Source organism: Acipenser ruthenus, chromosome 38 (genome assembly GCF_902713425.1).
Source record: "Acipenser ruthenus chromosome 38, fAciRut3.2 maternal haplotype, whole genome shotgun sequence".
Classification (NCBI taxonomy): Eukaryota; Metazoa; Chordata; class Actinopteri; order Acipenseriformes; family Acipenseridae; genus Acipenser; species Acipenser ruthenus.
Genome location: NC_081226.1, coordinates 2,841,861 through 2,986,039, shown reverse-complemented (window position 1 = coordinate 2,986,039; position 144,179 = coordinate 2,841,861). Strand labels below are relative to the sequence as shown.

Below are 144,179 nucleotides of genomic sequence, written 5' to 3'. Positions count from 1 at the left end.
TTGGTGAAACCATGTCAACTAGCCTAATGTTTAAGCCAATGCCTTTATCTGTCCTGTTGAGATTAAACTGTAAGAAAAAGTACAACTGGACTGATGTTTCAACAAATGCCTTCATCTGTGTTAGGTAGGTAAAACTATATGGTAGGGGTGTGCTGATACCTTTACATTGTCATCAGGTATTTAATAAATCAAAATACATCTATTTATTAATGTCTTGATTTCAAAATAAGAAAAGCTGCCCTCTCCTCACCTTTACAATTGAGTGCCAATCAATGTCAATTAACCTCTGTGAAAGTGAAAAATGATTACCTATCAAAGGGATGAAAGACAAATACTTGCTTATAAAAAGATGTGATTTTAAGTTAGTTTGATCACGACAGGTTGTATATTAAATAACACTGTCACATCATTATTGATTGATACTCAATAATTGTATAAACAAGGAAAACTAAGGGACCGCATTGTTCTGTGTTGAGCAATTAACACGTCTAATTGCATTTAGTTAATACCTAACCACTTGACATTTTTTTAATTACTCTGAAAATATTCAGCACAAATATAGCAGTCTTTTATTTAAAACAAATAAACACATACGATGCTGGCAGGTTATTTTAAAAAAATAAAAATAAAATGTACTTGATTATTTTTTTATCAGGCAGTTTACATATCTTTGGTAGAATCTAGCACTATGTACATTTTCAACTGGAAAAAAAAAAGTATTTCAGGGTGATAAGAAACTGATACGGCAGATCGGCTTGATAAGCGATGGAACAGAAGGCAGGCTTGTGAAAGATGTAAATGTGTTGCATGTGTGTTGATCCTCTTTAGTGCTTGTGACATTTGCAGGTGAGAAGTGTATATCTAAAGCAGGATAGAGGGGATCCCCCGATACGAAACACGAGAGTGCCCCAAAAATCCCAAAAGAAAAAGAAATGTTCTCAGAACTTCTCATATAACACTGGAAATAGTATATGTGTTTCAATGACATATGATGGGACATACGTAAAATCATGATATCATTATGTAACTGTTAATGAAAAATTTGAAACACCTATTATTATTTGTTGTACTAAAACTTTCTGTTACAATTAAGGGCTCAACAGAACTAAATGATCGACTTTAATGACCGACGTTTCAGCTTCATTATCGACCCTGAGAAAGACTTCTTCTGGTCAAAACATTTCAATATTTACAGGAAAATTAAGAACAGCTATGGCCAAAAGTTTTGTACCACCTAGAATTTTAGAACACGACATAATAATAAAAAGAACATTATTTAGATATTTTATTTAACATCATGTAATCGATGAAACTACAAAATTATATCGCAAAAGTCTACCGGGAGTACAGTATTTCAAGTTAAATTTCGAAATGCCACATTTTTCATTTTTTGTCAGTTTGTCGTTAAGTATATGGAAAACTACAAAGCAGTATGTAATTCAATATGATAAGGTAACATTGTTCAGCAGGTTTCATTGGACTTTATGAAGCAATATCCTTTGGGCTGCTCCCGTTTCATCCAGCCTCAGAAGACTTAAGAACTATCTTCGGTCATCAATGGGACAGAGAGGCTGAATGATGCTGTCCATAATGTTCACCAATACCTTACCAGAGATCTATATGTAAATAACATTGCGGGTATTGTCATTCCTTTATAATATGATTATATATTTGAAATATCTGTTTTTTAGGAGGTTTTAAAACAGACTTGTCTGTGTCTAACGCTATTGCTAGAAACTTGGATTGTAGTAAATCTATTTCACTTTCCCTTTAGGGGAATATCTATGGGGGTTTCAGTGAGCAGCCTCAGGCCTTAGCCAGGTAAACCCCCCTCCTACAAACAAGGATGGGTACAGAATGCAATGAACAAGTGACCACCAAGAGATACGATCCCACACAGCGAGCGGATTCTACCACAGTACAAACTGTTCAGACTGACTTTCACTTACTCCTCCAAAGCTTGCCAGCGCCCCCCTGATCACAAGTGCCCGCTGCTTATGTACTGTAGAATCCTGTTTAAAGTCTTAATGGAGATGCAGCTGGAAGTCAGGTGGACAATCGTTTAGGCGAATGCCTTCAATGTGTTATTCATTGAGGTGTGATCAGCAGCCAGTTTGAATAGCAAGACAGGGAAGAATTGACTGATTGCGCCATTTTGTTCTGTGATGCACTATTTAGCCACTAGAGGGCTGTTTCATAAGGTGAACATATAATGGAATTGAAACCAGGGAAGACGCGTAATAAGTGCACAGTGAGTGAAACATTACAGTCAAATGCAACTTCTATAGGTGGCTGGGAGTGTATAGTAAATACATGTTTAATGAGGATTGGATGCAAAACCAAGGCAGTTATTGTGGTCACCATGTCTATGGCCAAAAGTTTTGCATCATCCTGTAGAATGAACTAATTTTGCTTCATAAAGTCAAATGAAACCTGCTGAATAAGGATACGTTAACATATTGAATTACATACCACTTTGTAGTTTTCCATATGCTTAACGAAAAACTGCCAAAAATGGAAAAATGTGCCATTTTTAAATCTAACATGATATACTTTTCCGATATCATTTTGTAGTTTCTTTGATTACATGATGTTAAATAAAATATCTAAATTATGTTCACATAGATTGTTTTTTAATTATGTCTCAATCCTAAAATTCTAGGTGATGCTAAACTTTGGGCCAGAGCTGTCGAGTGTGATAAACAGACAGACATATGGGTCAGTTAAATAGTTCAATTAAATGTCTAACTTAAATTACAGTAACATTTAACATAAGTCATACTAGATGCTGTACATTAGAGAGCACTGATTCTATCTATGAAACATTTTAAATGCAAAATGTTGCACAAATTATGGATCACCCTCTATATTATATAATATTCTGAGAAAAGGGGTATAAGCTGATCAAATCGACCCTAAAAGGAAGCACACCTGTCTTCATCTGAGTTATCAAAGTAAATGTATGAGAAACAAGGTCAAGTTATTGTATTAAAAAAAAAAGTCGAGTTTCAACACTCATCAAGGCATGTTGTCTTATTTGTGGTGCGCAAATTGAGAACCCATTTTAGAATTCTTAAAATGAAAATCTTGCGATTCTTAAAAGCAGATTTAAAAAAAAACAGACGGGTATTTTTGATAACAAGCAGTAGCAAACACAGTGTTATGAAATATGGATCTAAGGGGTGGTTTCATATTTTCATCATTTTCAAGGAGGTACAAACAAATATTGCTCGAACCCTTAATCTTTAACCCTATCTTATATCCATTTGTTGTGGCACTGAAACATTGAAAGATATGGGCTTCTATTTTTCAATGTAATATATATATATATATATATATATATATATATATATCTATCTATCTATCTATCTATCTAGATAGATAGATAGATAGATAGATAGATAGATAGATAGATAGATAGATAGATAGATAGTCTATTATGCAGTGTTTATTTGTTTTGGTCCAGTAGACATGGCTTTGTGATTAGCATGAGATTCCAAGGTGAAATCCCATGTTAATTTGGGAACAGAATCATCAGAATCAACACAACACAAAAATGCCCCTGCAAAAGTACCATCCGAGCTGAAATAACATGACTGTGATTCTAGACAGCATTGGACAATATAACTGTATGGCTAGTAAATTGGTATGTATACCAGGGGTCCTGGAGAGCCCCAATCCTCAGGTTTTGTAGGTGTCTTTACATCATCAGTGGCTAAAGATCTGGAACACCTGTTAATCTTGACTAATTAAGCCAATCATTGGTTCAATTAAGTAACTGAGAGCTCGGCTGAAATGAAAACCAGAAGACCCTGTAGCTCTCCAGGACCAGGGTTGAAGACCCCTTAATACTTCCTCTTTATTTCCATTTGACTTACATATAATAAATAAATAAATCAATAAATACAAACATTAAATACTGAAAACATTGAATAAGTGAAGGGCCCTGATAGAATCTAATACAGGAGCTTTACATTTACTGTCAAGATGGCCTAACGTGAGTTAACTACTGAAATAGTGAGTTATCGGATGGTAAAATATTGGGGGGGCAACCCTTGAGCAACGTACTTTACTTAGATTGCTCCCCTAAAAACCCAACTGTATAAATGGGTAATTGTATTAACTTGGTATTAACATTATTAAGCATAGGAGTAGTGGTTAGGGCTCTGGACTGTTGACCGGAGGGTTGTGGGTTCAATCCCCAGTGGGGGACACTGCTGTTGTACCCTTGAGCAAGGTACTTTACCTAGATTGCTCCAGTAATAACCCAACTGTATAAATGGGTAATTGTATGTAAAAATAATGTGATATCTGTAAAAATGTGAAATAATGTATAATGTGATATGTTGTAACAATTGTAAGTCACCCTGGATAAGGGCGTCTGCTAAGAAATAAATAATAATAATAATAATAATAATAATAATAATAATAATAAATTACTGAGATTATTAGATTCTGCAGATATATGGGAAACACTGATGCCAGTCATCAGCAACTGGCAGCTGTTTTATCCCAGGACAGTGATGGTTTGAGGAAACCTTTAGCATGCCAGTTGAGGGTTTGCGACCAACAGAGAGAAATATGAAGCGCTGAAGCTGGAGTACTTGGCTTAAAAAATGAAGGTGATATCTATTGGGGAATATTTTCACAGTCTTCACAGATAAAAGTCCGCTTAGCCACTTGAAGATCGCCCGGTTGGGAGCAGTGGGCGTCTAGCATTGTTCCATTCTGATACTAGCCACCATCCAGCAAAGAAGAATGGGAACAAAGCACCCATTGAACTTACAAGACCTCAAATGAACAACCCAGGCATTGAATTCCACGGAACGTAGATATTCTTAACATGTTTATTTCTAATGCTTAACAACAGGGTTTTTTTCTCTCTTTCAGAGTAAACAGCTTAGTGAATCCCCCCCCCCCAGGACATTTAGGTGAAATTCATAGAAAATGCATTATTATCTGAAAATGTCACATGCTGTCATCTGGCTTGCAGGCCTGTTTTATATTTAGGTTCCTGTTTCTATCGTGGAATATTGTGATCTTCGATACTAGCTGCTACTTTACTTTCAACTGCCTCGCTGAGAATCTACAGTCCGGGTCTTCAAGTCTACAGATACTGGCTCTTGATTGTACTGGGATCTCCCCTTATTTTCCTGTACGTTTCTAGGGGTGTTTACCCCTTAATCCCATCCCTCAGCAGTGGGGTGTCATTAAGTAATTTGAATCATTTGCTTCTATTAAGATGTAACTCTCCCTTACAACTGTCAAGCCCCTCTTTCCATTCCTTGTTAACTTAATTTCAAATCAGTGGAACACATCCAATTTAAATTAGGGATTATCAGTCTGTAGATTTTAAGGGTCCCCTAGGCTTGATTAACATGCAGTTTGGAAACTCCTGATGCTCTCTCCATTGTCTTGAGAATACGACATAGCACACATATACCACGCACAATCCTCACGCTATAGGAAATACGCAGCCAATGCATGGTAAATCACCTTCTCATGCTAGGAAGCTACGCAAATTGCACTAAAATGTTTTGCTTGGGAACAAGTCTGAAAGCCTTACCGTAGACTTTAGCAGTGGGGATCCTGTTTGTATCTAAAAGGTCATACCAAGCAAATCTTTATTAACAACTGAGATCTGTGAAAGTAGCCACGGTGAGCTTCTTTGACCAAATGAGAATAAAGAAGCATATTTGACCAATCAGAATAAATAAGGCCCGCTCAGATTGTGAATTTAGGTATTTATTAGGGGTGTGCCCATACTTTTATTTTCTGAATAAGATTTAAGATTTAAGTCTCCAGTTTGGACAGTGGTGGCTCCCAAGGTCTAAGGAAAGGCTTCAAGATTTTTTTTCCTTGTCAGTTTACATCCTTGATACAGCAGCACAGAAGTCAAAATGGCAGTGAAAATGAGCTTCCAATCAGCTTTTAATGTAAGCAAAGTGGAAGTTAATTGCCATTGACTGCCACTCAGTTGTAAACATGAAGGAAGGGCAGATTTTCATGCTACGAAATTAATTAATTTGATTTTATTTAATACCTGCCGACAAAAAATGTATTAAAGGGAATATGAGTATGCACACCCCTTGAAATTATTATTATTATTATTATTATTATTATTATTATTATTATTATTATTATTATTATTATTATTATAACATGTTTTTATCATTGCATGTAATCCAAGCCATATAGCACGTGCTGGAATTATTTAATTAGCTCTGTGTATTATAAAGGTACTTGATTGATTCCCTAAAACCACATCTTCTTAACACTGAAGCCCAGGGGGAAATTCTGGTCAAAGTTTTTTTTTAAATAAAACTATAAATTTCCCTCTCGCCTCTCACTGGCTAACCACATTCACAGTTTTGCACTAGCCACTGAATCAATATTCAGGCAAAAGGCCAAAAAAAGAAAAAAAAACAAAAAACCACACACATCCTACACACGACATGATAGATACATGATATCTACTGCAGCAGGGGAAACCCTCTTTGAATAAGGGGGCTGCTATGACAGTATGATAAGCCAGAGATAGTTAATGAAGAGTTTGTGAGTGAGTGTGCAATTGTGTATTTATGAGTGTTTCTCTCACTCTCAGTCTCTCAGTTTCCCTTTCGGAGTGGATGGTGTCTTAGGTCCTTGGTGTGACGGGTGTCTGATTAATTTACTGGGAGGCTTTTACAGGACAGGCAGGAATGCAGGCCTCACCTACATCCAAAGTGTCATGCTTGCTGTTGCTATGGTGTGCTGCCTTGACTGTAGCTTTCCTGGGAATGGCTTGCTTTGTTTTAACAGGGCAACACAGAGATAGAAACAGAGAGGTAAGTCTTTCTGTCCATCTACAGAGAAGCTTGCAAAGTTATTTTAAATGTTATAAACTATAAGTCGATTAGACTGCCATGGCTTTCATCCTGTGAGTCGCATTGATCGATTTAGCTGCTTACAGATCCATGTATCAACTGTGCAGTGAAAAAATATATCTGACGTTTTCACCTGTTAGGAGTCTGTAGGGTCATGAGTGCTGATTAAGGGAATATCAACAAATTATAATCAGAAAATGAAAACGGACGTTTCCTTTAAATAGGTAGGCAGATAAGAGAAAGTCAAAGGTAAATGTTAGGGGGTGATGGGGGAGAAGTCTCTCTGTGAAAAGTGGCTCGGAAGTAGAAATGCTTTGCAATATTAGCCATTTAAGGATTTAGATTTATATTTTTGTGATATGAGAGTATGTTCCTGGAAGTTATTGTCTAATTCATTGCAAAATCACTGAACATGGGCGAATGCATTTTAAGGGAAGTATTTTCTTAATGAATGGTTCAACATTTTTTACCTGATAAAGTTATCATACCAGAACAAACAACAATTTAATTTTAGGGCTTGTAAACAGGTTGCTTAAAAAAAAAACGTGCTCATTTGGAGTAAATAGAGAATCTAGCCCTATACTTTTTTTTATGTGCTATATTTGAATAAAAAGTGGATGGACTATCCGAATCAAGACTTTTTATGGTTTTACAAGGGATATATATAAGTTACAGGCAATAAAAACGGAAAACAAACACATACATACAATATATACAAAATAAATATAAAAAGGTTGTACAGCTTTGATAAAAAGCTTGGACTGTAGATCACCAAAACAGACAGGAAACAAACATCCCTTCCTCGGTTATTTTGTTACGTATTTATCAGTATCCTGCAAACAAAGATCCATTCCATGTGTCAAATCTATAAATATTCCTTTATGGGTGTATATGACTCTTTGAGATCAATTAAGAGGCTTTTACAGTATATCATGATTTATATATGTGGGAATACATGTAAAAAAAATAGAAAAACATTCTCAGAATTACTCACGCAAGTTTTTTGATGTAGGACAAACTTCACTGCTTTGTTAATCTTGAAAACCGCAAAGATAATTCAGTTGGTTGCTGGTTTGTCATGTGTTTTAATTGTTCACATCAGATAACATTATAAGTATTTCATAAGATGGTAAGAGACAGAATGAATAACCGCCTAGAGGGTGAAAGTTCTCTGGAGAGGTTGAGAAGGTTAATTTATTATCTGTATGCTTGAAACACACAATGTACAGCAATGGCTGCAGGTTTTGCATCTCCATATAGAATTAACTAATTCTGCTTCATAAAGTCGAATGAAACGTTAACACACTGAATGTCACATTAACATATTTTCCATATATTTAACTGACACAAAATGAAAAATAGAAAGTTTCAAAATCTAACATGATATAATTTAACAATATCATTTTGTAGTTTCTTTGATTATATGATGTTAAATAAAAGATTGGAAATATATATATATATATATATATATATATATATATATATATATATATATATATATGTATAATGTCTCAATCCTAAAATTATAGGTGATGCAAAACTTTTGGTCATAGCTGTGCACCGGAGGGTTAATGATTCGAGCTGAGAAGGGACTGGGAGGGAAGAAGGGAGGCTGGCACTACTGCTTTGAGCTGAGGAGGGAGGCTGACTCTAGTGGTTAGAGCAGAGGAATAAGGGAGGGAGGCTAGCCATAGTGGTTAGAGCTGAGGAGGGACTGGAGAGGAGAGAAACTGGGACTGGGGACTGGAGGAAGACTAGCTTTTGTGGTATGAAATGAGGGACTGGGAGGATTAAAAAATTCTTCAGTTAAACCCACAACTATGAGGAACTAAAGAGTGTTTCAAACAAAAGGAAGTTTCGTGTTTCACAGAAGACAGGAACTTTTCAATTCCATTTAAAAATATGTAACTCATTTATTTCAGTGTGCCTCACTGCTCAGAGTTTCAATAATATATGTGTTAGCATAGTTTCATGGGATATCGAAAGTGGTCTGGTTTAGTTTCACATCTCCTGAAGTTTTTCTTTTTTTCTGTTTTCAGTAGTGTAGTTCAAATCCCAGGGGCTTTCACATGGGAAGTTTTCTCTTTAAAAATCACTATTCTGTAATGGTATCTGCAAAGATGCTACATAAAACCGACCAAAAAACATGAGAATGTCCTCAATAGCCCACACGGGGCTAAATTCTCAAAACTATTTACTCCAAATCGTCCAAAAAGATGTAAAACAATTGAACAACAAAAAAACAATCTGGGACTACTAAAAAGGCCCTAGTTGAATATCTGATTTGTATATTTCTGGTTGGTAACCATAATAGGTGTGTTTAGTAAATGGAAACCGTGTTACAGTTACAGAGGAGACGGGAGATTACAACAGCACACCCTGGTGGTCGTTTTTCAAATCACCTCCCTTCAAAATTGGTTGAAAACGTCAGTTAGTAAACCTGACAGACAGTGATGGAAGACGAAAACACACAGAAGATACTCCCAGAGAGCACACATAATATCATATTAAACAGGTTAAAGATTCAAGACAATGTAGATGGTACCGAGAATTCCTTTCACTAACTCTCCACAAACAAAATAGGGGGGTAGAATGAACACCTGCCATAACACTGTCAATGAGGTGCCTCTATGGGTCGTCAGGACAGCACTGACAATGAGTCTGCAACTTTTTCAATTGTTCTGAAGGGATACAGCATGTGACCAATCCTCATTGATTAACAACAGCCTGGAGTAGTGGTTAGGGCTCTGGACTCTGGACTCTGGACCGGAGGGTTGTGGGTTCAATCCCCAGTGGGGGACACTGCTGTTGTACCCTTGAGCAAGGTACTTTACCTAGATTGCTCAAGTAAAAACCCCTGTATAAATGGGTAATTGTATGTAAAATAATGTGATATCTGTATAATGTGAAATAATGTATAATGTGATATCTTGTAACAATTGTAAGTCGCCCTGGATAAGGGCGTCTGCTAAGAAATAAATAATAAAAATAATAATAATAATTCAGGATTGTATTGTATTGTACTGGAGTGGGAATCTGCAGGCAATAGCATAAGCAGTTCAGTCGAATCACTTTTCTTTTGGAGTTGTGTGGAAAATTGCGTACACTAATTGTAGATTCAATTTGTTTCCCATTCCAATTCAGGTAGACAACGATGCTAATCCAACTAAAGGTAACTATTATTATTATTATTATTATTATTATTATTATTATTATTATTATTATTATTATTATTATTATTATTATTATTAAGGATTGGTGCTCAGATATCCAAATTAGAAAATGTAATTAATTAAAATGTACAATTTGGGACAATAGAACAATAGCACAGAACATTAGGACAGATTTAGGACAGAGGGTAGGAGACGCGACTTCACACAGTGAGTGTTGATGCTGAATCACTGGGATCCTTTAAGAGCTCAATCAGCAGCCTGTATAAAACTCATTAACAAAATGTATATTTAATCATAGAAACATAGTTGTCTTTTGTTTTTCAGTTAAAGCAAGTGGACAGATGGGGCAACAATACAGTAAGTAAAACTCTGTTGTGTGTGTGTCTGGCTGTCTGTCTGCCTGCCTGACTGCCAGCCTTGGATGACCCTGTGTCACTCTTCCCTGTAGACAGCACTTCTACTACAGCGGCTCCCACAGTCACCAGTAAGATCTTAATCCCCAGTATCGGTGAGTTTGGAGTTTATATTACTTTAGACACCAGATCGTAACAATCTTTACTATAACAGTTTCACTTTATTATTATTATTAATATTATTATTATTATTATTATTATTATTATTATTATTATTATTATTATTATTTATTTCTTAACAGACGCCCTTATCCAGGACGACTTACAATTGTTACAAGATATCACATTATTTTTACATACAATTACCCATATATACAGTTGGGTTTTTACTGGAGCAATCTAGGTAAAGTACCTTGCTCAAGGGAACAGCAGCAGCGTCCCCCACCGGGGATTGAACCCACGACCCTCTGGTCAAGAGTCCAGAGCCCTAACCTCTACTCCACACTGCTGCCCAAGCCATTTACTCGATGGCTTGGTCGTCACAATCCCAGTTTACTAGTCTGATTCTCTCTATAGATTATGCTAAATAAAGTCTCATGACAATCAGATGAGTAGTTCTCCAGATATATGGAAAAATATTAAGTCTGATGTTTGTACGACAGCCTCCACTATATATCTGATCTCCAGCAAAGATAGTAATCTGTATAATTAATGCATTTTAAAGTACATAGAGATAATAAGATCATTCCAGGAAATCTTACTAAATTTGCATTACCGTCATTTTGTAAGTCCTATGTAAAAGACAACCTCATTTTGGTAAACTTGTATTTGATATTCTTGTATAATGTTGTATAATGACATGGTGAGACCACACTTGGTCTCCACACTAGCTTACAAATTAATGTCATTTTTTTTTTTATCACAAGGGCTGCTTCTGAAGTAAGGTGCTTCGAAAAATATGTACAACTGTAATCCCTGCCTCCTCTTCATCTGTGGCAGTTATAGAGGTGCAATTCAGCTTTAAGATGTATTTTCAGAAACCGCAGTGGTTGAAAAATGACATTAGTTAGTAAGCCTGGTAAATAATAACCTAAGCAGAGGCATCAATATTATACACAACTAAGGATTTTAAACAGGTACATTTGTTTAATGTCTTTAAACAGGTGATCGCCACAGACAAACGCCACTCATTCACTTGACCAGTAAGTATCTGAGATAATGGCTTCAAAAATCGAATTGAGATCCTGAGCAAGTGCAACCATTAACAAACCACAGCATTACAGCAATGCCAACTTCAAAATGGAGCGCTTCCGGTTGCTTAAACTCTGTGAAATGATTTCTATTCAAATTCATATGTAAAAATCACAAAGATTGTATTCAGGAATTACTATTAAATATGCATTATTTAACTTAAGAAATATGCTGTTGTATGAACAGGATGACACAAGATAAAATTAATTTTGACAATGGTGATCGAATTCTCATCCGTTATTTGCAACATCTAAACAGGAACAAAAGAAGGCTGGAAAAACTCCCAGAGCACAAGAAGGATCTCTCTGAAATCCAACGCCATCGTGATAGAAGAAGCCGGATATTACTATGTCTATTCACAAGCCACTTTCCTCGTGAAAAAAAAAGATGTACAGCTAGGCATGACCCTCTTCAAAAACAGCCCGAGCTACCAGAAGAACAGAACCGTCTGTGAGACCATGGACTCTCCTCACTGGAAGGAGCGGACCGTACCCCGGACACTGTCCCAGGGCACAGTGGTGAAGCTGGAGGAAGACGATGAGCTCCAAATCGCTGTCCAGCCAGAAGAGATCCTCGATCTTGACTCCATGTTCTTCGGAGCCTTCAAGATTTCAGAATGACCGCTGAAGTGCAATCGCTTCTATACAAGTCAAGCAATCAAAATGTCCAGTTCTACTTGGCTGGCTACTCTATTAGAACCTGCACCTAATATGGGGGTTGCAGTTTGCCTTGATCATAGCCTTGACATGGCATAGACCACAAGGTGTTGGAAGGTGCCTCGAAGGATCCATTCAGTCCTGAGTATTTTACACAGTTGGCGAGACAGGCAGAGGATCGTGATATTGAATTGTCTTGAACCTGTTGCTGCTTAGCTGCTTAGTGCATCGGCTTTCTGAGATCTGAGCAGATCACAGCCCGAGTACTGACCAGGCCTGGTTTTTGTTGAGAAGTTTTCTTTAGATGTTCAACAATGTAGTACGGAATTGTACCATCAATTAAAAAAAAAATTACATGTACAGCTCTGGCCAAAGGTTTTGCGTCACCCTATAGAATTAACTAATTTTGCTTCATTAACATATTGAATTACACACCACTTTGTAGCTCTCCAAAAATTGACAGAAATTATCTTGAAATTGACTTTTGCGATATCATTGTGTGTGTGTGTGTGTGTGTGTGTGTGTGTATATATATATATATATATATATATATATATATATATATTTTTTAATCATGTCTCAATCCTAAAATTCTAGGTGATGCAAAACGTTTGACCATAACTGTAGTGTACATTTTGTAGGACACATCTTATAATCTTATTTTTAATCTTAAATATTTAACACAAATAAAATGTCAATTGTAGTCATATTTGCTTTATGTTAGACTATGCCGTTGTTACTGTATTTATTTAAAATAAAGTATTTAATTTTTTAATAAAGAAATAATTCACAAATCACTGATCTATCTGCATGAACAAATATCCTCTTAGTGACTTTTTACCTCACTTTCTTCCAGTGTAAATAGGTGAGTCTTGCCTGGTGTTGAAGGCCACTGTAGCACTGTCTATTGCTTGTTACAATACATTGCATGTTTGCAAGCCTGACCCAGCACAACCCAGCTTGCTAACTTTCCGGTGGTGGTTTTTCTATAAATGCTGCCATTCCAGGAACACCAAGGAGACAGTCTTGAATGAAACTGCAGTTGATTAATGCACCTTTGTGAAGCATTGAGATCCATTCTACTTTCACGTGATTGTTTCTGAATAGTTGCACACAACTTTCACACAGCGCTTATACAGTTCTAGTAGTGGATCAAATGACACATCATGAAACCACATGCATTTTGTGGCGAATCTATCTATCTGTACTCTCCCCTACAACAATTATTCATAATTAATTCAGATTACTGGTGATAAGCCATTTGTTTCTCTTTTTACGTTTCCACTGCTAAACACCGTTAGCCACAAGCTTCTGATTGCCTTTCCTCCCTCTGCAAGCAGGTTCTGTCAGGTCTCAGTGTGAAGAACGGATAGTAAAGCATTCTCAGGGCAGGTTGAGTAACACGCAGCATGGTTCAAACAAACATATTAACTTTCGACCCCTCTGCATCACACGAGTAACAGGGTGAACTGCTAATCCATGGTTTTAGATCTTTACACCTCTTTACACAAAATCTGTAATGGTAGTGTATGACACAACACTGTTACACATGCATCTTCCAAGTCACAGTTTCTAATAAATGAGCCAGTTTGAGTTACTGTCGGTGGGAATCAGAAATAGACTCAAAAGCACGGTACTGCCAGTGCTGCTGTTTTCAGCTGCATCTTAGCATGCTCCTGAAAACAGCAGCACTGGCAGTGAAAACAAAACAAAATGTAGAACTGATAAACACTAGCCAAGACTTGTTGCAGCACAGAAACCAGGACTAGAGGACACAGTTGCAAATCAGGGGAAGACAGAGGTTAAGAGACACACAGAGTGGTGATGGGCCGAATGGTGAATGTTCTTAAGTTCTTCTCTATGATTGCTGTCTGCCATTAGCCATGTTTTAGCTGAGGGAAAAATAAAAATCTGTGAAAAATAGAAATTAAATAATATTTGTTTCTTTAAAATTGTATATGTATTTTACAAGAAAAACAACTGGGGGACACGCTGGCAACATCCTACCAGCAGATGGCAGCGTAGAGACAGTTTTTTGAAGAAAAAAAAAATGTAATTCATAGAAATGACTTCACATGATTATAACAAGCACTCACAACTTGGTTGCAATATATTTTCCTCCGAGATATTATTTCATGTGAAAATTTACAAAACTGTTTTGTAAATACTATGCTTAAAAATTAAATACAATCTATAGATTTTGCTATAGATGTTTTTGTGATCCCACACACTACATGGACAGTATATAGCTCAGTCCGAGAATCCTAGGTTTTATTTGTCAGCAGAAAGACAGGATTATTTTGTCAACTAGCACCCCAGATTAGAAAGAGGGTCAGTGCTATGTAACCCAGTGCCTTAAATATTGTGTTGGCAACTCTCTGCCACTAGATGGCAGTAAAGGTATAGGAAAGAACTAATACATTCTTCATTTTCCTGGTGAATAAGGTCAAGGTGTGAGGTAACCCTCCAGTTTTGACTGATGTCTTCATGAGTGTCACTGAAAGGAAACTATAAGAAACCGAGTAAGCAGAGAAACGTTTCTGCTAATGCCTTCATCAGTTTTACTGATGGAAATAAAGATGGGGCTTATTTGATTTTTTTCTTTAGTAATCCTGGGATAACCACAGATGGATGTTGCAATCCAGGTTGATTCCCCAGTCCTGTAAAATCTTCCTAAAAATTCCAGTTGTGGTTATCCCACCAGGGTGCAACTTGATTAAGTCATCCTCTTAAAACAAACAACTTTTTTCTATCTATCTATCTATCTATCTATCTATCTATCTATCTATCTATCTATCTATCTATCTATCTATCTATATATATATATATATAGGGTATTGTCATTGCAAAACTTATTGCTTGCACTTGCTGTCTTCACAAGTATGAAAGGACATGTCTATCACAGTTGTTGGATCCTTTTATGGGTTAATTGATGGCTGCAAAGGGAGTACCCCACGTGGCCTATTGAAAACCACAATACAATATATAGAAAGCTGAACTGAGAAAGTTTTTTCAGAAGCAGCCCCTGTGGTTGAAAACTAACATTAGTTAGTAAGCCTGTCAAAAAAGACCCAAGCACAAACAGCAATAGAGAATTATACAAAGCATACATAATGGGATATTTAAGTCAAATGTTGATGGTATATTGCATCCCTCTAAGCATGACAAAATAACCATGAAACATGCCCTGCATTCTGGAGGTAAGCACCTTTTCGAAGAGAGTATATGAATATGTAATGTTTGAATATATATTTATCATGTATTCCTAGTAAAGGTTAAGAAAATAAAGCATCTGGAGCAAGTCTGACTCATTCTTTTTGAAGCGGTGCACAACCCTGCGCTTTCAATATGCTCAGTTTGAAGAAAATGTGAATAAAAAGAAAAGTGAATCCTATTTGAATTTTGCTATGGAACCTCCCCCCCTATTGGAATGCACTGTTTTGTATGGTGCCCTAAAAACAGAAGGAGCATAGTGGCACCCCACTTTAATTGTATTATATTATTAGTCTTGTCAGTATGGCTAGTTTGCTGAAATGTTAACGTTAAATTTGGACTTCCCTGACTTTTAGTTGTTTTTCAGCTTATTTCTGTTTTTATTTTGAACGTTAGAACTACTGTAGAACAAAAGGATTGCCTTTAACACTACACCTGAGAGCTCACCTGTGTCAGGGTAATGCAGTCATTTGTTTTGTTCCCTAGACTGTGACATAAGAATATCTAATACTTTTGCGATAAACAAACATTAAAAACTTGCGGTCATGGAGCGCTACAGAACTACGTTACTCATTTAGATTGGCACTGGTCCCCGTAATTCCACCTGATCTGACTAGAATCAGTCGATTCAATGGGACGTTATCAAGGAAAATCATCCCATAGGAATGGGCCAGTAAGTACCAAGTAGCCTCCCAACAGGTAGATTAGGTCCGGATTAAGCACTTTAATGGACGTCGGATGTAGTAGACGCTAGAGGGCGCTAAACAAGCAGTGTTGAAATAATAGTAGCAGTTAGTTTACTAGTAACACAGTTAGGGTTAGGGTTAGAGATTAGGTTTAGGGGTAGAGATTATGTTAGTGGGAGACATTAGGTTTAGGGGTAGAGGGTATACTTAGGGGTTTGGAGGCTACTAGGTACCTACTAGCCCATTCGTATGGGATGATTTTCCTTGATAACGTCCCATTTAATCCACTGATTCTAATCAGATCGGGTGGCAATTCAGATGTTCGTTTCATTAACTGAGGAAGGGCCGAGTGCCCTCAGCCACTACTTTCACATGTTAATGGGAAATTGAAAATATTGAACAATGTAGGGATTTACTGTGCAGACAACTTTAAAGCCTGATAAATTCATCACTGTTGTCTGCACAGTAAATCCTTACATTGTTCACATTTTCAATTTCCCACTAACAGATGAAAGCAGTAGTAACGTTAAAAAAAAAATCCCCTAACACACCTGTCGCGAGTACCTGAGAATCAATCCCTTTGTGGCGGCTGCGTGGTTTGCACTGCGGAGGACGTATCGGTTTCATTTGACAGTCCCGATTCGGAGGTGAATTGAAAGTACGTAGGTATTGTTCCACCAGTGAGACAAACCTCGCTTGTTCAACAGGTAATTCCCCCGACTACAGTCTACTGCAAAAATGAGATAATTAGATAAGGTTTTAAGGTTCAAAGAGTGTGCTTCTTTACCTCAAAACCATTCCAACAGCAAGAGTAAACCATTCAATCAAAATATTTTTCACAAGCCTTAAAGGGACAGTTATCTCCACAGTCAGATTTACATTGATTTGTAGGAAGACAAGACTCCAGACTAGACACGTTCCAGACTGCAGGGGTGTCCAATCCCAGTCCTGGAGGGCTATTCCACTCCAGGTTTAACAGGTCAAAATAAATAAGGAACTACTTCACGGTCTGGATGCAGTTCAGTTAAACCATTTAGAACAGGGTTGAAACAAAGACCAGGAGTGGAGGGACCAACTTTGGCCACCCTGTTGTAGAGGCTATCATAACATTAATTTTAATAGGGATTTGACCAAGGAATGGTGTTGAATTATACAGAATGCCGGTATGGGGCAGGATTAGACAGGTGTTTACTGTATTATGAAAATGTACACACATTTGGATGGAAGGCATATCCGACATACTTTTACATAATCTTGGATTTATTTTGTGATAGCCATGACCATGTGACGTCACCAGTGGTGGAAAATAAAGGCTGAGTTTGGATTTAAAAAAAACGAACTGCTTCGCTTTTCTCTGCTCCACTCATATCCTCAGATTATATATGTCTGTCGTGCATGTCATCCCAGACTCTCACATAATATGCTTCTGCTGTCCACATCCTCTCGAAATAGTCACAATATATATATATATACATTTTATATTTTTATATTTATATATAGAGAGAACCTTATATGTTGTATTTTGCATTCCAATAGAGGTAAAATCAATGACTTCAGTATAAATATCTAAAGACTGCATTAATATGTGTATTCACAGAACTGTAGAATTACTATGGTATAAACAACAAGGCCAACTTCTATATTATAGCAAATGAGAACATAGTAAAACTTCATAGCTTAGGGTATAATCACATGTCACGTACATTCCCACTGTTGCGTGACACACAATGTTTGCTTGTGTACAAATATGAGACCCTCACAAAAACAGACGTCAGATCACATGGTCATGTCCACTCAGAATGGGACTGAGAGCAATCGGGAGGTTGCACAACCCAGCACACAGCACCAGATGGGATTGCATTGTTCAGCTCTAGGGCACTCTCTCAGTACAAGCAGAAGCTGACAATTGTGCCAATACTGGATTTTTTTAACTAGACTAGCAAAGATTAGGCAAACATGTCCCAATTGGTAAACCCTTGGCATGGAAGAGACATGAATCTAAAAAGGTAACAAAAAGGTAACAGTACATTCCCAGTATTTCAAATTATTATTATTATTATTATTATTATTATTATTATTATTATTATTATTATTATTATTATTATTATTATTATTATAAAAATACAGATTTGTATTTTTGAAAGTGTTTTAGATTGATAACTCTTTAAACAATATCTAATCTTCAGCCTTTTTAAAATACTTGTATTGGTATTTTCTGTCAATCTAATGCTTCTGCTTGGATTACTGTTTGCCATGCTTACTAACTTTTCCATTAATACTTCTGCTAAGATTCCCCCATGATGATTTGGTGAAGTGAAGTGGGGAAGCATATTAGTGTTGCACAGGATTCCGTGCACATCTGGGGCTGCAGTGCACAGAGCAACACTAATATGCTTCCCCACATCACTTCACAAAACCAGAGGAAATACTGTACTGACAGAAACTAAAAATTTGCTGATGGAAATAAGACTCCTATTGCATAGCACTTTAACCCATTCCAGGTTTTAATGCATGCTTGTTTTAAGGTGAGTCTTATTAAACTCATAGTAAAACCAGGAATGGATCAAACTGCTATGCACTGGGAGTTTTATTTCCATCCCTATGTTGTGTCTTATTATTATTATTATTATTATTATTATTATTATTATTATTATTATTAATTAGTCATTTAACAGACGATTTTACCCAAAGCGACTTACAGAAACAAGGGGGTGCACGATGTATCAACAACTGCTGCTGCAGAGTCACACTGTGTGAATTGATTTCTCGCTGCTCAAAAAGTGCAAAATGATTTCTATTATAATAAGAAACACCCTACAAAGGACATACGTAATAAACTGCAAAAATGTTTCCTGATTAATGCGAAAGTCACATAACCGTTTTATGTTCAGCGCATGAGAAAGAGAAAATACAGATCCGGCACCATTAACTTGAATGCAAGAGGCATCTGTAAACCCCCTATCCCACCCAGGGGATCCCCGGTCAACAAGGCGTTGCTTTTCTTCAGTACCCGACCTCTCAGTTCTTATGAAGTTCAAATGCATGGTACAGGAGAGGCTGTCACTATCTATTGCAGTACGTCTATGACAGAGGAAGTACTGCTATGACTTAGAGACTGTGCTGCGCGGAATTTGAAAGCCTTTTCCAGGTAAACTCGCCACCTACTCACTCGCCAGTAGCGGTTTCCTGTAAAGAGATAGTATACTGTAAAACAACAGAGCATTGCAAGGATGCAACATCATTGAGGTAACATTATATCAGCTCTGTGCACAAAGCAAACCATCTAGATGGGGACTAAATAGCAAGGGTGGGGTAACGATATTAGTCACAGAGATGAAACTGAAATATGGTAGGTAGGGTTGCTATATGCTGCTTAGTTTAGCTTTCTGAGATCTGGTGAGGCTATACCAGGAAAAAATCTGCTGCTGCTGAACTGCTTGGCTGACATAATTTATAAGAACTCCCATGGGATCTGACCAGACCTACTGCTTAGGCAGTTCATGTACGGCTCTGGCCCAAAGTTTTGCATCACCCTCTGGAATTAACAAATGTTAATAAAGTCGAGTGAAACCTGCTGAATAATGTTAATTTAACATATTGAATTACATATTGTTTTGTAGTTTTCCATATACTTAATGAAAAATTGAAAAAAAAAATGTAAAATGCGACATTTCAAAATACTGTACTACTATTATGGCTTCCAGTAGACTTTTGTGATACCATGTTGTAATTTATTTGATTACATGATGTTAAATAAAATATTTAAATTATGTTCATATTGTTCTTTTTTTATATTATGTCTCAATACTAAGATTATAGGTGATGCAGAGCTGTGTATTTGTAAGATCTGTGCACTGATAATCCAAGAAGAACACATTTCCTTTGCTTATCTTTCTGAGATGTGAGCAGATCACAACCCAAGAAGTTCTGACCATTCCTGACCCAGCTGCTGTAGTTTAGATTATTTCTGAGATGTGAGCCGACCACAGCCCAAGATGAAGAATGTATACTGACCAGGCCCGACTGCTTTTCAGTTTCATCTCCTTTGGATTAATTTATTTCAGTAGAGAACAGATTAAAACAGCCACCTTCGTTTGACTTTCATGCTGTCTGTGTTTTTTTCTTCATAATCAAGAAACCAGTATTTACCATTTCCTGTTAAAATCAAGTTTAATTGAAATCACCAGAAGTGATTAAGTAATCATTTGTGCGATAAGGTGTTGAATTTGATATACAGCTATGGCCAAAAGTTTTGTATCACCTAGAATTTTAGGATTGAGATATAATTTTAAAGAAAACTATTGGAACATAATTTAGATATTTTATTTAACATCATGTAATCAAAGAAATTACAAAATGATATTTGGAAAAGTCTGCCATAATATTAGTAAAGCATTTCATGTTAGATTTCCAAGTATCACATTTTTAAAACTACAAAGCGTTATGTAATTCAATATGTTAACGTAACATTATTCAGCAGGTTTAATTGGACTTTAAGAAGCAAAACCAGTTAATTCTATAGGGTGATGTTTGGCCATAGCTGTAGACTGCAGATGGGACTGACTGCAGCCTGGGTTTGATATTGGAAGATTGGAACAAGATGGGATTTTTACAGACTGGTTTCATAGGGCAGATGGAAATGTGGCTTCAGTTTATCTCTCTGAGATATGAATCTGAAGTACTATATTGAGCAGGCCTCATCTTGATGTTATATCATTTCTGAGCAGATAAGAGGCAAAGGAGATCATACCGATATTGCAAGGAGAATGGTTTGGAAACATGCAATAACACTGATATGAAAGAGATTGGTGTCATTTCCCGAGCTTATCTTAGCGCCGTATGTTAAAATGTGCCATCGGAAATCACACTGGAACCTCACGGGACTCCTGGGTCCCAGTCTGAGGTAGTGTATAAATACATGTACAAAAAAAAGGTGTCCTGTGCTCTTGCCTATTGAACAAAGGAGTTTATTCTTCTGTTCGACAACAATGATTCAGGACTGAAACTGTTAAAACAACGTGGCCGTGAAACGGTAACATTTTACATGTTTTCATTAAAAAAATGATATCTACTGACATGCTAGTTTAATGAAACTCTGCCTGCCTAATAGCCTGGTTATGTTTCCACTGCAGTGCAGCTGATGTCACACGCAATGCGTCGCGTAGCATGTAGACGATGCGGTATTCAGAGCTGCTGTATTTGAATTGAGAATGGCAGATCCAGAGGTTATGGTTTGTGTTTTACTTTGTTTCCATTCTTCATATATTGCTAAATACAATGGAAATGCAATGACAGGCTGATTAGGCAAGGAGGGGAAGAATGCTTAATGACGAGAATCATTAACCACACTTGGCCGTGGCACTGCTCGGCTCTGAGCCAGATTCAGAGGTGTTGTGAGGCCAGAGTATCACGGTTTGGTTCAGGCTCAGCCTGGCGCCCTCGCGGCTCGGGTGTGCCAGTGGAATAGGGGTATCCGTTTAATGCATTTCATCCATACCTACAGAACACTCAGTGGTGGTATATCTACAGCTCTGGCCAAAAAGCTTTGCACCCCCCTGCAGAATGAATTAATTTTGCTTCATAAAGTCGAATGAAACCTGCTGAATATTGTCACATACCGCTTTGTAGTTTTCCATACACTTCACGTGACATTTTGAAATCTAACATGAAATACTGTACTACTACAACTACTATAGACTTTTGCGATATCATGTTGTAGTTTATTTGATTACATGATGTTAAATAAAATATCTATATATGATTTTTTTTAAATGATGTCTCAATCCTAATATTCTTACTGATGCAAAACTTTTGGCCATAGCTGTAGTAGTACTCAAAGAAACATCAACAAAGGTTCGGACTGGAGGTCTTTCGCAATGCATTCAGGTGTTACTACTAGGGTTAATGTCATCTGTTGCTGTTTCCTGTAGTGCATTTGGGGTCAGAGGCGCCAGAGCATAGCAGCTACGAGGGGAAGCAGCTGGCTGGTTAAAGACAGGAAGGAAGGCGCTGAAGAGGTGAAGTGAATTTCACTCTCCACGACTTTAGAAAGCAACTACCAGAAGACATGCAGATTGAGCGCTTCCTTCAACCTTGTATGGTAAAAGATATCATTTTTTAAAAAGGAAATGCATACATGCTACACCCAAAAATGGAAATGCATATAAGCTATAATGTCAAAACTGTGCAGTATGTTTCACCAATTTGCTTTAAGAAGCATTGAAACTGATTGCTAATAACAAAGAGGGGTCAAGGAAGGACAAATTATATCAAATGCAATAATATTTTTAACTCGATACAAAGTAATACAGGGGGTTCACTTATTTACTTCTTTGGAATACAATAAAATGTTACTTTGGAAATCACCTTTGCTTGTTTTCAAATATCTGCCTCTCACTTCTTCCTGTCGATGCTATCTCCCCTCACTTCCTGTCCCACATTAGTGTCAAACCCCCAACCACTTCCTGGATGGTGTCTGTCAACAAAGGAAAAGACAAAGAAAATAAAACTGTTTTTATTTCAACATGCATTTGAACAATATAAACAAGCGCATTGCGGATCATTTTGGAGAGCTCGGAATACAATAAAACCTAAAACAATTTCTGCCACTTTTGCACAGACTGATTTTCTCTTATTGACAGCAGTGTAAAATCATCTTCAATGTTAACATCTTCAGTATCACCCTTCTAAAAGTTTCCCATAGTAAAAGCACAGCAAAGTGTAATATCGCACAGTGAATGCATGGTAAAGCATAGATAAGCGTCGTGAAGCACAGAGAGGTATGGTAAAGATTATTTAAAAAAAAACATTCATAGTATATCACCATGCGAAAAGCATGGGACAACAACAAAATGACTTTTATAGGAGTAAGGCTACCATCTGCAATCCCAAAAATATTAACCCTCTCTCACATTACCTCTCAAATAAGACAAGAGCCCCTATCTGAATGTATGCTTCTTGCTTGTTTTGCTTATGGGAGTTATTTAAAGGGTCCCCATAGTAAGTTCATGCTTTTTCAGTATTTACTGCTAAGTGACTTTGAGAGGATCGTTTGTATTTAATACTATAGACATTGCTTTGACTGATTTACCTGAATGGTATTGTTGTGCGATTACATGTTTAAATAAACTGCATTGTTTTGAATAGATTCCTAGTAAATAATTCACTCTAGGTAACAAATACAGTAATTCGATCTCTAAAATACTCCATTTATGGAGCAATACCAGCTACATCTATGTGTATTTACTGGGCTTCAACAAATACGCAGTAGGTAAATGTAACAAGAAGAAAATGACAAGATAGCAGAATTATTCTTTTCAAATAAATAAATGTTGGAGCAGGAAACGACCCCAGTAAGTCTTAAGAAACATACTCAACAGACATATGGAATACAAGCACACAATTGAGGAAGAAAAAAAAAAAAAACTAATGTTGGGCACATTATGTATAGCAGGGGTTCCCAAACTGGTCTGCGGCCCAAAGGTGGACCGCGACACAGTCCCCGGGTGGGCCGCGGGAGCAATGAGAGTCTATGTATTTTTTTGTTCTATTAATAGCGAAAAACTCACGCTGGCGGCAGCTGTAACTGTAGAAAAATAAAGTGCAGCACGGCAGAATTTGCAGACTGTCAATCAAAGCAGAAATTCACAAATCAGAGCTCACATATTGCCTACCTGTGAGCAGGATGTAGAGCGAGAGCTGTGACAATAGGGCAGTGTTAAGGTCATGTGATCGCTCTGCTGGCAGATGTAAAAAGTGTGCTTGTTATTAATAAAATTACGATATGTCGAATCCGCTTCTGAAGAATACATTTTGCAAAGTAAAGAATAAAAAAAGGCAGCTACCGGAGTTTCAGCTTTGGGTTGTTTATTTTGTGGAAACGTTTTCATACTAACTTTTGTACGTATAACATACATTTAAAAAATCAATTGATGCTATGATATGATGAATACGTTTGTGACTAATTAGCTATTAACATTTCAAATATTGAGTACGTTGTATGTTTCAATATTTACTAAATCAAGTTATTAATCAAACTGATAGACCTAAATCTTGTTACATACCGGTAATTGGTTTATTAAAATGTTTGTATATACAGTAGAGCTACTTTATTGATTACTGGCTCGTTCACAGCCGTCTTAAAATAACGTTTTGTTGGAAAATAATAATATATAAAAAGTTTTGACCGATTAAAATTTCGTTGCAGATAGATTTTCATGTTTTCTTTTGGTTAATTGATGAAGCTGCGCTCCGCGATTTATGTATTTATTTAATTTAATTTAATTTAATTTAATTTTTGGGGGGGTTGGGGGGATGTTGCAACCCAACTGAATGTGATTTTGTAAGTTGTATCTGGTTGTACAGAGTAGTGGTGAGAATAGTAACTTATGCAAGACTCTGGTTTCCTTCTGTATTGCGCGCATTCGTATATTTTGAGTCAATAGACCACATACCTGCATGACAGTTCAGTGTGAGAGGTAACGGCTGGACGTTTTATTTACACAGTGTTCAGATATTAGGATTTGAGAGTTATGTTTTTGTGCACGTTGTACTGGTTTTACTCAAAAGTGATTCCTGTTCAGGTATTTATGAATGGAAATAATAAGAGACATGCACTTCTTTCTTGTTTGATGACCAAGAAAAATAACTGCATTTCTAAAATGTTCAATTATACAAAGAGAATGAATGAGTTTCTCTGCACTGGGGAAAATATGGGCATACAGGCGCGCGGGGAATAGTAGTTTATCTGGAACACGCTGAAATCAGCAGAAATATAGAGGAAAACTAAATATTATTTTACAATGCTTATATTTTCTTGATAATTAATTTGTTTGCGATCCTATTATGTGTGTTCTCTGTATAATTCTGCATTGTTTTTTTTGATTATTTTTTTCTGAAGGTGAATTTAGGTGATTATAAAGATCACTGTTTGGTATAAACATTTCCTTTTACTATCTCACAATTACAGAGGGCAGAAATTACAGTTACAACCCCCTAGCGGTCATTTTTAAAACCATCACACTTCAGAAATGTAGCTTTTCAAAGGCAGGCCCATTGGTTGACATTTTTGCTGGAAAATTGGTAAGCCTGGCAAATAATGTTCATACATGGAGAAAAAGAAAAGATATTAAAAGAATGTAGACTGGCAAAAAGCCCCTTTAATTCAGGTTGAAAATGTTAATGCCTTCTGATTGTAACTGTGCATGAACTAAAAGATTTCCTTTAGAAGTGGATTTAGTGGCAAACCCCAGAATTAAAATGATACCGCTTCTGCTACTTACATGTTCGCTGGTTTTCCCCTAACTGGGTCAGTCATTTCCCCTTCCACGCTTTCTCTGTCTGTCTGTCTCTATCTCACCTGGGGTTGCTGTGACAATCTTAACCCCAGTTTTGGACTGAGAAAAACCTATCACAGTAAGTTGACTTTATCAGGGGTTCACCAGTGTTGACACAATTAATAAACACGGTTTGCTGTGGAACTTAATAGTACAGTACTAGGTATTGCATTGATTGTATTTTTAATCAGTATATATTGTATATGCATAGCATATTGTAACAAATAAAACAGAAAAAAAACTGTAAATATACACACTGCATTCTTCTGTATGCTACTGTACAGTGTGCTGTTTTATATGACATTTCAATACTGTGCACCCTTCTAAACCAGATTATGCAAATGTTTTAACTAAACTCAAAGTACAGCAACTGCAACTTTACATTTCTGTTTTATTTTTATTGTTGTTGAGGAACATTAGTGACAGTTTATGACTAACAAGAATTATAGTGTTTTTTATATTTTTTTAGCCAAGCTTTGAGGCCATTGACATGTCATTTGCTATTAAAGGAGTGCTAACCAAGGTTTTTAATTTCATTTTCATACCTCTTAATTACTATGAAATTCTTACAGAACATGTAACTTTACCTTTTCTTTGTTCCATGTTTTTCTTTTTTTTAAAAAAAAAAAAAAAAACATACTGCTGACTTTAGCCATTTGTAATCACATATCATGAGTCATAAATCAAGTGGCTGATACATGTGTCAGCATTTACTTGGGTGTGTTTGCTGGATGAAATATCCTTTCTAAGGATCGCAGTGTAATAAGATCACGCTCTCTCCTGCAACACAAAGCTGGTTTTCTGTCCCCTCATTTCATTCAGGGTGCCAGCATTGTTACAGGGGGGAGCATGATCTTGTTACACTGTGATCCTTAGAAGGGACTTGTTTTTTTTTCCTGGGTGAACACTTCTCAGTCAATGAGAAACGTATTGCCCAGTTGACTTAGGACCCATGATGTGTGATTTGAAAATGTAAAAAGAGTCGACAATAAGTGTAAAAACCATAACACTTTTATACACTGGACAAAAAAAATGGTAACGTACAGTAATGGTCCCAATAGAGTTCTGTTGAAGTTCTTTGCTTGTATTTTAGACTTCAATTTGAAATACACGGATACTTCAAAGACAACGTTATACCGTCGAAGTAGAAATTGCTACTGCTTCCTGTTCCGAAATCACTTCCTGTGTTGTAGCTCAGTTTTATTATTATTATTTATTTCTTAGTAGACGCCCTTATCCTGGGTGACTTACAATTGTTACAAGATATCACATTATGTTTACATACAATTACTCATTTATACAGTTGGGTTTTTACTGGAGCAATCTAGGTAAAGTACCTTGCTCAAGGGTATAGCATCAGTGTCCCCCACCTGGGATTGAACCCACGACCCTTCGGTCAAGAGTCCAGAGCCCTAACCGCTACTCCACACTTGCTGGCCCATTCCACTGCTTGAGCTGCAATAAGGTCATGTGACCAGCTGCAATGCATCTCCTAATAATACTGACATCAGCATGAGACACACCTGTCGACTACAGAGCTTGTTCTTTATTTGATTAGTAAGGCATTTGTCTTTGAATGGTATGGTTTGCGGTTCACATGCAGCCCTTGCCTTTCCATTCAGTTCAATGGGGTGAGATGTAAGTAATTAGATACCAGGAAAATAACATATTTATTTTATTTTATCTTGAATAATATATAAATCCCAATTAAAGTATAAAACAAATGTACAACAACATATTTTCAATACAAGAAAAAGGGGCACAGCATCTCTACGTGAACAAATTGCTTGTCTACAGAAACATCTCTATAGCAGTGCTGCTGATCAGTTTTAGCTTTTTACATTTTTATCTTTAGATGACAGTCAGAAACACGATTCTTGGAAAAAATCATCAAGACTAAACAAACTATCAATAATATCATGACGATCCATTCATGTTCCAACCATATTCCAGTCTCTCTTCTATCTCTTACATTATCTCTCTCCCGCCTCTCTAACTTCATCACCAGTTCACTATGACTGGTGAATGACTGTAGAGTGGAAAACTGATGCAGATATGCTGTTTCATAAGGTGGAAAGAACCAAACCACACTAACCAATACACACGGTCAACCCTGAATTCCTCAAGCGTGGGGGAGTATTTAGTGGAATCCACACAAATCGACATGGCAGTATTCTCTTCTGTCTTTGGGTTAACACATCCATGCATGAGTAACCATCTAATGAACCAGTACATGTCGGAAACCGTAGAAAGACATGACATTTGACCTTATTCACAAGACTTTTTTCAGGTTCTGGGATGACTAACTGTGTAATTACATTGAAATACCTTGTGACAAGCAACGATTATATGAACACAGAGGTGCATTTCAAACAAAATACAAAGAAAAATAAAACTGCCCAACTACTGTCACAATTACAATCTTGCTTTTCTTTAAAAACAAAAGACAATTTATGGTCTTTTGCACTTTTATGCAATTGGTTGATTATAGGGATGCTGTCTAAAAATGTTTCCTAATTCTTAGTTTTGGAAAACAGGGCTCTTTAGTTATGTAACTCATCTGAGATATTCTACCCATCACTGTGATCTGATTTACAAGGTGCAGTGGCTTTGCTAGGCTACACTGGGTAGATGTGTTATTGTCCCTGCTATGACATAGTAACTACTGTTTAATTACATGGGAATGGCATTGTGAACAACATCATGTTACCTGGTTTTATTAATGTGGTAACATCATGGCCATTTCAATGTAATCCCACATTTATTTCACTAGTAGTTACTATGTAATAGCAGATGTATTACATATGTTATTACATAGTTATTTGTGTCCTGTAATCTAAACTTCTAAAAATCTAAACTATCTAAAATATATATATATATCTCTTAAAAGCCATAAAACCTGGGAAAGCAACAAAACCGGGCTCATTAATATAAAATGTCAGTTATCGTGCACCATATGTATGTACTGTAAGGAAAGACATTTCTGTTTGCTAGATTTGAATAATCTCGACAACTTGAACTCAAAAAAAATGTCCTGACCAAATACCGTCTCAATGGGACAATCTCATACATGTAAAACTCATACATAAGTACATAAGTACATACGTCCGCACTCCATACCCCGTCACCAGGGGGGATAATTCAAATCAAAATAGAAAAATAGGTCAGCTTTATAAAGCGGAGGAATGGAACAGAAAGCCGCGTCTGTGCGACTGCTGGATTCTGTGACCTTGTCGTGCACAAACCACGAGGCAGGAAAAGACGTGGAGGTATCTATGCATGTAAAGTTTCCTGCGCTGAGACAGTCAGGTCTGTATTCACAAAGCCTAGTCTAAGAGAAGCAAACTAGGCCTTAGATGTGCTATCTCAGTCATGGCATACACAATGAGTCATACCTACAAACATTCCCAGTCATAATGTTACACTGAATACACCAGCAGGGCAAGAAGGGTTTAGCTTATGAAATGAGTTTGTAAATCTTATCCGCAATTCAATTCACTATGTAGAGCTCACAGTTTGAAATATATATATATATATATATATATATATATATATATATATATATATATATATATATAGTGTCTTACTAGGTTAATGACTGCTGCAGTGTGTTTGCACAACAAATGATCTCAAATCAGTGGAGAAGAAATACACTTGGGTTAACTATTTCCTATGATAACACTGCAAATTTCTTTTTGCTGCACATCATGTATAAACATGTGCACATGATTTATTCTCTCAACTCTTTTGTTAATGTAGCTAATGAAGGAAAGGTGAGTCATTAGACCACATACCTAAATAGGTAGTGTAGCTTGCTCCAGATCAACACAGTTCTATGGAACATAACCAGTGCACAATGTACAATTTCAGAAATAAAATATAGTATTCTCAATGCATTTTTCTTATGCACTGGAACATGATCCTAGACATGAATGATAACATCTTAAGGATATGTTTTTTTTTTAATAGATTCATTTTCCTACTGTGGTTTCAATCTATTTAAAATTAGGGGTGTGCAACAACTTGTACTCTTATTTGGAAATGGCTTCAAGAAGTATTTATCAGCAGGTATTCCTATTCATTATTGTGTTGATTTCAAAACAAGAAAAGCTGTCCTTCCCTCATGTATACAATTGAGTACCAATCAATGGCAATTCATTTCCGCATTACATTCTTTAAAAGCCGACTGGAAGGATGTTTTCCTGCTGTATTGGCATGCCAAGGACTGATAATGCGAAGTCAGACTACAGCCTTGGTACGCCATTCATTGGTTGCAGATAAATACGTCTTAAAGGCAAATCCGAGGTTGAGTACTTGTCTGAAGTCATGGTTTGGTTTAGACAATGTTAGAGATTTGTTGTGAATACCACTTTGAGACTTAACTTTCTTTTGTGAACAGAACACAATTAGGCTTTTTTAGACTCCTGTTGAAACACATACACAGATAGATACACCTCACTTACCACCCCTACCCACGCCCCCTCTCCCCCCGACCCCTTGCTCTCTCTCCCTGCCAGATGTTTCCGAATACAGTGTCATGATTCTGCCAATCACATCTCAATGAGTCAAGTAGGCCTCCTTCACCTCATCCAAAAATAGCATTAGTTCACCACTAATCGTTCTTTTAGGGGGTGAGGGAGGAAACAACTCAGCCCCCCTGGCCCAAGCCTTCCTTACACTGCAGAGACAATCCTTTCTGCTATAGGGGTGATGGAGTGGGGGGGGGGGGGGAGCAGTTCAGTCTCCATTCCTCAAGCCTGCCTTAAACTTGAAGGACCTCCCTTTCTCTTAGGGGGTGCTGGAGAGAGCAGTTCTCCATGCCTTAAGTCTTCCCTAGACTTTAAGGACCACTATTTCAAGCCCACCCTGGCCTGGAAGACAACCCTTGTTCTTTAAACATAGTTACAAATTGAGCTAATCCCATTGATAAAATGTTTAAAATTAAAATTAGAGCTAAGTTTATTTAATTGAACTGTTCATGTAGTCTAACCAACTCCTGTCAACTGCCCTACTTTTCAATAGTCACATCACAGGAAAATATATGTTGCTGACATAATTGCATCACATAATTTGCAGGAAGTCTTTCTTTCTCTCTCTCTGAATATATGCTTCTAAGTGAAGCGGATGTGCCCTAATATGGTGGCATGACTGCGAGTCAAGTAGACCTCCAGAGTTTCACCACAGTCAAATATAGACCTGGTATTGACAGCAATCAGTTCTGAACCAATCTTTCCTTTGAGGGGTGAATGAGGGAGCAGTTAAGTCACAATTTTTCCTGCAGTGATTTAGAGGACAGCTCTCACGGCTCTGCCAATCACATCTCAATGAGTCAAGTAGGCCTCCTTCACCTCATCAAACCCTAGTGCACTAGAGTGGCCATTTTGAAAAGAGCTTTGATACAGATTTTAAAGTTATAAGTGTAAAAAGTTGTGAAGATATTAACAATGAAAAGAGAAATGACAGGTACATTATTTAAACAGTTGTAGCAACGCGTGGGGACGCATAACGCTATATTTTTTTAGAATCCCACTACTTGCTCCTTAAGGACAATTATTTCAAGCCAGTACCAGCCTGAAGGACAACCCTTATTCTTTAAACATAGTTTACAAACTGAGCTAATCCCTTTGATAAACTGTTTCAAATGAAAATATACCTAGCGCTACGTTTCTCTCATTGAACTGTTCATGGTGTCTGACCATTTCCTGTCAGCTGCCCTACTATAATAATGGAATCACTGGAAAACAATTTAGAAAATGTTGCTGAGATACTTGCATCACACCATTTGAAAACAAAGTCTCTCTTTCTAAATATATATTTTCTAAATGCAGCAACATAACCACAAGCTTCCATTTCCTCTATTTACCCAGAGATGCGGACCAATGAAGGGGAAATATGCTTTTCCCTTTTACAACTTGGTATATTCCTCTGGCTATTGCAGGGGAATAGAGTTGGAGGGTACCACCTATCATTTTAAAAAAGGACAGGGAGAAGAGAAGTATGGGCACAGCCACAGACTTCAGTCTCCAGCCCTGCTGTTGAACCCCATTCTAATCCCAATGTACTACCCTGAAGAAACCCTCGTAAGGAGAATCACTAGGACATCGCAACATTACCAACAATGGCAACTTCACAATGGTCTCATCCAATTACCCTATACTTGTGCTACCATTTTAGGATAATAGAAAAACATTGCCACTGTTGTCTGTCTGCATTTTCATTAAAGTTCATTTGGTAAGGTAAGGACGGACAGATGGCGAGGGATACTGATTCCGTTGCGTTGCCCTACACATCCAAATGCCCTATATTACATTGCTGAGGTAACTGGAAAATACAGACAGTTGCGTCAATCTCTCTCTCTCTCTCTCTCTCTCTCTCTCTCTCTCTCTCTCTCTCCCCCTCTCTGTGTTTATATATATATATATATATATATATATATATATATATATATATATATATATATATATTTGTGTCAAAACCACGGTTCCCTTCTCTGTGTTTTCTGTCCCCTCCCCCTCCTAGCAACACTTCTTAAGAGATGCCAAACCACAATTTTGAAAAAGGGCTGTTCTCCTTCTCCCCTCCCCCTCACACGCTTGGTATGTTCCTTTGGTAACCCAATGGGGACTGGAGTGTACCACCTACCATTCTAGTGGAAATAAAGGGGGGGGGGGTTCCCTATTATACACTGCCCTTGCAGAGTAACCCAAAAGTATGTAGGCCCTGTGATGTCAGAGAGTCAAACTATCATTAGCTGTTTACATGCACTGGTAAAGTCGCTCTATTCATTTCAGTGGGAGATGTAACTTCACAGGCTGGAAGATCTTATTACTGCTGAATGAACTGAAGGGTGTCATGGAAAAACTTGATAACTCACATTTTTTACCTTTAGATAATCTATTAAGGTACACGATATTGTATATATTTTTTCTGAAAACTGAATTAATTTGTGAGTTATCAAGTTTTTCCACCACATCTTTTTTTTTCCAGAAAGTAGTTTTTGATGGTTCTGCACACACACACACACACACACACACACTCACACACACACACACACACACATACACACACACACACACACACACACACACACACCCACACACACACACACATACACACACACACACACACACACACACACACACACACATACACACACACACACACACACACACACACACACACACACACACATATTCAAGACACAGTTATTTATTACTTATTTATTAAATATGTCAAAGTATAGTGACTATTTTGTACTGGTGGAAGGATACATTCAATCAAGATTTCTGTCATAATTGCAAGTCGCTCCAGACTGTGGGCTGGTATGTAAACAGTCACAATTATTAGGCAACAGTGCACCATTTTCTTGTCTTATTAATTAAAACCACAACCACAAATATGATAAATATCCTATGATGTGTTTTCTATTTCAGTTTCTGCTCAGATAATTAGAGCTGTTTTTAACCACGTCCTAAAAGATAAATGTGTTCTGTAAAGCAAAACCTGATAACCCCTGTCATTTTCTATTACCAACCAGATTGCCAAGTCAGATAGAATCTGAGAATTACGTTTGTCAACAAAACAAAATAAAAATAATTATCTTCATTAGAAATTTGGGATTACTTTCTTTGAATTTATTAATTTCTGGATGGCTGGTTATTGCCTGTACAGGATTTTTGTCCAGAAAGCAATTTAAAGGCTTAGTTTATCTTTCTGAGATCTGAACAGACCACAATGAACGAAGAAACCAATGCCTAGCAACCTGAGCTTGTATGAGTAACTTTACATTAATGTTACTGCAGCTAACAAATAGTTCCATTAATCTTACCCATTTTACACTTCCATTAGACACATGGGTCTCAATTGTGCGGTTATTAAATAAACTCAGACATGTGTTTCCTTTTTAAAACATGGTCCCTGGTACTACAGCTATGGCCAAGAGTTTTGCATCAGCCTACAGAATGAACTAGTTTTGCTTCATAAAGTCAAATAAAACCTGCTGAATAATGTCATGTTAACATATTGAATTACCTACAGCTCTGTAGTTTTCCATATACTTAATGGAAAACTGACAAAAAAAATGAAATATGTGACATTTTGAAATCTTACATGAAATCCTGTACTGCCAATATGGCTTCTGCTAGACTTGCAGTATACTTTTGTAGCTTCTTTGATTGCATAATGTTAAATAAAATATCTAAATTATGTTCATATTATTATTATTATTATTATTATTATTATTATTATTATTATTATTATTATTATTATTATTTAATGATGTCTGAATCTTAAAATTCTGATGCAAAACTTTTGGCCATAGCTGAACACTAGGTTAAAGAAATGTTTGTAAGCCATGTCTCTCAGGATGTCCTTTCCTGTCTTACCTCCTTGGTCATTTCACTCCAGCAGTGTCTTCTGGGTCAAAACATGTAGCTGTCAGTCAATAGGGGAAGCAGATGATTGGTTATTTCTAGGAAATAAGCCAGTGAAGGGGTGGGGACAATGTCTCCGTCTTGGGGAAATGATCCAGGAAGTGCAAGCCAGTCTAAAAGTATGCTCTGCAAACAGAGATGTCTTTAACCCAGTGTAGAACCAGATTTCATGTGTTAAAAATGAAAAGATATATTCTTCTAAAATATGTGGTTCTTTTTAAACTGCATGTTTGAGACCCAAATATGAAATGCATTGTGTTATTTTGTTAGCTGCAATTTCAATACGAAAGACAGTAATAAGATATTAACATATACAAGATGCAAATAAAAACATTTCAACCTATAAATGCATTTGAAATTGGGGGAACCGGCTTTGCTTCTGTGGTACTTTTAACTAGAATGGAAACTTTAAATGTGTTTTAGGTTTTCTCAGCTAATATGCACCACACCCATATAGAATGGTTTACTCAGAGATGTGCATAATGCATCCTCTCCTGTGCTGTACCCTGCTTCCCTGTGATGAACCTTTTATATACTCCCCTGTGCTATACCATGCTCGTCTGAGCTGTTCCATGCTTCCCTTTATTACCCTCAGCTGTGTTTAACCTTGCTCTCCAGTGCTTTAACATAATCCCCAGTGCTTTCCCATGCTTCCCTGTGCACTCACTACTGTATGTTTCTCTCTTTGAATGACACATAGGATGTTTCTCAGAGATTCTATTTCTGTTCAGAGGTGATGAAAGACAGAATGACTCAGGAGTCTTCTCTTGAATCACAATGGAAAACTCCGAAGCGATCTCAAGCAAACTACTGTATGACACCTTCTAATTATAGGGCAATGCTTTGACCGCTTCCTTTTTTACATGCATTAAATCCCTTGATTGCTACCCAGAATATTATATTTATTTAAAAGTGAATTGATTTTGTGGGTTGGTTTTGGAAGGACTGAGAGGAGTAGCGTGTGCTCTCTGTCCCTGCAGTGAGATAGCTGTTGCTTGGGTGCTGGTTTATTTAGGATGTTTGGTTTAAATATTTTATTTCTTTGTTTGTAAAGCATGAAAGTGTGTGAAAAGCGCTTGAACAGCAATCTTCCGTCTCCTGCCGCTAGCCTCGACCGCAGCGCTACCCTTCCACACACTCAACAGCATTTAAACCTCTTCATTAAGCAATTTAAAAGCCATTTGGGAACAAATTTTCATTTCACCCGGAGGGCGCTGACGAACACACACAAACACCTGTTACAAAACTAGCAAATGCCACAGATTCAGCATGTAAACTTTTCTTTATTTGATGCTACTGCGTGAATTTCAAATTTGAAGTGCTTGACACAATGGCCCATATCGCCTTTAGTTAATTAAATTCCCCCTTCTGAAGCTGTCGTACCAGCGGATATCAACCAGATTGTGTAAAGATAAAAAAAAAGAAACCTTCTTAGAAACTGTTTCACACGATCTGCCTTCTCAACGGTTCAACTGTTTTTTGTATCTCATTTTGGAATCTTGCATTCCAAAGACAGAATATTCTTTCATTATATTGTTACTATTTAGCAAAACAAATAAAATACTTGAGAAGACTCTTTAATGCTGTTTTCTGAAGTGAGCTGGGGAAGTCTTTCGGTGTTGCACAGGCTTCAGTGCCCAATGCTTCACCTATTGCCTCACTTCATAAAATAAGCTTTGAGGAGGCTTTTCATGTGTTTTTTGCTTTTTTGACCTACCAAAAAAACATCCCCTGGATAAGGGTATCTGCTAAAAAATAAATAATAATAATCTTTTGCATGGTGGCTTAACCTTCAGACTACCGTGCACAGATTTTACCTATAAATCGAAAGACATATTGTGGAGATCAACGGGACATATATGGTTCAAGGGTCTAACACAAATCTAACAACAGTTAAAAAAAACAGACGAAAATAGCTTGGACCCTAAATTAAGTATTCAGAACGAATCAATACGAGATACAAGCCAGGGAGGAGAGACATTTCCAAACTGCACTATTTTATTTGTATTTTGTTTTTTACGGGGAAAGGGGTCTAGTCAACGTGAATTCGGTAGCCATTTCCAGTGTGTTTCCTGTGTTTATTGGATATACACCGATTTCATACACACACACACACACACACAAAAATAAAATAAAATCAAATACCACTAAAAATTCTGTGTCATGGGGGGTTTGTCCTGAACTAAAGAACATTAAATGATCGAATTAAAGAGTTAAAGACATTTCAGTCTAACGAACATCCTCTTATCCTGCTTAGGGACGTCTGTAGTCAGGACATTGACATACATTCCAGTTAACGCACGTACTCCCTCCACCCCCAAATCTAAAAATGGCACAGGGTCCACAGTGCGCAAATACAATTTTCTACACTCATACGAACAACCAAAAAGGGTGTCAAGTTTCCAGTGTGAGGTCTGTGGGTTTTTAATTAACCTCTTTAGATGTCTGTAAATTAAAACCACAATACCTTAACCAGTAAGTAGGGCTAAGAAGGTCATCGTGTGTTACACCAAACTACCCTGGGAATTTTTGCATCATCTAGTAGTGTGAATATTCTGTCTTTGGAATGTATGAGTGCAGCAGTGTGGAGTAGTGGTTAGGACTCTTGACCGGAGGGTCGTGGGTTCAATCCCAGGTGGGGGACACTGCTGCTGTACCCTTGAGCAAGATGCTTTACCTAGATTGCTCCAGTAAAAACCCAACTGTATAAATGGGTAATTGTATGTAAAAAAAAAAATGTAATTGTACTGTAAAATAATATCTTGTAACAATTGTAAGTCGCCCTGGATAAGGGGGTCTGCTAAAAATAAATAATAATCCTTTGCATGGTGGCTTAACCTTCAGACTACCGTGCACATTTGTACAGTGCTATATCAAAATTACACTGTAAGAAAGAGGATTTCCGATGTGTCTTTTCTACATTTAAAATGTTTTTTTTTTCCTCAAGGTATTAAACAGATCTCTGGAAAATATTCCGCAGTTAAGCCATTTTGTTACCTTTTTTGGAGGGATATTTCATTTCCTACCTGTTAAATGCCCAACTATGTGTGATTCTCTTTATCTTATCTTGAAATATATGACAAACTAGGTGTAAGTATTTCACTGATAATATTGTAAAACAAAAACAAAAAAAATCCAAAACGATATCTGCAACCTAAAAGTGTGTCTGCACTATATTTATCGCATTTTTTATTTACAAATAAGTGCTGGGAGGTTTGTGGACGTCAGATAGACAAACGTTTATTTTAGCTCCTTCTTCAGTTAATTACAATCAACTATGTTTTTAAATAAATTATTATTATTATTAATATTATTATTATATGGAAGAAAGAGCAACGAAACGGCTGAAAAACATTCTGAAAGCTGTATACATTACCTCAGCTATTTTTAGTGAATGATAGACGGTTCAGAAGTTATGAAATTTGGTAAAATGTGTGGGTCTTCCGTAGTTTTTTCTGCAGTGTTTCACTTTACATGTGCATGTTTAAGTGTCACCATTCTTAGTTTCACCCTCTATCCTCGACTGTCCCAAAACTTTCCCCTGCAGTGAAAACAAATTATCCAATATATTTACATAAAAGGAACTGCACATTTCCATAATTTCGAAGTTTGCTTTGATCTAAATGTGTTTCTCTCTGTGTGTATGAGTTTCCGTTATTCTGCTGCTCCGTCCTACACTGCTGACATCATCACACGGGTTTTCCCAAGAGGTACTTTTAAAAAGACGAGCTGAAAAATGAGAGAAGCACTTCACTCTTGAAACCCACTACTATCACACACATAACTCGAAGTAAGCTAGTCCCCGACGCCATGGACTCTCAGAAAACGACTCTCGACGTGGAGAATGGAAGCAAAGTGCTCTTAAGAGACACTCAACACAGAACCCGTGTAAATATGATGTGCGCTGTCTCGCTGCTTGGTCTCGCACTGGTCGGTACGCTGCTGTTCGCCGGACTTCACAATAGGGGGAGCTCTACCGGTGCCGACTCTCAGGTAACTTGTGGGCACTTGTACACTTTATATTAGTTTTTTGTTCTTTGTATATATATAATAATTATTATTAAATACCCCTTCACAAAACAACTTATTGTTAGCCAGTGATGTTTTTTTTGTTTGTTTTTTTCTGTTTTCAACTATTTTTTGTTAATATCATTTTATTAGTTGAACTTGCAGTTGTTATAACTAAAAATAGAGTTGTATGCAGGATATAACACCCATGATAACTATGCACCACCCTGTTACTTGTTATATAATTATAATTATAATTTATTTCTTAGCAGACGCCCTTATCCAGGGCGACTTACAAGATATCACATTATTTTTTTACATACAATTACCCATTTATACAGTTGGGTTTTTTTTACTGGAGCAATCTAGGTAAAGTACCTTGCTCAAGGGTACAGCAGCAGTGTCCCCACCGGGGATTGAACCCATGACCCTCCGGTCAAGAGTCCAGAGCCCTAACCACTACTCCACACTGCTGTTACATCATGCGGTACTTAGCCTAGTATTGTAATAATCTATTACTTTATCAGAAGTCTACTTCCTTTGCAAACAGTGGAGTGAAAGGAGAAACACGTGTTTATAATAATAATAATAATAATAATAATAATAATAATAATAATAATAATAATAATAATAATAATAATAATAATAATAATGCATTTTTTACAGTTATTAGTATACTTCAAATACCCACAGAAAACGTATCCCAGATTTACCAATGTAAATGTATCTTTGGTTTCTTATAGAATGATGAACTTTTGCGAGTCAAGGATGAATTGGAAGAGAATGGTAAGTGCATACGACTAAATTACTATTTTAAAAAAACACTAGCTAAGGTTTCTCGAAAAGTTGCTTTAATTTATTTACCCACGAGGGGGCGCTGGTTTACAAGCTGGGAATCAGAGAGACTACCAAATGTACTGAAATAAAATAATGTTGTGTATTTGCATTTATTTTATGGTCTCTTTTTTTCTCTTTCTCTTTCAGCTTTTAAGGTTCGAACACTAAAACAACTGGCGAGCAAGCCCAGCAAAGCAGCCGCACATTTAATAGGTAAGGTGGATTTTTATTTGTCTGCGTTATCAAAAAAAAAAACCCCACAAAAAGGCCCACCAATGTAGGAAATAAGAAATAGCTCCCTCACCCAGGACTGGTCTTGAACTGTCCCCCCACTTACCTGTAATAAAGGCCCCTCCAGTCCAGGGCAGACTTGACTCATCAAAACAACTGGCACAGCCTTTCATTTACAACATTTTTACAGATAAATAAATAATTGAGAAAAGTTTGCTAGTCAGTCAGAAACTTGACATTGTAATTCATTGTTTGTTGTTACCCTTTTTGTAGCTGATGTTACAGACGACAAAAAAGCAGTGACGTGGCTGAATGACGTCGACCAAGCGTTTGCAAACGGGATTGAGAATACCGAAGACAAGATTGTGGTGCCCAGGAGCGGTCTCTACTTCGTGTACTCGCAGGTGTCGTTCAAGGGACAGTGTAAGAATGGGCAGCCCGTATATCTGTCACACAACATCGAGCGACTTGCCATGTCCTACACTGAAAAACGAAATCTCCTGAGCGCCTCAAAGACCGCGTGCGTAGAGACGCACGGGTCCTCGAAGGACATCTGGTATAAATCCATCTACCAAGGAGCCGTCTTTAAACTGGAAAAGGGCGACACGCTGTCCACCAAAACTGGAGGGGTTGACAAACTTGTAGTCGATGGGGGAAACTCTTTCTTTGGAGTTTTTGAGCTCTAAAAGAAATGTCTTGATATTATGATTACAAACGGTACATGAAGGTGTCAGGGACTATATATAATATACCTCTTGACAAAAAGGGCTCAGGCAAGCGGTGTAATAATATCGGCTGTAATATTATACACACTGTATATAAGTTATAGTTGTATACATGTGGTATTTATATTATTTATTTATTTAAATTAATTTATTTGTGTTATTTATTAATGTCAGGTCTTTTTTTAGGTTTGTATATACATGTATATTTGTTCTGTACGTGTGCAAGTCATTGAAGAATACTGTTACTGTACATCAGCATGGATATGAAGCTGTGTATTTAATAATTTATAATACAACATGCAAACGCAACCCCATTCAATCGGGTTACAGTATGCATGCTTGTATATTTATTTAATATTTATTTGCTAAGTGTTGGCTTAATTGTGCTATGGAATGCTAACAGAGGGTTAAAATCAATTTTCTATGCACATGAGCACTGGCCCCTATTATATAGTGCTGAATGTATATATAGAATAAATGTGTGGGCTCCTAGCTCCTTCCTGTGCTGTAGGTCAGATTTACTCCCATGGTCTGACCATATGCCCAACGTGTTGCTAGTGCTGTTAATTAACCAGAATGTGTTTCTGGTTAGCACTTCTTCAAGAACAAACACTAAAATGCTCGTCTGCATCTTGTGTTAAAAAAACAAATGTAAGAGAAACATGTGTTACACTGTTTATAATGAAGTTGTACTTTTGTAAGCTATATAAGAACATAGAAAACACTGTTCTTTCCTAATACATGCTGGATGTGTATTACGTAGCTTATTTATTTATTTTCTAATGCCTATTGGTTTGAGATGTATGTATGTTGACTGCAAATGAATCAATAAAAAAATATTTTTGAAACAAAAAGCCTTTTTTATCTTGTGATCTGGATATTCATAGACACCTACAAATATTGGTGTACTCCCTTCAGCCTACTCACTAAACATCTTGCAACCTTGAAATTTAATATTATTTTTTTCTTAGCAGATGCCCTTATCCAGGGCAACTTACAATTGGTGCAAGATACCACATTATTTTTAAATACAATTTCCCATTTATACAGTTGGGTTTTTACTGGAGCAATCTAGGTAAAGTACCTTGCTCAAGGGTACAGCAGCAGTGTCCCCCACCTGGGATTGAACCCACGACCCTCCGGTCAAGAGTCCAGAGCCCTAACCACTACTCCACACTGCTGCCCTACTCATGAGTATTTTTTCCCCTTTTATCCCACAGACCCCCTATTTACTAAATACTTTGTATACCTCTACATTTAATTTTCCAATTGTCTTTTTTTTAAATATACTTTTTAATGCTCAAGTAATACCCCAAAATGATATTTATTATTAGGAATATAGAACGACTAGGTGGTGCATGCAGCTGTTCCCAAAGAGGCTCACTAAATATCTTGGTAGCTCTGAATCGATAATCATCTCCTCTTAACGAATAATCCATCCCACAAGTGCAGGGGTACACCCGATATTATCTATTTACTACCAACTGAGACACTTGCTTTCCATTTTACACCCAGAACATTTATTACTGCAATGGTGAGTGCCCATAATGATAACGTATTGGATTTTGTACTGGTCTTTGCCTAAGTTCAGGAGCTGCTCTTCAGTTTGCGTTGTCTGCCATTGACATAATATGTAACATAGACTAGATCAACAAGAGCGGGTTTGCATTTATCAGCACCAGCGCCCTCTAGTGCACAGCTAAATATTGCCAGGAGTACAAAAGGAAACTTTATTAAAAGTAGCTGATCACTAGATGGCTCTAACTTCACTACGTTGTGACTAATATAGCCTGTGTTACATGTGTTTTTGACAGGCATCTACAACTGAAGAGCAGCTTCTGAACTTAGGTAAAAGCGCCTTAACACCTAGACTCTTATATAATTTAATATGTTGGTAGCCCGAAACTGTGTTAGTCTGGCGAAGATTTTGGGAAGACATCAACACCATCATCAAAGCTGTAACAGACTTCAATGAAAGTGCATCAAAGCTTTACCTTTGTTATAATGATATGGTATGCTTAACAAAATAGACATGGAACAGCATTATATTTTATAGATTCATTCAGCTCTTATTATCATAATTAACCCTGTAATGCCCATTTCTGTATCACGTATGACACAATGCATAGCCACCCCTCTATATTATTATTTTTCAAATTCAGCCTCACAAGCCAAAATATTTCATATGCAGTATATTACTGTGTTGCCGGACAGGAAAAAAAAAAAAGTTTATACAAGAAAAGTAATTTTGCAGCAGTGTGGAGTAGTGGTTAGGACTCTGGCCTATTGACCGGAGGGTTGTGGGTTCAATCCCCAGTGGGGGACACTGCTGTTGTACCCTTGAGCAAGGTACTTTACCTAGATTGTTCCAGTAAAAACCCAACTGTATAAATGGGTAATTGTATGTAAAAATAATGTGATATCTGTATAATGTGAAATAATGTATAATGTGATATCTTGTAACAATTGTAAGTCGCCCTGGATAAGGGCGTCTGCTAAGAAATGAATAATAATAATAATAATAATAATAATAATAATAATAATAATAATAATAATAATAATAATAATAATAATCTAGTTACATAAATGAAGTAGATTTTCTCATTAAAAAAAATGCTTGGGCATTACAGGGTTAAGCTAATCAGTTGAACCATAATACAATTGATTTAGCCTCTCCTTTAATATGCAGTGTATGAAATATCATTTTATGATAATTCCAGCTGATTTAGGCAGCGCTGATAACACAATGTAATGTATCAAAGAAAAAAAGGTTACATAGATTACAATTGGCTATTTGATAGTTACGGATGATCCACTGCAGAGTAACTTTTCAGTTCTTAGTTTTCAGTCCCCTTACTTTCCCATTAATTGTAAATGCTTATTATTGCATTGCTCACATGTATGTGTGTGTGCTTTTGTAGAAGTCTGTGATAATGTGCTTACATGATGAGTTCAGGAGCTGATTGTATGTAACACAGACTAGATCAGCCAAGGTGTCTTTATATTAGTAAGCGCCAGCGCCATCTAGAGCACAGCTAGTGCATTGCTAGCTACCCTAAAGAAAACATTATCCAAAGTGGTCACTAGAGGGTGCTAGCGCACACGTCTACAAACACACTCTGTCTTATCTAGTCTAGCTTATATATATATATATATATATATATATATATATATATATATATATATATATATATATATATATATATATATATATCTAAAAGGGGATCCTGAACAAAAAATCAATATTTGAGTAACTGCAATAATGACTGATACCTTATAAAAAGGTGGGGGGATTTTAAAAAAAAAGCCATATTGAAGCTACTTCCTCTTTAATATTAGCTGATCACAGTGTTTAAGATTTGAATGGCGTTTTGTACACTAGCTCTACACAGTGCTGACACTAATGTTTTTAACAGCAGTCACAGGCTTCTCGTTCTAGCAGGTGAAAGCATAAAAACACACAGTACAGTCGAACCTCAGGGTTACAAACACCAAACTTACAAACTGACCGGTCAACCGAACACCCCACTTTCAACCGGAAGTATACAATCACACAACCCTGCGTGCCATGCAACCAGACAGACACTCCTATAATCGGTGTGATGGCCATGAAGAAGGTAAAATTACTGGACCAACAAATGTGTCCCGACAAAGGCGAGGTAGATTTCAACGGACAGTCTTACTTGGAACATTTTAGTTTGTTCAAGCCAAAGGAGGCTGAATGACTGAGCAACAGAATTGTTTAAGATAAAATAAAATCAAGCAGTGCGTTATCCCATATTTTCCTGGCCGTTGTGTTTTTACTGGAGTTACAAATGTAATGTTAAAGTCTGGAGAACCATACCAATAAGAGTATTGCATGACTGTGCTGTTTCCTTGTGTTATTCACCAGATTGAGGGTGTAGACAGCAGACATGTTTATTAGAGTTATGGACATTTCAGACTTACGAACAACCTCCATTCCAAAAGGGTTTATAACTCTGAGGTTCTGCTGTATTCGAGTAAATGCAATGAAACCCACTCAGAAAGCTGCTTGTTCATTAAGCTGATCTTTGCCCCTATTGATTACTATATCAGAACAAAGCTCTCTGTTGCTGTAAAGACCTGGTCTGTGTGAAAAGTGGAAATGTTTGATTTATGGAAGTTAGTCAATGTGCAGGTTCAATTCCTGTTTCTATGAGGTTCCTTTTTTATTGAATGTCTGGATTTTTTTTCTAACCATCACATGGTTAGATGGGGGATTTATTAAGTTTCATAGGCATTCTAAGATTCGGTTTCTGTAGAAAAATACAGTGCTCTTTTGCTTGTTATCACTAGATTGTCTGGCCAAAATACAATGGTCAATCAATGGGGACACACTCCTGATACTGTTGGACCACTCCAAGTTACATTCTCTCACTGAATAGCTAGTTTTGCACTGAATAGTTAGCTTTGAAAGTTTACATGCAAGTAAAGTACTCTGAAATGTGCAAATATACAGTTTGTATTACAATCTGTTGTACATGAACAGTATAGTAGACTATGTATTGAATAAAAAAACAGTAATGAATGCAATTGTAATCCATGCAATAACTAGTACTATATTTGAGTTTCACAGCTAAACAGGTATATATTTTTTTGTAAAAGTACCTCTGTGTTTTCAACTGGTTATTGGTGAATTCCTAATAAATTCAACTGCATTTATTGTCTCCATTTTTACTCTTCTATTTGAAATAACTTTTAGATATAGTTTGTATTAAGGATGTAAATCTATGTTTAACCGAGTGAACATTTTAAAACTTGTTTACTGTTTAAACGGTCATATTCAATGAAGAAGTCAACTTGATGTACAGTATTGTGTAAATGCATCAGAACACCTCATTTCTTCTGTGGTTTGTTGTGCAGATGAAATCAGACCACAGAACTAAATATTTTGGAAAATTGTCAAAATAGGCAAATTAGAGATTGCCTAATTTACCGTAAAAATCAATGTATAAGTTGCACCGGTGTAGAAGTTGCCCCCCCCCCCCTTTTTGAGACAACAATTTCAGGAAAAAGCCTATAGGTCACACCGGTATATAAGTCGCTCCCCCTTTTTAGGACCCCCTAAAAATACCTAGAAAATAGACTTATACAAAGGTTTTTACAGTATTTGATGACTTTAATAGGCCACACATGCAGTTGATTTAAAATAGTAAGAGAAAAGGAACACAGAGCCACAAATGGTAAAGTGTATGATACTTTTTAGAAGTTGTTTAAGATGCCTAATTAAAGCACAAAGTGGTCTAACATTTTCACACACGAGTGCCTATTGCTTCTATATCACTGATTACTGACCGGAAATTGAAATTCTCACACCCAGAGGTTTTCTTGCGGGTAGGTCTATAGAGTATATCAATGACAAATCTTGAGGTGTTCTAATAAATATGTTTACTACTGTAGTATTCATTGTCATATTTATATTTTGCTTCTGTATTTATTGACATTGATTTTCACTTGATGTACAGTATTCAATTACAGTGGTTTAAAAATGATACTAGAAATGAGGGAACAAATGTGAACTCAAGAATCTAATGAAACAGGACATTTCAGGGTAAACATACTATGCCGTTTAGGATTGTTATAATTGTGTTAATGCTCAATGGTTGCTTTCAGTTGCGTTCAAAAGCTGCTCTTCAGTTTTACAATTACAATGCATTTACCAGCAAGGACTGAAGAATAGCAGGGAACCCTCTTTACCCAAAAAGCCATGCATTGAGGCGCCAGACAGGGAAAGTGGAAAGGGAACAGCTGCCACTAGCAAACAAGGAACTCTAGTTAATCACTGATACAAAACAACATTCACTGCTAATAAGAAGAATATTTTCATCTGTACAGACCAAATATCTGCTGTACAAGAAAAAAAAATCTTATTTATTTTCTGCATAAAAAGAACCAAATTACTTCCATGACTCCATGACCATGAATTTATATATTATATATACCCGTTATAATTTTTTTTAATATGCTTGACCATACTTCTTAGTGCTTTACAGTGCTTTACCATAAACCTGTCTTGTTTATTTATTTATTTATTTATTTATTTATTTTACCAGAATTATTAACTATTCCCGCACATGCCTCCTTTTCCAACCCCGTCTTCTGAAAAGACTCCTTAAAACTGAATTTCTAAAGTGAGTTGGGTCAGAACATAAATACTGGGCATGTGCAGCAGTAATTCCAGTCCCTCTGAAACTCTGATTTCCTACTGAGAGTTCCCCATTAGCCAGCTGACAGCTGCCATGGTTGCAGAGTGGAAATTGCAGTATCAGCACATCCATAGTGTTTTTTGTCTAAAACCACCTAGAGAGACCCAGTGGTTGAAAAGGGATTTCTTAGTGCTATAGTTAGTAAGCTTTGGTTAATAATGATTTAAGCTGAATAATAGAGAATAATGGAGAGATAGCATACACAAGTGATAGTTTATTCAATGTACAAAGAGGTCTTCAGAGCAGATAAAATCCAAGACAAAGTCCAGTTTGTTAAGGACTTTAAGTTTATCAGTTTTACCAGGCTTATCTGATGGTTACCTTTTGCTACCACATTTCATAGTGTTAAGTGTGTGAATCTAGTATATGTCTACGGTATACTATGCATTTACCATAGTTCACCCTTGTTTGCCATGTTTATTAATATGCTTTTCCATACTTCGCTATTCTTTACAATGCTTCTATGCTTCACTATGCCCTCGCTATACTGTATTGCACTTTGCTATGCTTTTATTATGGTAAACGTCTATGAAGGTTGGAATTCAGTCATAATTGCTATGTGGACCTTTTGTGTCTTCATCCAAACTGTACTGTGTCATTTCATCACAAGATAACAGGATTTGGAATCCCAATGAAAACGAATGGCAGAGAAATTTCTCTTGTGATAGAATAGGGTAATAAATAGGTTTTATAAAGTCTTTAACATCATCAAAAAGAATAAAGGACAAAATCTCAAAGCAGTTTCCCCTGTCACGTCAGTACAGCATGTCAACACCAGCAACGTCAACCTTTGACAAACTCAAAGTTGTTTTTCACAGTGGTCAAATGCTTTGAAAGTTTTTGAGATATTCCTGAATGCTCTCATCGGTAAAACTGGATAAGGAAATGAAACTTCAACCTCCAGCACATGTCAGTGAAATTAAAGTCAACTTCCTTAGGGGCCTTTTAGTTATTGAATTGGTTCACCCTTTATTAGATGTAACTATCACTATGGCCAAAAGATTTGTATCACCTAGAATTTTAGGATTGAGACATAATTAAAATAACAACTATATGAACATAGATCTTTAATCAAAGAAACTACAAAATGATATCGCAAAAGTCTACCGGAAGCCATAATAGAAATACAGTATTTCATGTTAGATTTTCGAAATGTCACATTTTTCAATTGTTGTCAGTATGTGGAAAACTACAAAGCGGTATGTAATTCAGTATGTTAACGGAAAATTATTCAGCAGGTTTTATTTGAATTTATAAACAAAATCTGCAAAAAAGCCGCCCATAGCTGTAGACCTTGTCTTGATCTTAGCTATAGTATATAAGAACTTGGCAGCTTGCTCACTATTTTTATTATTATTATTATTATTGTATACCTGTCCCTAATATCAGCCTTCACATTGCGTGGTATAGACTCCACAAGGTGTTGGAAGGTGCTGTTTATTCCAATCACGTAATCATATTTCACACCAATGGTGCAAAGCGGTAGGCAGAGGATTGTGATGATGAATCTTTCAAGTTTGTGATAATTACTGTGTAATACATGGAAATCGCCTTGTTGTCTGGTATATTTACATGGTAACACCAAGTACAGGTAATTCCCCTGTAATTACACACTTATTCCACCAAGAGTTACCACATAACAGCAGGAACCACAGAGTCGCCCATACATTTATTAACATGTTATTACATAGTAATCTAAAGAGCTCCCCATTTAGATATGCTATACAACTGTTTTTTTTTTATTTAATTTTGTTAGTTAGTTAAACAGATATACAGCAGAAATACACTTATTTTAACTTACTGTATATGCCCAATATCAGATTTATGGAAACATATTACATAACAAAGCAACAAAGCATTCTAGCTTATTTATTGTTAAACAGGGGTATTCTTCTGTTTAACTACCAAGAATACAGTACTAGTTAGCTTTAACCGATTAAAAGAAAAAGTGATCTGCTTACAGTAAGCACTAAAATAAATAAAAGCTAGTTTCATTAACACCTCAAATCAGTTTCAAAATGATGTGTGTGTCTGGTGACACAGCAGCTCTCCTGCAGAGCTCAATGTAAAAGTTCTTATTGAATGCTTTGGGTTAGATAGACTATTCCTTCAATCCCATATCATACACACTTTATACTATATGTGATTGATAAACCAGGGCTGGCCAACCCATCGTGTATGATTTTTAGAAGTGGAGTATCCTATCCCTTAGTGGGTTTGAAAAGACTTCAAAGCTGAATACAAATGATTCTTTATTACTAGTACCGCTAAGATCACTGTTTGCTTACTAGCGGGGGTCTGCTTCTGAAAAGACTCCTAGCATCTGAATTTCTGAAGTGAGGTTGCAGAAATGTCCACTGAGATATAACTGCAATTACTGTCCGCTCTGCAGCTGTGGTAGCTGTCAGCTGGTAAATGGAAAATTACAAACTCTAAAACAAATTGTTGCAACTGTGAGTTGGTAAATTGTCTTTACAATTTTTTTTTTCACATCAGAAATACATTTAGGTGTCTTTTCAGAATCAGCCCCCATTGGTTAAATGCAGGGACATTGTTGCTGGAATAATAAGCATAAACATGGATCAATTAAGTAAGTCAGGAAAACTAATAATTCATTTGTTGTTTACTTCATATTCATAACTGATGTATGTATGTATGTATGTATGTATGAATTTATTTTCATTTTTAGTTAATAACCAAGGTATAATAAAAGGCCAAGCAGAATCAGATACTTACAATATCCTTCGTTACACTAATGTTGAGAGAAACGTTTGTCTACTTGACTTTTTTTCACTGTTATTGGCGTTGTATTGCAATTTACATGTATATTCTGTTTTGCCAAGTTATGTTATTTAACCATGTGTACAAAATATGTTTTTTTTGTTCCATAACGTTATTTGCAGCTATGTTAACATAAGTTACCAAAACAAATAATAATAATAATAATAATAATAATAATAATAATAATAATAATAATAATAATAATAATAATAATAATTTACACATTGTTGTTCTTTTTTAGACAAAGTATAGCATATACTCATTACAGAGAGCTACTATTGTGTGTTAATAAAAACATAATAATGCTCTGCCTTAAATCTATCTACCAAGAGATTTAGTGAGCCTCTTTGGGAACAACTGCCCTAGTTGTTCTATTTTTTTTTTTTAAAAAAAAGACAATTGGAAAATTAAATGTCGAGGTATACGAAAGGTATTTAGTAAGTAAGGGGGTCTGTGGGATAAAAGGGGAAAAATAGTTTTGATTAGAGCAGCAGTGTTGAATTGTGGTTAGGGCTCTGGACTTCTGACCAGAGGGTTGTGGGTTCAATCCCAGGTGGGGGACACTGCTGCTGTACCCTTGAGCAAGGTACTTTACCTAGATTGCTCCGGTAAAAACCCAACTGTATAAATGGGTAATTGTATGTAGAAATAATGTGATATCTTGTAACAATTGTAAGTACATTGAAATACTATATAGTATTTAAATGTACTTACAATTGTATATAAATGTTGGGGTACCCGGGTAGAGAACCCAGAATCCCGAATTGGACATGATGTATTTTCTTTTCCATAGAAACTCTAAGCAAGAGTGGAAACTAAAGGAACGCTATCAGGGAAAGTACCTGGTGCCAAGGCGGAAGTTCCATTCTGCAAAACTAAAAGGCTCTGCTTATAAAAGGCTTGTCTCTTTAGACAAGGCTCATAACAGAGTATCCAGTCTCACAATAAAACGGACTCTTTAAAAAATAAACAACAACCGAATAAAAGCAGCCAGTGCACATAAATTAAAATGGAGAAAACGCTAGCTTGTGACTCGTCTCTCGCTCTGGACATTGAAAACAGGGGTCTCATAGTGGTGAGAGAAACGTCGAAGAAATCGGACCGGTGTTGGAAACGGATTAGCTTGCTTTCTTTTCTGCTCCTGACTGCAGCCACATTTGTTTTAGCGATGATGTACTTTGGCGTTATACCTTCAAAAATTGAACAGGTAAGAAACTTTCTATCGTCTTAATTTAGAAAACTTTGTGCAAATATTATATTATATCTCAATTCACCTTTTTTGTTGCTTATGATATTTTGTTAAAGGAAGGTTGTTTATATTTTAAATGTTATTACTGCTTTCTTTTCACCGCACATTAAATAACACGTCAATTGAGGAATGCAATTAAAATACAGTACCATAGGAGCAGTGTATGGCATTTGTTTGTAAGAAATGACATTTCGTATTTCACATTTGAATAGGAATTATATGAAGAAAATAGTAAATATCACCGAAAGTCAACCGAAATAAGTCACTCGTCTCTTCGATTGATTTTAAATATATTCTAAACACAACATGCCTTACATCTATCAAGGAAATATATGTAAAGAATACAGCTCGGCTAAATATGTGTTTTTATAACAGCAGCCTATAGTCTATGTTTGAATTTGAATATACAGTATGTATTTATATAGATGTTAATAAAGGGATATTATCAGCAAGGTGCAACGGTATAACAGAAGTGAAACTTGCAGTGTACTAAATACTAATACTAATCAATACAAATACAATACAAATAAATAAACAAACAAACACACACACAAAAAAAAAAAACCTGTACTTACACGAATGGGGCATCTAGCGTAGAACAAACCAGCAATAAGATGAAGGAATTACATTTTAATAATAGTTTTCAATCCTTATGCCGTGAGCACTGTAGCAGCTGGCTTGTTTGTATTTAGTTTATGGCTATCAGGATGGTAGATACACTAAAATAAGCCAACATCTCTCTATATTGTCACAACTGAAACGAAAGTCGGCTTTCTTTTGGTGTGGTTTATTTTTTTAGATTTTTAAATGCCTTACTTCAATAGTTCACCATTGTATAATACACGTCATGCAAATCATGTTTCACTTTGCAAAACGACCAGGCTATTTGCAGACTTTTGCAAAGCATGGCTGTGTTGTGACCTGGTATCTATCAGCTCGTGTGGTCTTTGTGGTTGGCTTGTGTTTTCCTTTGAAAGCTACCAACTAACTAACGTTAATCTTCTTACCTTATCAGACAAACACAGTTGCTTCTACAACACCAGAAAGCTTCACAGAGACGGTGAATGAAAGTGAGTAGTCTTTTTTTATATTCTTTCTTTCTTTCTTTCTTTCTTTCTTTCTTTCTTTCTTTCTTTCTTTCTTTCTTTCTTTGCCTCTACTAACAGACGTTGTCATTTTTCCTTACAGACATGCCTGCCCAACTGAAACAGGTATCAGACAAAAAAGAAGCAGGAAAACCAGCAGCACATTTGATTGGTAAGTACCTCCACAACACAATTCTCTGAATCCCTTCCCACTGTCAAACGTCCAGAGCTCTTGTCTTTTCCTGGCTTTGAAAAGTGCTGGGACTAACAGTTTCCCCCATTCCATTCAAATCATGTTCCAATGTAAACCTGTCAGTGCTGTCAACCCCACCTGCTCTGTACACTGTGTGAGCAGCACACACATTGTCACATGATTTGAATGGAATGAGGAAGTACTTTCAGTCCCTAAGAGAAATTCCAGACAAGCCAACTAAAGGCAGCCTGAGAGAAAAAGATAACAACTGTATATGGAAGCAGCAGAACATCTCAAAATGATTGCAAACACCATGTAATAGCAGTTCACATTTGGAGCTAGCATTTAATAACACCCTAACCCCAATTATTTCATCTCTCCCCACAGCAGCTGATTTATCCAAGGACCGCACTAAGCTGTCCTGGCTCAGCAACGCCAACCAAGCTTTCCTTGAGAAAGGCATGCGATTAGAGAATGAGCAGGAGCTGGTGATCCCTGCAGAAGGGCTGTACTTCATTTACGCTCAGGTAGTGTTCAAGGGGAAGGGCTCTTCGGAGGGCAAGGGCGCCTCAGACCTGTCGAACGGCTGCAGCGGCCATGGCTCCTCCACCAATATTCTCTCGCTGTCGGTGGAGAGGTGGTCAGACTCCTATCCCAAGTACGAGCCAATCCTGAGCACCTCACGCTCCCTCTGCCTGCAGAAGAACCAGGGGGGTGTGTGGACCGTGCCCCTGTACCAGGGAGCCTTGTTCAAGCTAAATCAGGGAGACAAGCTGAAAGTGAAAGCCAGCCCCCTCACTTTGATTAATGACAGCAAGACCTTTTTTGGGGCTTTTGCGATTTAGATCAGATCTCTTGTCATATATGCTGAGAGAGTGTGATCATGGTTTGAATCCCGCTGGCACTGTGTTTGACTGGGGCGCAGCATTGGCACTTGAGTTCAGTGCGGTTCAATCCCCCTTTTCTTGGCTTTATTTATTTTAAAAGCATCTTGATTAATGGATGCACACACAATGAATTCCCTTTAACTCATTTTAACTCAGAATGCTGTAACTGCAGCCTGTTTTTGTATGAGCTGAACTCACCGTACTGATCAATGACTCTCATTGCAATGTTTACACTACTAAAAAGAAAGAGAGCTATATTTATAGAAAAAAAAGCAAATGTATTTTTTTTTAAAGAATTGATTGTGAATGTTATTATTATTATTGTTATTATTATTATTATTATTATTATTATTATTATTATTATTATTATTATTATTATTTTGATGTTACTATTTTTGGTTACTCCACAGTATAAATTAATACAGTTATACTTTTTTAAAAAAAGAAATAACATATATTATTTACACTTTGGAGTGAAAAAAAGTAAAATATATTATTTATTTTTAACTCAAATCTACACATTTCTTTTAACTAACACGATTTGCTAGTGTTTATCTGGAGTCGTTGATCTGGAGTTGTTTCTCTCAATACATTCAAATATTGAACTTTTGTAGTCTCGCTACTGCCCCCTATCTACCAAAGCTGTTTACTTCAGGCAAAGATTCGGAAACAGTTTCACCTCTAGCAGCACATTGATTATAGTATCAATCTTATGGTCGATTGCTCTGCCTTAAATCAGTTCTCAGTCCCCATGGGGAGAAACTTGTATATTAAAGGGAAAAAAAAACGAATTAAAAAAACTAATTTCAACATTCCTTAAATGGAACTTTCAAGTTTCACATTAAGATTGGAAAAAAAAAAAAAAAAAACTGTAGTAAACAGCTTTGAGGGGGCATAGTCTCATATTGAGACAATGTCAAAAATATTTTATATTAAAATATTGTAAGAAAACCAATACTTGTCTGATTTTCGGCCTATTTAATGTTATTGTATTTTATTTATTTATTTATTAATTATTTATTTATTTATGTATTTATTTATTTATACTTTGTATGCATTGTGTTCATTAAATAAAAAAAATACAAAAATTGAAAACAAAACATTTCTTCTGTATTTTATTTTTAATTATGTGTGTTCGTCTACGGGTGTGTGTTGGAAGTCCGAACTGAATAAGCTTTATATCATGCAACTTTTAAAAGAGTGCTGATCCAGACTTTAAAATCCATACTGTCAAATTTGCTCGGTAACTTTGGATTTCCCCAGGCTTTTTCCATGATTATACTATGCATTTATCATACTGTGCTTTACTACACCTCTCTGGACTTCAAAAGTATTACCTATGCTTTACCACGCTTTGACTATACATTATTACACCTAGCTATGCTTTCACTGTAAACTTTTATAAGGCTCTGATTTTAACTCTAGCAACATTAGCACCGCCCCTCCCCCTCAGGCTAAAATCAATTTTCCTACCTTTCAGAATGAAATGCTTACTAAGGAAGATGGTTCACCCTTAGGGGTCGTCCAAAATTCTCATAATTTTCTGAAAGCGTACAAAGCCTTTGCTGGGGGGTGGGGAGTAGTGGGCACTGCCTGCGTTTTGATCAAAGAATGAGAACTCTTTTATCAAACTTGAAACATTCACAGTCAGTCCTGTAATAGTACTGCAGCCACCACTTTTGTCAGAGTTTGTGATATTTTGCATTGGGTTGAGAACACATGATTCCTTCACACTCCTTCACCTTAGAAAGGCGATGAAGCGTCAATTCTGTTTGTAGGCCTACTAGCCAATTACCTATTGTTCTAACTGGGTCTACAAGAATACAACTCCATCCGACACAGTATTTTTTAATATAAATGGAATACACATATAGATGTTGGGGGACCATTTGACTCTGCGTACACTAGGACGGTTAAGGGCAGTTCAGGCTTTTCAACTCGCATTGCAATGCATGCTGGTAAGTTTGCTCTGTCTCGGGTACCTTTCACAGCTGGATTACACTTACCAGGATGCATTGGAGTGTGCATGGAGTCATATGGTAACCTTACCCCCATAAAAGTAATAAATATAACTGTCCTTAAAATGTCTCTCGGTGGATAGGATCACATGAAAAATACGTAAAGCCAAGTGCTCCCTGGTCTCCGCGCACAGACTGTGATCAAGGAACAAAAATGTTTTTTTTTCTTTGCTACACACACACACAAATAAATAATGCAGTTAAAGATTACAGTCCTCTAGCGAGCAGTCAGTCATGCGGAGGAAAAGATTCTTATCTGATGCTCAGATTCTGCAACGGGCACAAGAACCCTGCACTAATATAGAACAGCACTTCCTGTTTGTGCACAGTAAACATGCATGATACACTAAACCAATCCAAAGCGTCTATTGTTAGTATTGCCAAAATTAGAATTTTAATTTTAGTTTTGAAAATATAGAACATGCTTTGGATGTCATCATTTTTCAATATGTTTTTTTTTTTGGAGGGGGGATCTTGAAAAATAACACCGTGTATAATTTTGGACAAACCCTTGATGGAACCACTATGGTGTATATTTGCAGAAATTAACTTGTTTTTTTTTACATTCAGATTTTTTTTCCCATCAAATCCTATGTAAGCCCACTTGTGCAATTCTGTTCATTTTAAAGTATTCTGTTTCTTTGAACACTATCCTTTTTTAATATGCATCACATCTCATAGTGCTAAACAGGGGTTCTATTGTAAAACAAATGTACCAGACCTTATAATTAAGGAAGAGGGATAGCGTTTTTTTTTTTTTTTTTTTTTTGGTTTCTAGACCTGATGACTGTTTTACAGTAGCTTCCATATATGATTCATGTTCTTGCCTGCTTGCAGATCAGGGTTTCATGTTGGTGTGGGTTGCTGCATGCCGGCCAAGCTGTTTTAACATGCTCTTCAGGTTTCAACACTACAGTGGCGGGCCCACAAGTGATGAATAGGAGTGACGTCACTTTGCTTGTTAAGACTAGCGCTAGATTTTCTTTTTTTTTGGAGTTTTGCCATTGGCGTTCTAAAAAAACTAGTAATTATCTTACTCCTAGACATTTCATCCTACATTATATATTTACAGCACACTTTTGTCATTAAATTCATGGAACAAGAAAATGTTTCTTTTGTTATACATGTTATGTACATAGAGTTGTTTCTTTGCAACAAGAACACACCCACCCACACACAAACACACACACACACACTCACACACACACACACACACACACACACACTCACACCCACAAACACACACACACACACACACACTCACACCCACACACACACACACACACACACACTCACACCCACACACAAACACACACACACACACACACACACACACACACACACACACACCCACAAACACACACACACACACACACACTCACACCCACACACACACACACACACACACACATATAAAGACTCTCACAATTGATTGGTTCATATCAGCCAATATAGCCTCTGATAGTAATAGTAATAGTTTGTTTCTGGACCCTTGTCTTTTAAACATAACAAGCAACGATCTTTAACACAAGAGAATGCAGAGTAATGCCGCTAATGGAGTTCAAAACCTTTGTTCAACTGTTGAAGCATGCCTGTGCCTCTTGGAATGGGGAATTCTTTTTTACATTTTTCTGGGCATGATCCAATGATTTCAACACGGATTGCTAAACAAACATGAGGCAAGTCATTGAAGTCGGCATGTGACCACAACAAAAATGTTACATCATGAAGGATATGTAAATAGTGGTGGGGTTTCTCAAACATTATCACAATGTGAAGATTACATTTCAAACCTCCTACAGGCTCAGCATTCCATTGGATAGATCTGTGCATTGTGATGTCACCATGCACAGATCTATTTTTGAAGCAATGGGATCCATTGTTCTGTTTACTGTATATATTGTTTTCATTTTATTTCTACGCAGACGTATATTATTTTCAAATACTGTCATATTAAATTTAAAATATTCTATTCTAAACTATTTATAAATGCATTGTAGCAGTGATGAAAACAAACTTCAAAATGCATCTGTTTAAAGCAGACTGATATTATACTAGCTTAAAGGAAAGCTGTTTATTTATTTCTTAGCAGATACCCTTATCCAAGGCAACTTACAATTGTTACAAGATTATTTTTACATACAATTACCCATTTATACAGTTGGGTTTTTAGTAGAGCAATCTAGGTAAAGTACAATGCTCAAGGGTGCAGCAGCAGTGTCCCCCCCACCTGGGATTGAACCCACAACCCTCCAGTCAAGAGTCCAGAGCCCTAACCACCACTCCACACTGCTTTAAGATACTTAAAATGTTGCGTCACACCCATTGATTTCATAATCATTTTCACCCAGCAGTTTATGGAAAATATGTGGTGGTGCTTATTTGTCGCTGATAATAGTTTTTTAGACACTAGTCACCACTTACTGTACAGGTTTTCCAGAGTTAACATTTAAACTGACAGGTTTACTACATGCAGGGCAAGTTTAGAAGGGAATTGGAAACTCAATTTTTGGCAGTCACATGCTTTTTTTTCTCTCTTCCAAAGCTTTTAGTTTCTGTATGGCATCACCCCAGCTGCTTAGCAGTTTGGGAATGCCCCAGTATTTGTTTAGGCAGATAGGTAATATGGTTGTGATTCCCCTGCTTGTTGCAGCATGTCCTCCAGGTAATGGATTAGACAGCAGCACACACAAAAACATACACCTTCTTTAGTTTGATCGTTATCACACTCCTACGGATACCAAAATATATTGTCATACATTGAAAGTGATAATCTTTAAGACAATGGGAGTTTTGTCTGCTGTACGCCACATCCAAAATAAACCTCTTCATGACATCAATCAAACAGCATTGAGTTTGTGGTTTATTCTCAATACGGTTGAGGTCCCCTGCTTTGAAAGATCATATGACGCATGTCTCAGAAATCCCACTCAAACCCAAACAGTGGCTCCAAACCACCCTAAATGGGATTCTTTTCATCAGTTTCCCTCTTGTACAAATAAAGAAAATCCATGTCTTTACATTCGACAGATACATTTACCTAAATAAAAATATATTGTGATCAATAACGAAAATCAACAATAAAATACCAATGAAGAAAAAATAAGATTCACATTAAAAACAGTTTATATTAAGTTTATTTATAGTGTTACAAGTTTAAAAAAAAAAAAAAAAAAATGATTGTGTCATTTTTTCTGAAGAAGTACCAATAGTGGCCCGCAGTGCCTCATGCAGCTGCACAGGTGAGCCTCAGGTAAAAAAAAAAAAAAAAAAAAGTTTGTGAATCCCTTTGCTAAGGGACTGAACTTCTCTGCTGATACAGGTTAACTTCACCAGAGTTACACGGTTTGCATTCGCAAAGAAAAGAGGCAGGTGGGCAACTTTTCTGACCATCCCTGGGCATTGATATTTACCCGGAAAACTGGGAAATTACTGATTTTCACCCGTTTTCATTTGTTTTATACACTGCAAAAAATGTTATATAACATAAAAAACGAAACTTAAGGGCCTTGTGCATAATGTGTATTCATACATGCCAACAGTCCCTATATGGGTGGGACAGTCCCGATTTCCTAGCAAATTTCCCCCGTCCCGATGCAGTAGAAAGTCCAGATATTTACACATAGAAAAAAAATCATTTATTCTGCACAGCAGAGTTAGTGAAAACCCCATGCTGTACTCTTTGTGTGGCTGACACACTAACTTATACAAAGGTAAGAATGCTTCATGTCTGTTTTTACTGTCATGATAGCCGTGTTGTGTTGAGTTGAGGGGTATGACTATTATATGATAATGAGTGTTTTTTGCGTATGACCCCCTCCCATGTGTATGATGCATATGACACCCCCCCCCCCCCCCCAGGTACGTTCCAACAGTTTCCAATGTTGGCAAGTATGTATATTAAGCAGCATCCATCTTGTGTGCCCATCTACAGTATAGTCATATTATATCCATATCATAGACGCTACCAAATCAGAGTGTAAACAACTTACAGGATGCAAGCATCTCAGTCACAGTACACTGAAGAAGGCATTGCCTGCTTGACTTCTATTTTTACGTTATGTGAAATTATGGACGAACCACCTACAGCAACACAGGCAGAAGATACTGTAAGATGCTTAAAATGTTGCATCGCACCCATTGATTTCATAATCATTTTCACCGAGAAGTTTATGGAAAATATGTGTTGTTGCCTATTTTTCTTCAATAATAGTTTTATAGACATTAGTCACCACTTACTGTACAGGTTTTCCAGAGTTAACATTTAGTGTTGTTATTATCTGTCTTTATTAAACTGACAGGCTTACTACATGCAGGGCAAGTCAGGGCGTAACTTCAAAAGATTGTATTTTTAGTACTGAATCATTTCAGTGAAACTGATAGAATTGGCCAGCTATACAGGATACAGGATACAGGACTCAATTAACCTTACCTCATTCAAACCATTTGCAAAACATGTGAGACATGTACTGTTTGTTATCAAGGAAAAACAAAAAAAACCCATTATTTCAGAACAAGCACTCCCACAATATATACCCAGGTCATTGGATATTTTATAAATAGAACAGAAGAAAATGTGACACTTTTTAAAATCCTCTATCTTGAACTGGAAAGCCATGTAGTTTTAATTGGAACATTGTTTTTTTTTTTCGAATAAAAAAATAAATATTTGTGCAATCATAATTTGTATGTATTTTCTTATAACAAACTATTCATTTTTACACCCTGAGTGGGTTTCTGTTGCTCCAATATCCAGTTATTATAATGTATCTCTATATTTGTGTTTTCTTGTTCTGAGTGGTCTTCATTTCAATTGACCTTTCATATTGTCACATGATTTGAAAGGAATCAAGAAGGCTGTTTAATTTGGGCAATTGTGTGGAGTAGTGGTTAGGGCACTGGACTCTTGACTGGAAGGTCGTGGGTTCAATCCCAGGTGGGGAACACTGCTGCTGTACCCTTGAGCAAGGTAATTTACCTAAATTGTTCCAATAAAAACCCAACTGTATAAATTGTATGTAAAAATAATGTGCTATCTTGTAACAATTGTAAGTTGCCCTGGATAAGGGTGTCTGCTAAATAATAAATAATTAGCACTTGCTCAACAATCTAAATAAAAACAAGGTATAAATAAATTCAGAATATATATATATATATATACAACTGTGGCCAAAAGTTTTGCATCAGCCTATAGAATTAACTCATTTTGCTTCATAAAGTCGAATGAACCTTGTTGAATAATATTACATTAACATATTGAATTACATACTGCTTTGTAGTTGTCCATATACTGAAAACGTGACATTTCAAAATCTAACATGAAATACTGTACTACTATTATGGCTTCCAGTAGACTTTTGCAATATAATTTTGTAGTTTCTTTGATTACATGATGTTACATAAAATATCTCAATTGTGTTCAAATAGTTTTTTTTTAAATGATGTCTCAATCCTAAAATTCCAATAATTCCAATTTAGAGATTAATTAGTCAGCTTTTGAAACTGTATACTATATGAATGTAGGACTATATTGCAACTCAGAGGATATGTCTATGAATAATTTTATGGAGCTACGGATGGGAAGTGACTACATGTTATTTGCTTTTAAACTTCTGAATGAACCAGCACAGCAATGACACATTGATTTTACATGCATGACTGTTATGCAACAGCCTACCCACACACTCTCACTTCCTGTCCCCACTCCTTTCCCAACTAACACTACCCCTCCTCTTCTACATATCACTATCTGTTACCACTAACCTACTTCCTTATGGGCGTCTGAAAAAAAAAAGGATAATTATGCATAATTATGACTCACCTGACCTCATTTATCTTTGTTTCCAATTCAGGAGTTCCACACCAAGAACCACTGTATATGGGGTTTAATTCAGCACTATATCTAACTATATCTACCCAAATTAGAATGTCCATATTCCTTCACCATAGCAACTCCCCACAACAGCTGAGGAGAAAGTCAGTGGGCCTCCTCTGATCCCCAGGCCAGTTGTTTTTTTACACCCAGGAGCTTGACAGCAGATGCCACCAGTTGCCTGGCCTGCAGGGTCTGCTTTAACGTGGTGAGGAGAAACAGCCACAGCAGATTCTGCCTCACAAACCTAGCACCAGAGCCACATCTACGATAAGGGTGTTTGCTAATACATAAATAAATAAATACATAAATAAATAATATCAGCAACAATGGTGTAGTTGAACCGGAACGCGCCGGTACTATTTCCTATAGGCAGCTCAGACATCATTGTTCTGCCACTGACACAGAGACACATAAAGTGATTTAGTCTGGAGACTCTCGATATAGAGGGTGCATCTCCTGCCTGAAGTAACTTTTCTCTAACAAGCGCACCCCCCCCCCCCCCTCCCCCCGGGTGTAAATAAAGTATTGGTGTTGTGTGTTTTGGTGGTGTTTGGCAGGGATGGGGTTAATTCCTATCCCTGCTAAATACATGTGAGAATGTGGCTGTTCCCAAATGGGCTAATTGGTGTCAATTGGGAATAGCCACAAAGTATAAAAAGAGAGCTTGAAGCTCCATTAAGGAGTGGCTATTGGGGAAATGGGAACAAAGTGAGAGGTATTGTGTGAACTGTAGGGGTTTGGTTAAAAGTTAGAAACTGTGGGAAGCAAGGGTTTCGTCTGGTAAAGGGCTTAGCCGTCTAGTGTGCTAGTTAAGGACAGTTAAAAGTTTAGTTAGAAGCATGTTGCTATATATATATTGTAAGACAGCAGGGAGGGGGTTAAAACCTCCCTGCAGAAAAAAGGCACATTTTTGGTTTAATTGTTTTATTGTTAATCATTACCTGCACCTGGCTATTATTGACAATTAGAGCCAGGTGCAGGGTTTATAAGGAGAACAGTCAGTCCGCTCTTGGCGGCTGCTGAAGAGGGTAGAAGCCCGACTGTGCTGGTGTGGATACAGCTGTAATTTTAAAAGGAAAAAGGTAGAGTGAAGCTTTTTTTGTGTGTGGGTTTGTTTTGTTTTTGTTACAGGTAAACAGCTTAGCTGTCCTGTGTTTTTTTTAGTTATTTCTTAGAGGGCTAGGTGTTTATTTTTGTTTTTGTGTGTGTTTATTAAATTGCGCAACCAAGCTTCAAAAATCCGTTTGTGTGTTGGGTCTGTTTTTAAAGGGGGAACGAACCGCGGTGAGGGCGATTCTTTATATATATAAAAATTGTGTGTCCTTCATATAGGAAGGTAAGGGCCCAGTAGGTTGTTTGCCTAGGTCCCTGTGATGGGTTAATCCGGCACTGTATATGACGCCTTTATCAGGTGAGTCACTCGCAAAACTCTCAATGTATAGTTAACTGTCTAAGTCAGGTCACCAATATCTACAAGCTCTCAGCCTTCTAATAGTCATATATTCTCCAAACAAGTTCTGTGAGCTGACTTCATTGCTATATTTGTCAGACTAACTCTTCAGCATTTACAACTAGCTTTGTGTAAGGTTAAGCATGTATGATAAACACCCGCCATGTACGCGACAGTCTTGCTGTCATAGTGGAAGTACTGACCAGGACTGACCCTGTGGTTGTTGCTTAGCAATTTGGTTTATATTTGTGAGTTCTGAGCTGATAACAATCTTCATTCTGAGGTCTGAGCAGGTCATAAACAACAAAGACATTCATGCATAGTAAATTAAACTTTTGAAACTCTTTAAACAACACTAGTCGAGCGTTCTCTCAGTTCTTGTGTCAAATCTTTTCCAGTAATCTGATAGCCAGGCTACTTGAATACATTTTCTTGCAGATTTTGCAGAAATCTTTCTTGGTCTTCCACACCTGGAGCTAGTTGCAGTAGTTTCTGTTCTCCTGTGTTTGTCAATAAAAGCCCACACGGTAAACAGAGTCTTTCTATTTTTCTGGTAGTTTCTCCTTTTTCATTTTGTTGTATCACTGCCATTTTGAGATCGTTGCTGTACTCCATTGTAACCATTTTTCTAGTTTTTTTTTTCGAATCACAATTTTCTAATTTATTTTTCAGCACTTGATGATTATGTATTTATTTAGCCCAAATACTTTTGTCAGATTATGAAATTTAGTTTTTGCACGTTATTTTTCATTTTATGCATGTTATGTAAGAATGTGTTTTTTAAAAATTCAAATCTCTCTCCATCGTTCAACAGAACAATTAGAAATGATAGAAATCAATTTCTTTGATTTTTCTCTTTAATTGCCCAAATACTGCATATACCCTAAAATACCATGATACTAACACCTCATTTGCTTGACACCTAGGTCTTCAATACCACATTTTTAATTAAACTGTTAATTTCTTATTCTATACTATTCATACTGTTGATATACAGTACGTCTTGCTCATCAGCTCTTATAATTAGGAATTTGCTGCCTTGACGGGGGGGAAAATGTTTTATTGCTATACTTATTTTTGTTTGTAAAATTAAACCCCAGTGTCATAATGCAGCATAAACACCAAAGAAAAAACTAAGAGACAGTATAATTTCCACAATGACAGTGACCTAAAATGTAGAGCCTGTGACAAACTAAATCAGATAGATCTGTGGGTGTGTAGCAGCTAAATTTGTTCATTTTTGGATTTCCCCTAACACAAAACCATGCAAGACGTAGATACAGTGGACTACATGTTACTAAGCCAGTTCCACTGAGTGTTATTTGCAGTAGTTGTACTTCTAATAAAATGCAGTTGGGTTCAAAGAGACCCAGGGTTCTGTTATCTTGTGTATAGCTTCCAGCTAATGGGTAATTTGAGGACACACTGTAGAATGACTATAGTCAAATAACTTTGTGTATAGCTATCCTCGGAGTAAAATGACCATATCACTGTAACTTGTTCATGGAGAATCATTATTATTTCTTAGCAGACACCCTTATCCAGGGCAATTTTACAATTTGTTACAAGATATCACATCATTTTTACATACAAATTTCCATTCATACAGTTGGGTTTTTACTGGAGCAGTCTAGGTAAAGTACCTTGCTCAAGGGTACAGCAGCAGTGCCCCCCCACCTGGGATTGAACCCACGACCCTCCGGGCAAGAGTCCAGAGCCCTAACCACTACTCCACACTGCTGCCCCGTATATTCTGTTTATCAAACAAGGATAATTATGGAAAAGAAAGTATGTTTAAATCCAAATTAAACACCTGAATTCAGAGAATTCATTTGTTGAGATCACGCTACGCAGCTTGATAATTTGGTGTAATTTGCGGCCATTCTGTCGTTGGATTTGAACGAATCATCCATAACTATGAAACACTTAATAGTACACAATTAAGAAATACTAAAACAAAAATTCAATGACAAACATTACGACCTGAAATCTATTTTTTTTAAGACGTTGAAAAAAGACTTCGAGTTGAAACATTTTATTCCTATGTTGCTGTCCTCTGTGCTGTTTTGAAGGAAACACATGTCATAACAAACACATATTTAAAAAAACGATATCTGTAATAGCTTTAAATGACATTTTAACAGTATTGTTTTTACTTTCTCTACTTCCAGGAGTTCCAGTGCTCGAATTTTGAGTTGCATTTATTTATTTTGAAAAGCCTAGCAAGATATTAAAATTGCCAGAATGTATATTTCTGAATTATGCAGCTGGTGTCTTTTTTTGTTGAAGGAAATCGTGGAGCTCCATGCAGTGTGTTCAGTCATTTACAGGAAGCAAACTGAACCGGCTGCAAGGTTCCTAAATGCAGTGCGTCAATAAGGGAAACGTTTGCTGTATTTATTTTTAAATGATACAGCATATGTGTATTTACACTTTTCAGAAATGGGAATTTTCATGGAAAATTTGAAATCAGCGATAACCGTGACAGAAATACAGCCTTAATCATAACATTATATTTCTACAATGTCATTTAATGTCCAGTCTAAATTGTACTTCTTCGAACAGACACAGAAATAACTGACAGAAGAGAACTGATTTTAGAGAGACATAATGGGGAAATGAATCACAAATGAGATATTCTGGAAACTTCAGTTCCTGGACTTTTGAAAACAGTTTAAAGCAGTTTCACAGGTTATTCGGAAGAACAAACAAACAAAAAAAACCAACAACAATAAATAAATAAATAAATATATAACAATTCAACTCAATATTTCAGCAATGGCACTCGTAACTAACCAGAATGATTTTAAACATCTTCAAAAAGGTAACAAAACAATGTTAAAATGTAATTTCCAGCTACTTGAGTTTAAGAATGCTCTCGGTTTCCAATGTATTCATTTTAGGCAGTCTGCTCCACTTCCTGGACCATTTCAGCAGTGTCTTCTGGGTCAAAGCCTGTCACAAGCTGCAGAAACAGTTATTTTGGGCCTGCACACAACTTCCTTTCCTTTTCTTATTGTGCACCAACTTGGACAGCTGTTACTAAATTTGTTTTTGAGGTAAAACTTGAAGCGAAACTTTAGCCAAGGGACTGTATTTTAGTGTTAAGAACAGTACTAGTTTTGAAAGAAACTCAGAAACTTATGCCCAAAGTTCCCACTTTCTATCTATGACTTCCCTCTGCATTAAGAAGTGAAACTACCCCGTGACTTCTTCCTGCAGTAAAGTATATGTAACTTGCCCATGGCTAACACACCACTCCAACTTACAAATACCTTGAATGATTATTTAATTGACACCATCTAGTTTAATAAAGTGTCATTTTTTTACTTCTGGCCTTTCTGAATACATTTTTGTTAATATCTGGTAGCACTTTAAGTAGAGGGCATGAATTATTACATTGTAATAATTGGGTAGTTACTGATGATACCTACTTTTATATGGCAATTATATTGTAATTGCATTGAAGTTGCCTTGAGAACAACATTTTGTTGCTGGGTGTACCGTGCCCTTTAGTGGCATTTGTTTTATTGCTTCATTGTGTTCCCCGTGGCTTGTGACAGTACCACGAAACAGCACTCTACATCAGGTAGGCAAGCCACAAACCTACCTTAAGCCAACCCTGTATATTGCTGTATCCTTTCGTTCTTTTTTTCTCTTTCTTTCTTTCTTCAGATAATTCAAAGTGGTCTAGACCATCTATTAAACTGGGCATAGTACTAAAAAAACAAATTATAATGTGTAGAAATGTGTGACTCTCTTTCTTTCTTTCTTTCTTTTTCTTTCTCTCTTTCTTCCCCTCGAATCCTCCCGCACACCCCTGAAGCTTATTTTCTTGTTTGTGTTTTTTCTGTAGAAACTGAAGGGAGCCTCCCCTCCTCTTCAGTAATAAATAACAGGGCTCCCCAGAAAGCCAGCCCACTGTTGAACTTCCCCCTCCTTCACAGAGAGTGGAGACAATGCCCTCGAAAACGAAACGTCCTCGACACCCCACCCACTCAGGCAGCCAGCTTTCCTCCCCACCCCGGCTCGGGATCGTTTCTTTTTTTTAATGAAATGTTCTTAATTCAGGGTTAGAAACTGACGCTCGCTCTGCCACCCCACACTGGGTTTCAGAGCTACCCTCAATCAAGTATATTATTTAAATGATCAGGGGTTTGAGAAATGAGATCGCTGTTAAATTCGTTTTTGGCAGAGAAGACCTTTCCACCTTGCATGCTATTACAGGCAAAAACATCAGCGGAGTTTCAATTATACTCAATGAAAAGATCTGAGTGATTAATACTGCTTTAACTATTAAGCAGATTTTTAAAAGTTACATTTTTGTATTTTATTTAAATCCGACATTTTTGTTACATACCCTCGACGAACATTTTTAATGCTGGTCGCTCGAAATACATTTGCTTTATTAGAGACATTAACACAACAAACGTAATAAGTTATTTACCAAGACCACGTAATCAATTCTGTTTGTTAACATTGGGATGGAAAGAAAAGTTGTCCCTATTTCCTCCAACACCAAATGACAAAACACAATATCAGCTGTTATTGTAGGAAATAGTGAACCTGAGTGTAGTTCTCTTCCCCAGTCAAGGTGGAAGTATTTGGGGGTTTGAACACCATCACTGATCTTCTCCTGTACTGAACCTACAGAGGTGAAATTCTCACCTGTCATAAGGGCAATCAGAGTGGACCCCAGGCCTCCCAGAGGTTAAAGGCACTAATACATAAGATTGAGTGAATTAGCCCACTGTCTATCTGCTCCACCCAATAATCACAGGGATAAGAGACACTAGTCATTCTAATTTAGGGACCTAAGCATAACACATTATTACATTCTTATGGAGAAAACATAGGTTAAGGGTACACATCAAATACTCACATTGATGCTATTTTAATTTGCAATATGCTTATTCATGATTAATTTAATGTTTCCATCAAAATGTCAAAGGGAATTAGCAGTTATGCGTATCTTTAAATGCAGCAAAGGTGATGTGCATAATCAGGAAAAAGTTACATTGTATTGTCATGGTATAATATATTACAGCATTTCTTAATTGAACTAGCTCATTCATGACACATCCAACCTTAGTCATACTCAGTTAGTTCACAATGAACAGGCTTTTTTAAATTAAAAAGAAAAAAGCACTCACATGTTCTGTTTCTCCATGCGAGTGGGTTTTTGAGTTTCAATAGGGTGCCATCATAACTTTTCTCTTTAGAGGAAGCATTGAGGGAGGTAATTTTTCAGAAACATGTCATCGTTTTAAAACAGGAATCTAATCCAGACATCAACCCACCAGTAACTAGTCAGATTGAGGATTACTAAATTGACTTTGAAAACGCTTGTGTCCCTTTATAGAGCAATCTATAGAGAGATTGTCTACATATAAAGTATCTAGAGCGAGTACAAAAAAAAAAGAGAGCTGATACATATTTAAACTGGGGTTGAAACTCACACTAACCCTGCACCCAGTCCTGGGTTTTAGAACTTGTATATTAGGAGCCATGCAACCTGTCAACTCTGCAATCTACAGTTTACTAGTTTAATATAATGTTTCTGCTCGGATCAATAAATCATTTGAAATCCTCCTTTTTTTCATCCACTGTGAGGGCTTCTGAAATGACTCCTAAAAAGAGGATTGTCTGAACTGAAGCATTCTGAAAAATGACCACTAGGGGGTGGGCAGTTATAATTTCTGTCCCCAGTGTACCTGATGATTTTCCATTTAGTAACTCACAGCAGCCCATCCCAAATGGTCATTTCTAAAACCACCTCACTTCAGAAAAAAGGACATGTTTGCAGGAACAGGTTGTACAGTAGTGTGCAAATGTATTAGAACACCTCAAGCGTTGTCATTTATTGAGCTTTGCACACACACACACATGTATTCATTTACTACAGAAATTCATTTTTGCAAACTCATCTTACATGAATCTAATTCATAACTAAAGACACAGCCATGTCTGAAAGTGTCTTTCATGCCAATATTTAGCACGGCTACCTTTGACATCAATAACAGCTTGGCGTCTCTTTGGCATTGTGTCTGGGTGCTTTCTCACACTCTCTGGTGTAATTTGATTCAGTTTGTCTTGGAGTTGTATCCACTGACTTTCTTTTGTACAGTTAGTACTTTTGTCAAGCATGGAGTCCAATGAACTACAGTTTTAATACCTTGCATACTGTACATATGCTAAATAATGATCTAAGGAGAAGATAGTATGAGAGGTAACGCACATAATATGATATTGAACAGGTAACAAATGTAATATATTACATATAATAACAATGTTTAATGTATAGTCTGTGACAAAGACCCTGGAAGTATGCCTAGCTATGCCTTTCTGATAATGGAATATATGTAATAATATCATATCCACAATTATATGAGAACAATGCCATTAAAAGCCAATAAAATAAGTCAATATGTAGCTTATTACAAACGTTATAAACATCTCTCCACAACCAGCAAAGGTTGCCAGTCATTATCTGTGTGACACCACCACCTACTGGGAAGAACATGAACTTCAGCCTCCCAATAGTAAGTCATAGATAAAACCCTGTTTTTCACAAACACGAAATGATGCAAAATAAATAAAAATTAAGTAGGAAAATGATTATATAATCAGTACTCCAGAATTAACAAAGGACAATTAAAATTGGCTTATTACAGGTTATATGCCCTTATTAAGGAGGCTGTGTGGTCTGGTGGTTAAAGAAAAAGGATTTCAAATCCCAGCTCACTCACTAACTCCGTGTGACCCTGAGCAAGTAATTTAACCTCCTTGTGCTCCGTCTTTGGGGGCGAGACGTTGTTGTAAGTGACTCTGCAGCTGATGCATAGTTCACACACCCTAGTCTCTGTAAATCGCCTTGGATTAAGGCATCTGCTAAATAAACAAACAATAATATTGCATATAACCATTTACACGATTAAACAGACACAATAGCATTGCAAGGCAGTGAGGATGTTTATTACTTGTTAGTAACAGGTCGTGTTTACTAACGACTGTCCTGTACGTATCAACTGTGTCCTAACACTGCCACCTAGTGGGAAGAATACACAACTCTTGTCCTACAACCTGTTGCAAAATAAGTAGACTATGTGTATATTATATATATATATATATATATATATATATATTAAAAAAAAAAAAAAAAAAAAAAAAAAAAGTATTAACGAGAGGAGACCTTTCAGCACATCTATGCTTGTCTGGTTCCTAGTGGCTGATCTTTGGCAAGCTGGGTCTTGAAGGATCCCAGTGATTCAGCGTCATCCAGCAGCATCCACTGGTCCTGGTTTCTGTGTTTAACTTAGGAGTGATGCAAAATGATTTCCATTTTAATAAGAGACATCCTACACACACATACATATATATATATATATATATATATATATATATATATATATATATATATATATATATATATACACACACACACACACAATCACAAAAACCTTTCATATGTTCTATGCACGGGATACCATCGATACACATTTTGGTCAGATCTTTAAAGGTGTTTTCTCACGTGTGATGCATCATGTATTTTGCCAAATTCCGCAATTGTAGGAGTTTCAGTTCCCATTATGAAGGTTCACATTTTGCAGAACAACAGTACCAAGTTAGAAGAATCACAAGCTTTTATAGAAACACATTAACATCGAAGCATCTGAACAAGGAACTGTATTACAAGTGAGTGTGCTGCAAGCGCTCACAGTATTTCGAATGGGAATTTCACAAGTAAAGCAGTTGAGAGAATCATGTCGCTTTACTTTTTTTGTGCAGCTCATAAATAAATGTACATACAGTATTTACAAAATCAAAAAGGTATTTGTACATTGTATTCTCTTTCAAACCATTGCACGAGAGAAACAAGGTCTATTTTAATGATCTAGAAATGACCACAATATCTTAAATCATCTTTTAACTCCCATATATTGCAATCTTCTCATTACAGCTATGGCCAAAAGTTTAGCATCACCTACAATTTTGGGATTATGACACATTTAAAAAAAACAAAAAAAAACCTGTATGAACTTAATTTACATATTTTATTTAACATCAGTTTTTATATGGAAAACTACAAAGCAGTATGTAATTAAATATGTTAACGTAACATTATTCAGCAGGTTTCATTTGACTTTATGAAGCAAAATTTGTTAATTCTATAGGGTGCTGCAAAACATTTGGCCATAGCTATAGCTATTTTTTTTTTTTTCTGTTTATCGCTTATTAAAATAAAGCCATGCCAGAGTTCTCTACCACAATAGAGGGGCGACTGAATTCAACTCATTTTCACTTTAATCACATGGCACTTAGCACCCCCAGCATCTCTTTAGAAATCATCTCAATAGCTGTGGCGTTTACACTTAGATGGCGGTCAGAAACATTATTGGCAATAATGAGATTGTCATTTTTCAATACTATAAAATGATCAAGACCAAAGCAATTATCGATCACATGATAATCCATTATTGTTTCAACCCTGCTCTTCAGTCTTGCTTGCGTTTCCTCAGCCTGGATGAGCCACTCGTTGACATCCCTGTCCGAATCCAATCAAACACAAGGGAAGAAGGCCCACCACAGAGTTAGATAATACATCTTACACCGGAAGTCATTTCAAATGTCATTGACGTTGCCAGTACACTGACCTTACTATTATATGGTGTTTGCAAACATCCAGAGAGCTAGCCCCCTCACATAGACAGAGTAGGTGAAGAGATATTTATATATCTATAACTATATCTATATAATTAAAACATTCCCTGAAGTCATCTGAAGATTTTAAATCATTTAAATCTGCTTTCCCTTTAAGACAAATTTTATACAAATAATAAAAATGCAATTCCAGTATTCTGTCACCAGGTGGCGGTATGTGCTACAAAATCACCCCAATATCAACCACCCCCCTGCCTCCTTCAAAACAGACAAGTGAGCTTGGTCTCTACTCTGTATTACTTGAATATCCCATTGCTTTGCATTGCCTACAGACCACCATAGAGGTGTATCTTGACGAAGGAGATGGTCTCTGTTAATTCCTGGTGCCCCTTCTCGTACACCAAGAAGATATACTTCTCATCTTCCACACTGCCGTTCAGTGATGTCATCGAGGAATAGCCACTGGGCCCTGGCCACACCTCCACTGTCTCCTGTTCCCATGACGACCCGCTATTAAGGGACCAACGCAGGGTGAGTTTCACTCCTGAGAGAGACAGAGAGGAAGGGAGTTTTTAAACCTTTTCTATCGAGTCACTGTTTTTTTTAGCAGCGTACAGACCAGTAAATCACAGCTAAGTAAAACACAATCTTGACGGTTGCTATTTTTATCCTTTTGCCCCAAAAACGTTATTGAAAGTATATATATTTTTTTCATTAGTGACTTTAATGTCTTTTATTTAACATTATGTTATCAAAAGAAACTACAAATTGATATCGCAAAAGTCTATGGAAAACTACAAAGCGGTATGTAATTCAATATGTTAAGGTAACATTATTCAGCAGGTTTTATTTTGACTAAGAAGCAAACTTTGTTCATTCCCAGTTGAATTTCTGCATTCATACTCACTCTTGTGGAGGTCGGCAGGGTTGCTGAAGAAAAGCACCTTGTTTTTGAGCAGCGCTCCGGCTGCCACTGCGGGGTCGATGAGGGTCTCGTCGAATCTCAGGTTCTCCAGAGGCAGGGTGTCGCAGCCGTCATTGCTGTGGATCACCATGCGACAGTTACAGTGATAGAAATACTGATTGCGGACATTGATCACAACTGAGCCGTCTGGAAGTTCCACTGCCTAGAGAGAGAGAGAGAGAGAGAGAGAGAGAGAGAGGGAGAGGGAGGTTTATGATAATGTCAGATTTATTTATCTATTTGGACGCTTTTATCCAAGGTAACTTACAGGTGTTACAGGGCAGTGCAGGGTTACGATGCAAGATTAATATTTACAGTGTCCTTTACAAGAAGTGCAAATAATATGACTAAAATACAATATGAACTAGGGTGCAACAAGTTAGGATTACAACAAGCTATATCTAAAATGGCATATTAGTAGCGCAATAGTGCAAGGATAGTGAATACCTGGCACTCGTCAGGGTTGAAGTCGCTGGCTTTCTTGGGCTGGTTGTAGGGAATGCTCTTTAGACTACCTCCGTACCTCCAGGACCCCCCGTGATCATCGCTGAGCAGACAGAACACTCCGTCCCCCTCGAGGGTCCCGTGACCGCACACGATCAGCCGGCCCTGCTTGGGGGGCAGCCTCTTCTGCAGAGACAGTATACCAGCGCTGCAGATAAGCGGTGCACTCAGGGTTTTTTTACACATTGAAAAAAATTTGGAATTCCGTATATTTAAATTGAATACGCATAGCAATTTTGCTAAACTGAGTTTGCATGTTATCAGGCTTCTTGTACTAGAAATATATAGTATGTGCACGCAGGCCTTTTGTGAAGTATATTGCATGTGCAGCGTTGGATTTAATATATCTGCGTACTGTTTCTGTGTTTGCTTCACAGCCATGTTGTTTGTAGTAAATACAACAAATAAGGTTCTAATTAATCCATACCCCATAAGTTAGCATTATGTACGATATTTATTGAAAGTACTCTGACTTCAGGCTAATGTTGCATTTTACTCATAGTGGCTAAAAAGAGTAAATTACTCAATGATCCATTATCTGGTGCGCTGCAATATACACACACCCACTGCACACAGGTGGCGGAACAGGGGCGCTTCCAGCAGTGAAGAGTGGGCACGCAATCAGAAGCTCAGGGTTCGAATCAGCTACCTGATTTCTTATTAGTTAATTGAACCAATTCAAATTTCGGTTGAGTGATCAAGTGATAAAATGTAACTTGGTTTAGCCCCTCCCAACAAAGGGAGAGTAGAAAGCTTGTTCTTGGTCCTTTGTTTGTGTTCTGTGACCATTATAACAATTATAACAAAATAACATTGCAATTGTAATTTGAGCAAACAATGATGCTGTGATTGGAATTAGAATTGACCCCAGATACATAATCAATAGTGCTGGGTGTCATCGCGCTAATGGACTGCGATCCCCATGCCCTACCTGAATGCCGTAGCCTGGGCCGGGTGCAAACATTTTGGTGCCCAGCTCTTTGGAGAGGTTGCGGGGCCGGCTCCAGGTCAGGCCATCGTCGATGCTCTCGATCAGGAAGGTGCTGGAGACGTTGCAGTGATAGTAGTGAGCGCAGAGGGAGTAGATCAGAAACACAGAGCCTGTCTCCTCATCAACCACCACAGAGCCCAGGTTCAGCCCGTCCGCAACCATGCCATCATCCACAATGAAGGACGTCGGGCCCCAGGTAACACCTGGGAGTCGAGAACACAGCAGCAGTTGTTATTGTTAGTATTAGTCATTTAGAAGATGCTTTTATCCAAAGTGACTTACAGAGACTAGGGGGTGAACTATGCATCACAACTGCTGCAGAGTCACTTACAATAAGACCTTGTTTGTTTTACATCTCATCTGAAGGACGGAGCACAAGGAGGTTAAGTGACTTGCTCAGGGTCACACACAGAGAGTCAAATCAATGCATTTGCTACAAATCCAAATTTACACTAAATAATATGTGTTATACAAAAATACTGTTATAGTAGTGACAAACTATTGTCTGGGTGGTGTGGGAGGTACAGTGTCTCACAGTGGATTGTATTGCTTAACTTTCCTACGGTGAGCGTCCTTCAAGCAAAATAAACAACATCAGGGTAATCTGTAAAATACAGCGTGTTTAAACTTAAATTAAAACAACCGAATACATAGAGTCACTTGGATCATGCTCTGCATCTGCTTGGCAATACAACGTCATTCGGAAAATGTGATTTGCCTGGACATTTTGCGGATCTGAGTGAATGCAGGATTCCTAAATGAAATTGGATATTCACTCAGGGCCATCAAATATAAAAAGGTTATTTTTGATGCTAGATATCTCAACACTTGTATCTTACATTCCTGGATTTAGCGTATACATATGGTTCAGTGCCATATAAGCCCCTGTGGGCTGCTTTTGAGTTCTTCAGCGAACCCGACACTAACAGGGCTAGTAAAAGCTGACTTCCGGGGACTTCCAGTTCTATATAATAATAATAACAACAATAATAATAATAATAATAATAATAATAATAATAATTTATTTTATATAGCGCCCTTAAAAGCAATCGTCTCAGAGAGCGTCACAGAACAAAGATAAATACAAAAAAAAACAATATCACGTAGAAACAAAAACAAGTTAATGGAATCATAAAAATGCCTTTCTATAAAAGTATGTTTTTAAGATAGATTTAAAAACACTCAAAGTTGCTGAATCCCTGATCTCTAACGGAATAGAGTTCCACAGTTTTGGGGCATAGCAACAGAAGGCCCTGTCGCCCATGGAGCGCAGGCGAGCAGGTGGGACACACAGCAGTCTGAGATCAGCAGAGCGGAGGTTGCGAGTGGGAGTGTAAAAGGTTAAAAGACCTGACAAATAAAGCTGAGCAAATCTCATTTTATCTTGACATGAAGCAAATAACAGTTAGGCTCAGTCAGTTCTGATCCTGTACCTCACCTTTGTCAGTGGATCTGCGCTGGGCAATGAACTTTGCCCCCACATCTGAGGAGGAGCCTTTCCTGGCCTCAGAGAAGGCGAGCAGACTGCCTTTAGGGGTGAAGGAGATGAGAGGAATCCGGTAGGTACTGACAGAGCCCACTGTACCACTGACCCACAGGAGCTGTTCTTCAAAGATCAGGGGCTTGAGCTGAGGAAGCGGGAGAGAAGACTTAACACAGAGCTTAGAGAAACTAAATGGAGACTACTTTGAAACTGGGGTAACACACATACTCAAGTTCTGCATTACCCATGAAACAAAGTGAGTCAACGGTTTATTTTTGTGATAATCCTGGAATAACCACTGATGTGTGGTCAGTGTAATCCAGGGGGATAGACTTGGGTGATTAAATCACGGTAATGCTCTTTGGTCTGGATTGTTTTTTCAGACAGGATAAATGCATCCAGTACAGTTATCAAACCAGAAATAAACACATCTTGGGGCTGGTAGGTAGTCTGAAGACATTTCTTCTTCATTTTAGGATTCTGTCATTTCAGAAAAAAAAGATTGCGTTAATAACAAATAGCTTTTGAGGATGTAGTCCTCTGTTGTATCTCCTAGGGTTGAATTGAACTGAAAAGAGATTGTGGGACCGTAGCTCTTTGTAGATTAACTGACCGCCCAGTCATTTAAAAAAAAAACAGAAGACACAAAGCAAGATCTTAATACAGTAGCAACAGATTCTTACTTTTGTTAAGCATTAGAGGTAACTGTGTGGTCCAGTGGTTAAAGAAAAGGGCTTGTAACCAGGAGGTCCCCGGTTCAAATCCCACCTCAGCCACTGACTCATTGTGTGACCCTGAGCAAGTCACTTAACCTCCTTGTGCGTCTTTCGGGTGAGATGTAATTGTAAGTGACTCTGCAGCTGATGCATAGTTCACACACCCTAGTCTCTGTAAGTCGCCTTGGATAAAGGCGTCTGCTAAATAAACAAATAATAATAATAATAATAATAATAATAATAATAATAATAATAATAAAATTAAGAATACCACCCATCTAACCAACTTGAGAAAACAAAAATGACAGCAAACTGATATTTAAAAGGTTGGTGGAAACTACAATGGACTGTATTTTGAAAATATTTTTTGGACAGCTATGGCCAAAAGTTTGACATCATCTAGAATTTTTGGATTAAGACATAATAAAAAATAAATCTTATTTTTAACTTCATGTAATCAAAGTAAATACAAAACAAAACCGCAAAAGTCTACCAGAAGCCACAATGTACAGTATTTCATGTTAGATATCGAAATGTCACATTTTTCAATCAGTTTTTCATTAAGTATATGGAAAATTGCAAAGCGGTATGTAAGTGTGGAGTAGTGGTTAGGGCTCTGGACTCTTGACCGGAGGGTTGTTGGTTCAATCCCCAGTGGGGGACACTGCTGTTGTACCCTTGAGCAAGGTACTTTACCTAGATTGCTCCAGTAAAAACCCAACTGTATAAATGGGTAATTGTATGTAAAAATAATGTGATATCTATATAATGTGAAATAATGTATAATGTGATACCTTGTAACAATTGTAAGTTGCCCTGGATAAGGGCGTCTGCTAAGAAATAAATAATAATAATAATAATAATTCAATATGTCAACGTAACACTACTCAGCTGGTTTCATTCGACTTTATGAATTAGTTCATAAGAACCTTTGGCCATAGCTGTACATATAAATATTGTTCACCTGTAGTCTGGTTCACATTAACCCTTGCTGCCCAGTGTCCAATATATCTGACATTGAGAAAACAGGTGTTAAACAGGCATGGGAACACACACAGTAAAGGGTTAATAATGTGGCACACTCGAATTCTTCACAGCCTGGATCACATGGTTCTGAGCAATGCAGAATATAAAAGAACTGAAGCACTCCTGCGGCTGGCTCCCTTTCAAAAACATTAGGAGGAGTTCAAGCCAGGAAAAAATAAAATGCAATGAAAATATTTTTTTGACACGTTCTTTATTTTCATGCTAAACTTTCAGCACTTGGCAACAAATGTGGCGAATCAGCATTCGACGCAGGGGTCTCGTGATTGTGTTTCTCTTTTATGATATTGTTTGGCTGTGCAAGCGATGGAGCAAAGGGAGGTCAAGTGGCTGATAGAGACAACATTTCTGCAGTTTACATGCGGTTTGGCTTTAACCCATTAAGCACAATTGTCCTCATTTGAGGAGAGGCTACTTTGTAATTTTCTGGAGCATTTTTAACTGGAATTGCCTTGTTATTTACATTTTCTCTTCAGCTATTGTTATGATAACTTACTCTCATTTTGTTAACCACAAAAGTCGAGCTGTGACTTAAATCTGGAAACACAGCCCTTCAGATGCCTCAATATAAAATAAGAAACTGATGCCTAAATATGATCCATTTCTTGGTGTCTTCCTATCCACAGTGATAATAAAGCTCCATTTACTATGCGTTGAGCTGCATAGCCAGTGTGAAATGATGGTCTGATTAGAGGCACAAACTTGACTGTCCTCAAAAAAGGACGCCGTTGTAAAAATACCTGCCTCTTTACACTTCTAACATATTGAAAACTTTTAGAATGGTAGCATATTGATTTAGAATGTATCAAATTGCATAAATAGTACAGCTTGTGTTCTGATTTTTTTTTCCACCCAAAGAGAAATTAATTTGGCACTAATAGGTTACTTTTTTTTTTTTTTTTTGCTTGGCTGTGCATAAGACACTGCAGAGAGAGGGAGGGGAGTGGGGTAACTACCAAGATAAAGCAGTTTTACAGTAATGTTTTTTTCTGTTTTTACAATTCTTTTAAAGCACTATAAAAAATACCTTGTGATAGGTACTGTATCTTCTAATCTGGTCATGTGTGTCAATAGTTAACTTAAGAAAAGATCTGGCATACAGTACAGGACTGGCTTATACATTCTGAATTGGTGCATGACAAGGCAGAAATGGTCTCAAAAAACTAAAATATGGACGTATATAATTTTATAGCACAGCCGATATATCCTCAGGCATATATGATGTTGATCATTTAGACCTTCAGGAGGGAACTTCTGTTCAAGGTTGACTATAAACGAGTTGTATGAAAAACCAGCAGACAAAATAGCCAAACATACGGCTTTTTAGATGCCAGATACAACGGAATGCTCAAGGAACCGCGGTCGTGTGGTGCAAACACATCGCTGCTAAACAAACACATAACAGTTCGTTTTACAAGTCGAGCAACTCGATCGACAAACGTGTAAATACATAACTGAATGTTACTGTCACAAGACATTACAACTTTGAATAAGTTCCTGAAAATAGGGAAAACCACAACTTCCTTCTGCAATTCAGATACAGGAATTAGCCGAAAGATACACACATATAGCAACATGTTCAAAGACCCGTTTTGCAGTTTCTATTCTCGTAATATTATGCATTGCATAGAGTCTGCATGAAGCAGTAAGACTGTGAACGATGCGAGATCGGAGATCCTTTACCTACACAGCACGGTACCCATCTACCTACCTGCCCAAGTGCGGCTGACGCGCCTGGGATCAGCTTCCACGACAGGACGGCGATTAGCACCATCGCTAATATCGGGGTCCCGGGTCGATTCTGCCAGGAGTACTTGATGTTATAATGGCGGTAACAGGATCCCATGCTGGCTGGTGCAATCCTCCTTACAAATCAGGGAAACTGCAACCACACAGAATTGTTTTTAAACTGTGTGGGGAAAAACAAGCAAATGGTTTCTTATCATATGACTGCTGCGGTCATATGACCAGTAAAGCACAGATATACACCAGGAGTATGGCGGGTGATGACTGCCACCAATCACATGGTTTTCTGCATGCCTGCTGGGAAGTGAAGTTCTGCTTGCACGCCGTGGATTTATGTTACCCCCGCATTGGTTTACAATGGTTTCCATGGAAACGGGTACCCACAATCCTCTCTGCGTGGAGTTTTACGTGAAAGGAGATGGCGGACAGGTGTGTTTGTAACTGCCTTTCCCTAAATATCCAGATTGACTTGCACGTGTGATTCTATTAAGTTACTGATATGTTTTGCTTTAAAATTGTCATTTTTATCTTATGAAATTAAAAAAAAGTAAAAAAAATAAAAATAATAACGCTGTATTTCAGCGTTTAATATAACTTATGGCCTTTATTTATTATGTAGCTTTTTTCTGTTTTAGCATCTTACATACTTATTCACTTTTGAATTTGTGGTTCTAATGTATTGGTGTATATTGAATGAATATGTATATTATTTTCATAACCGCGTGGAAGTTTAGAACTTAGGTATCGGAATTCAGAAGCTGCGATCAGTGATTTCTTAAAAAGCCAGATAACGTAAGACTTTCAGTATCAGAGAGAATGATTATTTTACTGTATTTGTTAGGAATGGAAATGAAATAAAATAAGAGTTCTTTACCAGTTTGTTTTCTGTTTTTGTAATTAATCATGATATGTTATTGAATGAGAATTATTAGAAGTTATACTCCTATAATCAAAGTATGTATTTATGTAGTTATATTGTCACGTTGCTGGTTAACTAATCTAAGTGTTCGTGAATACAGCGTTGATTGACTGAGAGGGACTAAATGATTTATAATATAACTTTCTATCCAGTTGAGCTGCAGAATTGCAAGCCGTTTTAACAGTTTAATCCTCAATTTCTGATATCAACAATTCTATTACTGGTATCAGTAATGGTCTGTTGATATCAGTAGTATAATTTTTGACGACCATACTATTTTAATAACAAAAATAGTATGGGCGTCAAAAAAAAGTGTGTTTAAAATTTTATTTATTTATTTATTTATTTATTTTTTAACAACGTTGGGTTTAATCTTAAACTCAAGTCTTACACAACTGTCCTGTGCCAAGAACATGAAGTATTGTAGAATAAAACACCTCTTGTTCCAGTGTGAACTTGTTTGTTTATTCCATTACTGTATCATGAGGGCAGGAAAGTGCCACTTTTAAATGGTAATCCTTTAATGAGTACGGGTTACATTACTTTGTAGATAATCCATAATGTAATCTATTACAGTTAGCCAAGAGAGTAATGTAACAGATCACTTCTAGAATGTAACTTTTTATTGCATTAATAAAAAATGAAATGGTCAATAAAATAAATGTGCAGTAATCTGATTGCAGTGATGAGTTAATTGTAATCTGTTTCTTCCCAGCACTGCACTTAATGCATTTATGTAAATAGCAAGTACAAAAGAGTTAGTCGGCCTCAGAGGGTTAATGCTGGCTTGAAGCAGTGGAGCCACTGTGTCCAGCAATGAAACTGGTGTCTCTGGAGCTTCAACTGTGCTCTCCAATTGTAAAGGACCACCCAGTCAATTCCACAGTCATCCAAAACAGCCTAATACACAAGAAGATGAACCGTTTAAATTCTTATTCGATTGCAAATAAAAATCAGCACTAGGAACAACGAAGTACCGTATTGGGATTCCATATTTCACAAGGACATTGGTTTTCACTGCCGTTCATGAGCAGCCCTTCAAGCCCAGGTGAACATCTCAAGCTGCATGTTCAGTCTTTGAATCATAACATAGTGATGGCAAATGATGTGTTCATTATCTGGGTCGTGCCCCTATGGCTTGCAAGTACTGGAAGGTAGTATACTAGTAACTGAGTACCACACAGTCAATGCGCTGGTTATGGATGCTTCAACCTGAGATGTGACTGCCTCTGAAAAAAAAAACAAAACAAACAAACGAAATATTACTTGTCCATCTGTAGTGAAGAAATTAAGCTGACAAATGGTTTTTGATTCAAAAACACTTTATGTACAAGAAAGGTATACCTCCAGTACAATCATATAAGCATGAGATTTAAACTGACTTTGGACAAGGCCTCAGTACAGCTCAGTGCATATGTTTGTATTAGAAAGCACGGATATCCATGAAGTCAATTCGAAAGAGATAAAAAGACTGACAAAACTTTGCAATGTTTGGCATTTATACTTTTGTACGCAATTGTTGACTCCACTCCCATTTGTCTTACTTCTGTCCAATGATAGGGGTTTCCACTCTATCATTGCACATTCCCTCTGCGGGGGAAAAGGGGGGGTTGAATACCACGTTGTACCCAGCAGTGCGCATCCCTCTTGTCTTTCAGTTCTCCTCCCCCATCTCACACTATCTCTGCTAATATCCTGCCTTTTGGCATTTAGCTCAGACACTTATCTGTGACTTTCAGTCGTGTTAGGCTATGCAAAACTGCATTTTGCTGATGGGAAATGAAAGAACTCGAAACTTACACGATACTGTATAGAAACTTAATATAAAAGCATATTAAAGGAACTGAATTAGTAAAACTTATAATTAATAACATAAGTAATACCTCATGCAGAAAGCCATCACTAAACATTTAATTACGTACATATGTAGATATATTTAGAGTTGGGGCAATTGCTGACCATTTTACCCAACTGAGACTGCTTGCCTACTAAATATCTTAGTATCCCCGAATAGATAATTGTCCCCTCTTTAAAGGTTAATAAGTCACCCATCCAAGTAGCACAGTGGCAGCCCCAAATATTATCAGTTTACTTTTAATGTGGTTTGCTATGATGCTATTGCTTATTGCAAATTGTTGCCTATTTTTGTAGAGTATTCAGGGATACCAAGTGGTCTCAGTGGAGTAAAACAGGTGTGCCACACCCAGACATCAAAAACCAGCAGGGGTGTCCAGATACCTTTTTCTTTCATGCAAACAAGTAACACTTATGGGCTTCTTATGAACTATTATTAGTAGTAGTATTAGTATTAGTATTATTTACATTATATTCAAAGAATATACTTTAGGTACTTTAGTAATGGGATGACCAATTCAAATGGTTAAAGTAACGTAATTGGTGGATTGTTTAATAATGATTTCTCATTACGTGGCTTACTGTGGAGGCTCTATCAACATCTTGTGGCTGTAGGACTAAATTACAGGTTAAAAGACAAGTCATGTAGAACACAAACCTTATTCATCAGGTGAATTTTTTTTTTTCCCATAGTTTGCACATTGCATGCCTGTTGTAGTCAAAATCTAACCAGGAAGTTCCAGTGTTTCTAGAAATAGCACAATAGATATGCTTCTGGTGAACAAGACTGCTTTCCATAAAAATAAAAATAAACTCTGAAAAACAGGAACTATAAAACACAAACATTAGATTTTTTTTCAGACAAAATGAAAAGGCATAAATAAAAATAAAAGTATACATACCTCATGACTTTGTTAGATGAAGTTTACAATCATTCTGAGTACCCTGTCCACTTTGAAACCTTGCTTGCCTCAATACTTTACTACTAATGTTACAACTACTATTTCTCAGAGATTAGACACCTGTGCTCTCCCCCCCCCCCACACCAGAAGAGCAGCTAGTGTCACCCCCCCCCCCCCATACATAATATATATATTGGTTGTCTGGTGGTTAAAGAAAGGGGCTTCTTACCAGGTGGTTTCAGGTTGAATCCCAACTCAGCCACCGACTCACTGTGTGTGACCCTGAGCAAGTCACTAACCTCAATGTGCTCAGTCCTTCGGATGAGACTTAAAACCAATGTCCTATTTTAAGTGACTCTGCAGCAGCAGTTGTTGATGCATAGTTCACCCCTTAGTCTCTCTAAGTCGCTTTAGATAAAATACTGAATGCTATATGACTAAATACTAATATTAAAATACTACTATTCCTTCTTTTCAACAGCCCTGTATACCATAAAGGGTTAATAAAAACACACTTCTGCAAACTTTGTGTATTTGCATGTTGCGTGTGCTTGTCTGGCTGAAGGAGAAGACACAGAGATAGGTAGCTGTGAGACTCCACTGAGAAGGTGAGTGCCAGATCATTCTGTTCAAATTCATATATGCCGAGTTAAATTATTTTTATGTGGGACAACTTTACCACTTTATGTTTACCACATATGATTCTAAAACAAAAATAAATAAATAAATGAAAACAAGGAATTACATTTGCAAGTGTTAGCTAAAAGGACACTATAGAACTAGAACATTTTGTGATTAGCAGGTTCAATTAACTAATCTAAGATCTTGAAAGAAACTGGATTCAAACCTCAATGGCGCTGGTATGATGATTACAAATTATATATATATATATATATATATATATATATATATATATAAGATTAAAGGTATAACAGTAGTGAATGTTTTTAATATTGAAACTATTCATCATTGTTTGTTTTTCAAGCAAAAAAAACAAAAAAACGGTTACAAATATAGCAAGTGGTAAAATCTTTATATTAGTTCAAACGCAGATATTAAATGAGGAAGTTGGTTTATATTTTCTGCCTCCAGTGTGTGTGGGGGGGGGGTTCAGTCCCAGCTGGGGGACACTGCTGCTGTACCCTTGAGCAAGGTACTTTACCTAGATTGCTCCAGTAAAAACCCAACTGTATAAATGGGTAATTGTATGTAAAAATAATGTGTTATCTTGTAACAAATGTAAGTCGCCCTGGATAAGGGCGTCTGCTAAGAAATAAAAATAATAATAATATAAAGGGAAAAGGTAATAGTATGATACTAGTGGGAAAAAAAAAAAAACACAACACTGGGTGGAAGCTGGGAGAAGGTCCATTCCTGTTCTGAGAAATTCTTTGCTTGTTTTATTCACTTTAGAAGTGTGTCGTTGTCCAAGTCCCTATTCTGAACAGGGTACTATACAGCTTGAAGTACACATGCCTTCACATTCTCCCAGATTCTGAAACTCCCAAAAGCTTGTGTTAAACTTCGCCCAGAAACATTCGTCATAATTGAATAAGCGCTTTTAGATATACGCAGCACCACAGGACAGCACACAAGCGAGTTCCCAATGATAAAATACAAGCCCACCCTGAACACTTGCATCTCAAAATGTTTTAAAAGGATGATTTCTCTTTTTTTCTCCAGTTTCGAGTCATCAAAATTTGATTATCATGGAGAAAAATGGGCTCCTTATCCTTTTGCTGGCAGGTAAGTTTGTATTAACCCCTGTTAGGATGCATGTCCTCAGCACAATGGTTTAAAGGGAAAGTGTCTGTATATCTGCTTGTCACAAAGACGGCCGGAGTGGGTGGTGTCAGACCAGAGCCAGGAAATAAATAAACAGAGAGATGTGGTTTGGTGAAGCTGAGCGAATGCTTTTGCTCAGCATTTAATAACAGAACAGAAAATAAAAGGTTTGAACAGACAAAAACACAGGGCACGGCACTTTCGCCAAAATAAACAGACAAACAAAACGGACTACACAGACAAACAAACACGGTGAGCAGATACTCTAACTACTTACTTTTACAATTTACAATTACCTCCGTCTCCAATCCCGTTCTCCACTCACCGAACACCCAACCCCGACTGCAAGCTACGTGTCTCTATATACTGTTGTGCTGGGATTCAATTACTAATTAATTATTCACTTGAATCCCAGCACGTGAATTAATTCTGTGCAACCCCGTGCTCACATATTACATTTAACCAGCACGTGAAGTGATTTGTGCTCTCCTCGTGCCTAAATACAAGTCTACACTTTTTAAATACACGTGAAACACAGACCCGTTTATATCCCGTGTACCAATGACTATACACCAACATTTACACACGCACGCAACACACAAATGCACACAGGGACGGGGCACATTGCCACACTGCTGTACTGTGGTTCATTGACCCCTCTCTTCATTTCAATTTTACTCATTTGTTTTAACACCAGGGTGGATATATCAGGGCTCTTGGTCCATATCAAAGAAGAATGTATCTGTTATTTTTTATTATTATTACACTGAAATATGAGATACCATTAAAAAAATGATTACATTTTTTTTTATTTCAAACGTTAGCTTTGTTAACCCCATGTTATATTTATTGAATTTAAACTTTATTTTGCATGTTCATATAAGTAGGGCTTCTGTTTTTCGGGTTTTATTAATTGTATTTTTCCGGTGCTCATTTTTAGCTATTTTCGAGTTTTATGTAAATCGTTTTTTGGGGGTGCTTTCGTTTTTGATATACTGTATGAAATTTGTGTTTTCGGTTACTTTCCAAAATGCTTGAGCGTTTTTGTGTGTGTGTGTGTGAGTCAAAATATGTATAGTAACTGGACAGTACTTGCACACTTAAGTTGTACCTTCTTTCCTTTGCTGTCTTCCACAGTGAAATCCCTCTGGTCACGGGTACATTCTTCTGGGGTTTTTGTGTTGAGGCATTTTTGTACATTTCGCCACAATTCTGTTTTAAATCCTCTGTGTTTTAACAATACAGTTTTAAATCCCCCTAACAAGCCTCCATCATGATTGTAATCTCGTTTTAAATCTCCAATAGAAATGTAGGAATGTGCTGTCACTCAGTAGTTGGGGCGGGTTTAAGGTATTGAGAACAAATCAATGATAGATGCAAGTCAGGAAGGCGGGACATTGTCCAGCAGCACTTGGAAATGTATTTATTATTATTTTTGTAGTAGGTTTTATTCTTTTAATGGGAATAGGGTAAAGTCAACGTGAATTGATTAACCATTTCCACAGTTTTTCTGATGTTTATTTTTATGTTTTCTTTGGGGGGGGAGGGGGGGCGGCCAAAATGAGGCCGGCTGCACCTGTGATTGCTGCATGGCCTTCAGCCCAACCTTCTTGTAAACCCAGTTGACAGGCACATGTAAAAAATACCCTCACGCATCTGAATATTAATTAAGTCATTCAGATTTTGAAGGTGAATTTCTCTCCTTAAAAGTAAACTGCATATAAATCCAAACTACTCAAAAGGCACTACTAAAACAGAATGGCAAAAAATGTTACCCAAGCCATTGTGAATGTTAACTACTGAAGGGTTTTTACAGTATGTCTGAAACATCCTGAATACATTTGATTTATTTTTCTACTTTCCCTATTCTCTTCTTTAATACATATGATACTTGAGTAAAACAGAGGTTTTGTAAGATATACATTTGAACATAAGCCCCTGTGTTGTGAATTGAATATGCCTTTTAAATGAAATATAATAACGTAAACACAAAAACACTTTATTAAAACATTTAAATCAGTTCTTAAAAGTTTTAACGCATTTACTAAAACTTTTTTTTTTTTTTTTTTTAGTGCTCTGTGCAGTTGCTTCCGGACACTTCAGAAAATACCACTTTGTGGAAGTCGAAAAGAGCTGGTTTGATGCTCAGAGCTACTGTCGAGAGAAGCACACAGACCTGGCCACCATTGAAAGCCAGGAAGAAGCAGACAGTCTCTCTAAGACTCGAGACAAAGGCAAAAATGAAGCCTGGATTGGGTTATATCGTGATGTTAAAAAAAACTGGCAGTGGTCCAACAGCGATGCTGTTATCATCAGCAACTTGGAAGCTGAACACGACATAATAAAGAAATCTGACATAACAAAGAAATCTTGTGTTGAAGCTGATAATCATGGCAAATGGACAAATGAACACTGCAGTACGAAGAACAGTTTCATGTGTTACAAAGGTAAGCCTGGCAGTTCAACCCATATCTAGAGCCCTGGAATGTGTTTTAATCTTCCTTCACCCTCTTTCCTTTTTTGTTCTTGTTGGGAGGATTTTTTTTTTATCAATGTTAAACAGAACTGACATTGGCCTGACAGAGATACTGGGCCCTATTGCATTGCAATCGTGTTTCTCACAATCAGATCTGAGAGGTGTCCTATATAACTCCTAATCTCATGTTCATTAGATAATCTTCCTTTATTTTGTTTTACCAACCAGTACACTTTTGTTTTTAAAAACAGGAATATTTGTGGGTTTCCACTACATCCTTTTTAATTTTTTAGACATACTTCGTGAATTGTATTTATTAAGTTTACCTTAGAAACATTGTCAAGTTGACAAACGTTTAGGCTTGTGCCTTTTCTTAGAATTGCTTATAAGTTTTACCTTAGAATTCTGATGAAGTGTTCTGAAGTTATAGATAGATATCCAGGATCATGTCTTGAAACTTAGTAGAGAGAGTAGGACAGGAACAGGTTCAAAAGAGAAAGGAGTAGTTTTTACACTGAGTTATAAATACATGGAATTGATAACCTGGTGCGGTAGCAAATTCTAAAATATATATTTTACACTATCAAGAGAAGTCTCTTTTTCTTTATTTCTGATATTCTTTAATGTACAAACAAATCTGAAATAAATGAACTGTTACCTTTGAATAACAGCATTGTTACAGTACCGGGTGAATTTGAGGGTTCAGTATCTAAGGCACTTACTGCCTACAGGGATTTGACCAGGAAAGGAGAGATCTTTTGCCTTTTTAAACTTTAACACACTTTTCAGCTAGACACGATTTTAACAGTGATTATCTTACAGTGTTTGCCTTATTGCACCAATATCAAAAGCAAAGGAGCTACAGCAGTGGGAAGCTATTAGATTTGCTATTTATATGATTTAACAGTGGTGGTTTGTACATCGGAATAAATCAGTTGAATAGAACCCAGAGTGTTATACATTTAGGTGCTTCACTGTAAGAAGAATGGTAATGTGTGAGGCTTCAGTGTCTGGGAATCCACAGCCATGTTCCTTGAGCTGGCAGTATAGCTGCAGGGTAACCTGGGTTCAGGGTAGACTTCCTGCCCTTTACATCACAGCAGGAGAGCCACACACCTCCTCAGCTCAAAGCTTTTTTCATCACTGTTTCCTTTTCAGAATGCAGTAACTCCAGCAAGATATATTTCCTGATTGAAGAAGGTAAAACCTGGTATGAAGCTCAGCAGTACTGTAGAAAATACTACACCGACCTCGTCAGTATAAAATTTGACACTGAAAAGGAAAAAATAAAGAACATAAGAAAGGATGGGGATAAAGCATTTTGGATAGGCCTGTTCAATAACCTGTGGAAGTGGTCAGATGGGGGAGATTTGGACTTCCAAAACTGGAATTCTGGAAAACTATCCGGTGATGAGAACAAAAAGTGTGTTTCTATACATAACGAAGAAACATGGAAGGATGAAAAATGTGACACTGAACTCCCCTTCTTCTGCTATGATGGTAAGGATCCCAGTTCAGACTGTTCTTTTTCAACCCGTCTGCAAGCAGGGAGTGAGGGTGGTTCGTTCTTCAGTCCTGTCCAGCTGTCTAACAGTTTGGCTTCATGACTTAGGGGTTGATTTAAACAAGTGCCCAGCTCAGCCACAGCTGGATTTAACTGTAGCATTGACAGCTGTGGCCAAAAAACCCTCTACTGATTCAACTGCCTACTTGTGGTTATCCCAAGATTACTCCTGTAAGCAAGGATTACAGTGACATTGTCTTTTAATCTTTACATGTAATGGTGTGGCATTTCAGCCTATTGAACTGCAAGGCAACGGATTAGCGTGAACTGATAACCTTGTGCCATTCAATTAAAGTCCCCCGTGTATAAAACAATGCATTATTATTGGTTAAACATCTGTGCTTTCAGATGGCAGACAGCTGTTCCTTGTGACGGAGAATAAAACCTGGGAGGAAGCCGTGGAGTACTGCAGATCCAACCACACTGACCTGGTCAGCATCGAGTCAAAGGCAGAACAGATCAGAGTGATGAAAAAAGCTGGAAACGCCACCTCCTCACAGGTGTGGCTGGGGTTACGCAAGAGCTGTACCTTTGGCTTCTGGTACTGGGTGGATGGAGCCAAGCATGGCTACGATCAGTGGGCTCCAGGTTGCCCATGCCAAAGTGAACCGAACCATTGTGGAGCCATGGACAGAATGAATGGGTACAACTGGACTGCCCAGTCCTGCTCTGAAAGGTTCAACTTCATCTGCTACAAAGGTAAATCTGCCTGGCATGCTTTTTGTTGTATTTTTTTTCATGATTATAAAAAAATACTGAATTTGTTGGTGTCTGTTTTGTGATGTGGATAACACCGAGCAGAAGCAATATAAAGAGGACTTCCACTGAGTACTGTAGGGGCTGTTTTTAAAGTGGGAGTGTAAGGTAAAATATTGACGCCCACAAATAATGTAGCATTAGCAGAAACACGGGCCCCTTCTGGACAGACAACCACAGTTTTTGAGTGTACTCCATTCAGTCAGATCCACAGCTCATTTTAAATCAGTCTGGATAAACCATAGGTGTGGACTGTTGTCCATATGACTGTATCCCATGCTCATTTTATTGTAGTCAGCAACCCAAATGCCCCTTTTGCTATGACTGATTTTTTGTTATGCTCTGTGTTTTTACTCCAGTCTGTAGGCAGACTGGAGTAATCCACTACAGTTGTGTGAAATCCGCAGTCTTTGTCTTTGGTCTTTCTCAATTGTTTTGTTGCCACAATTATTGCCCTTATACTAACTAAAAGTGATGCTTAACCTATGAAGGTGTTGACTACCTGTTGACTATATTTTCCAGTAAACTGTTTTTCTGTTGTTTGCTACAGTCAGTATTCAGTATTCATTAAGTCTTTTCTCTCTCCCTAGAGATGAGAGTGACTCCCTGAGTACACTCAGCTTCTGCAGCAGCATCCGCTTCCCACACCCGGGATACTTTTGATTGCTTCAAGAGGCTCACTCGCATTATTTTAAAGGGGGGTTGAAATGGCTTTTTCTTAAGGGGTTAATAAAAAGGTTTTTAAAAACAAAACACAGAAATATTTGCATGACAAATTTCTAGTAAATCCCTCATCGTTTTACTGTAAATATGTTCACACATTTTGAAGTTTGTGAAGGTTTGCACTCCATATGCTACAGTGTAGTGAGATTCTGCAGTGAAAATAACAACATCTGCAGAAAAATGATGCGGGACATGTTCTGGTAATGAGAGGAATATAATGTTTTTTTAGTATATCCCCTTCAGTCTCAGCATGCATAATCTCATTGTGTTAAGTTCCTATCTATGTATCTACAGTCATTATTTTAAAATATTTGCTTTTTCAAAGGTTTTTTTATGGTAACTTTTCAAACCCCATAGAGTTCACACAAACTATATGTCTAAAAATGTAATTTAAAACAATTGTGACGGAATGGGATGTACACAGTGTACTGTCAACATGGCCTAACCATGAATTAATCAATTTAGTGAATTATCAATTCTTGGTAGCACTTCATTGTATTATTATTATTATTATTATTATTATTATTATTATTATTATTAGTGGTAGTTGTTCTGCGAAAACTGCTATAAAAAAACAAGCACATTTTTCTGGAAACATCCCAGAAACACTGAACTTTGATTCCATCTGTAAACCAGACTGCTTGGACTGTTAGATGTATTGCAAGGGGATAAAAAAAAAAAAAAAAAAAAAAAAACATTTTGAAAGTGGTGTAGAATTCATGTTAGTATTGCATGGAGAAAAAGTTAAAAATGCAAACAGAAACTTAAAGCCAAAGTTTCCAAATCAGTGAAAAGGGGCTTGTCAAAAATAGGAAGTTTAAAAAGTAATCTCTAAGGCGATCTACAATACTCTAGATATTAAACCTGTATTGCAATGTTTAAGTACAGTCATGTGGCTCATATGCTTGCTGTAACTGCTTGGCGTAAACATAAATAAACTTACATTCTGGTTCAGTCCATTTCTCTGTGCACTTTTGTGTTCTATCTTGCCTATAAGCACAGACTCATTTTAGATTTTTAGTTTGCTTTAAAGAATATGGAATATAAAGACATTCTCAAAGCTTTAACTTGTGAGTTACTTAAAGAAAGTTTAAATACAATTCATGTAATTGCATACAGTTTGAAAAAAAAAAACATGAAACTTCTATACAAGTCGATGAGTACACATGCAATATTAAACTGCAACAGATTTTGATAAAGCATTCTTTAAATACAGTTACTGTGAATTAGCCCCAGTATCACACAAGCAGAAGAACTGGATTTCATAAACTCTAGTGAAACACATTCTTCTTCTATATATTCAACAAGAATACAGATTCCAGTATAGGGGTGTTAAGAGATTGTAATATTAGGATACTTTCAGTAAGTGCAGCTTCATGTGCTTTCCTTAAGAGATTTGTGTAATCAGTCATTTCATTCTGTAACATGAAAGGCGTTTTCATTTACATGCAAATATGTATGAACAAGTAAGATCTCCAAAAGAACATCATCTATGTAAACCAACTAGTTTGGGATCAAGAAATAAATACAAATTGACACACAACATCATGTACTGCACCTGATCCAAGGTCTGGTCAGCAAACTATTCAACCGAAAACTAAAATATCTAATTGGCTAATCTTTGTGTATGTGCCTGTGTCCCCAACCCTCTCATTGGACTGGAATATCAACCAATCAGAGTAAGGACTGTGTTTGATTCAAATAAAGCAATGCTATAAGAACACACACACACAAAAATTAACGAGAGGGGGCCAATCAGCCCATCTATGCCTGTTCGGTTCCCAGAAGCTGATTGACCTCCAAACTCACCACTCTGTGTGAAGAGGTATCTCCACCCTCTGTCCATTTCCAGTCTGTTTCCACTTCATTTCTAACTGTGTCCTTCGGTTCTGGTTTCTGTGCTGCTTAAAGTATTGGTTAGGGTCAACCTTGTCAACTGCTTTTAAGATTTTAAAGACTTCTATCAAATTCCCCCTAATTCTTCTTTGTTCTAGCCTAAATAGATTCAGTTATTTCAGCCTGCCTTCAGAGCTCATTCCTCTAAGCCCTAGGATAAGTCTGGTATGCTTGTTCACTTGCTAGCAGTGTAGGTGTAGCATACTGACAATTCCCTCACACTTTATTGAGGACACACTATGTAAGACGACCTTGCTAAATGACAGCTAGAAAAAAGAGAGTTTAGTAGCTTCAAACAAGATATCATAAGAGGACTGATATTTAACAAATTATACTTTAAATGATTCATCAAATATTCAGGTGCAAAAGTAAACCAAAAGAAATAGTGCAGAGCACCTCATATATAGCCCACCGGATGACTAAAGACTGCACATTGGCAGTGGAATCTGCTTGGGTGTGCTCTACATTAACCCAACTGGACGAGGGCCCTAAACATAGCTCCACAGTCAGCGAGACCCAGCCCGACAGTCTTGTGCTTACTGTTCTTGTAGATGGCAAGTTTACCAAGAGCCAGGAGGAGATCTGCCACCTGGGAATTCCATCACCAACACACCACAGTGGGTGGTTGTGCAGCAAGGGCTCCAGAAAGAACGTCTCTCCCTTGGTCTTAGAGTCTCTTCTCACGGATGTTTTCATGTAGCTTCTTCATCCTAACCCCAGTTCAACTGCAGTGGATCCCAGGTTGTGTTACTGATGTTACAGGCCAGTCTAAAGCAGGGACAGTGCACACTGGGTTTGATTTTAAGGCTTGACCGTTTATCCTGGACAATCACAAACTGTGACAGACAAGTGCTTCCATCTTACTCATTGGTCCACAGGAGAAGTGTTCCTTAAATATATTTTAACAATGCATTGCAAAATGAAAGTCAAACATTCTGTAAAAAAGCTGACGTCTCCTGCAGTGGTGTGTGCAGAGGTACAGCAGATAAAGATCATAGATGCTGGGAACCATAGAACTTCACTCCAGCAACATAGCTCTTATGTCTTACCAAGAAGATTGTATTTTCAGTCTGTCAGGTGCAGCACTACTATTTATTATTATTATTATTATTATTATTATTATTATTATTATTATTAATAATAATATTATCATTTATTTCTTAGTAGACACCCTTATCCAGGGAGACTTACAATTGTTAAAAGATATCATATTTTTTTTACATACAATTACCCATTTATACAGTTGGGTTTTTACTGGAGCAATCTAGGTAAAGTACCTTGCTCAAGAGTACAGCAGCAGTGTCCCCCACCTGGGATTGAACCCATGACCCTCCGGTCAAGAGTCTACTCCACACTGCTTTCAGTCCTGTAGTTTCCAGTCCTGTTCTTAGGAAACAAAATTTAAAAGTCTATATATACTGTAGTATACCAATAGCTGGAAGCTGGCTGGCTGATAGTACTGAATCATTATCTAATTTAATACTAGAAACTTTGAGTTTAAACCAGCACTGACAACAATTTAAAGGATGTATGATGGCAATTCTGGTACAAATTACAGTGAAACAGTTTTAGATTCTTACCTGGGTAGGAAAAAAAGATCCAGTTAGGTTTGGGTACTATTACTGAAATACATGGACTATAACATAATCAATAATGTGCCATACTTTGATATGCTTTATATATATATATAAAAAAATACAGATATATACCTTCCATGTGTGTGTATAACACCTTTGGAAAACTGGAGTTGCCTCCTCTTGCAATAGCTGCAACAGTCCAGTAGGGTGTTGTAACACAAAAAACATGTAACACAAAAAACAAACACAAGTCCACAGTGAGTGCGATAGTGCTCGTGGTGTAAATACAGTTATTCGTGAAACAATGTGCAGTGTTCTCCCGGTTGAGTGCTGGCCTTTAGCCACAGCTCCGGATTGTGTTAGCCATTAACAACAACAAACAAACAGTTTTTAGACACGACAAACAAAACATGATTGCAAAACAGGTCTCCTTCCAGTTTAGCGTTTAAACATAACAAGGAACAGATCACTTTACTACGTCCCCTTATATACCGTCAATCATGACCCCTTGGTTAACGAATGCAACTGCTCCTCCAATCCGAGGCCGCCATGTCGTTTCCCTTCCGGGTCGATGATTTAGTGTATCGTAGCTCCGCCCCCTTTCTAGATGACCGACTTCCTTCTAACCCCTGGGAATGAATTGTCTGGCCATCCAGTCCAGGACACTCTGTTGTCTTTACACAGCGCCCTCACATTCTGTCTGGGTACATTTCTTCTGTATTCCACACTGTATGATATCTAAAATACCAGTTTGTGTGTCCAACTAAAAGCATTTAAAAAATCTAAATTTAAAAAAACAAATCCAATATGAAAGCATTTCAAATGAATCATAATAACTATCATTATTTTGAGTACTGTACTGAGGTTTATTTACTGTGAAGAAACATTTGCCACAACTCTGTCAATATAGGATGCAGCACAGCACTGATTCAGCTTGATACTGTTAAAGATACAGCCACAGTCTAGAGCAGTTTAATGACCATCAAACATTTAATACTTCAAATACCACTTTGTGAATAGCGCTCGGTTTCTCATGAACAGTCATTTTTGCAGTCTTGAATATGCAGCTGATGCATAGTTCAAACACCCTTGTATCTGTAAGTTGGCTTGGATAAAGGCGTCTGCTAAATAAACAAATAATGAAATAACAAACAGTCTAATACAAACGTTATAAAACTGAGATTAAAAAAGCCACAAAAATGTGGTTTTCATTATAAAAAGTTAGAAGAAACAAAGATAAGCTAGTTTGTAAAAATAGAACAACGAAAAAGTCTAACAAAAATGTAATAAAAGTGGAATTAATAAATGTACAGTTTAATTGTAAAATTCCACCATGTACCTCTATCTTCTCCAAACTCTGTATTACACCAGGGTCCATAATCTTCAAAACAATTATATAACTAATTATACAATTATAACTAAACAAATTCCTGCAGCGCCATGTACAAACAGACGCATTTTGGAATTTGATTATTTTCTTTTTGACATTGAATTTCTTATCAATACCACACAAATGCTGGTTGCCAGTTTCACTTTCTTCCTCATGTTATTAATAACAGGGTTATTTGGATGAACAGGAGCCTGCTTTTATTCAGTATTTGCATGCTAGTGAGAAAGGAGTATGCAAATTAGAAGCAAAGAAGGATGTTTATGCCTTTTGATTATACACAGTGTGCCTGCATATTATACAACAGGTTTCTCATCACTGAAATAAAAAAAAAAAAACACTGAAACTATCTTACACTCACATATTTATTATCAAGAATGTTATAAATTCCTGTGTAATCTGAACAGCCCGCTGGTAACCTGTCATGTGTACAATACATTTCAGCTCCTTTGACAGAAATGCATTGCGTCTCTACCTGGCATCAACAGTACAGGACAGTACCAGGGCTTGAAACTCTGGTTTCACTTCTCACAGCATGAAAAAGTCACAGCTAAGTCTGTAGGTTTAATAGGAGTTATTCATGCAGCTATAAGAAAGACACAATTCATTAAATATTAAACTCCTGCTTGTTTAAATAAAACACTTAATTGAAGTGAGTACTGAAACCCAGCTAGTGTAAGTTTAAAGGCACGCAGTATATATATACAGCTGAGGCTTGTTGAAGTTTTTCAGCACTTACATGCACTTTATTATTTACAGAAATTAAAATAAAACAAAAACCTAACTCCATCAAGGAGTGCTAAACTAAACTTTTTAAAGAAATTCTAAACTACAAAACAGTCCAGCTAAGCCGTTCACTGGTTGCAAAACCCACAGTACCTGCCTTGGCCTTCACACAGACAATCTCAGCTTTTCATACAGACTGCCTTGAACAAACCTTTTGGCCTGTTTAAATACCTGCCTGCTAATCACAGGCAGGTGTCCCCCATTACAATTAAAGCCAGGTAAACCACTTCCTGTCTCACACTCATGGCATTCTGGGGAATGTAGTCCTGCAGCACTCTCCAGGATTACATATTTCCTCCTTCACCCCGTACTCTGTCACAATATATATTATTTAAAGGTAAAGGGGATGTATAACAATAGTTGTATGAACACCTCCTGTTCCCAATATGTTTGGATAACAGAGATTTCGCTCAACTTATTTCAGTGCAATATATATATATATATATATATATATATATATATATATATATATAGATAGATAGATAGATAGATAGATAGATAGATAGATAGATAGATAGATAGATTGCACTGAAATAATAATAGAAATATTCATCTGATCTGAAGTTACCATATTAATATATTCCTAATAATATACACTTCAATGGAGGGCTGTAGTCCAGTTGTATTGCAATGTTCTGAGAATGTGCAGAACTCTGAATAGTCTAGAAGCTACTTATTTTACATTTGAACTATTTTGTCTTCACATCTGTAAAATATTACAAGTCACAAGAAATAAACATTAGCACATTTGAAGAAGCTACCTACTGATGTTAAATCTCATTTACACATTGATCATTCACTGCAGTGAGCTTTACATTTACTATTATTTACAACCAGTTGTTAGGGTCGCCTGGCACTGAGCTGATCGGGAGGTCTGGATTGGCATTGCTGGTACCCCAGTGTCAGCACCTGTGTTTAATAAACTGAAAGCATTTTTTTAGTGATAAAATGTGTATTATAATAATTAAGACCAATACTAAAATCAAGAAAAAAGATACCCAGTTCACCTCATGCAGTTTCAAACTATATTACAGGTGCATTAAAGAGTTTTTAATAGATGTTTAAAAGTATCTAAACTGTCATTGAGTGTTCATGGGGAGGTTGTTCCATAGTATTGGAGCCAGACAACTAAAGGAACGCCTGGCCAAAGCCACACATCGGAAATAGGGAGCCACGAGGTAGTTCTGTGTATGTGTTCAGATCAGCACTGATTCTCCCAATCCTCTCAATCAGTGTGAACGAGCAGTTCTGACTCGATCCTCCCTGAATTAGCCCACTATTTCCCTTTTCCTGCCAGCCCCCTTCCGGATTACAACCAATGACATTAGCTCTGAAAAGCAAGTCTAGTGCATAACTGTAAGATATTGTTCCACCCAGCCCCACGGATTGTAACCCAGGCCTGTAGAGAAGAAAGGCTAACGCAACAGCCCCCTGTCTACGCCCTCTATTCCCGCAAAAGGCCTGTCCTCTGTAAGATGAAGGCTTTGTTATATTTCGCATGCTGTCAGTCAACTATACTGAGAACTGCACTGAGCTGCTCTTTAGGACTTGTTCATCCATATAATAATAATAATGACTAGAGTTGCCAGCAACTTTACGGCTTCCAGTACCAAACACTTTAGCAAATAGTGCAGAATGTCATTATTCCATATGAACCATGACCCTATGTGCACTCTATAAGGAGTTATAAGCCAGTTTTACATTTGATCTTTAGGAAAGGTCAGAGGTCATAAATTTTGCACATATAAGGCTGGAATTTCATTTTAGTGTTATTATTATTTGTTTATTTAGCAGATGTCTTTATCTAAGGAAATTTACAGAGACTAGGGTGTGTGAACTATGCATCAGCTGCAGAGTCACTTACAACAACATCTCACCTGAAAGACAAGGGGGTTAAGTGATTTGCTCAGGATCACACAGTGAGTGAGCTGGGATTTGAACCAGGGACCTCCTGGTTACAAGCCCTTTTCTTTAACCACTGGACCACAAGGCTTCCTGTTATAGTGATATTGATAAACCACATACTAATACTACTACTACAAACTATGACAACTATGATTACTACTGCTACTACTACTACTAATAATAATAATAATATTAATAATACTGTTATGATTTCCAGTATTCCCTATATCCTTTCCAACAGCCTTTTCAAGTTTTAGAAAAGGGACAAAATACACTTGCATTTCCTCTGTATTCTTATTTGCATGTTCTTTTTGCTGGTCCCACAGACTCTGTTCACTAAAGCACCTTATGAATAAGCTCACTGTAAAAAAACCAAACCAAACCACCAGAATCCATTTTTGAACATAGTTTGCATGAAGTCTGCCTGCTACACCAGGAAGATGATCAGGAGGTTTTTGCATTTGAGAAGAGGCTGACCTACACACAAAGGCTGCTTCAGATATAGATGTAAATCAACACATTTGAATTGTTCATTTCATACCATGTTACTTTCATACACAGATTCAGAGAGGCATGGGTTTGAATCAGCTCAAGTCACAGTGGTCTCAATTACATAGCTTCCAGACAGACAGTGGATATTTGTGTCATCCTATTCACCACACAGGGCCAGTACTTTGCGTTCAGGTCAGCATTAGGGGTGTCTCTAGGACTCTGCCTTTGCTTGTGGAAGGGAGCAGTTCAGTCTCCAGGACTCAAGCCTACCCTGGACTGGAAGGAGCTCTGCTAACTATTTGTTATTGATTTAGTTTCTTCTGCCAATGTACTTACAGCTATGGCTAAAAGATTTGCATCACCCTATAGAATTAACTAACTTCATAAAGTCAAATGAAACCTGCTGAATAGTTACGTTAACATATTGAATTGCATACCACTTTGTAGTTTTCAATATAGTGGTAGGGGCAGCAGTGTGGAGTAGTGGTTAGGGCTCTGGACTCTTGACCGGAGGGTCGTGGGTTCAATCCCAGATGGGGGACACTGCTGCTGTACCCTTGAGCAATGTACTTTACCTAGATTGCTCCAGTAAAAACCCAACTGTATAAATGGGTAATTGTATGTAAAAATGTGCTGTCTGTATAATGTGAAATAATGTGATATCACGTAACAATTGTAAGTCTCCCTGGATAAGGGCGTCTGCTAATTAATAATATACTTAACGGAAAACTGACAAAAATTGAAAAATGTGACATTTTGATATCTAGCATAAAATACTGTACTACCAATGGTTTCTGGCAGACTTTTGCGATATCATTTTGTAGTTTCTTTGATGACATGAAGTTAAATAAAAGATTAAAATTATGTACACACACACACACACACACACGCACACACACACACACACACACACATTTATATATATATACATTGATTTGATGGACAACGACACCTGTGCCTCCTGCCAGTTCTGTTGTCAATTGCTTGTCTTCTTTCTATTCCTTAAGGATATTATCTTCATGTATTGCTCATCCTTGTTAGGCAGCTTTTTGGGTCTTCCAGTCCTGGGTTTACCAATTACAGATGACGTTTCTCTGTACTTGTTGTAACTATGCTTTGGATACCACACCTTGAAAATCGAGTGATGCGAGCTATTTCACTCAATGTTTTTCCTTCTTTGTGCAGGTCAAGGTTGCTATAATAGTAGAAAATACTAGTGGAGGCTTTGAGTGAATTGTTGATGCTCATAATGCATCAGAGTAGAAAAATGCAGCATGGTTATGACTTTTACACAGCAATATATATATATATATATATATATATATATATATATATATATAAATATTACACGATTATGCCAGCGGGACTCAACAGAAAAGAATGAACTAATTAACTTCAATAAATATATAGCATTTAAATAAATAAACAAAATTCATTCAAAAAAGTTGTGCATGCTGATACGCTGGGGAGGCCAAATCAAGACTGATCCTCAGAGCCAGCATTGCATAATATAATAAAAATATAAGTTTATATAAAGTAATGTTAATTAGAATGAATACAGATTCAAAGATATAAGTAAAAATGATGTCACAATATATAGAACACCATTACATCAAGTAAGAATAAATCATGGATTTGAATATAAACAATAACAAGTAGTTACCCTTGAGAAAGATATGTACAACATATCGAAATGTTGGGCAGCTGGCTCTTTGAGCTAATATATATATATATATATATATATATATATATATATATATATATATATATATATATATATTCCTAAAATTCTATGTGATGCAAAAAAATATATATAAGCTTGTATGTTTAGACAGTGTCTAATATATTTATTGATCTCTGATATAAAACTTTAGGAGCAGCGTAGTGCTGTATAGGTCTGAAATAAATAGCACAGTTGTCTTATCTAATGCATTCTTCTTGATGTTTAGAGTCACGTCGTATATCACTTTCTTTTTCATCACAACTTTATAAATAATTTTAAAACCACCCCTGTGGTTCAAAAGGGCTCTAAAATATTGATTTTCTCCATTTAACCTGTCCCACCTGCAACAATCTGCCTGTATTATTATTATTATTATTATTATTATTATTATTATTATTATTATTATTACATACACCCTGTTCCTGGTAAAAAAAAAAAAAAAAGCAAAAAATAAAAATACTAAATTTGCTCTGTGTCCTTATTTGCATGTTGCGTGTGCTGATCACCTGCACTCAGGTGTTTATAGCAGCAGATTCCTGCAGCAGCTCCTCAGACTGAAGGAGAGAGGACACAGAGACTCCAGAGAGAGAGACAGAGAGCTGTGAGACTCCACTGAGAAGGTGAGTGTCACATCATTCTGATTAAAACCATTTACAAAAGGGTTGAGGAATGTTAATGTGCTAATTATGACAAATATTTTGAGCAAAAGCTTGTGCATACAATTTCAAGATAATATACATATTAATTGTTATTTAAAATCAGGTATATAAATCAACTATACATTTGTAGCATATTTTTTATACATACACGTAGGTGTTATGAAATTGTATTGTAACTATCTCTCTCTCTCTGTATATATATATATATATATATATATATATATATATATATATATATATATATATATAAATATATATACACATGTGAATAGATATTTTTTTGCAAGTAGACATAAAGTTTCAATGATTTGTATTTAAGTATCACTTGTGTAGTGGTTATAATTTGTCCCCAAGCTACGATCACAAACAAAATATGTATTTAATCTTCTTCTTCTTCATTTAAACCTTTTGTGTACATGCAAAAAATTTAAAAAAAAAAAAAAAAAAAAAAAAAAACTCCTTTCAATTTATTAGACCTCCTTTCAATTTATCTGTCTATATTAGGGGTTTTAATCTTGACATTTTCTATTGATCAATTAATCATCTGAGCGATGCAATCGATTAATCACACCTGTTTGCTAGTGATATGAAATTGTATTGAAAGACAATTACAAGCAATACAAAGTATTAACATAGTGCCATTTACTGCAAATGTTTCATAATGCCAGCTAATGTTTACACCAATATTTACTTACATGTTATTTTATACTTTGAAAATATTTGCTTACATGTAATTGGAAGATAGCCAAAGTGAGTAATTTAAAATATGAATGTAGTTTTTAATTGCTGTTTGTGGTTTTTATGGGTTGGGAGGGCTCACTCCTGGCTCTTTTTAATTTGATCGTTTCACTGGCAGGGGAGGGAGGCTTAACTAAAAATGGAGGGCTTTCTTTTTCTTTTTAATCAATGGTGTTGCAGATGGGTTTGAAAATTTAGTGCTTTTAAAAGCAAAAACCTTTTTACAGATTTGATTAATTACTGCTTTATTTAATGTATTTAATATTTGTTTAAAAAAAAACTTATATTAACTCAAAATCTCAAATGAAATGATTTGTACAAAACATGGAATAACAAACAGTAAAACAGATTGTAAACCAACCAAAATAACTTTTTGTGCTTAGCTGAAAATAATAAAACACATTAATATTAAATATTAAATTAAATGAAACCAAGTCGTTTTCCATTTCTGCTTTATGCTGGATACTAGTATGGTTCAATTCCATTTTAAAACTAAAATGTTAAAACTAAAATCTGGTGAAATTTTAATAGATTCTCTTATGTTGTTTTCCGCTTATCTTTGTAAGTCCAGTGCTGTGGATGCGATCTGTTTTGGGGGTTGTGACAGGGTGAGGGGTCACATGTCGTATGTTTGGTGACACAAGCTCAGGGGAGGCTGTGGAACTACAAAATGAGTGCCTGCCTCTGCTATGTAAATTGTGTTTGGTAGTGGTTTGGCAGGGATAGGGTTAAAAAAAACTGTTAATTGATTGATCAGTTGTCTATCAGTTATGCGATCCAGGTGATTGGGGTCCACCTGCTCAGGTTAGTTTTGCAGTCAAGGGGTTAGGTGGAGGGAGGCGTCTGTCTGGTATTTCTGTACATGTTGTATAGCTTGTTTTTGTTATATAGAATTTTTCAATCAAAGAATGTGATTAGAATCATGGCTTAGTGAAGCTGGAGAACCGGGCTGGCTGTAAGGGATTGGAGGAGACAAAAGATTTTTAAATATAGTGATATAGTTTTTTTTATAACAGATCTTTTAATTTTAGTCGACGCACAAACATGACAAAGCTGAGTTGCACATTTTGTTCCAGGAAGCTGTCCTTTTCCCATGCTAATGATTTGGTTTAGCAATGAGTGCAAGGGAAAATAAATGTAAAATATTTTAATGTTTTAAAACTAAGAAACAACATGAAACAAGTACATTCTTGCTCTAAGCAAGACTTTGCAATATATTTGAATTCTTTTGGATTATGTGTCTTTGTCCTTCCCTTGTTGTTCACAGGACCCTGTACATAATTTCCATGTTATCTTGTATCAGATTTGTGCAAACATTTTCCAAGAGTTGCACATTATGAAAGGGAGCCTGTTATCGTGGGAGTGCGTTAGGCTGCTTTTTAAATAACATAATTACATATGCATGAGCACAAGCTGAAATACATATGAAACAACAATGAACACAATCCAGCTTGGAGCTGCAGGGATTCCCCCGGGTCCTACTGCCTGTAGATATGGACCAATGTTCTGATTCAAGGGGTTTCCAAGACAAAACAATACTAAACAAAAATATAAAGAATTAAAAACACAAAAATTACAAACTAACAAAAATACAAAAACCCTCAAGACAGGGCTTAAGATAACTAAAACAAGCAAAAAAAAATAAAAATAAATTAATTTAAAAATTAAATAGTCATATTTGTAAAAAGTGGGAGAATGTTCCAGTGGTTTGAAGTAGGTCTGTGCCGAGTAACGAGTGCAAAGCCATACTTGTACCGAGTTGCTGTCACTTGTACTCAGGTGAAACTCTGTTTAGGCAATACTGTACGTGTGCACGTGTGCACTGTGACATCATTATGTTCTAGTTTGTGATGAAAATAAAAATTGGCTGTGCAGCACCCCCTGTGGGAATTCAGGGAGAATACTGTTTGGCATTGTCATGGCTAGTATGCATTTGAAGGATCATCAAGGAGAGTTGGGAGTGCTGAAAGAGTGGTGTTTGTTATTTTTGTATATAGTCACCAGTACTGTTCTGCTTGTTTTTTTTTTGGAAACCCAGCACACCGTCTCACATTGTTGTCAGAAGTGGAGGCGAGGCAGGTACCACAGCACTCACTTGGAAGCTGGCAGGGGAGTGTAGAAATGCTAAACTCTCCCAAATAATTGGCATAGGCAAAACTAGATTGACCCAGCATCTATGTTGAAGTTTTGGACAAAACTAGACTTGCCAAAATTAATGGCCAGGTTCGCCCTGCATCGATTTTAAAGCATTGGACAAAACTAGACTTGACTGCGCTAGTATCAAAATTCAGTGAAAACTGTCATCTTTTTCAAGTTCTGGGCCAATCTAGATTCACCCGTTTGGATGTAGGCAAGTGCCAAAAAAAAGTGGTAACTTCGGGATGTGCCCAGAAGCCCTTGGCAAAGATAGATTGGCCTGGGCAAAACTCACCAGGCCACCAGGTTTTACCCTAACACACACACACACACACACACATATATATATATATATATATATATATATATACTGTATATTGCAACACCTGCGTTGCAATACCAATTTCTGACACGTTGTCACTTTTATATGAAAACATTTTATTCCAACAGAAATTATAGTTGGACAGCACTAAATATAATCTAGATCTCTTCACATTTTTTTCAGTGGTGGAAAAAGTCTGAATAATAATAATAATAATAATAATAATAATAATAATAATAATAATAATAATAATAATAATAATACAAGCCCACCCAATACTCACTTGAATTTCAACCTGTATTAAAAAGATTCATTTCTCTTTGTTTCAGTTTCTGGTGTGGCTATCATGGAGAAGCTGGTGCTCCTGATGCTGTTGCTTGCAGGTAGGTTTGTATTAGTCCCTGCACAGATGCATATCCCTGATAACTGGGGTGTAGAGAAAATGCCTGTAGCTCTGTCAAATGCCATAGTGACTAACATGTACAGAGGAGTTTTCATTTCAATGTTCTCATTCCCCCACTAGCATGCATTACAATTTAATTTGGATAAAATGTTTAACTGTGTTTTAAGATGAAAACATTTACATATTTGAAGAATTACACAGGGTTACAAACATATTTAGTAAGAAAGTCGTCATAGAGGTTCAAAGCTTGATATCCCCAAATGCTGATGAGCCTGGTTCTTTTGCACAGAGGTTAAGGTGCTCTCTTGTGTTGTGCTGTGTCACCCAGCCACTGCCCTGTTACACACACAACCGCTTGTAGTTGGATTAGCCCTAGGCTGCCAACCACAGCTCTACATGTTCTGACGAGACCAAAACCTCTACAGCAGGGGTGCCAAACTCAGCTCTGGCTTTTGTTCCATCCGAGATTAAGTAACTCAGTTACTTAATTAGTCTAATTATATGATGAATTGGACAAATGTAACACTTCTGTCCAGGTCTCAAACTGTTTCATAGGTGGTGTACCTTGAGTCAAGTACATTTTTTTTTTTAAAAAAATCATCTACTGTTAAATACCTTGACAAATATTAAATATATCTAATTGAACAATAGTTAGATCAATTATGCTAATTGAGAGCTTAAGTTTATATATATATATATATATATATATATATATATATATATATATATATATATATATATATATATATATAAAATCAATTATCAGGACATTTTGGACTACAAGTCCTTCATCGGCTGAATACAAAAAAACAGTGCTTTAAGAAGTTGATAAAAAAAAAAAAACAAGTAGTCTTTTAAACAAAATTCCAGAATGTTGATGATGATGATGATGATGATGATGATGATGATGATGATGATGATGACCTCAGAATAGAATGTTCATTCCAAATGGCTCCAAAGTGCCTAGTCTGAAAATAAGTTCACATTCCTTTTGTTTCCTGACAGCATTAGTTCCATAGCATTGAACCATCCCACAAATTGTGATCTCTTCTATAGTGTGGTCATTTCTGTTACAATGTCTGGTGACAGGAAAGGTAGAGGTGTTAATTCGTATACTTCTCAGATGTCCCACGAAGCGATCAGTCAAGCATCGTTTTGTTTCACCAATATATAGCTTGTTACATTTGATGCAGCCAATGCAATATACTATTCCTTTACTAATGCAAGTAAAAGTGTCATGGATAGTAAATGAGGATTTTGCTCCCTTAACTACTGTGTTGCTGTGAATGTATTTACAAATAGCACAGCGTGACCTATTGCATGGAAACGTACCCTTAAGACTGTCCAGATTGGGTCGAATGTTACTGTGGACCAGATGCTCTCTTAGATTTTTGTCTCTTCTGTATGACATTAGAGGAGGGTTATTGAAAATAGGAGCTGTAGAAGGATCATCTTGAAGAATGCTAAAATGTCTTTGTATGATGTGTTGCACTTTTTTGGTCATAGGATGATATGTAAGAACAAGGGGAATACGGTTGTTGGTATTCTGTGTTTTGGTTTTGTTCAAGGCATCCTTTCTGTCTAAGGATAGTGTCTGGAAAACCACAGTTTCAGAAAAATGCACACATGTCATTTGTTTTATTCAAAAAATCACTATCATCACTGCATATCTATATCTATATCTATATCTATATCTATCTATATATATCTATATCTATATCTATCTATCTATATATATATATATATATATATATATATATATATATATATATATATATATATATATAGACGTGCTCAAATTTGTTGGTACCCTTACAGCTCATTGAAATAATGCTTCATTCCTCCTGAAAAGTGATGAAATTAAAAGCTATTTTATCATGTATACTTGCATGCCATTGGTATGTCATAGAATAAAGCAAAGAAGCTGTGAAAAGAGATGAATTATTGCTTATTCTACAAAGATACTCTAAAATGGCCTGGACACATTTGTTGGTACCCCTTAGAAAAGATAATAAATAACTGGATTATAGTGATATTTCAAACTAATTAGTTTCTTTAATTAGTATCACACATGTCTACAATCTTGTAATCAGTCATTCAGCCTATTTAAATGGAGAAAAGTAGTCACTGTGCTGTTTGGTATCATTGTGTGCACCACACTGAACATGGACCAGAGAAAGCAAAGGAGAGAGTTGTCTGAGGAGATCAGAAAGAAAATAATGGACAAGCATGGTAAAGGTAAAGGCTACAAGACCATCTCCAAGCAGCTTGATGTTCCTGTGACAACAGTTGCAAATATTATTAAGAAGTGTAAGGTCCATGGAACTGTAGCCAACTTCCCTGGGCGCGGCCGCAAGAGGAAAATCGACCTCAGATTGAACAGAAGGATAGTGCGAATGGTAGAAAAAGAACCAAGGATAACTGCCAAAGAGATACAAGCTGAACTCCAAGGTGAAGGTACGTCAGTTTCTGATCACACCATCTGTCGCTTTTTGAGCGAAAGTGGGCTCCATGGAAGAAGACCCAAGAGGACTCCACTTTTGAAAGAAAAACATAAAAAAGCCAGACTGGAATTTGCTGAAATGCATATTGACAAGCCATAATCCTTCTGGGAGAATGTTCTTTGGACAGATGAGTCAAAACTGGAGCTTTTTGGCAGGTCACATCAGCTCTATGTTCACAGACGAAAAAAATGAAGCTTTCAAAGAAAAGAACACCATACCTACAGTGAAACATGGAGGAGGCTTGGTTATGTTTTGGGGCTGCTTTGCTACGCCTGGCACAGGGTGCCTTGAATCTGTGCAGGGCACAATGAAATCTCAAGACTATCAAGGCATTCTGGAGCGAAACGTACTGCCCAGTGTCAGAAAGCTCTGTCTCAGTCGCAGGTCATGGGTCCTCCAACAGGATAATGACCCAAAACACACAGCTAAAAGCACCCAAGAATGGATAGGAACAAAACATTGGACTATTCTGAAGTGGCCTTCTATGAGTCCTGATCTGAATCCTATCGAACATCTATGGAAAGAGCTGAAACTTGCAGTCTGGAGAAGGCACCCATCAAACCTGAGACAGCTGGAGCAGTTTGCTCAGGAATAGTGGGCCAAACTACCTGTTAACAGGTGCAGAAGTCTCATTGAGAGCTACAGAAAACGTTTGATTGCAGTGATTGCCTCTAAAGGTTGTGCAACAAAATATTAGGTTAGCTGTCCCATCATTTATGTCCATGCCATTTTCATTTGTTTTCTTATTTACAATATTATGTTGAATAAAAAATCAAAAGCAAAGTCTGATTTCTATTAAATATGGAATAAACAATGGTGGATGCCAATTACTTTTGTCAGTTTCAAGTTATTTCAGAGAAAATTGTGCATTCTTCGTTTTTTGTGGAGGGGTACCAACAAATCTGAGCACGTCTGTATATATATATATATATATATATATATATATATATATATATATATATATATATATATATATATATGTGTGTGTATATATATATACATCCCTCCTAAATCATTTCAGTTTGTCAAGTTTAGTTATTGTATATACAACGGTTGTTATGATCACAGATCTAGGACTGGTAAAATACATTACAAAAAAGAAAATCTAAAAAGCCAATGAAAAGAAAGCTCTGAACTAAATATATTAAGTTTCACGTTTTAAACTGGTAAAGTGAACATTCTTATTGTCTGTAAAATCAATTTGGCGATTGTATAGACCTCTGTATAGACCTCTGTATAGACCTCTGTATAGACCTCTGTAAAGACCTCTGTATAGACCTTTGCACAAACAGTATAACACAGTTTAATATTTACTATGACTGGATGTAACTCTCGTCAGTAAAAGCACACACTATTGTCCAGTCTTTGCTGAGGCATTCCAGCAATTCCTTCCCTTTGAGAACATCTTGAGAGGATAGAGCAGCAAGTGAAAGGGAAGTCACTCTCTTTGAACTTACACACACGAGAGCAGATCGCTAACTCTGCCCTTCTACTAAATGCTTGCCGGCGTAGGGCCAGAAAGTGGTACATTGTCAGAATGTGGTATGCATACCTGTGGCAAAGTGGCTTGCAGTGTACAGGTGCAGGTGTGATGTGGTGATTAAATGAAAAGGCAGACAACGTTAATCCCAGTGCAAGCGGTTTAATTTATAATCCAAGTCTGGCGACTGTAAATAATATTTCCCAGGCAATAACGGAATTGCAGTTCCAAATAATAAACACAGTCAATAGTACACACACAATACACAGACACGAGCACCAGTCCTGGGTGAGTGCTATAGTGCTCGTGGTGCTAAATACAATTTAATCGAGGTAACAAGTGAAGTGCTGTCCGGGTTGATGCTGGCCTCTGGCGACAGCTCCGGACGTGTTTAGCCGTCTGCTAAATAAAAAGCAACAATAAGAGACAAAACAAAACAAACACTCACAATACGATTTCACAAAACACAGGTCCTTCCGGGTTGTTCTTTAACCAAAATGAAGAAACAGATTACGTCGCTTCGTCCCCTTCTTGTCCTGTTGCTCATGACCCCTTGGTAAACGATTGCAGCCGCTCCTCCAATCGGCAGCTGCCACATCATTTCCCTTCCGGGTCGATGAGTTAGTGCACCGAAGCTCTGCCCCCTTTCTAGATGACCGACTTCCCTTTAACCCTGGGAATGAATTGTCAGGCCAAACAGTCCAGAGTACTCTGATCCCGTTACTTAGCACCCTCACAGGTTGGGAGGGAGATCTATCACCAAAGATCATTCTATTTCTGTCACAATACCAAAACTTGACCTGTGTAATGTCAGAAAGTGGAAGCTGTCAGATTTTGTTACAGGTGCAATCAATTGCTATAGTCATAAGGTTTGTAAGGGAAATTTAAAGCAAATGCTAAAGTTAATTATACATTATTTTTTTGCAAACGTAAACTGGACACAGACAACCAATTTCTCTTTAAAGAAAAAACAATCACGACCACAAAACAAAATGCGACATCACCGCAAAGTTGCACAAGTAAACATAACATACTGGATTTTCCCTGCTTTCATAGCGGAAGTTTAGGCATGCGCGAGCAAGCAAGTGCGCTGCATACCATGTTTGAATGCGCACCTGACAATAAATGTTAACCTATTTGTGGGGTTCAGGGGGCGGAGCTAGGCACCAACAACCTATCATCTGCTGTCATCAATTAAATCTACCTTATTTAAACATTAGTCACCTCTACCTAGCTGTCTTGTGTTTTTTCGTTTTGGCATAAACCTAACCGATTTCAAGACCCATCAACTTTTGTATACCTCAATAATGGAGTACTTACAGCAGTTGTCATCGGATTCAGAGGATTCCCAAGATTTTCTGTCATTACCAGATCATTCTCCTCAAGCTTCAATCCAGGGTCCATCCAGTCTCCGTTTTTTCTCCCCTTCTGGTATTTCAGTTACATCTGATCAGGCTCCTGATCAGGCTCTCGACCAGGTTCCAGTTCAAATGTTGCCTACCGTTCCTGCCACCCAAACATCGAATCTGCGCCGATCCAAGAGACTTCGGCCTCAGGGCGCCCCTCTGGATCGATTGTTTTGGAAGGACTGGCCCATGAATAAATTGATAAAAACCCTCCTTAAAAACGGTAATGCGATTCCGGCAGGGAGTGATAGAGAGTCTCTTTTTATTCTCTATTGCAATTCAGTCTCAGCAGAACCAGTCTTTCCTCCGAAAAAAAAACATAATCAGCCGCGCCCAGCCATTCAGCATCCTAAAACAGACAGCAGGCAGTCTATTCCGGATCAAATCACCCCCACAGCTAGCACCGATAACCAGCAGCCAGCCATTGAAATCCAACATTCGCAAATATTTAACGAGATAAAATCATTTATGCAGCCTTTTGCCGATACTCTATCTTCAGTCAGTTCTCAACTGTTGGATCTAGAAAAAAGGGTGTCTATTATGGATCAGGGAAAACAATCTACAGCGCTGTCATTAATTCCAGCCCTAATTTCAGCCAGCGAAGCAGATCCTCCAAAATACAACCTCGCTACTGCATCTACATACAGATCCTCCTCTCCAACTGCAGCTAGACATCACACTATAGCTCTACAAATCAGACGTAACATTCTCGAAGATTTCCAAATTTCACAGTTTGCTGCCCACAGCTCTGCAATATCCAGCAGCAACGCCACAGTTCAATCAGCTGAATTTCAACTAAATCCAACTATTAATAAACTTCTTAATTCAGCTCAAGATTACATGGCATCAGCACTTGCCCCATCTACCAGATCCTCGTACTCTACAGGTTGGGCATGTTATGTAACTTTCTGTTTACAAAGCAGGATTAATCTTACTCCATTCAACCAGGACTGGATCATGGCGTTCATAGTGCATGCAAAGGACTCTCTACATCTGGCACCAGCTACAATCAGACTATATTTGTCAGGAATTCAGCATCAATTTCGCTTGATGTCCATCAATTCCCCAACTCTATTATCAATTCCAGCGGTTCGTCTCCTTTTATGAGGAATTTCCAAGTGCTCTCCGGCTCCTTCTTCTGCTCGCCTGCCTATTTCTATAGACATTCTCAGTAACTTGATTTCAATTCTCCGCCATGGCTGTTTTTCTCCATTTGATGATTTAACTATGGAAGTCATATGTCTATCTGCATTTTTGGGGTTTTTGAGATGTTCTGAATATACAGTTCCTTCTATTGCCAGCTTTCCTACCCTCGGTATCCGCTGCAGTGACCTCAAGCTCATCCCAGATTCTCATTTCATCTTATTTCTTTGCATTTCAAAAACAGATCAACTGCGGCAAGGACAATGTATTCAGCTTTCTAAGATCAACTCTCTGTGTCCCTTCACTTCCATGTTGAAGTACATTGCAGAACGCAAGGCCATTTCATCCTCTGACCCTTTGTTTATCAATTCAGGCCGGTCCATTGTATCAAGGCATTGGTTTTCACACACCTTTCCACTGTGGTGTCCAGAGCAGGTCTTCCTTTGCAATTCTACACTCCTCATTCATTTAGAATAGGGGCAGCTACTTCAGCTGCAAAAGCCAACATTAACCCTTTGCGGTCCATTTATTAATTGCGCGTCAGGCACGCCAGGTCTAATTAATTTTCACATGCGCAGTTAATTTTAGACGCGCTGTTTAAAAGTATTTTTTTTACAGTCAAACGGGTTTAAATGGCCCTGCATATCAACAAAGCACTCACTAGGCATCTGTAGCCCTGCCCCTCCCTTTCGTTTGCTATAGCGTTCACCTATGTAAGAAATAAATAATAATAATAATAATAGTCGTACATACCGATCGATCATCTCCGGATCACTCGTTTTATCACCAAACTCCTCAATAATGCGATCCAAGTCATTATTTTATTACTATAACATCTCAAAAAAGCTCTGCAAATGTCCGTGTTTTCTGTGCGCTGATTCAGTCAGCCAACTTGTTTACTTACGACCACCCCCGTTATCTGATACCTGATACCATGTATGACTATTCATGAGATATATATATATATATATATTTTTCAACTTGTCTCAGCTCCTGTCGCTCCCACTCGGCAATTGAATGGTTTTCTCGGCTTTTTCCGGAGAAAAAACGACTAGACACCCGTTTATTGCGTTGCTATAATGATGTCGGACCCAGTCCGACAAAGGATCTGTGAGGAATAATTGCAATGTCGGACCCAGTCCAACAATGGACCGCAAAGGGTTAACCAGCATTTAATTAAAAATATGGGGCGCTGGACATCATCAGCAGTTGAAACTTATATTCGTTCTTCATCATCTGAAATATCCTCCGCACATCAGTCCATTGCTAGTATGTCCAGAGTGGGGACGACCTTTCTGCCTGGGCCACCAAAGATTTCCCCCTAAGAAATAAAATTAAAAGAAAGGGTTTTTTTTCTTTCCACTGTGCAGAGGGTCTTCACATAGTCATTAGGGTACAGTCTACTAACCCCTTTGTCACATTAAGTGTTTGTTTTCTTTCGTCTAAATGTTTTCTCTTTTCTTCTTTCTTATGCATTGGCGGTTCTCTCTTTTTTCTTCTTCACGTTGCGTCAGCGGGGAGCCGGGGGTCCATCTTTTGGGGGGTTAGTGATTCCACTTTCTCCAACCCTTTGTTAAACTCTGCTTCATTTACCTCATAGAGGAGGGTTCTCCATGAGTCAGAGGGGACCTCCGGCCAAACCCTTCCATCTGCATGTATGTTTCTTTTGGGATTCTTCTTTCAGGTCTGATGCCTCTATGTGAGGGTCCCCAAGCGGTGGCATCCCTCGTGTTTGTCGGGTCTCCTCAAAGATGGTGGCCCCTCTCCTGTTTGTCGGGTCTCCTCAGCGACGGAACCCCCCTTCTATTATGTTGGGCTTTGAAGAGGCGGAACACCACGCATTATATGTTTTAACAAATACTAACTTTATGTTTTCTTTCCGGTTCACGAGCCTCTTCGTATGTCGGGTAACCTCAGAGACGATGCCCCTCTTGGTATGTCGGGTCACCTCAAAGACGGTGGCCCCCCTCCTGTTTATCGTGTCTATCGATCAAGTAAATGTTGGGCCTTGAAGAGGCGGAGCCCCTCTCTCCATGTGTATATGTTTACTAACTCTGTCAGTAAACACTATCAGGTGGCATAGCTCCGCCCCGTGAACACCACAGCAGTTGTTGCGGATTTGGGGCTGAGCACCATTCCACTGAGCCTCGCTAGGATGCACTATCATTGAATACAACAATACAGAGATTACTAGAATAAGCAGGAGCCCCTATTACCCTGTTCTGTAATTCATTTTGCATATAGAAGGAAGACCCGGCTGTCGGTTTTGTATGCATCATGGTTTAAAATAAAAACAGTAACCCTGAACATCTTTTATGTTGAGCTAGCGAACCCTTAACATAAAGTGTGGTTAAAACAGCATTAAAAAGAAAAGCAATATGTTCATGCTTTCAATCTATGAATATCCTACAGCACAAATAGAGCATGTTGTTGAGGACCAGAAATATTTTGTGACCGCTAGAGCTCAAGCAAACAGAAACACAGTGTAACAGGGGAAATCTGTGCTGACTGTCTGACGCATGCATAGTGCTGCAGGAAGAGGGGAGCAGCCTTGGAAGATCCGCTTGTCAGTCATGGCAGTGACACGGAGAAGAAGGGAAGAGGGAACAACAGAGTGTTATTATAAAATAACATTCTGTTGTTCCCTCAGATCTGCTCCTAGAGGGCGTAAACGAGCCAGTAAATAGCAGTAGCGGGGAAACCTTGGGCAGACCCCCGGAAGTATATTTTTAACCTACGCAGTTGAGGGAACTGTGGAGTGTAGGTCGGAGTCTCGGGCCGTGCGGGTAGCGATGGTCGGAGGAACGCTGCAGAGTGCAGCACCTTTATTTTGTAGTTTTGTTAATTGTGTTTTATTTTCTCTTTTTCATTGTGCCTTCTGTTTTGATTATTGTTTTGTGCACCTGCGAGTGTAGCCAAGGTATTCTGTGAAGGCTTATACCATTGCTAGTAATAACAGGATACCAGTGCCACCTTGTGGACAATAATACATTGTGCACCCAAGTGGTGTTTAGCACTACAGATTTCTATCTCCTGTGTCAGTTAATTAACCACCCTTCAACACGCAGTATAACCTAATAAGTGCTTGATTGCCTTATTAATTACCCCCATGCCGCCCTCTCATATGTATGAAACATTTCAGTTTTTTTTTTTATCTGGTGAATCAGTTATCCAATTGTCATTAAACTTGGAGCTATTCACTTGGGTTATTGAGAAGATCAGATTCTGGGGATATAGGGGTTATCTGTTTGTCCGTTTTTTCTCAGCTGTATATAAAGAGAAGACTTTGTGGAGTCTTTGTTTTGGAGAGTAATGAGCTGTGCTAATCCATTAGAATCCTCTGAAGTTGTGTTTTATGATAGGAGGCAGACATCATGACAAAAGTTTTGTTATTTGTTCCCCCAGTTGGGTATTAGGTGCAGTGTTAATTTTGTAAGCGCTTTAATAAAAGTGCTTGTGTCAAAGCATTTTGTTTTCTCTGTACACCCACTGCCAAGCCAACCTCTCACAGGCCCAATATACCTTTTTTTCAGGAATATGTGCAGTTGCATCCGGCCACTTCAGAAAATACCACTTTGTGGAAGATAGAAAGAGCTGGTTTGATGCTCAGAGCTACTGTCGAGAGAAGCACACAGACCTGGCCACCATTGAAAGCCAGGAAGAAACCGAGAAAGTCTTAAATATTTCAGCTGGTTTTAATGATGCCTGGATCGGCCTGTATTATGACAAAGAGAACTGGCAGTGGTCCAATGGAGACAATGTGAGCTACTACAACTGGACATCCAGTCTCAACTGTACTAGTGTCGATTCAAATGGAGAGTGGGTCGACTCAGACTGTCATAGTAATAGATATTCTTTCATCTGCTACAATGGTAAGGTAACATTTGAATTCTGTTTTTTATTCATGCTCACCTAGAAACAGTGTGTTCCTCAATTTTCTTTTTTAACACTTATTTTAGGAATGCAGATACCATTCAGAAAAATATATCAGTCATGACTTTATATTACGATGTATTCATTTTAACATAGCATTCTTAAAAATGGATTTAAAAACAATATTTCCGTAAATTGTTCCTGTGTTTATAGTCTCCTTTAGCATTATGTATTGAACACTGTACAAAAAACAGAGCGCACAGTGGTGATTTGAAAGGTCACATTGTCACATACAGTGCTCCCTTTATAAGGCATCTCTTTATACTGTGGAAGAAGTTATAATGTGGCATGATCACGGCTTCCATTCCACCAGCACTTTCATTCTCGTTAGAACGCGAAACACAAATGGCACGGTCTTAGAACTATGGCTCCAGACTCGAGCGTTATAAAGGGGGAGCATTGTATTTTGAATTGAATGAGGAAGGCTACTCAGTCCTAGAACTTGACATTTTCCGAACAAGCTCAAAGCATGTTAAAAACAGATTTAGAGAAATGTGATAATAACTCAATACTGGAGCAACAGAACCCATTGCATACACCCTAAAAATAACATTGGATGCTACTGGCTTTTTAGTGTTAACAGACTTGAAAGAATAAATACAGAACAGTGTGTTCTATTTTATTTTTGTTTGTTTTGTTTTTTGCTGGGTTTTGTCAGTGGTTAAAGTGATTTTCTATTTTGCTTATCAAATAACTATATAAAACAATGCAAAAGGCCTGGTTACTTTGGGGTACACCAGCAAGATCCCTATTTTTGGGTCAGACTATTCTTAAGAGCATACCTCTTTTCAGATTTGTGTTTCCTTTTTAGAAAGCAGTAACAGTCAGAGATCTATCCTGCTTTAAAATAAACTTTGTATGAAGCTCAGCAGCTCTGTAGAGAAAACCACAACGGCCATGTTACTATAAAGAACGACAGTGACACAGCCTATTTGATCTTCTGTTTGATACCTTTTTCAGACACCAGAGAGAGTTATATCCTGATTGATCAACCGAAAACCTGGTATGAAGCTCAGCAGTACTGTAGAACAAACTACATCGACCTCGTCAGTATAAAGAATAATGATGAAGATAAGAAAATAAAGGAGAAAGCAAATGGAAAGCCTGTCTGGATAGGTCTGTTCAATAATCCCTGGAAGTGGTCACACAAAGGGGAGTATTCCTCTTTTCACAACTGGGACAAAGGGGAACCAAACAATTTAGGCAATAATATCTGTGTGGAGATGTATGGTGCAGCGGATAAGGAAAGAGGTAAATGGAATGACGCTGGCTGCAACAATACCTCGCCTTTCGTTTGCTATAATGGTAAGGGTCCCTCAGTGTTTTCACTCCATCTGTGACACAAAGCATGCCATCATATCAAATAACATTTGTGAATGGTTATTCTTTGCTTATTAAAACAAATGCATTTATACTTTGAAAGTGAATGGTTGTGGAGGTGAAGTTATGTGATCTGTGAATTCAGGTAATGATGGTTAATGTATTCATGGGAATTTATTAATGAACAACTGTTTCATCATAAAGTACAGCTGTGTTGCAAATAAGAAGACAATGGGTCCCATTTTAAAGCAAGTGCCAAGGTACATTCTAGAGGGGAAATAGGAGCAAAACTAACTATTTACTACTAAGAAGAATTATTTAAAAGCTTCTTCCTGCAACTTTCTTGCAAGTTTTATTTCTGTCAAAAAATCTGTTATCCTAAAAAAAAAACTAAAAAAAAACACAGCAATATTGTGTCAAAGGGTCAGAGGTCAATGCCAAGGTCCCTGATACATTCATCACACATTTATCATCTCAAATGGGATACGAGATACAAGACTTCCACGAACATTTTAGAATCAGTTGGCTGAACTGAAAATCAAATCTTTGTCCCAACCCTTTATTAGATAATTATTTATAAAAATTAAACTTAATAATGTTAGTCCTGACAATCCAAAGAACATTATATATGCATGGAATGGGCTTATTTGTGATTTGTAATCAACAATATATCATTTTTTTGTTTTTCAGAATCCTGTAAATATACTTCCTGCACTAAATACCGCTTTGTGGAAACAGCTATGACCTGGTCTGCAGCTCAGACACACTGTAGAGATAAATACACAGACCTGGCCACTGTCCACAACCAAGAGGAAGCAAAGCAACTCTTAGATAATTTAAATATGAGTACCAATGCCTGGATTGGGATGTATCGTGATGTCAATGAGAACTGGCAGTGGTCCAATGGAGATGCAGTCACCTACAACACGAGACGTGCCAAACTCTTCTGTGCTACAGTCAGTCAAGATGGAGATTGGACCGATTCTGTCTGTCATGATACAAAACATTTCATGTGTTATACTAATAATGGTATGCTCTCTGTGATGCGGTGTATAGGCCCCAAACAGGCTTCCAGGGCTATTTAGTACATTTCCTTTGTAAAAGGTGCATGTACAGGTAGTGGACAAAAAATGGAAACACCTGGGTAAATGAGGGACACCAAGTTTATTGAAAACAAGTGCTTCCACACAGGTGTGGCTCATGCGTTAATTAAGCACATAACATCCCGGCATGCTTAGGGTCATGTATTAAAATGCTGGACAGGCCTGGTTGCCTATAATTATGGCTAGCTTGGCTGCAAGAGGAGACCTCAGTGACTTTGAAAGAGGAGTAATTGTTGGGGCACGCTTGGCAGGATCTTCAGTGACCAAGACAGTTCAACTTGTTGATGTCGGTATGGAACTCTGAGGGAAAGACATCATCAGCAAAGGGCAACAGTGGGCGGAAGCGCATACTCCAACATCATGATATCCATGCATTAATTCGAAGTGCAAGGCAAAACAGGCGAGCAACTGCAGATCAATTGACTGCAAATTTCAATCTGGGGCGCGAGCAGCCAGTTTCATCAAAAACGGTCCGCCGAGAACTCCACAGAGCGGGATACCATAGTGGCCCAACGTCCTGTTAAGTCACTTTACATTGGTGTTTCCATTTTTGTGTCCACTACCTGTATGTACAGGACAGTATATCTCTAGGTTCCTTCTTAATAGGAAAAGGGCTCTGAAGAATACAGTAAGTGTTTGTCTGAGAAAAGCATTGTTCATGTCAAGGTGTAAATGAAAGTGTCAGACATAGAAAAGACTTTGAAATAATAGCCACTGTACATGACCATATTTCAGCTTAACTGTGTTTTATTGATTACGCTGAACAACACTAATGGGGCATGGATAAATGAGTAGAACCTCATTTATCCGTGCCCCATTCACCCCCGACGAGTTTTATCTCTGAAATACAGTACTTAACACACACACACAAAGACGCATGCGTCACTCTAAACTCTGTGGAGTCAACACCATGACAGCAGTGCTACAGGTGTGAGTTTCATGTCTTAGTATAAACAGCAGAAGGATTTTGTAAAATTAGTTCTCCTGGGGCAGTTACTTATTGAAGCCGTAAATTGTTTAAAAAAAAGCTGTTATGGAAAAAAAAAAAAAATTGTTACAGATTTTGTTGAAATGTAAGACAAATTTAAATTGCACAGCAGGCTTGTTAATCTAGTTTTAAAGTTTGAAAAAAAAAAAAATAGAATTATATATTTTTTTTGAAATCGCAGAAAACTAGCAACACTTCGCTACCATTATTTAATATGAATGTGTGGAATAAATTAGCGATAATATGTAAGTTGTGGTATTTCTATCTGCTAGCCACAGTTTATAGTCCCGTCATAAAATGTCTTATGATCTTGTAGCTTTATAGCAGTTTTTTTATTAGTATTGTTTATTTTTTGGTAACAGAAAAAGCTAGGGAAACAGTGTTGGAGGTGTATTGCATTTTGAAAAGAATTTGCTAGGAGTTTCACTGTCAAAGTAAACCATTTTTAAAACATTTTTCTGTCTTTGTAATATATTTCATTGCATACATCTCCAGTAAACGCTACTTTGGTTTACATTACTAGTTTCTGTATTTTATTCACTTAGCATATATAGTTTACTTTGAGTTGTTGTGATCACAAGTTTTTGAAGATTCAAACTAAGCTGTATTAATAACAAAGTTTGTAAAATAGTGGCAGAAACTTGGGGAAGCTTTGAATAAATTGTTGATGCTCATAACATCGATATATATATATATATATATATATATATATATATATATATATATATATATATATATATATATATTGTAACTCCTGAATGTGTGTGTGTGTGTGTGTATGTGTGTGTGTATGTGTGTGTGTATATATAATGCATATGTTTTAAAGGTCATGTTACCATTTAATATAATTTAGTCACTTCTGTTTTTAAATACAGTAATGCAGCCTACAGCGAATGTGACTGCCAAGTTTCAAGTCTCGTGGAACATCCACTTGTTTAGCTCCACTTTTCGCTCTAATATGATTAGAAAAATTAACTGTTTCAATACATACATTTTCTTAAAGAAAAAAAAAACAGCAATGGTTTTTAATAGCCATACTAATAACTGTAACAGCAGGAGAGCCAAGACACCTCAATAACGACGGCCCATTTGATCTTCTGTTTGATACCTTTTCAGAAACCAGCGAGAGATATATCCTGATTGATAAACCGAAAACCTGGTATGAAGCTCAGCAGTACTGTAGAGAACACCACACTGATCTAGTCAGTGTAAAGAATGAGGATGAAAATAAGAAAATAAAGGAGAAAGCAAATGGAAAACCTGTCTGGATTGGTCTGTTCAATAACCCCTGGAAGTGGTCGGATGGGGGGGATAATTACACACTTCAGAACTGGTCAGAAAATCAACCTGACAATTCTAAAGGCAAAGAGAAATGTGTGATGATTCAAAACAAAAGTAATAAGCTTACATTAAAAAATGATCAATGCAGCACAGCACAGCACTTCTTCTGCTATGATGGTAAGGAGCCCTGTTTAATCTGTGTTCTTGTTTAGAAGCTGACATTACCCTTTGAGCAGGACAGGGCATAATCCATTTTCATTAATTGAATCAGGTTTGCAGTTCATGATAACCTCTTAAAACCTTTTTTTTTTTTTTTTTAGCAATTTATTCTCATTTTCTCAAAGCACTGTTTAAACTAACAGAACTCTTTAAAAAAACAAAACATTCCTTAAGTTCAATGAATAACGCTCTAGGTGTTAGTTTTAGAAAAGACAGTGATTTCCTGTGATTTCAGATGGCAGGAAGCTGTTCCTTGTGAAGGAGAATAAAACCTGGGAGGAAGCCGTGGAGTACTGCAGATCCAACTACACTGACCTGGTCAGCATCGAGTCAGAGGAGAAGCTCCAGAGGGTGTACCGAGAGGCTAACAAGGCCAGCTCTTCACATGTCTGGCTCGGGCTGCTGCAGAGCTGTACCTTTGGCTTCTGGTACTGGGTGGACGGAGCCCAGTCCTGTTATGATAACTGGGCTCCAGAACACCAATGCCAGTCTGGGTGTAACCAGTGTGGAGCCATGACTGCAAGGAACGGGTCAGAATGGACTGAAAAACCCTGCACTGAGAGGTTCAACTTCATCTGCTACAACGGTAAACGGCCTGGTTTTGTATTTTGAAAGGTGAAGAACAAGGTCTGGTGCAACCCTGAGGGGTATTCCAACCTTCACTCTATCACTGTGCTTAATTAGACCTTTTAAATTATTTTCAGCTCTTAAACAGTTGCAGAGTCAAGTTACTTATAAAATGTTACCGCGAACTTGAAATCTGCAACTGTTTAAGAGCTGAATACAAGTAAAAAGCTCTAATTAAGCAAATGATCAGTTCAATTAAGGGTATAATTCAGTGCTTGAGAGCTCAGTTGGAATGAAAACCAGCAGACGCAGGGGGTCCCCCAGGACCGAGTTTTGAGAAGCCCTGCTCTAGCTGGTCATCATCGAACATGTATTGTGTTTGGCCAGGCACCGTTTCATGAGGTTCCGTGACTTGGCTAAAGTGTGGCTCTCATTGCACCTACAGTATTACGACATTAAGAACGCATTTAATAAAAAAAGCTTATGAGCCATAAACTGCAAGAATAAACAGGCTCACGGTGTATTATGTGTACACCTGTCAAAAACAAGATGAATAGCAAAAACACAGATCTACATTTCTGATTTAAAAAACGGTAGTTTGTAACTAGTTTATTGATGTCTATTTGATGTCTAATATAGATATGTATAGATAACTGGCTGGCCTCTCTTTCTATAAAGCTTGTGCAGGTGTTGGTGTTGGTTTTCCTTGATGGAATCAGTGTTTATTTTTCATGAAGTCTTGTTTCTTCTCCAGGTACAACTGGCTCTTCTCACTGAAGGCTCTCAGTGCTACAGCTTCTGCAGCAGAATCAGCTTCTTACTGTCATGCTACCTGCCATTGCTTCATGGGGACGAATGGCTTATTTTCTTTGGATTTGGAATGATATGTTAAATGCATTTTGTTAAAGTGATAATGACCAAGGCTTTTACAGATACTCTTCATGGCAAACCGTTGTGTTCTTTTGCTGTGTTTTAGTTTTATGGCTGGTTTAACACCCTTTGATTGCCGTTTATATTTTGCTATCTTATCTAAGGTAACATTACTGTAGGTGCAGATTTGTGCTAACACCAGTCGTTAGTTTTCTCAGTTTTCTCAGATATTAAACCTCCATCCAGACCCTGAAGGAGTTAATTATATCATTGTTTCTGTTAAACCTGGGATGGAATGGCCCTCCAGGGCTATGATTGGACACCCCTGTTCTAGAACCTTTCTTCAAAGTTATATTTTTGTTAGTTGTCTGTACATTGATTGGTTTTAAGCAGTGTTGGGGAGAAACAGAATGCATGTCATGCATTACTGTAACATGAGTACATTTTTCAGTAACGTGTAACAGTAGACAGGTAACTAAATGTGTTAACATATACATTTTATGTTAAAAAATAAGTTACTTTTAGTGAATTTTTTTCTTTAAAAAAATGCATAACTTGGATATTAGAAAGCACTTCAACAGTGCAAGTCAAACCACACAGGTCACGTTATCATGCTTTGAGCCAATGAGTGGGATCCATAGCTGGATCTTCAATGAATATTTTGAGCTGTAGCCTGACCAAACTGAAAAACAAATAGCTCTGTAAAATGTAAACTGTGCCTGAGAAGTAACTATTTGTAAACATAACTATAAATAGTTCGATTTTTTCCAATAACTGTAAAGCATTACTTTTTAAAAAGTAACTTCCCAACACTGTTTTTAAGTTAAACATAGCCTGAGATACAATGTAAAAGCATGTTTTTTCTAATATGATTTAAGTTTTTATATTTGAAATATTTTTTTCTTTTTCATATTTTATTGTGTGTGGTGTTTAAGTTGTATTTTAAAAGCATTGAATAACTGTAGTTGACTTGATTTACCTACAAGCCACCACTGGATCATTTTACAGCAGCAGGGAATCCCACTGGATTGAACCCGTCATTGACCCGAGGTCACCCCTAAAATGGGTGTCTGATGTAATCCAGATGGGTTTCCCTGGTGCTGTGCTACACGCCAATCAAATCCAGCTTTGACTAATGCCAGCTGGGTATACAGGAGGTAGATTAAATCACACCATAGTAATGTTTCCTGTATCATCCCTTATAAAAGTTTATCACGATATTGTTACATTGCTGCCATGCTTTTCTCATGCTTATACTATGCATTTACTATAGTTTACCATGGTTTGCCGTGTTTATTAATATGCTTTACCATATAGCACCTCTTTGGTTTACTAAGCTTTTACTGTGGAAAACTTTATAAAGGATTGAACACGCTTTTCTATTTTAAATCCATGTTTTTAAATTGACATTACAATATATATATATATATATATATTTTTACTGCATAACTGTCATGTGTGTTCCCTCTTTGTTTCAAAACAATTGTGAAATATATAAAGGACAGTGAATTAGTGAAAGGTCCATACAGTGTGCATAGAATTCACTGTCCATATGGACTAACCGTTAATTATTTAATTTGTGAATAATCTAATTGTGAAATTACAAAGGGAGCACCAGACAGTATATACACTGACTGGGACATTGTTTAATTGGAAATGGGGTTTGTATTGACCAGAAATGAAAGTTGATGTGATTTGGGCTACTGTAACATCACTTGTCTGTGGGCTCCGTGATTACCTGTGTGCTGCCAGAATTGTGCTTTCTAGCCAATGAGAGGTTTATCTGCATGTTGCAAATCCAGGAGACTGTTTTAATCAATGGACACTTTGGTCAATGCAGCCCCTGCATGGACGGAGCCACTGACCTGGCCCCTGTGAAGTTACAGTGATCCTTCCCATTGATCCTTCACACAGCTTAATGGATATGCATAACATGACATATTTCAAGACCACATAGATTTGCATACATTACTCTAATTTTCAGTCCAGTCAGTGTATATTATTATTATTATTATTATTATTATTATTATTATTATTATTATTATTATACTAAAAACAATTGCTTTAAAAGCCTCATTTCTGGAAACATCCCAGTATCATAGAGACTGTTTCTAAACGTTGATTCTTTGATCCTGTTGTGAACACTGTAGAGGTTTGCATAGTGATAAAGAAAGAACAATTGATGGGATGTTATGTTTTGGTAGTTTGGGGTGTTGTATTGTCGATTGTGAGAGGACAAAATGGAAACTTAAAATGCAAACAGAAACACAAAGTTCTTTAAAAAAATAGTAATGTTAAGAAATGATTTGTAAGGCTACTGCATAAAGCAAACAAATATGGTATAATATTTTAAGTAATGTATTCTATGCTTGCTGTAACTGCTTGGATAAAAAAAAAAAAAAAAATAACAATAAACTGGTTCAGACCATTCCTCTTTTTATTGTCGGTTATATATTTTTTGTTTCCTTTAAAGTACCATAAAAACCAGCGTATAAGTCGTACTTGTGTATAATTTGCCCCCCCCCCCCCCCCTTTTTGAGACAACAATATCAGGAAAAAGCCTATAGGTCACACCGGTGTAAAAGTCACTCCCCCCTTTTTAGGACCCCCTAAAATACTTATAAAATAGACTTATACAAAGGTTTTTACAGTAATTCATTTTGGAAATAGGGCCCAATATCACACACACTGAATATTATTTAAAATTATAAAAGGGACATGTCAAGGCCTTATAAATTAGAGACCATTTCAGCATCTTCATACAGGTCTTGCAAGACCAATTCATTGTTTAGGTCTGAAAACATGTCATTTTTCTGGAAAGATGGATTACATTAAAGGCTTTAAGAGCTTTCTCATTGGCTCAAGGGGCACGTACATTCATTGGTAAATACTAAAAAAAATCAGTATACATAATAACAAGCTAAAATTGCAATAATATGAATTCAATCTTCCTTTTAATTAATGAAGGAAGGTCTGTTGATGAGATGCCACTGTATATACATGACTATGTGATTGGATAACACATGGTTACACAGGTGTAAACTCACCTGACTACATTGGCACAAGAGACAGTCTGTGTTTATGGAAAACAATTGGGAATACAGTGGAGGTGCACAGAGGGCATTGTTCAGGGAAGATGGCATACATTATGCTGGTGCACAAGATGACCAGATGAATATGCAACAGCAAGGAAATCGAACCTTTTCCAGGTCAGCTCAGTTCAACTTGGTGATTCAGGTTTTCCCCTGGGTCCTAGTGCAAGAGGCTTCATAAATACGTTTCCAATGTTAGTGGTAGCATTGGTATTTTTTCTTTAGTTCATAGACGTACAGTAGGTGAGAGGACTGCAAAATTAATTTTAATATATTTATGGCATTTTTTCAGGTTATACTTTCATTTGCATACAAAGACAGAAGCATTTTCAGGTGCACAGCTTGGCTGGGTTAATACAGAGGTCCCCCTTGGGAAGACCTCCAACTACCTCTAGATCTGTTACCATCGACTTCTGAATTCATATTTTGTATTGAAAGACAAGTTAATTACAGGGTTCTCTAGCTTCGAGTCTGGTTGCAATGGACAAAAAGTGGCTGCTTATCTTTTTGCTTGCAGGTAGGTTTTTATCATCCTCACAAGGAAGCAGATCAGCAACAGGAACAGAGGGGCTGCCAATGCTGTGTGTAGGTCAAAGCACCAGCGCCATCTAGTGTCAGCAAAATTAAAGGACACTTGCATCTAAAGTGGCAGATCACTACAGCTATTGCCAAACGTTTTGCAGCACCTAGAAATAAAATAAAATAAAAACTATATGAACATAATTGTATTTAACATCATGTCATCAAAGAAACTACAAAAAGATATTGCAAAAGTCTACCGGAAGCCATAGCATTATTTCATGTTAGATTTCCAACTTATTTCCCATTTTTCCATTTTGTTCAGTTTTTTGTGAAGTTCTGTATATGGAAAACTGCAAAGTGGTATGCAATTCAATATGTTAACATGACATTATTCAGCAGGTTTCATTCGACTTTATGAAGCAAAATTAGATCCTTCTATGCGGCGATGCAAAACTGTTGGTCATAGCTGTACAGGTAAAATGCTAGTGTATTAGCCTGCTGTCTCAGCCATCTAGGCCCATCAGAAGCCTATTCTTAATAAACTGAAAGCATTGCTTTTCATAGTGTGCAAACTGTCAGCCTACTATACCTGGAATCTAATGAGAGGGTTTATTTATGCACAGGCTGGAAAAGTCAGTATGTGCAGGGGGGGGGGTGGAGAGAGAGAGAGAGAGAGAGAGAGAGAGAGAGAGAGAGAGAGAGAGAGAGAGAGAGAATGAGAGAATGATCACTGCTCCCCAGATATATATGAAATTCACCACAGATAGGGATTCTGCTGTCCGAGGGAGTTATCAGGCTCTGCTTAAAAGAGGGTAAGAGAGGAAGAAGTCCAGAAGGGAATGGCAAGGGGAGTACAGTATCAATCAATCAACCTATCAATCAATCAATCTTTATTTATATAGCACACTTCACATAATACATAAATGAGAAAATATATACATAGAAAATAATTTCATGATTACATGAAATACAAAACATTTCATTTAAAGTATAAACTAAATAACGTACTTTAGGCAATATATAAATGCAACAACCCCCTGTCTGTACCATCAATCCCCCTTTTTCCCTTGCAGAAAATGGGCAAAATACAAGTTGCATTTGCTCAGTATTCTTATTTGCATGTTTTGTGTGCTGGTCCCACAGAGTCTGTTCACTAAAGCACCTTATGAATAAGCACACTGTAAAAAAAATAAAAAGCAAACAAAAAAAAAAGAAGCAGAATCCATTTTCGAACCTAGTTTGCATGCAGTCTGCCTGCTACACCAGGAGCATAATCAGGAGGGTTTTGCATTTATGAGAAGAGGCTGGCCTACACACAAAGGCTGCTTCAGATATAGATGTAATTCAACACATTTGAATTGTTCATTTCATACCATGTTACTTTCATACACAGATTCAGAGAGGCATGGGTTTGAATCAGCTCAAGCCACAGTGGTCTCAATTACATAGCCTCTAGACAGACAGTGGATATTAGTGTCGTCCTATTCACCACACAGGGCCAGTACTTTGTGTTCAGGTCAGCATTAGGGGTGTCTCTAGGACTCTGCCTTTGCTTGTGGAAGGGAGCAGTTCAGTCTCCAGGACTCAAGCCTGCCCTGGACTGGAAGGAGCTCTGCTAACTATTTGTTATTGATTTAGTTTCTTCTGCCAATGTACCTACAGCTATGGCTAAAAGATTTGCATCACCCTATAGAATGAACTAACTTCATAAAGTCGAATGAAACCTGCTGAATAATGTTAAGTTAACATATTGAATGAAAAACTGAAAGAGAAAAAAAATCTAACATGAAACACTGTACTACTATTATGGCTTCTGGTAGACTTTTGCAATATAATTTTTTAGTTTATTTAATTACACGATGTTAAATAAAATATCAAAATTATGTTCATACAGTTTTTTTTTGTTTTTTTTTAATGATCTCAATCCTAAAATTCTAGGTGATATAATACTTTTGGCCAGAATTATACATATAAAAGAGCCGGTATATTCAGGCAGTGTCTAGTATATGTATTGATCTCTGATATAAGACTTTAGGAGCAGCGTAGTTCTGTATAGGTCTAAAATAAACAGCACAGTTATCTTATCTAATGCATTCTTCTTGATGTTTAGAGTCACGTCATATATCACTCTCTTTTTCATCACAACTGTTTAAATAATTTTAAAGCACCCCTGTGTTTCAAAAGGGCTGTAAAAGATTTAGTTTCTCTATTTAACCTGTCACACCTGCAGCAATCTGCCTGTAAAAAACCCCCCAAAAATACCGCTATATAGTTTACTACTAATAATACTAATAATATTATAACTGTCATGATTTAAATTATTCCCATTATTTTCTCCAACTGTCCTTTCAAAAAGAGGCAAAATACAAGTTGCATTTCCTCTGTATTCTTATTTGCATGTTTTGTGTGCTGGTCCCATAAACTCTGTTCACTAAAGCACCTTATGAATAAGCACACTGTAAAAAAAATAAAAAGCAAACAAAAAAAAAAAAACAGAACCCATTTTCAAACCTAGTTTGCATGCAGCCTGCCTGATACAGCAGGAGCATAATCAGGAGGTTTTTGCATTTATGAGAAGAGGCTGACCTACACACAAAGGCTGCTTCAGATATAGATGTAATTCAACACATTTGAAATGTTCATTTCATACCATGTTACTTTCATACACAGATTCAGAGAGGCATGGGTTTGAATCAGCTCAAGTCACAGTGGTCTCAATTACATAGCCTCCAGACAGACAGTGGATATTAGTGTCGTCCTATTCACCACACAGGGCCAGTACTTTGTGTTCAGGTCAGCATTAGGGGTGTCTCTAGGACTCTGCCTTTGCTTGTGGAAGGGAGCAGTTCAGTCTCCAGGACTCAAGCCTGCCCTGGACTGGAAGGAGCTCTGCTAACTATTTGTTATTGATTTAGTTTCTTCTGCCAATGTACCTACAGATATGGCTAAAAGATTTGCATCACCCTATAGAATGAACTAACTTCATAAAGTCGAATGAAGCCTGCTGAATAATGTTACGTTAACACATTGAATTACATATCGCTTTGTAGTTTTCAATGTACTTAACAAAAAACTGACAACAATTGAAAAATGACACATTTCAAATTGTGACATGAAATACTGTACTACTATTGTGGCTTCCGGTAGAATTTTGTGATATCATTTTATAGTTTGTTTGATTAAAATCGAATAAAATATCTAAATTATGTCTCAATCCTAAAATTCTAGGTGATGTAATACTTTTGGCCAGAGCGGTACATATAAAAGAGCTGGTATGTTCAGGCAGTGTCTAATATATGTATTGATCTCTGATATAAGACTTTAGGAGCAGAGTAGTGCTGTATAGGTCTGAAATAAATATCACAGTTATCTCATGTAATGCGTTCTTCTTGATGTTTAGAGTCACGTCGTATATCACTTTCTTTTTCAGTCATTAAATCTTTGTAAAGAATTAAACACCCCTGTGATTTAAAAAGGCAAAATTATATATATATATATATATATATATATATATATATATATATATATATATATATATATTATTAGTTGTTTAGCAGATGCTTTATCTAAAGTAACTTATAGAGACTAGGGGGTGAATTATGCATCACAACTGCTGCTGCAGAGTCACTTACAATAGGGCCTCGGTAATTAAGATTATATGTATTACTTGTTATTGAAAATCAGGTATATAAATCAACTATGCAATTTCTCCATTTAACCTCTACCACCTGCAACAATCTGCTTGTAAGAAAAAAAGTATATAGTTTACTAAGTATAATAATAATAATAATAATAATAATAATAATAATAATAATAATAATAATAATAATAATAATAATACTACTACTACTACTACTACTACTACTACTAATAATAATAATAATAATAATAATAATAATAATAATAATAATAATAATAAGTATAATAATGTATTATTATTACAATTAAACATATCCTTTTCCAGGTTAAAAAAAACAAACATTACATTTGCTCTGTGTCCTTATTTGCATGTTGCGTGTGCTGATCACCTGCACTCAGGTGTTTATAGCAGCAGATTCCTGCAGCAGCTCCTCAGACTGAAGGAGAGAGGACACAGAGACTCCAGAGAGAGAGACAGAGAGCTGTGAGACTCCACTGAGAAGGTGAGTGCCACATCATTCTGATTAAAACCATTTACAAAAGGGTTGAGGAAATCAATGTAAATGTGTTAATTGTGAAAAATATTATGAGAAGAGTGGCAAATTGAGCAAAAACTTGTGCATGCAATTTCAAGATTATATATATATATATATATATATATATATATATATATATATATATATATATATATATATATATAATCAGGATATAAATCAGCTATAAATTTTAACATATTTATTTATTTTATTTTTATTTATCCAGGGTGACTTACAATTGTTACAAGATATCACATTATACATTATACAGATATCACTTTTTTTTTTTTTTAAACATGCAATTACCCACTGCTGCTCAAAGGGAACAGCAGCAGTGTCCCCAACCAGGGACTGCTGCCCCTATATACACATATACACATAGGCGTTATATATATATATATATATATATATATATATATATATATATATATATATATATATATATATATAAATGAATAGATGTTTTTATGGAAGTACACAAAAGGTTTCAATTAGTATTTAATGATTTGTATTTAATTATGACTTCACCTGTGTAGTGGTTATAATTACTCCCCAAGCTACAATCACAAACAAAATATGTATTTAATAATTTAAACCTCTTTTGTATATGCAAAAAAGATATATATTTTCAATTTTTGTGCACTGCAATTATACCTCATTTCAAACATCTATCTATCTATTGTGGCAGAGCAGGAGCTCTGAGTGTAAAAAGTGTGGGTGTTGTGTTGTGTATTTTGGTGGTGGTTGGCAGGGACAGGGTTAATTCCTGTCCCCGCCAAAAACATATGAGACTGTGGATGTTCCTAATGGAATAATTGGCGTTAATTAGGAACATCCATTAAGAGAGCTCACCAGGGAGCTGGTAAAACTGTATGAATCAAGTGTTTGGTTGGTAAACGGTTTAGCAGTCCAGTCTGCTAGGTAAGGACTGTTCAAAGTGTTGTTAGGCTCTATGTATGAGTTAGGTTTTGTTTTGTTCCTGTTAATAATAAAAGAGCATTGAGAAGCAAAGTTTCTGTGTTGGGTAGAGTAATTCGCGCCAAACGAACCCGAGAGCCTCAGGCTGTTTCACATCTATCTATCTATCTATCTATCTATCTATCTATCTATCTATCTATTTATCTATCTATCTATCTATCTATCTATCTATCTATCTATCTATCTATCTATCTATCCAGGGCCAGCCTTAGGCTGTGTGGGACCCTAGGCGGGGATGATTAAGTGTGGGGTCCAGAACATCAAATGAATGCTACAGTAGCAACCGCATCTTTCTAAATTCTTGGCAACCTTGTGACGGAGAGAGTGAGAGTGAGACGGGACAGAAACAAAGCAGAACAAAAGTAAGAAAGACAAAACTACAGGATCAGTGAAGGCGATTGCCCATTGATATTAAAGATTGAATTAAATTAAACAAAGTCGTTTCCATCTGTGCTTTCAGGTGGATATTCCACATTAGTTAGGTTTATTTTAATAGATTCTCTTATGTTGTTTTCTGCTGATCTTTGTAAGTCCAATGCTGTGGATGCGATCTGTTTTGGGGGTTGTGACAGGGTGAGGGGTCACATGTCGTATGTTTGGTGACACAAGCTCGGGCGAGGCTGTGGAACTACAAAATGAGTGCCTGCCTCTGCTGTGTAAATTGTGTTTGGTAGTGGTTTGGCAGGGATAGGGTTAAAAAAAACCTATTAATTGATTGATCAGTTGTCTATCAGTTATGCGATCCAGGTGATTGGGGTCCTCCTGCACAGGTTAGTTTTGCAGTCAAGGGGTTAGGTGGAGGGAGGCGTCTGTCTGGTATTTCTGTACATGTTGTATACCTTGTTTTTGTTATATAGAATTTTTCAATCAAAGGAAAAGAATGTGATTAGAATCATGGCTTAGTGAAGCTGGAGAACCGGGCTGGCTGTAAGGGACTGGAGGAGACAAAAGATTTTTAAATATAGCGATATAGTTTTTTTATAGCAGATCTTTTAATTTTAGTCGGCGCACAAACATGACGAAGCTGATTTGTCCCTTTTTTCCAGGAAGCTGTCCTTTTCCCATGCTAATGATTTGGTTTAGCAATGAGTGCAAGGGAAAATAAATGTAAAATATTTTAATGTTTTAAAACTAAGAAACAACATGAAACAAGTACATTCTTGCTCGAAGCAAGACCTTGCTAGTTTAATACTGTTCAATATATTTGAATTATTTTGGATTATGTGTCTTTGTCCTTCCCTTGTTGTTCACAGGACTCTGTACATAATTTCCATGTTATCTTGTATCAGATTTGTGCAAACATTTTCCAAGAGTTGCACATTATGAAAGGGAGCCTGTTATCGTGGGAGTGTGTTAGGCAGGCTTGTTTAACATAATTACATATTTATTACATATTTAAATAATTACATATGTATGTGCACAAGCTGAAATGAACATGAAACAATAATTAACTCAATTCAGCTTGGAACTCCAGGTATTCCCCTGGGTCCTAGTGCCTGTAAATATATAATAGTGCCTGTAAATATTAAATATGGATTAAATACAAAAAAAAAAAATAACATTTTAGATAACTAAAACAAAAAAAAAGCATTGTGTTGCCAGATAAAATAATGATCTTAATAATGAAAAATAATGAAGCAGGAGAATGTTCCAAAGGTTTGAAGTAGGTCCGTGCCGAGTAACGGGTACAAATAAATACTTGTAACGAGTATGGAAATATTTTCTTCAATAAAGATCCACACAGTAATTTTGCTATCATTCATACTCAGGTGAGACTCAGGTTTAAGCAATACTGTACATGTGCACTGTGACATCATTATGTTCTATTGTGATGAAAATAAAAACTAGCTGTGCAGTGCCCCCTGTGGGAATTCAGGGAGAATGCTGATTGGTTGTGTCATGGCCAGTTTGTTATTTTTTGTATATAGTCACCAGTACTGTTCTGCTGTTTTTAATTTAATTTAATTTTTCTTGGCATGGGGGGAATGCCTCCAAGCAGCCTTTATTAAGTCTGTCCTGGGTAACTTGTTGTATGAGCAGCCTTTAATAAAGTACCTACAACTGGATTTACGACACCCAGTGGGTTTATTTTACAACCAACACATTACAATATGTGTCATAAACAAAAGCTTCCATAGCCTAAAATATTATTACATTGGCATATATAAGGTCAGTAAAACACAGATATAATGATATAAGTTTTATTGTAAATAATACTTACTGTGTTAATTCTATGTATACTCATTTAAATGCTGACACAAATTGTGGTTAGCTGGTGTATCTAAATGTTCTCTGCATTGACCCTGATCCAGATACGCAGGCACAGCATGTTAATAAGAATGACCGTGCACACCTATACAGGAAAAAAAGATGACGCTTGCGATAAACAACTCCATATATGGAATGAGTTGAATGGTGAAATGTGGGGGGGTGTATCAGCTGCTGTAGCTTGTAAATTCTGTATAAGGAACAACAAAAGGTAGGCATGTAGGTGAAATTGGTATGTATATTGGATAAAGTTGAAATTGGTTTGACTTGTTTGGGGCCAGTAGATGCTTGGGCTGTGTTCTTGAACGTTCTGTTGAGTGCCTATCAGCTACTTGCATAGCAGAGTGTCCTTGAACATTTTGTTGGGTACATCCCATGTTATCAGATAAGTATGGTAACCACTGGAGGAGGCTGTGTGCTAGTCACTGCAAATATCAAATGGAAAGGCAACTCCTTTGTAGTTCTCTGTACTATGGGGAGCTACCCAATCCGCTGAATGCAATCGTATTGTAATGCTATGAAGATTTCTGCTTGAATGATAACTACTTTGCTGAGACACAAACAAGAGACTTTGTGCATTTTTCTACACAACTACATCTGCACATGCAATTCCTCATTTCCACTAGCGTAAGACCTAGTTAATGTGTATGATTGTCACTACCATTGCTTCCAAAAACCTAGTATATCACTTACAGCTAAATGAATTATATATATATATATATATATATATATATATATATATATATATATATATATATACAGATGTGCTCAAATTTGTTGGTACCCTTACAGCTCATTGAAATAATGCTTCATTCCTCCTGAAAAGTGATGAAATTAAAAGCTATTTTATCATGTATACTTGCATGCCTTTGGTATGTCATAGAATAACGCAAAGAAGCTGTGAAAAGAGATGAATTATTGCTTATTCTACAAAGATATTCTAAAATGGCCTGGACACATTTGTTGGTACCCCTTAGAAAAGATAATAAATAGTTGGATTTGGGTGCCTGATATTTCAAACTAATTAGTTTCTTTAATTAGTATCACACATGTCTCCAATCTTGTAATCAGTCATTCAGCCTATTTAAATGGAGAAAAGTAGTCACTGTGCTGTTTGGTATCATTGTGTGCACCACACTGAACATGGACCAGAGAAAGCAAAGGAGAGAGTTGTCTGAGGAGATCAGAAAGAAAATAATAGACAAGCATGGTAAAGGTAAAGGCTACAAGACCATCTCCAAGCAGCTTGATGTTCCTGTGACAACAGTTGCAAATATTATTCAGAAGTTTAAGGTCCATGGAACTGTAGCCAACCTCCCTGGGCGCAGCCGCAAGAGGAAAATCGACCCCAGATTGAACAGAAGGATAGTGCGAATGGTAGAAAAAGAACCAAGGATAACTGCCAAAGAGATACAAGCTGAACTCCAAGGTGAAGGTACGTCAGTTTCTGATCGCACCATCCGTCGCTTTTTGAGCGAAAGTGAGCTTCATGGAAGAAGACCTAGGAGGACTCCACTTTTGAAAGAAAAACATAAAAAAGCCAGACTGGAATTTGCTAAAATGCATATTGACAAGCCACAATCCTTCTGGGAGAATGTCCTTTGGACAGATGAGTCAAAACTGGAGCTTTTTGGCAAGTCACATCAGCTCTATGTTCACAGACGAAATAATTGAAGCTTTCAAAGAAACGAACATCATACCTACAGTGAAACATGGAGGAGGCTCGGTTATGTTTTGGAGCTGCTTTGCTGCGCCTGGCACAGGGTGCCTTGAATCTGTGCAGGTCACAATGAAATCTCAAGATTATCAATGCATTCTGGAGCGAAACATACTGCCCAGTGTCAGAAAGCTCTGTCTCAGTCGCAGGTCATGGGTCCTTGTGATAGAGAGAGAAAGGATCGATGCTGTAAATCTCCCTCCCGATTAGAAAGGGCGCTGTGTAAGGGGGAAGGTACGCTGCCTCCTAGATCTACCACCTCGGTGGTAGGTGGAAACCGGAAGGTGACCATATTAGGAGGAGCGCGTAGCTGCAAGTACTCCGGACGATTCCAGTGCAGTCAGCTGCGGGGCAGCCCTCTATTGGAGAAACCAGGCGACGCTTTGACTGCAGGGAGGAGTTTGCTGGGTACAAAGGGGAAGCAGCTACGTCAAAACCTCCCCTTGCGCTGAGTTAAAAAGCGATCGGCCGGAGCCGGTGTTTGTTTTTTTGTGATTACGTGTTTTGTGTTTGTGTGTCAACAGAGGAGCAGGAGGACGGGAGGCTGTAGCCAGCGAGCCAGCACTTACCCCAGAGCACGCCCCTCATCGCACTTCACAGCACTTCACAGCACAGCACAGCGCACGCACCACAAACCCTGGAAAAGAAGAGCACATTTTCGTGCACGGAGGACTGTGGTTATTGGAGTGTGTTTTTGTTGCTTTTGTTTTGGCTGGATGTTGCTGAGTTTTGCCCCATTACCATCGCTGGTACTGGGGCTTATTATTTATTATTATTATTATTATTATTATTACTTATTTTTCCAAGTGGATTTATTTTATGATCTTTTTGTTTGTTAATTATTAAAACCTTTTTGTTTTTGGGAGAATTCAGTCTGGACATTCACTTTCTACAGCACCACACCATTCACCGTGTCACAGTCCTCCAACAGGATAATGACCCAAAACACACAGCTAAAAGCACCCAAGAATGGATAAGAACAAAACATTGGACTATTCTGAAGTGGCCTTCTATGAGTCCTGATCTGAATCCTATCAAACATCTATGGAAAGAGCTGAAACTTGCAGTCTGGAGAAGGCACCCATCAAACCTGAGACAGCTGGAGCAGTTTGCTCAGGAAGAATGGGCCAAACTACCTGTTAACAGGTGCAGAAGTCTCATTGAGAGCTACAGAAAACGTTTGATTGCAGTGATTGCCTCTAAAGGTTGTGCAACAAAATATTAGGTTAGCGGTCCCATCATTTTTGTCCATGCCATTTTCATTTGTTTTCTTATTTACAATATTATGTTGAATAAAAAATCAAAAGCAAAGTCTGATTTCTATTAAATATGGAATAAACAATGGTGGATGCCAATTACTTTAGTCAGTTTCAAGTTATTTCAGAGAAAATTGTGCATTCTTCGTTTTTTGTGGAGGGGTACCAACAAATTTGAGCACGCATACAGAAATTACAAGTTCTGTAAGAACTGGTTGGAAACCCCTTGACTGGAACTTCAAGAAAGTTTAGAACTACTTCGCTGATTTTTGGGGAAAATAAAATTATATAGAAAAGGTCAAACAGTGGTAACAATGTTGATATTGATATAATTTAGCAATAGTCACATTTAAAATCTTTAGCAACAAGCTATACACAGTATCATCATACAATCTCTGACATGTTGTCACTTTTACCTTACATGAAAACGTTTTATGCAACAGAAATTATAGCTGGACAGCACTAGATGTAATCTACATCTCTTCACAATTTTTTTCAGTGGTTGAAAAAGTCTAATTATTATTATTATTATTATTATTATTATTATTATTATTATTATTATTATTATTATTATTATTATTAATAATAATAATAATAATAATAATAATAATAATAATAATTATACAAGCCCACCCAATACTCACTTGGATTTCAACCTGTATTAAAAAGATTCATTTCTCTTTGCTTCAGTTTCTGGTGTGGCTATCATGGAGAAGCTGGTGCTCCTGATGCTGTTGCTTGCAGGTAGGTTTGTATTAGTCCCTGCACAGATGCATATCCCTGATAACTGGGGTGTAGAGAAAATGCCTGTAGCTCCGTCAAATGCCATAGTGACTAACATGTACAGAGGAGTATTCATTTCAATGTTCTCATTCCCCCACTAGCATGCATTACAATTTCATTTGGATGAAATGTTTAACAGTGTTTAAAGATGAAAACGTTTACATATTTGAAGAATTACACAGGGATACAAACATATTTAGAAAGAAAGTCGTCAAATGAGGTTCAAAGCTTGATAACCCTGAATGCTGATGAGCCTGGCTCTTTTGCACAGAGGTTAAGGTGCTCTCTTGTGTTGTGTGGTGTCACCCAGCCTCTGCCCTGTTACACACACAACCGCTTGTAGTTGGATCAGCCCTAGGCTGCCAACCACAGCTCTACAAGTTCTGACTAGACCAAAACCTCTACAGCAGGGGTGTCGAACAGTTCCAGCAGGGCCGCAGAGTCTTCTGGCTTTTGGAGAAATGTAACACTTCTGTCCATACCTCAAACTGTTTCATAGGTAGTGTACCTTGAACCAAGTGCATTTTTTAAAATCATCTACTGTAAAATACCTTGACAAATATTAAATATATCCAATTGAACAAATAATTAGATCAATTATGTTAACTGAGAGCTTAAGTTGGAAGGAAAACCAGAAGACCCTGCGGCCCTCAAGGACTGGAGTTTGACACCCCTGCTCCACAGTATATACAAAGTAATGTACATTCAAAAGCTCCTACTCCCCCTGCAGGTAGCAGCACTCATTACACATAAAAACGGCGCCACAGTGCGCTTTTCCACCTGAGTACCTGTGTGTGTGCTATCTGTTCCTGGCCTGACTTCAACGCCCCGTCTATCCTGTCACAGGGGTCATCTGTGTGTCCGCCTTTTCTCAGCTGTATATAAATGGAACACAAACACTTTGTGGAGTCTTTGTTTTGGAGAGTAAGGAGCAGTGCTAATCCATTAGAATCCTCTGAACCTGTGTTTTATGATAGGAGACAGACATCCTGACGAATTTATTTGTTCACCCAGTTGGGTATTAGGTGCAGTGTTTATTTTATAAGCGGTTTAATAAAAGTGCTTGTGTCAAAGCATTTCGTTTTTCTCTGTACACCCACTGCCAAGCCAACCTCTCACAGGCCCAATATACCTTTTTTTTCAGGAATATGTGCAGTTGCATCCAGCCACTTCAGAAAATACCACTTTGTGAAAGATGAAAAGAGCTGGTTTGATGCTCAGAGCTACTGTCGAGAGAAGCACACAGACCTGGCCACCATTGAAAGCCAGGAAGAAACCGAGAAAGTCTTAAATATTTCAGCTGGTTTTAATGATGCCTGGATCGGCCTGTATTATGACAAAGAGAACTGGCAGTGGTCCAATGGAGACAATGTGAGCTACTACAACTGGACATCCAGTCTCAGCTGTACTAGTGTTGATTCAAAAGGAGAGTGGGTGGACTCAGACTGTAATAATACTAAATATTCTTTCATTTGCTACAATGGTAAGGTAACATTTGAATTCTGTTTTTTATTCATGCTCTCCTAGAAACAGTGTTCCTCAATTTTCTTTTTTAACACTTATTTTAGGAATGCAGATACCTAAAAAAGGGGAGGGGGGTTAGGCACTTATTGTACAAATAAACTTACATTCAGAAAAATATATCAGATATGATTTTATATTACGATGTATTCATTTTAACATAGCATTCTTAAAAATTGATTTAAAAACAATATTTCTGTAAATTGTTCCTGTGTTTATAGTCTCCTTTAGCATTATGTATTGAACACTGTACAAAAAACAGAGTGCACAGTAGTGATTTGAAAGGTCACATTGTCACATACAGTGCTCCCTTTATAAGGCGTCTCTTTATACTGTGGAAGAAGTTATAATGTGGTATGATCACGGCTTCCAATTGCCCCATAATGCCATTCCACCAGCACTTTCATTCTCGTTAGAACGCGAAACACAAATAGCACGGTCTTAGAACTATGGCTCCAGACTCGAGCGTTATAAAGGGGGAGCATTGTATTTTGAATTGAATGAGGAAGGCTACTCAGTCCTGGAACTTGACATTTTCCGAACAAGCTCAAAGCATGTTAAAAACAGATTTAGAGGAATGTGATAATAACGCAATACTGGAGCAACAGAACCCATTGCATACACCCTAAAAATGACATTGGAAGCTACTGGCTTTTTAATGTTAACAGACTTGAAAGAATAAATACAGAACAGTGTGTTCTATTATTTATTTATTTTCTGTGTTTTGTCAGTGGTTAAAGTAATTTTCTATTTTGCTTATCAAATAACTATATAAAACAATACAAAAGGCCTGGTTACTTTGGGGTACACAAGCAAGATCCCTATTTTTGGGTCAGACTGTTCTTAAGAGCACACCTCTTTTCAGATTTGTGTTTCCTTTTCAGAAACCAGTAACAGTCAGAGATCTATCCTGCTTTAAAATAAACTTTGTATGAAGCTCAGCAGCTCTGTAGAGAAAACAACAACGGCCATGTTACTATAAAGAACGACAGTGACACAGCCTATTTGAACTTCTGTTTGATACCTTTTCAGAAACCAGAGAGAGTTATATCCTGATTAAAGAAGATAAAACCTGGTATGAAGCTCAGCAGTACTGTAGAACAAACTACACCAACCTCGTCAGTATAAAGAATAATGATGAAGATAAGAAAATAAAGGAGAAAGCAAATGGAACTGCTGTCTGGATAGGTCTGTTCAATAATCCTTGGAAGTGGTCACACAAAGGGGAGTATTCCTCTTTTCACAACTGGTACAAAGGGGAACCAAACAATGTAGGCAATAATTTCTGTGTGGAGATGTATGGTACAGACAAAAAGGAAAGAGGTAAATGGAATGACGCTGGATGCAACAATACCTCGCCCTTCTTTTGCTATAATGGTAAGGGTCCCTCAGTGTTTTCACTCCATCTGTGACACAAAGCATGCCATCATATAAAACAACATTGGAAAATAATATTGTTTTTTATAATTCATGACTGGTCATTCTTTGCTTATTGAAACAAATACATTTATATTGAAAGTGAATGGTTGTTGAGGTGAAGTTGTGATCTGTGAATTCAGGTAATGAGGGTTAATGTATTCATGGGAATTTATTAATGAACAACTGTTTCATCATAACGTACAGCTGTGTTGCAGATTAGATGACAATGGGTCCCATTTTAAAGCAAGTGCCAAGGGGAAATAGGAACAAAGCTAATGATTTACTACAAAGAATAATGATTTAAAAGCTTCTTCCTGCAACTAAGCAGTTTCTTGCAAGTTTTATTTCTCTCAGAAAAGCTGTTGTCCTAAATAAACAGCAGCAATATTGGGTCAAAGGGTCAGAGGTCAATGCCAAGGTCCCTGATACATTCATGTGGCAAAGTGGTAACGACGTGCAGGTGAATGCAATGCAGAATAATCACACGGACAACGTTGGTACAGGTGCAAGGGTGTTTATTTAATTTAATAAATGTCCAGAGCCTTAAGGCAAACCTGCAAATAATAATAGTGCTGGAAGTGATACAGCGGCGTGTATCACTTCTATTTGTAATCCACGGGTTTGACCCGTAACCCCAAAAGTCCCGTTCAGACACCCACACAAAACACAAACACAAAGACAGTGCGTGATTCAAGTGCTAATGGTGCAAACAAAAGACAGTTCCTGTAGTGGAAAAAGGTGAGTGGTGAAGTCCGGGTTTCTCGCTGGCCTGCGGCTGCAGCTCCGGATTGTGCTCAGTAATCTTTACTGAAACAACACACAAGACACACAGTGTTAAGACACAGACACGAAACACTCACGGTTTATTTTCACAAGACGGGCTCCTTCTCGGTTATTTAATTTAACCATATGCAAAGGAAAAGATCACTCAAGCCATGCCCCCTATTTATACCCTTGCCCATGACCCCGAGGTTAACGAGCGCATCCGCTCCTCCAGTCCTCGGATGCCACGCCGCTTACCGTCTGGGTCACTGAGCTCGGGTGCCATAGCTTCGCCCCTTTCCGAACTGACCGACTTCCATCTACCCTACGGAATAAATTGTCGTGCCATTTCATTAAGGGTACTCTGTTCCTCGTACACCGTGCCCTCACAGGTCGAGAGGGAGATCTAACACTAAGACTCATTCGATCTCTGTCACAATTTATCATCTCAAATGGGATACGAGACACAAGACTTCCACAAACGTTTTAGAATCAGTTGGCTGAACTGAAAATCAAATCTTTGTCCCAACCCTTTATTAGATCATTATTCATAAACTACACCTCATAATGTTAGTCTTGACAATCCAAAGAACATTATATATGCATGGAATGGGCTTATTTGTGATTTGTAATCAACGATATATCATTTTTTTTTGTTTTTCAGAATCCTGTACAGACGCTTCCTGCACTAAATACCACTTTGTGAAAACTGATATGAACTGGTCTGCCGCTCAGACACACTGTAGAGATAAATACACAGACCTGGCCACTGTCCACAACCAAGAGGAAGTAAAGCAACTCTTAGATATTTTAAATATGAGTACCAATGCCTGGATCGGGATGTATCGTGATGTCAGTGAGAACTGGCAGTGGTCCAATGGAGATGAAGTCACCTACAACACGAGACGTGCCAAACTCTTCTGTGCTACAGTTAATCCAGATGGAGATTGGACCGATTCTGTCTGTCATGATACAAAACATTTCATGTGTTATGACAGTCGTAAAGGTATATGTGATGAGGTGTATAGACCACAAACTAGTAAAACAGGCTTCCAGGGCTGCTTAGTACATATCCTGTGTAAAAGGTGCATGTATTTACAGGACAGCATATCACTAGGCTCCTTCTTACAATAAACTAATATCATAAACTGCACTCTGAAAAGGGCTCTGAAGAATACAGTAAGTGTTTGTCTGAGAAAAGCATTGTTTATGTTAAGCCATGACCAACAACATTGATTCAATATCCCTTAGAACAAGAAGAACTCCAATTAGCTCCATGCTCTGAGTAGTGACACAATCTAGTACTGCACATGAATAAGAATAACACCAATTTAACTAACACATATCATTGCATCTCCTCTTCTTTACCAGTATTTAAATATGTGCAGGGGTGGACTACCCTGGTACTAGTGGCTGTATTGGGATTATTCTGCCCCGTCTGTACAGTCACTCAGTATAAATCCATTCAGTTACGGGCTTTCTGAATTCTTACTGGATAGCGTCTCTCAAGCTTCTCCGGAGGTTCTTTGTTTGCTACCTTCTCCCTCTAGTGATACAATTTAGTTCTGCACATATAAATGAATAACAATAACACCCATTTAACTAACACATATCATTACATACATGACCATTATTTCAACTTTGTTTTTGTGATTACGCTGAACAATATATATATATATATATATATGTATGTATATATATATATATATATATATATATATATATATATATATATATATATATATATATATATATATATATATATATATATATTAATGCACATGTTTTAAAGGTCATGTTACTATTTAATAAAATTTAATGACATACTTGTGTAAATACAGTAATGCAGCCTACAGATGCGCATCATGTGACTCGCCAGCTTTCAGATCCTGTGCAACACCCACTTGTTTAGCTCCACTTTTCACGCTAAAATGATTAGAAAAATAAACTGTTTCAATACATACATTTTCTTAAAGAAAAAACTGTATTTTTTATTAGTCAATACTAATAACTGTAACAGCAGGAGAGCCAAGACACCTCAATAACGATGGCCCATTTGGTCTTCTGTTTGATACCTTTTCAGAAACCAGCGAGAGATATATCCGGATTGAGCAACCGAAATCCTGGTATGAAGCACAGCAGTACTGTAGAGAACACCACACTGATCTAGTCAGTGTAAAGAATGAGGATGAAAATAAGAAAATAAAGGAGAAAGCAAATGGAACTGCTGTCTGGATTGGTCTGTTCAATAACCCCTGGAAGTGGTCGGATGGGGGGGATAATTACACACTTCAGAACTGGTCAGAAAAGCAACCTGACAATTATGACAGCAAAGAGAAATGTGTGACGATTCAAAACAAAACTAATAAGCTTACATTAAACGATAGTCGATGCAGCACAGCACACCCCTTCTTCTGCTATGACGGTAAGGAGCCCTGTTTAATCTGTGTTCTTGTTTAGAAGCTGACATTACCCTTTGAGCAGGACAGGGTAAAACCCATTTACATTAATTGAATCAGGTTTGCAGTTCATGATAACCTCTTAAAACCTTTTTTTTTTTTTTTTTTAGCAATTTATTCTCATTTTCTCAATGCACTGCTTAAACAAACAGAACTCTTTAAAAAAAAAATCCTTAAGTTCAACGAATAAGGCTCTAGGTGTTAGTTTTAGATAAGACAGTGATTTCCTGTGATTTCAGATGGCAGGAAGCTGTTCCTTGTGACGGAGAATAAAACCTGGGAGGAAGCCGTGGAGTACTGCAGATCAAACCACACTGACCTGGTCAGCATCGGGTCAAAGCAGGAGCTCCAGAGGGTGTACCGAAAGGCTAAAAAGGCCAGCTCTTCACATGTCTGGCTCGGGCTGCTGCAGAGCTGTACCTTTGGCTTCTGGTACTGGGTGGACGGAGCCCAGTCCTGTTATGATAACTGGGCTCCAGAACCCCGATGCCAGTCTGGGTGTAACCAGTGTGGAGTCATGACTGCATGGAACGGGTCAAAATGGACTGAAAAACCCTGCACTGAGAGGTTCAACTTCATCTGCTACAACGGTAAACAGACTGGTTTTGTATTTTGAAAGGTGAAGAACAAGGTCTTGTGCAACTGTGAGGGGTATTCCAGCCTTTACTGTGTCAGAGCTGGTGGTCTTCAGCTGGTCAGGAGACTTGGTGCTGGTTAAGCTGGCCCAAGAAACAATAGATTGGTTAATAATGGCTGAACTGTTTTAAAGTCAATAGTTTTGTAGATTTCTAAATGTATCTGTACACTATAAAACGTAGTCTGGGATTTTACAAGGCTGGTATATTTTTTCCATTTCCTCTAGCTGGTCATCATCGAGCATGTATTGTGTTTGGCCAGGCACCGTTTCATGATGTTCAGTGACTTGGTTAAAGTGTGGCTACAGTATTGCACCTACAGTATTACGACATTAAGAACGCAATTAATAAAAACGCTTACGAGCCATAAACTGAAAGAATAAACAGGTTCACAGTGTATTAAGTATGTGTACACCTGTCAAAAACAAGATGAATAGCAAAAACACAGATCTACATTTCTGATTTAAAAAACGGTACTTTGTAACTAGTTTATTGATGTCTATTTGATGTCTAGTATAGATAAGTATAGATAACTGGCTGGCCTCTCTCAGGCATCCTACTGACCAGCTAAGCACACAGAACAGGTTACAGTTTGGTTCCAGACACTGTTAATCGGGGTCCTCAGTGTATACTTACTGGTGCTGAGGTTACCTTGACAACAGTGGGCCCACTCAAGGATTTTCTTTTGAGTTAAATATAAAATAGCCAAAAAACAGCTAAATGTTCCAAAATCGAGGGAACTAGCCATCTATCTGCTTGTTTAATAAATCACACTGATAGAGATGTGCATCATGTTGTTGGTGGTTTTCTTTGATGGAATCAGTGTTTATTTTTCATGAAGTCTTGTTTCTCCCTCAGGTACAACTGGCTCTTCTCTCTGAAGGCTCTCAGTGCTACAGCTTCTGCAGCAGAATCAGCTTCTTACTGTCAGGCTGCCTGCCATTGCTTCATGGGGACGAATGGCTTATTTTCTTTGGGTTTGGAATGATATGTTAAATGCATTTTGTTAAAGTGATAATGACCAAGGCTTTTACAGATACACTTCATGGCAAATCGTTGTGTTCTTTTGCTGTATTTTAGTTTTATGGCTGGTTTAACACCCTTTGATTGGCATTTATATTGTGCTATCTTATCTAAGGTAACATTACTGTAGGTAGCAGATTTGTGCTAACACCAGTTGTTAGTTTTCTCAGATTGTTTCCAACCAACATTGGGAAGCAGACACTCAATATGCTGTACTCTCTAGGTGGTGACAAGATAAATGGGCTCCACCTCAGTAAAAAATAAAATCTGAGAAAAGTTAACAAATCTGCAGGAAAACCAAGTTTTTCCAGAACAGGGGTGGTCAAAGTTGGCCCTTCCACTTCTGGTCTTTGTTTCAACCCTGTTCTAAATTGTTAAATCGAACCAATTAAACCTCCTGAAGCAGTTAGTTATATCATTGTTTCTGTTAAACCTGGGATGAAATGGCTCTCCAGGGCTGTGATTGGACACACCTGTTCTAGAATCTTTCTTCAAAGTTATATTTTTCTTAGTTGTCTGTACATTGATTGGTTTTAAGCAAAGTTGGGGAGTAACACAATGCATGTCACGCATTACTGTAATACTTGTAACAGTAGACAGGTAACTAAATTTGGTAAGATATATATTTTATGTGAAAAAAAAGTTACATTTAGTGTCACTGACCTGAGATCACCCCTAAAATGGGTGTCTGATGCAATCCAATATATATATATATATATATATATATATATATATATATATATATATATATATATATATATATATATATATATATAATGTTGTTTTTAAATAAAGTTATATATTTGAAATGCATTTGGTAAAACCCAGAAGGTCATTTTACATGCACTTAACATATTTGATTATATCATTTAATAAAGGGATTATATGGCTATCTGCTTTAAAATGTTAAAATAAATCAGTTATATACTCTATGTGCAGATCAGGGTAATTCCCTTGAATGTGTTTTACAATGTTAGTTATTCATTAAATTGAATTAACTTCATGCTAAACGTGTTAATTACACAACAGACAAAAACAAAGCATTCCCTCATTTGCGCTTGTCTGTGTAACCGGGCGGAGGCTGGGTGCAATCCGGCACACCACAAGAAAGAATCTTAACCACAATGCAAGAGCCAGGCTCGTCTGTATTCATGGTTATAGAGCTTTGAACCTCCTCTCATCTCACCGACTGGGGACGGAATCCGTAATGGAGTGTATCACACAACACTGCCTGTAACATCTGTGCAATACTGAGTGCCGTTCAGTATCAATCTGAAGGTTTGATTTAATATGGAATCGGTTGTTATTAACGAAAACCACTTACAATGCGGTTAATTGCCATTGATTGGTACTGCATCTAGGGTTACCATGTGGCTCCAGATTAACTGGACGCTGTGAGACAGAACGGGATTTCAAACTTGCCCCTAAATTGAAATAAATGAAGGTGTAAATGAACCATCCTTAGCTACAATTAATAATGGTGCTTAAATACCCGCATGCACGTCAAATAATTGTATTATACTAAGAATGAATTGCAGCCAGTCGCTATTTTTTTCTGTTTGTTAAAATTCAATCGCCCATATTATTCTGCAACTACAATCAAAGCATCATCATCTCGTTGCTCTTTCGATAGATTAGCAATTCGTTCATTACGATCTGATCAGAAGCAGCTGATCAGTGTGACTTGTTTGCTGAGCACAAGCAATTCCACCACAGCAGGATTAATCTCAGCAAAGGTGGAGCTCATTTATACGTGAATTACTTTCAGTTTAGGGGGAATTTTGAAATCCCGGTCTGTCTCAAAGCGTTTGGTTAATCTGGAGCCATATGGTAACCCTATTGGGCAAACGAGAGATAGCCAGCCCTCTTGTCAAATTTTTTAAAAGGCTTGTTTCAGGTTTATTAATAACCTGCCGACAAAACAAACACATGTAAGCGAATTACTCAGAAAACCCGAGTATATGCACTGACCTAATATGTAGTTTAAGAAATGGTCTGAAAACACCCTCTACAGGTCAGATATGGTTATTGCGAGATCAGGAAAGGAACATGCATATGCAAATAGTTTTAGTTGTAATGGGGTTGTTTTAAAAATAGGAGTTTTAAGAAATT

The 144,179-nt window shown here is 37.2% G+C and overlaps 7 protein-coding genes across 9 annotated transcripts; 6 read left to right on the top strand and 1 right to left on the bottom strand.

Moving 5' to 3' along the window:
• The first annotated feature begins 6,667 nt into the window (after positions 1–6,667).
• On the top strand, positions 6,668–12,856 carry LOC117433986 (tumor necrosis factor ligand superfamily member 10-like). 2 transcript variants are annotated; one of them, XM_034056468.3, is made up of 6 exons: positions 6,673–6,827; positions 10,011–10,038; positions 10,364–10,396; positions 10,488–10,547; positions 11,556–11,594; positions 11,902–12,853. In XM_034056468.3, the coding sequence occupies exons 1-6, from the start codon at positions 6,702–6,704 to the stop codon at positions 12,261–12,263; spliced, it is 648 nt and encodes a 215-aa protein (XP_033912359.2). In that variant the 5' UTR covers positions 6,673–6,701; the 3' UTR covers positions 12,264–12,853. The 2 variants fall into 2 exon arrangements, with proteins under 2 accessions (XP_034765834.2, XP_033912359.2); XM_034909943.2 differs by lacking the exon at positions 10,488–10,547 and having other exon boundaries at positions 6,668–6,827; positions 11,902–12,856.
• A 24,845-nt stretch (positions 12,857–37,701) lies between these two features.
• On the top strand, positions 37,702–40,579 carry LOC117433981 (tumor necrosis factor-like). Its single transcript, XM_034056461.3, has 4 exons — positions 37,702–37,958; positions 38,717–38,759; positions 38,958–39,023; positions 39,315–40,579. Exons 1-4 carry the CDS (start codon positions 37,776–37,778, stop codon positions 39,725–39,727), a joined length of 705 nt encoding a protein of 234 aa, XP_033912352.3. The 5' UTR covers positions 37,702–37,775; the 3' UTR covers positions 39,728–40,579.
• A 9,107-nt stretch (positions 40,580–49,686) lies between these two features.
• LOC117433977 (lymphotoxin-alpha-like) lies at positions 49,687–53,231 on the top strand. The gene is made up of 4 exons (XM_034056456.3): positions 49,687–49,981; positions 51,039–51,093; positions 51,212–51,280; positions 51,689–53,231. The coding sequence occupies exons 1-4, from the start codon at positions 49,784–49,786 to the stop codon at positions 52,144–52,146; spliced, it is 780 nt and encodes a 259-aa protein (XP_033912347.3). The 5' UTR covers positions 49,687–49,783; the 3' UTR covers positions 52,147–53,231.
• A 7,871-nt stretch (positions 53,232–61,102) lies between these two features.
• On the top strand, positions 61,103–89,538 carry LOC117433595 (lymphocyte antigen 75-like). 2 transcript variants are annotated; one of them, XM_059009262.1, is made up of 6 exons: positions 61,103–61,163; positions 82,999–83,061; positions 85,173–85,547; positions 86,735–87,076; positions 87,489–87,839; positions 88,487–89,538. In XM_059009262.1, exons 2-6 carry the CDS (start codon positions 83,025–83,027, stop codon positions 88,504–88,506), a joined length of 1,125 nt encoding a protein of 374 aa, XP_058865245.1. In that variant the 5' UTR covers positions 61,103–61,163; positions 82,999–83,024; the 3' UTR covers positions 88,507–89,538. The 2 variants fall into 2 exon arrangements, with proteins under 2 accessions (XP_058865245.1, XP_058865244.1); XM_059009261.1 differs by lacking the exon at positions 61,103–61,163 and adding an exon at positions 81,880–81,923.
• LOC117964991 (sialidase-1-like) lies at positions 69,157–77,943 on the bottom strand. The gene is made up of 6 exons (XM_059009260.1): positions 77,606–77,943; positions 74,090–74,279; positions 72,592–72,854; positions 71,604–71,786; positions 71,100–71,319; positions 69,157–70,736 (listed from the first exon to the last, which is right to left on the bottom strand). Exons 1-6 carry the CDS (start codon positions 77,738–77,740, stop codon positions 70,519–70,521), a joined length of 1,209 nt encoding a protein of 402 aa, XP_058865243.1. The 5' UTR covers positions 77,741–77,943; the 3' UTR covers positions 69,157–70,518.
• Positions 89,539–98,871: 9,333 nt separating the features above from the next.
• On the top strand, positions 98,872–121,844 carry LOC117968254 (macrophage mannose receptor 1-like). The gene is made up of 8 exons (XM_059009243.1): positions 98,872–99,005; positions 102,570–102,623; positions 112,710–113,048; positions 114,070–114,414; positions 115,120–115,458; positions 117,637–117,978; positions 118,256–118,606; positions 119,342–121,844. The coding sequence occupies exons 2-8, from the start codon at positions 102,587–102,589 to the stop codon at positions 119,362–119,364; spliced, it is 1,776 nt and encodes a 591-aa protein (XP_058865226.1). The 5' UTR covers positions 98,872–99,005; positions 102,570–102,586; the 3' UTR covers positions 119,365–121,844.
• A 5,235-nt stretch (positions 121,845–127,079) lies between these two features.
• Positions 127,080–140,410, top strand: LOC131706895 (macrophage mannose receptor 1-like). Its single transcript, XM_059008837.1, has 6 exons — positions 127,080–127,213; positions 134,156–134,209; positions 135,393–135,731; positions 136,802–137,146; positions 138,615–138,956; positions 140,034–140,410. Exons 2-6 carry the CDS (start codon positions 134,173–134,175, stop codon positions 140,408–140,410), a joined length of 1,440 nt encoding a protein of 479 aa, XP_058864820.1. The 5' UTR covers positions 127,080–127,213; positions 134,156–134,172.
• Positions 140,411–144,179: the final 3,769 nt, after the last annotated feature.

Bases quoted from the DNA above. Each gene is read 5' to 3' on its own strand.
- LOC131706895 (XM_059008837.1), top strand. From the start codon at position 134,173: ATGGAGAAGCTGGTGCTCCTGATGCTGTTGCTTGCAG. The intron at 137,147-138,614 runs GTAAGGGTCCCT...TTTGTTTTTCAG, and splicing joins GCCCTTCTTTTGCTATAATG to AATCCTGTACAGACGCTTCC. The intron at 138,957-140,033 runs GTATATGTGATG...ATACCTTTTCAG, and splicing joins GTGTTATGACAGTCGTAAAG to AAACCAGCGAGAGATATATC.
- LOC117964991 (XM_059009260.1), bottom strand. From the start codon at position 77,740: ATGGGATCCTGTTACCGCCATTATAACATCAAGTACTCCTGGCAGAAT. The intron at 71,787-72,591 runs GTAGGGCATGGG...CTGTCTCTGCAG, and splicing joins GCCCAGGCTACGGCATTCAG to AAGAGGCTGCCCCCCAAGCA. The intron at 70,737-71,099 runs GTGAGTATGAAT...TGTCTCTCTCAG, and splicing joins CCCTGCCGACCTCCACAAGA to GAGTGAAACTCACCCTGCGT.
- LOC117433981 (XM_034056461.3), top strand. From the start codon at position 37,776: ATGGACTCTCAGAAAACGACTCTCGACGTGGAGAATGGAAGCAAAGTG. The intron at 38,760-38,957 runs GTAAGTGCATAC...TTTCTCTTTCAG, and splicing joins GGATGAATTGGAAGAGAATG to CTTTTAAGGTTCGAACACTA. The intron at 39,024-39,314 runs GTAAGGTGGATT...CCCTTTTTGTAG, and splicing joins AGCAGCCGCACATTTAATAG to CTGATGTTACAGACGACAAA.
- LOC117968254 (XM_059009243.1), top strand. From the start codon at position 102,587: ATGGAGAAGCTGGTGCTCCTGATGCTGTTGCTTGCAG. The intron at 115,459-117,636 runs GTATGCTCTCTG...ATACCTTTTCAG, and splicing joins CATGTGTTATACTAATAATG to AAACCAGCGAGAGATATATC. The intron at 117,979-118,255 runs GTAAGGAGCCCT...CTGTGATTTCAG, and splicing joins GCACTTCTTCTGCTATGATG to ATGGCAGGAAGCTGTTCCTT.
- LOC117433986 (XM_034056468.3), top strand. From the start codon at position 6,702: ATGCAGGCCTCACCTACATCCAAAGTGTCATGCTTGCTGTTGCTATGG. The intron at 6,828-10,010 runs GTAAGTCTTTCT...ATTCCAATTCAG, and splicing joins ACAGAGATAGAAACAGAGAG to GTAGACAACGATGCTAATCC. The intron at 11,595-11,901 runs GTAAGTATCTGA...ACATCTAAACAG, and splicing joins GCCACTCATTCACTTGACCA to GAACAAAAGAAGGCTGGAAA.
- LOC117433977 (XM_034056456.3), top strand. From the start codon at position 49,784: ATGGAGAAAACGCTAGCTTGTGACTCGTCTCTCGCTCTGGACATTGAA. The intron at 49,982-51,038 runs GTAAGAAACTTT...TTACCTTATCAG, and splicing joins TACCTTCAAAAATTGAACAG to ACAAACACAGTTGCTTCTAC. The intron at 51,281-51,688 runs GTAAGTACCTCC...CTCTCCCCACAG, and splicing joins ACCAGCAGCACATTTGATTG to CAGCTGATTTATCCAAGGAC.
- LOC117433595 (XM_059009262.1), top strand. From the start codon at position 83,025: ATGGAGAAAAATGGGCTCCTTATCCTTTTGCTGGCAG. The intron at 87,077-87,488 runs GTAAGGATCCCA...CTGTGCTTTCAG, and splicing joins CCCCTTCTTCTGCTATGATG to ATGGCAGACAGCTGTTCCTT. The intron at 87,840-88,486 runs GTAAATCTGCCT...CTCTCTCCCTAG, and splicing joins CAACTTCATCTGCTACAAAG to AGATGAGAGTGACTCCCTGA.